The sequence below is a fragment of the Lagenorhynchus albirostris genome, chromosome 2 (assembly GCF_949774975.1).
Source record: "Lagenorhynchus albirostris chromosome 2, mLagAlb1.1, whole genome shotgun sequence".
In the NCBI taxonomy this organism is placed as follows: domain Eukaryota; kingdom Metazoa; phylum Chordata; class Mammalia; order Artiodactyla; family Delphinidae; genus Lagenorhynchus; species Lagenorhynchus albirostris.
Genome location: NC_083096.1, coordinates 69566299 through 69708065, shown reverse-complemented (window position 1 = coordinate 69708065; position 141767 = coordinate 69566299). Strand labels below are relative to the sequence as shown.

Below are 141767 nucleotides of genomic sequence, written 5' to 3'. Positions count from 1 at the left end.
GAAAGGGGAAGAAAGTAGTCATGAGTGGTAAGGGTCTTAAAGCCCAGACTGAAGAGGTTGGTCAGCATACAGATGAGTGGGGGAGGGATAGACTGGGAGTTTGGGATTGACATGTACACACTGCTATAGTTAAAATAGATAACCAACAAGGACCTACTGTATAGCACAGGGAACTCTGTTCAATACTCTGTAATAACCTAAATGGGAAAAGAATTTGAAATAGAACAGATACATGTATATGTATAACTGAATCGCTCTGCTGTACACCTGAAACACAACACCGTTAATCAACAAAACTCCAATATAAAATAAAAATTAAAAAAAATATATATATATATACAGAAGAAATTGGAGCTATCTCTGGTGTCTGGGGAAAAGGTGATTTCAGATGAGATATGACGAATGAGTCAGGGTAGAGAAGTAACTATTTTAAATATAAAATGGAAGTAAACTTTTATTGGAAAATGCCCATTTTCCCATTTTGGGATTGTGAGTCTCCTGCATCAGTCCAGCCTGACCTCCATTCCATTTTGATTTAATCCAGGTATCACAGCTACCAAAATTTCTCAAGTCCCACATGTCCATCAAGTTGGAGACCTGTTAGGCCTTTAACTGGCTACCACGTCTACTAGCTCCAGGCTCTAAGACGGCTACCACAACTTGGGCCAATTCCATGAATAGCACCCAGGTAATAGTGGGGGACAGGCTTGGAATGGGTGTTCCCAGACAGGGGGTCTAGGTGAGAGGTTTCAAATGGAAGCATTAGAGCGCCTTCAGGGAGAGGAGTCTTTTATTGAAGGATGGGGGAAAGCACAGTGTTCCCCTGGCTCAGAAGGGAAGGGAGGGGCCTTGGGTGACACCTTTCATTTTGGGGAAGATTTCTCCTCTTCATAGTATGACAGAGGAAATTCTGAAGGGTGCTCTCATTTCCCGTGACCTTCAGGAGTCTAGGGATTCAGTTCATGAATCTTTTCATGCCTTTCAAGGTACCATGTCCACGGCAAAGTCTCTTTAGTTTCTCCTGCAGGGCCATTCCCAGGCCTGTAGAAAAATCCCTGGGGTTTGGAGAAGAGTCACAGGCACCCCTACTCTGTCATTTCCATCACTGGTCTCTTCAACCCTTTCTCCACCCCTTCACACCAAAACCCCTCTCCTGTAAGAAGCAGATTTCTCTTTGTTCTCCCTCCTCCTCTTCCTCCACTACCCCTACTTTTCCCAGTCCCCAAAACATACCAGGCTCACAACTTGATTCCTTCAATATTTATCGTAGAAAACAAGGACTGGTAGGAAGAGGAGCTCTAGGCCTGGCCAGTGGGTGTTACAGGGGCCAGCTGGGGATGGAAGACAACAGTCTAGGCAACGCACTTGGCAACAGGCGGTGTTTTGAGGTCCAAAATACTGTCCAAGAAGTTAATCAGATCAGTTCCAGCCTTCTTGACGAGGGGCGTCAGCTGCTCCTGTGCCTTCTCAAAGTAGGCCCTGGATATGTGAGGGATTAGAAGTCAGGATGAGGGACTGGTAGGGGCCTTCTTGGTAGTGGGAGGTGAGACCCAAGTCCCCAAACCCTAGTGCCTGGTCTATCCTGGCATGGCAAAGCTTCTAGGGGGAGAGGCAAGCCCTCCGCTGGGCAGAGATAGAGATAGAACAGACCATACAGATAGAAATTCAAAGCCCAGTTCCCGCTACCCCTGTCTGTCCAAGAGGTCCATGGGATCTGTGGGGTGATGAAGGAATTTTCTCTACAATTTAAACCTCATCCTCCCTAACCCCCACCCCTTAGCTCAGTCTTCTGTAGGACCTCCCAGCTTCCCCTCTTTATCTCCATAGCCCCCTGGTCCATGAACCCCCTTTGTTGAGACTTACTTGGCCTGGTTTGGAAGCTCTGAGCCCTTGGCCTTCTCCAGCAGGTCTTTGCCGTAGTCGGTCGCAGTCTGGAAGTACTGATAGAACAGGCTCTGCAGATTCGGCAGCTCTGCCTGTCTCCGAACCAAAGCCCCTGCACACACACACACACATCCTCAGCTGAGTCCCCAACAATGAGTCCCACATCTCTGCCAGTATTCAGCCTCAGCTCTCAGCTCTCTCCCCAAACAGGTATCCAGCTCCAGGTCTTTGGATGCACTTTTCTGGACTTTAGAGAGGGAATGATTTTTCTTTTAAGCTCTCTGGTTGCCAGACCTGGGCCTAGGAGAACAGACAGATGGGCAGCTAGGACCCAAGCACCTTTTCCTCCTTGGGACCCCTCTTCATAACACACCCACCTTCAAGGCTACAGATGGTAAGGAGCAACACAGTCATTGGAAGCAGCTTCATGGTGTTAATGGAAGGGAAATTGGCCTGCGAACAGGTGAGGGCAGGGAAGGTCACTGAAGCGAATGGGCTTCAGCCCCTCCCCAGAGACCCCTACCTACATGTCCACGCCAACCTGGTTCCCTCCCTTTCTACAGTTAAATCTTTGGATGCTGCCCACACCTCTTACTCCCTTACTTTACCTAGTCAGCGTTGCTGTCCTTGCCGTCTGTGCCTGGCCTGGCTAGGGAGGCAGGGGCTCTATATCTGTATGCTTCCCCACCCCCCTGTCAGGTGACAAGTACTTTGGAGGAGTCCAGTGGGGCAGGAGCTATACTGGAGTAAACAAGTTAGAGAAATGGGGGGAGGAGAGGACAGCACGTAGGGGACTCATGGTGACAGGGTAGGAGGCAAGGGGTGCAGGCCTTAATGGATACCAAAGGGGTATACTTTAGGCTTATTCAGGATCCATTCCTTTGGGGCCTGGGCCCAGTAGTCCTTGGATTTGAATGCTCCAGGAAGCAGGATTCCTAGGTTTTTTTTCTCTGGAAAGCTCTGACATATCAAGCCCTCAGCCCCTGGTATCTTTGTCCCATTATGGGGATATTTCATCTCCCAACCCTATCCCCCATCACTGCAACTTGGCAGCGAGGTACCGGGGAACAGAAGAAAGGACATAAAATCAGAGACGGGGTGAGGGGACAGGTTAGGACAGTTTAGGTTAGGGCCAGAGGCCAGGTGTGATTGACTCTGTACCTTTTTGAGTTAATGTGTAATGAATGAGATGGGAGAGAAAACACTGGAGCCGATCCGTGAGCACAGCCCACCCCCAATAAAACAAATTCAGAAAGCGTCTGCTGCCCTCCCCCTGAATTGGAGCGCTCTGGCAGGAAAAGAGGTGAATGAGAGGCTTCTACCAAGGATAAAGGTTGAAGGTCTCTGGGCATTTGATCACCTTACCGGTTCCAGGCAGTGGTCAGCCAATATGAGTCAGCAGGAGCCAAAGCAGCCCTCTGACCAAGGCCCTGACCCTTGTCCCAGCCCTGACTGTGAGGGAAGGCAGAGGTGCATTCCCCAGGCCCAAGGAATTTGGGTGAAACCAGCTAAATAGATATCAGAAGTATCTGTATCTTTCATCCTTTTGCCCTCAAAGTATACGTAGAGCATTCCTGGGAGATGGGAGTGGTGATGTGAGAGCTAGTGGGGAGGCGACCAGAGCCTAAGAAATCTTATTCTATCTTCAACTATTCCCCTGTGGAGCACTTAGTTCTTGAAGGGCACTCCATTGACTTGTCTGTAGCTTTGGAGTGGAGCGCATTGAGGGCAGGAGTCCATATTCCTCGATTTTATTTGCCAACTCTGCCTAAGGAACCAGGGAAGGAAGGATTAACTTCAGGGGTCAATTGTTTCAGGGAATAGTTCTGCTAGAATTAAGGCTGCAGCCCCTGTTCCTCTACCCCAAATTCTCACACCCATTCCCATTCTACCAAGAGGACAAGAGCGCCAACTTTGAGAGGTGCAGACCTCCAGGAGGGAAGTGTAGGTCCATTTGCCTACGGAGAGCTGTACCTGTGCGTCGAACTCATTTGGAGGTGTACTGTGTACTGTTCAGGACTGTGAGGGGGAGTCCCCAGGGCCTGGGAGGGTGGGGGGCGCCTAGGGGTGTTCCGAAGCGGTGTTCGAAAGAAGTTTTCACAGTCGTTCCCTCCGCCACCCTTCACAAAACGCGTCTCCAGGCTATATGGTGGAGGGAACTTCAGTGGCTCAAGCTCCAAGATGCTCCCTCTAGTGTCTTGCACGCTCAAAGGTTTTTCCCGACCTTGGAAAGGCAGGGCGATCTAAGGCCATCTACTTGAGTAAGTCTAAGCAGCTACTAGCAAGTCCCGTCTGTCTCTGCAGTGCCGGGTTGGAGCTCTCACGATGAGAGGTCTGCCACTCCTTTGCGTCCTCCTCTCCCACTGGCCCATGCTCAGCGGCCAGGCAGCCTTTTTTTTTTTTTTTTTTTTAATCGATTGGGCGGAGCCCAATCAAGGGAGGGTTGGGTCTCTGAAACCTTTTTTTTTCGCCCGGTTCCAAGATGGTGTTCATGACTACGCTGGGAATGCAACGTGAAGCCGCAGTTCTGCCATCATTCAAGATGGCTGCCCCCATCAAGATGACCGGGGTGTGCCTGGGGGAAAGGGGCAGCATGATGGTGTGAGACGGTAAGGGTTATTGCTCCATTGCAAGCCTCACCTTGAGGCATAGGAATGAAGAGCAGAAAGGCTAGGAAGCTGGGTGAGGTCTGTGGTGGAGGCTAGGATTAGAGAGTGGGGGAGGGTACAGGGGTGACAGGTGGGGGTGAGGGATTCAAGATGGGATGGGAGTGTGCCTGGGTTCAAGCTCCCCACCGGTGCCCTCTCCCCCCACTTTTCCTGTTCCAGGTCTAGCGTCGGACCATGTGGAAGTTTCTGGGACTGGGGAGCCGGATAATGGGGGGTGGGGCCCGTGCGGGGTAGAGGGAGCAATAGCGTCCTTTCCCAGGCGAACCCCGGCCCCTCCCCTGACCTCTGGACTGAAATGGGGAACACATTGGGCCTGGCACCGATGGGGGCTTTGCCCCGCCGGAGCCCCCGTCGAGAGGAACCTCTCCCCAACCCTGGGAGCTTCGATGAGCTGCACCGGCTATGCAAAGGTGAGAACTTGGCATCTAGGTGTCTCAAGTTGAAGGGGCAGAGAAGGGGAGGGTCTTGAATGGTGGGTGTCCAGTGATGGGAGCAGAAAAGGGGAGATCACAGCTGGGGCGGGCAGCCTCAGGGAGGATCAGGTGCTCAGTGCAGCGGAGCACTTCCTGTTACAGGACTTGAAAGGAGGTCAATTCCTCCAAAGCAGTTTCTATGGGATTGAAAGGGGAGACTACTTCATGGGGTAGGGGTTCCTTGCCTGTGCTTATTCCTTCCCTTCCCCTCCCCTCCACCCACTTCAGATGTATTCCCAGCACAGATGGAGGGAGTGAAGCTCGTTGTCAACAAGGTTCTGAGCAGCCATTTCCAGGTGCTCCCACTTTTCTGGCCCCTCCTTTCAATTCCTCCCTGCCTGTCTCTGGATCCTCTTCTCCTTTCCTTTGTGCTCCAGCCTTAGCCAGGCTATATGGGACAAAAGAGAGAGAATATGGGGGCTCTCTTTACTTCCTTTGCCTGTGGGACTTGTTGCTTTTAATCTGGTGACCCTCTGTATATGTTGTAATGTTTGGGTTTCTTAAAAGACCTGCTGGATGGGGACAAGATGAAGGGTGGGATGGGGGATTGAAATAGAGCAGAGATGCTCTCTCCTCCATCAACCTCTCTTTCCTTAGGTGGCTCACACTGTGCACATGAGTGCTCTGGGCTTGCCGGGCTATCACCTCCATGCGGCCTATGCAGGGGACTGGCAACTTAGCCCAACTGAGGTGAGGGCTCCACACACCTGGGTTATCTCCCTAAAAGCCCAGCTAGGACCCAGGTGTAGAGGAGGAGGAAATGTGTGTGTTATGAGGAAGAATGGGCAGGGCACCTCCTCTGTGTTTCTTGGGAGAGGGTGGGGAAACATTTGTGATGAGCTGGGAGTTTGTCCTTGTGGCTCCACTAGGGGGCGCCGGGTACCGTTAAAGAAATCCTACATTTGGATTAGAGTGAGTGGTGCCACCCAGCTCAGTCTTACTCTGGACACTCTTCAACAGGTGTTCCCCACTGTGGTCGGGGACATGGACAGCAGTGGCAGCCTCAACGCCCAGGTCCTGCTCCTCTTGGCAGAGCGGCTCCGAGCCAAGGCTGTCTTCCAGGTGACCCATGGTTCCTGCCTTCATCTACTGAAGCATTTCCTCTTTCTGCCCCATGAGTGTCCTGCTCTGGGGGCTCAGGGAGAGGAGCAGAGGCAACAGTGATCATAAAGCGGGAGGGAGATTTTACTTCTCCCTCTCCCTACCCAGACGCAGCAGGCCAAGTTCCTGACGTGGCAGTTTGATGGCGAGTATCGGGGAGATGACTACACAGCCACTCTGACCCTAGGAAATCCTGACCTGATTGGGGAATCGGGTGAGGAATTGGTACAGGGTTCTTTTTGTCTTGGCTGCCCACTTGCTAATGCTGGCTATGCCTCTTCATGGTCTGTACAGTTCAGGGATTAGAAAAGAAACTTTCTGGGGCAGGCTGGGGTGGGGGGCTGCTGGGGGTGAGGTAGAGGGCCTGTCTCTGTGAGTGACTCCATGTCTCCCCACCCCACAGTGATCATGGTTGCTCACTTCCTGCAGAGCCTCACTCATCGGCTGGTGTTGGGAGGAGAGCTAGTTTATCACCGGCGGCCAGGCGAAGAGGGGGCCATTTTGACACTGGCTGGGAAGTACTCGGGTATGGGGTGAGGAGGAATAGTGACAGGGAGGGAAATTCTGGACTTGGCTGGGGTCCTGGCCTGTGTTCTATTACAGTAACGCTCCTTTTCACTTGTACTTTGGTTTTTTATTTTTGTGTGTGTGTGTGTGTGTGTGTTTTTGTTGTACTTTGGTTTTGACAGCTGTGCACTGGGTAGCTACCTTGAATGTGGGATCAGGTGGGGCCCATGCAAGTTATTACCACAAGGCGAATGAACAGGTGAGTCTACTGATCCCATCCCCTGCCGCAACGAGTCCCTTCCAACCTCCACAGGCCCTGCTGACCCACTATTCTTCCTACCCTCGCTACATACACGTTTCATGCGCACCTCCATTCTGCTGATCCCCTGTCAGGACTCCTCTAGTCTTCACTGAGACAGATCCCTCTCCCATCCTTGCCCATGGTTCTCAGGTTCAGGTTGGAGTGGAGTTTGAGGCAAATACGAGGCTACAAGACACAACTTTCTCCTTTGGTTACCACCTGACTCTGCCCCAGGCCAACATGGTATTTAGAGGTGAGGGTTATTCAGATGACATTCGGAGGTGCTGAGGGATTGGGGTGGGGGACAGCGGGAGGGAAGCTCCGCCTTCCTCTGCTGGCCCCTTTCTCCGAGCCCTGTTAGATAACCTAGTGTATATTCTCTTCCCCAACAGGCTTGGTGGATAGTAACTGGTGTGTGGGTGCTGTGCTGGAGAAGAAGATGCCCCCGCTGCCCGTCACCCTCGCCCTCGGAGCCTTCCTTAATCACTGGCGCAACAGATTCCACTGTGGTTTCAGCGTCACTGTGGGCTGAGGTTGTCCCAGAGCCAGCCCCCATAACAGCTGGAATCTCTCAGTCAGGTGCCCTGGGGCCAGGAACTAGGCCCCTCTCAAGAGCCCACCTTGCTGGGTGACCTCTAGGTCCCAGGAGCAGAGTGGGGACAATACATGCCCTCCTCAGAACTGGAGCTGCCACAGAGGCAGCTGCTGACGCAGTGGTTTGAGGCTCCCACCTCTGCCATCAGCCCCAGTTTCATCTTCCCATACTCTTATGGCTCTGGACTAAGGGAGAAGAATTAACGCGTCTGTCTGGCTGCATTTTCTCCCCTCACTCCCACCTCCTTCATTTCCTTATGGATTGAAGCTCCTAGCCTCTTCCTCTTCAGAGCAGAAAAATCTGCATGGCATTAGCTCCCATCCTGTTTTCCATCCCAGAGTTTCCCAAGGCTGGGAAAGAAGGGCTGAAGGGCTAAATCTTTGACCCCAGAAAGTGGGGCCCACCTATTCCCAGACGGAGCTTCTTTACCTCTTAGCCCTGAGGCTTCCTCCTTCCCCATCTTCTGTGCTTCCAGAGAACAACTTTGTCCCCATGGCCACCCCTCATTCTCCCCGTTACCGCATGAAGAGGCAGACATTGCTTTGATCTTTCACTGCAACCAGTGGGCTCCCTGTTTACTGGCTCCAGCCTCTGGTCCGAGTGTTTTCCCCTTTCCAGTCCAGCATGTCCAGGTGGTCTGGGGAAGGAGGCGAACTGGGCCTCAGCTGCAGGTCTCCTGGAGCAGTGGCACCATGGTGGACAGTCCCCTGGATGGTCTCGATTTGGTACCAACATGCGTTGTTAATGCTTCGGAGATCAGCCAACCGGCCCAGCAGCTTCGCATATAGAAACCTTTGGGGTCACCAGGGAAGGAGAAGAGAGATAGGCAGCTGAGAGTCTTGTCCTGAGGCCCTGACCCCCTAAACTGCCTCTCTGTGAAGCTAGGTCTGAACATTAGGGAAAATACGCTCTGATGTGACAAATGTATCAGAAGCTCCAAAGGTCCCCAGTGGGGCCTCTATCTGACACCGACTTCTCTCACCATGCCGTTTTTCTTGAACCCAGAGCTCAGAGGGCCGAGTGTGAAGGAAGCCCCAGACTTTGCCAGATATTCAGCTGTGTGGAATCCGAGGATCTGGCCTTCTAGAGCAGGTTCTAGAAGGTGGGTGTGTTCTATGGTATAAAGCAACCCTCTTCTGGCCAAACTGGCAAATTGAGGAATAAGCAAGACAGAAGTGGAGTGCACTTCAGAGCCTGGTTAGATCATGGACTGTTGAACCAGGGGCTGGCATTGGCCATGAAACTGAATGACCATAACTTCAAGGGGAATGGAAAAGGAATTGGACCAATGGAGAAGGAGGGGAAGGGCCAAGGAAAGAGAGTGAACAAGATTCTTGAAAGTCTGTTTTAGTCTGGAGGAGTTGGATTGGTGAGGTGATGGATGTCATCAATCTCAGGAATGCTATTATACCGAGCCTGTGAGCTACTACTTTGCATCTCTCCTGAATAAAAAAATCTGGGAAAAGTGAGATGAAACAGCAGTAGGAGCAATTTGAATGCCGGAACTCTATGAGATGGGAGGGAAGGACTAGACCCCCAGGGGCCCTGGTTTCCCAAAGGAAAGGACAGTAAAAGCACTCATCCTGAGTTCAGTGTCTCCCTAACTCCTTCCCACCCTGGCGCAGCCTCCACGTGTCCAGTCCCACTGTACCGGTCCCGGGGATTTTGCTGCTGGCCTTTGATATAGCTCTGCAGAGTCAGCGCTGTCTCCTCTTGCAACTGATCAGTCCCCTCTCTCTGGGTTATCCCAGGCCGGTCTGTAAGATAGGGAGTGGGGAAGGACAAGGTGGGAGGTTGCGGGTGGCCTGCATGGTGCCCCGGGGAGCCAAGACTGGGATAGACCCATTCCACAGGTTTGAAGACTAAAAGGCCTGGATGGATGGATTCAAGGAGCTGGGAGTTTGGGCAGAGGTGGTGGAACAAAAGCTTCTGGGCTTTGAGGGATGCTTCCCGGGAGAGAAGAGGGCCATGGCAGCCACGAACACATACTCCAGGCTCCTGGAGCTGCAGTTGGTGCAGTGTCCTATGGAAGCCGAAGAGAACTCCAAAAACTTCCTGGAACCCCACGGTGGGTTCCAGGGACACGGGCTTCGTAGTTGTGGCTCTCGGGCTGTAGAGCACAGGCTCAGTAGTTGTGGCGCACGGGCTGAGTTGCTCCGCGGCATGTGGGATCTTCCCAGACCAGGGCTTGAACCCGTGTCCCCTGCATTGGCAGGCGGATTCCTAACCATTGCACCACCAGGCTTAGGAGCCTTCAGGTCACCTCACCACATACCATACCGAAGGGATGCATGTCCTCTACTGTTCTAGCACCATCTCACCATGCACTCCATCTTCTACTGTGTAGCAAAGAAGCCCGCAGAGGAAGTTTTGTGTTTGGAGACACAAAGTGGCATTGAGTGCAATGTGACATTTCTACAGCTGCTTCCTTGAGAAGGGAGATCTGGTCCTCCATGGGCCAGAGCAGGAAACCTGCTCTTTAGACTCTAGCCTGAACTTCAGAGAGGGAAAGGAACTCCCGGTTCTGATTGAGACACTTAAAAGCTGGGAATTCAAGACCTGCTACTTGAAAAGGCTGAGGGATGGGTTAGTTTGGTTAGTGACCTTTTTTGGGGGCGGGGGTGGTGGTGAGGGTGGGATTATAATTTACTGGAGTGTTTTCTTCCTGAAAGGTAAGGGGAGGTCACATACCGAAAGGGGCAGGTCCTTGGTGAGCCTGATGATTTGCTGTACCATGAAAGTGTTGATGTCTGCGAAATGTGTGAGCAGAGGCAGTGCAGGGAACTGGGTGGACAGTGCTGGTGATGGAGGAACAGATGAGCTGGAGGCTGCAGAGGTCAGAGCCTGGGTGAGAGGCCCCGGTCCTAGGGATCTCTTTTAGGCCTCTCCAGCTTTATCTTGGAAGGGTTCCGGGCTAAGGAGTCTGCCTCGGCTGGGGTTCTGGAGAAGTCCTGTCCTCTACTGGTGCGTGGCACACGGCCCCCTCCCTCAGGCCAGCCTCCTTGGGCACTCTTTTGGTCATATTTCAGCTTGAATCCTGGAAATGCTCTCCCTGAACTGAACAAACGGGTCAAACATGGCACCCACGTGGCGAGTTTGGGCCCCCAGCAGTGTCTGGACTAGCTCTTTCTCCTCAGCTGCCTCGATGCTTGCTGTGCCCGCCGCTGGGCCTGTCTTGCTTACCGCAACGCCCGGGCTTCTGCCGATGCGATCATTGTGCCTGGGGAAGGGATGTGACAAAACTATTAGACTAGCAGAGAGCACCTTCCTCTGTCAGCCCCTGGTCTGGGGCCCTCGGACGCTGCGTAATGAAGGACGCGGGGAGGGAGGAGAGTTCTTGAGGCCTCCTTGGGCTTGGCTGAAGTCCCAGGGGCTCCAGGTGGTAGGGGATTCCTGTACACTTTCCCCGACCTGTGAGGCACTGCAGCAGAAAACAATGCACTGTGGGAAGGAAAAAAAGGATGGACAATAAAGTGGGAATAGTATACGGAGATGTTTGACTTCTGGGGGAGCACTGAAGAGGGAGGGATTGTGATACCAAAAACATCACCCTATGTTTGCATAGCTTTATAATTTCAAAGCTTCTGAGGTTAAGTCTCACTGAATGAAACAATCCTGTGGGTGGAGAGGGCAGGTGTTATTATCCATATTTTTCAGAAACTGACATTCCAGTGACAGGTCCAAGGTCACAAAATACTTACGTGATGTAGACTGAATTCAAGATTTTTTGACTTCTACAGTTTCCTTTCCACTGCTCCATATTGAGAAGCAGTGTGACGTCATGGAGAAAGCAAGGGTCTGGTGAATACTGACTCTACAACTTTTCAGCCGAGTGGACTTGGACAAGTTGATTTCTGTTACTTTAAGTTGAATATGAGTTACATTATCTTTTGGGGGCAGAGCCTTATTACCTGGCACAGAGAAAAAAACGTTAAATAATTCAACAATTATCAAGTACCTACTAAGTGACAGGCACTATATTTGAGAGATGGAAGAGTAAAATCAAGCCATATAAATATCTAAGGGAAGAGCATTCCAGGTAGAGGCAATGGCGAGTGCAAGTATAAGTTACAACAGTCTTGAGAAGAGTGTGCTTGGTGTGTTTGAGAATGGCATTGACGTCAGTGTGGCTGGGATGGGTTGAGCAAGGGGAAGAGTCGGAAGTGAAATCTGAGAGGTGGTATGGAGGAGCTGGCCCATGAGATCATGGACCATAAGAGGGAGGAGGAGCCCTTGGAGGTTTTGAGCAGAATAGTGACATTGTCTGACTTGTTTCACAAAGCTTACTCTGCCTGCCCTGTGGAGAATACGCTGTGGGAACAAGGGCAAAGCATAGTCAGTGGAGGAACATAGTGGATTCTCGGGATGGAAAAGGGCCAACTCACTGTCCTTCTTCATGCCAGCATCTAGGCACTTCTGCAACCTGCAGGCTGGGCCTTGTTGACCTTCCAGCTTCCAGCAAAGGGGCACGTGAGACCTGTGCTTTTGCAGACTGTTTGCCTGAGAAGACAGAGACATTGTGAGGGTTGGGGATGGCAGCGAGCAGGTAGGTATGTGAGGGGCTGAAATGAAATGGTCAAAAAGAAACTATGGGGCTTCCCTGGTGGCGCAGTGGTTGAGAGTCCGCCTGCCGATGCAGGGGACACGGGTTCGTGCCCCAGTCCGGGTCGCACTTGCCGCGGAGCGGCTGGGCCCGTGAGCCATGGCCGCTGAGCCTGCGCGTCTGGAGCCTGTGCTCCGCAACGGGAGAGGCCCCAACAGTGAGAGGCCCGCGTACCGCAAAAAAAAAAAAAAAAACTATGGTGAGAATTCCCTGGCAGTCCAGTGGTTATGAAACAGGAGGGAAGGGGCAGGGCACAACCTTTGAAAGAATGACATAGCCCAAGGACATGACATAAACTGATTAGAACCAAATGGGTCCAAGATGGCAGACAAGTCGAGTTCCACTAGACCTTGAGCCTCAGTATACGCTCACTGTAACACATCAGCAAGCTAAATGACACACCCACAGGGCCATGACAGTTACCAGGCCCACCTGGGATCAAAAAGTGGGCGGTGGTCCAATTCCTGGAAATCCCCGCCCCTTCCTGAAATAGCTGGAATACTCCTCCCACTCATTAGCATATGAAAATACCCACCGCTATAAAAACTGACAACCCCAGACCCTGGTGCCTTTTCTCACCTTCTGAGGTGGCCCACACTTTGTGTGGGGAGTGTGTTTCTCTCTAAATAAATCCATTTCTTACCTATCGCTTTGTCTCTCACTGAATTCTTTCTGTGATGAGACATCAAGAACCTGAGCGTCATTAAGTCCTGAAACCAGGTATGTGATCTCAGTTGGAAGACCGTAGGTTTTGGCCGGGTTCGAGTCCTGGCCGAGAGGGTTCAAGTCCCGATCTGGGTCTAGGCTGTGTTCGAGTCCCAATCTGAGGTGCACCGTTTCAGTTAGGACTATGCGCTTTCACCGCCGAGGGCCTGGGGTTCAATCCCTGGTTGGGGAACTAAGATCCCGCAAGGCAAGTGGACAAAAAAAAAAAAAAAATCTGTGGTGACATGGGCTACTCTGAGCTGTGCCCAGAGGTCCCTAGGGGTAGAGAGGATACAACGCATCTCAAGCATTTCCAGGGGGGCACAGAATCAGTCAGGAGAGCCTAGTTGGTGCTGTACTAGTTTGGTGCTTTGCAGGTAGTGAGTACCCTTGACCAAGGGGTTGTGTCCATAGGACAAGCACTCAGCCTTCCCTCTGTTATTTTGCCTCATGTTTATACAAGTGTTGAGGCTGGCAGTTTGCAGCGTGCTAGCCACAGGGTAGTCAGGCTTCAAGATGCAGGAGTGATGTAACTGGACAAGCTTGGGCATGTGCCAGGGCTTAAAGGCTGCCTGGCAGGCAGTTTGGGAGGGCGTTTCTGCTGGGGAGGAGGTTCTCACCTGAAGAAACCCTTGCAGTCCTCAGAAGTCAGGGCCTGGAAGGGATGGCCTGTGGCTCAGTTCCTGCACACGCACAATTCCTCTGCTCATCCTCCTCACGGACCATGGCGTCAGGTGTTGCAGTGGCTGTCACAGGCCCCTGAATGTCAGAGGGGTTATCAGTCGGCTCTGGACCACCCTTGACCTTCTTCCCCTTCTGCAGAGCCTCTTCCCAAACCTGCCCTCGGCCTGACCCCCTGCATTATCTGCACTTAATTGCTTTTAGTCTCTGGACCCCGAAAGTTTTCCTACCTGCTTCTCTTCCCACTCTGACCCTGCTTTCCCCTTGAGCTCAAGAGCTGCTAGTGTTTAGAGTTAGGGATTACGGCCCTCAGTATCTGGAAAACAAGGATAGAAACTGCTCCTTATCAGATTCATGTAGATGTTCCCTATTGCTGAGGAGAGAGGGAGAGAACAAGCTTTTTCACATGACGTATGTCAACAGTAAAAGAATAGGCATGGGCTTCCCTGGTGGCACAGTGGTTGAGAGTCCGCCTGCCGATGCAGGGGACACGGGTTTGTGCCCCGGTCCGGGAAGATTCCACATGCCGTGGAGTGGCTGGGCCCGTGAGCCATGGCCGCTAAGCCTGCGCGTCCGGAGCCTGTGCTCTGCAACAGGAGAGGCCATAACAGCGAGAGGCCCACTTACCGCAAAAAAAACCACAAAAAAACAGAAAAACAGAATAGGCATTACAATTGTACAAAGCTCCCAAAAGGAAAGTTCTTCAAAAGAGACTGGGGGCTAATTAAGGGCTTATGTAAAGAGCTAGAAGAGGTCCCACTTCCCGAGAAGGGAGGGCTGAGAATTAAATCAGAATAGCCTCTAAAACATTAGATATATGGGATTGATCTGGGGCCTCTTGCACCAGAGCTGGCATCATGGGAGTGTGCCCTGTGCAGTCACACAGGCTCTGTGCTCAGAGGAATCTTGGGCTTGGTTTAATGCTCTGATATTGCCACTGTCTTGAAATTCTTTTTTTTTTTAATAAATTTATTTATCTATTTTTGGCTGTGTTGGGTCTTCGTTGCCGTGCACGGGCTTTCTCTAGTCATGGTGCATGGGCTTCTCATTGCGGTGGCTTCTCTTGTTGCGGAGCATGGGCTCTACGCGCGCGGGCTTCAGTAGTTGTGGTACTCGGGCTCAGTAGTTGTGGCACACGGGCTTAGTTTCTCTGCGGCATGTGGGATCTTCCCGGACCAGGGCTCGAACCCGTGTTCCCTGAATTGGCAGGTGGATTCTTAACTACTGTGCCATCAGGGAGGTCCTGTCTTGAAATTCTTAATGATGTTTGAACAAGGAGCTTTGCATTTTCATTTTTCAGTGGGCCCTGCAAATTATGTACCTGGTTTGTATAGAGCCAAGATGAAGGACATCTAATTAATAAGTTTAAGAATCAGAAGTAGGAGCCTTCACTGGGGTTGTCTAGTGCTCAATAGACACTGAAGAATATTTTTGCAAGTGTAAAGAGTGTGCATGTGTCCAGATGGCCAAGAGGCAGTTGAAAATATGCTCAACATTGCTAATTATTAGAGAAATGCAAATCAAAACTGTCATGAGATATCACCTCACACCAGTCAGAATGGCCATCATCAAAAAGTCTACAAACAATAAATGGTGGAGAGGGTGTGGAGAAAAGGGAACCCTACTACACTGTTGGTGGGAATGTAAATTTGTGCAGCCACTATGGAGAACAGTATGGAGGTTCCTTTAAAAAACTAAAACTAGAGCTACGGTATGATCCAGCAATCCAACTCCTGGGCATATATCTGGAGAAAACCATAGTTTGGAATGATACATGCACCCCAATATTTATTGCAGCGCTGTTTACAATAGCCAAGGCATGGAAGCAACCTAAATGTCCATCGACAGACGAATGGATAAAGATGTGGTACATATATACAATGGAATATTACTCAGCCATTAAAAAGAATGAAATAATGCCATTTGCAGCAACACGGATGGACCTGGAGATTATCATACTGAGTGAAGTAAGTCAGACAGAGAAAGACAAATATGATATCGCTTCCATATGGAATCCAAAAAATGATGCAAATGAACTTATTTACAAAACAGAAACAGACTCACAGACAGAAAACAAACTTACGGTTACCAAAGGGGAAAGATGGGAGGGAAGGATAAATTGGGAGTTTGGGATTGACAGGTACACTCTACTATATTTAAAATAAATAACCAACAAGGACCTACTATATAGCACAGGGAACTCTGCTCAGTATTCTGTAATCAGCTAAATGGGAAAAGAATTTGAAAAAGAATTGATATATGTATATGTATAACTGAATCACTTTGCTGTACACCTGAAACCAACACAACATTGTAAATCAACTATAGTCCAACATAAAATAAACATTTTTAAAAATTTAGAAGGTGGGAATTTCTAAAAGAAAAAGTGGGTATGTGTGTATACACATACACATGCACTCTCTCTCCCAACGTTTGTGAACAGAAGAAGTAATTTCAAAAGCTATTTGGATGTTTTGGGGATGGGTAACATGTTGGATACATCTATGTTGGATAAATCCGATCCCACACACACTGGCATAAGGTCCAAATCTCAGTCTTTCACTTTGAAAGGTCTTTCTCACTGTACATCTCCCTGGGTGTTTGCTGTTTCTGCACTAATATAGTCTTCTCCCACTAGAATACACCATTTTTTTCTTTTTTTTTTTTTGGCATATCATCTGCTTCTTCAGTTAAGGGTTAAATTATAATTAATGATGCTCTAACAGTGAGTTAAAAGCCCAAGTGGAGGCTAGAGCCATAAAAATACATTTAGAGAGACAGAGACAGAGAGGAGAGATTGGGTTAAAAAGAGCCTTGTTTAGGTCCCCTTCATCTCAAGTAGGTGTAACATCCAACTATGTATAATTTACTGCATTTGTAGTAAGCTGAGCTCCAGAGAACACAGGTGCTTGCACCTGGTCCTTGGGAGTCGGTGAGCCTATTTATGCATATGCATCTGTTGGTATCTTTGCTTGAGTGAGACTCTGTGAGAATTCACACTAACTCATTCAATCAACAAATACTGACTGAGAACCTACTATGTATTAGACACTAAGGATAAAAAAGGTGAATAAGATGCTTTCCTGCCCTCATGGAGTTTAAAGGTGCTAACGGAGAGACAGACCTTTAAATAGCTATAAAGAAATATAATCAGGAACTGCCCTGGTGGTCCAGGGGTTAAGACTCAGCACTTCCACTGCAGGGGGTGCAGGTTCGATCCCTGGTTGGTGAACTAAGATTCAGCATGCCGGGCGGCACGGCCAAAAAAAAGAAAGAAAAGAAATATAATCCTATCAGTGATGACGCTATGCACAGAGCATTCTGAGACTACAGAAGAGGGGCACCTAATCCTGCTTTGGCAAAGAGGTGTTGAGGAGGAGGCAGGAAAGTCTTCCTGGAGGAGTGACAGCTGAGTTGATTTTTAAAGGATAAGAAGGAGTTAGCCAGATACAAAAAAGTAAATATGGTAGAACCACGAACAGGTCTTTCTTGCTGGAGCATAACATTTCAGGCTGGAGTGGGAAGAGAAAAGTCTAGAGAGATGGGGTATGAGGCTGAGATGTAGGCAGGGCCAGTTCATGGGAGACCTCTTGTGCCAGAGAAAGCAGCTTAAGTCCATCAGGAAGGTTTTAAAGGGTAAGATGGGAAATGACATGGTCATGGACATGGACATGGTCATGGTCATGGCTGTTTGGGAGATAGATTTGAGGGGGCAGGACTGGAGGCAAAGAAACCAGTTAGCTACTCCTGCCATAAAGTAGGTGAGGGATTAAGCCTGATCTAGGATAGTGGTAGGATATAGTGGAGGAGAGGGTTTTGAAAAATACCTGGGAGGTGAAATAATTGGAACTTGGTGAGTACTAGAATGTCTAGGTTGAGAAAGAGGAAGAGGTAAAGATGACTCCAGGTTCCTAGCATGGGTGATTGAGTGGATGGTGGTACCACCAAATGGGAGAGAGACTACAGAAGGAGTATACGGCCCTCCCTACTTGGGCCCCTATCCTTTTCCACAGTTGCAGATTTACTCTAGCAATAAGGTATTAAGTGCCCACTCTGTGGTGAGGCACTATGGAAAGGGATAAAAGAGAGGGTTCCTATTATCAAGGAATTTACTGTCTGATTATGGAGATTGCATAAGTAAATGGAACTCCTAGATCTTACCAGGAAATATATAATCAAACTCTAAATTGTGTGGTAAAGATCATATATCATAGGTATTAATTGCTTCATTAATTTGTTCTTATTATGAGCAGTGTGCTGTGTAAGAATCCTTACCAGTGTTAATCCTGAAACATAAGTAATATCACCACTTTACAGATGAGAAAACTGAGGCCAGAGAGTTGAAGTAACTTGTACAAGGATTACTATACCCAATAGTTTATTGGATGACTTCACCTGGATGTCACACAGGCATCTCAAATTCAGTATGTCTACAGCGAAGCTTTATGATCCCTAAAGCACAAGCAACATAATAAAAAAATAAGTGGTACTGCATCAAACTAAAAAACTTCTGCATAGCAAAAGAAATGATCAACAAAATGAAAAAGCCACTTACAGAATGGGAGAAAATATTTGCAATCCACACATCTGTAAAGGGGTTAATATCCAAAATAAATAAGGAACTCATACAACTCAATAGCAAAAAACCCAAATAATCCAACTTTAAAATGGGCAAAGGACCTGAGTAGACATTTTTCGAAAGGAGATATTCAGATGGCCAACAGGTACATGAAAATGTGCTCAACATCGCTAATATTTATGGAAATGCAAATCAAAACCACAATGAGATATCACCTCACAACTGTTAGAATGACAATCATCAAAAAGACGAGAAATATAAAAATTGTGAGTCACTATGTTGTACATCTGAAACTTATGTAATACTGTTCATCAACTATACCTCAATAAACACACACACGCGCACGCACGCGAAAAAAGAAAAGAAATAACAATTGTTTGTGAGGATGTGAAGAAAAGGGAAACTGTGTGCACTGTTGGTGGGAAAGTAAATTGGTACAGTCACTGTGGAAAAGAGTATGGAAGTTCCTCAAAAAATTAAAAATAGAACGACCATATGATCCAGTAATTCCGCTTCTGGGTACTTATCTGAAGGAAACAAAATCACTGTCCCAAAGGGATATCTGTATCTCCATGGTCTTTGCAGAATTCTTTATAATAGCCAAGACATGGAAACAACCTAAGTGACCATCACTAGATAAATGGATAAAGAAGATGATATATATATAATATCTATTTAATATATGATATATATTTAATTCAGCCATAAAAAAGAAGGAAACACTACCATTTGTGACAACATGAATGGACCTTGAGGGAATTACGCTAAGGGAATAAGAGAAAGACACATACTGTGTGATCTCACTTATATGTGGAATCTAAAAAAAAAAGCCAAACTCGGGGACTTCCCTGGCAGTCCAGTGGTTAAGACTCCGCCCTTCCACTGCAGGGGGCACCGGTTTGAACCCTGGGGGAACTAAGATCCCGCATACCACGCAGGGCGGCCAAGAAAAAAACAAACCCAAACTCATAGAGATAAAGATCAGATTAAATCAGATTGGTGGTTGGCAGAGGTGGGGGGAGAGGTGAAGCTGGTCGAAAGGCACAAACTCCTAGTGATGATGTAAATAAATTCTGAGGTTGTAGTATACAACATGATGACTATAGTTAACAATACTATATTGTATATTTGAAGGTTGCTAAGAGAGCAGATCTTAAAAGTTCTCATTACAGGGAAAAAAATTGTAGCTGTGAGGTGAATCATTTGACAATATATACATATTAAGTCATTATGATGTACACCTTAAACTTACGCAATGTTACATGTCAATCGTACCTCAGTAAAACAAAATGGAAATCATTGTCACCTCCCACAAACTAATTTCTCCTACACAACCTAACTTGGTGACTATCCCAACATGAGGAAGTATTGCGTTGGCCAAAAAGTTCGTTTGGGTTTTCCTGTAAGATGTTATGGAAAAACCCGAATGAACTTTTTGGCCAAGCCAGTAGAAAGAGCATGTGGCTTGGAGTCATTCAGACTTAAGTTCAAATTTTGACTCCGGCTCTTGCTAGCTGAATCACTTTTTTTTTTTTTTTTTTTTTGGTTCCTGTCCTAATTATTTGAAGTCACTGAGACCCAGCTCCATGGGAGTCAGATATCATCAGGCTGGGCCATTCCCAGACTGGGGAAGGGAGGCTGACTTCCTTTTCCTAGCTCAGTACTGAATTAGGGAGAAGTTCAGACTAGAGGAGAGATGCTCTGGCCCAGGGCTGCCCCTTCACCTGGGGCCCAGGGATTGCCCTGAACCTTCTTTTTTTGTTGTTGTTTCCTGACCAGGGATTGAACCTGTGCCCTCGGCAGTGAAAGTGCAGAGACCTAAACGGTGGACTGCCAGGGAATTCCCTGGCCCTGAGCCTTCCTGTTCTTGGAGAAGTCCACCTTGCAGTTCTTTGAGATGGGGCTGTCTTAGGAACACACCTCTCTGACCTTGCTCTTCTTATGTACAGAAATGCTCCCCAGGCTTCATGGTCTCTCCCACTGAGCAGACTGAGACTGGGGGATGTGCTGCAGAGTGCCCCTGGCATTCATGATGAACAGGCTTTCAGGGTTAACTGATGTTCTTACCCTCTTCCAACATACCTGTCCTAGGCCAGGCTCCGAAAAACAACTGTGTTGGTTGTAGCCTGGTAGGTTAAACTCTCTGAACTTTGGTTTTCTTATCTGGAAAAAAGGGTTTAATGACACCCACTAGCTGGGTTTGTTGTGAAGATTAAATAAAGTGATATATGTAAACTTCCTTACACAGTGCTTGGAACATGGAAAGAAGTCAATAAATATTCATTCTCTTACACTCTTCCTTTCCTTCTTTTCCACTGCTGCCCTCTCCCTGATGTCAAGCCAGAAGCCGGGGAGTCACCTAGCCCCTTTTCTCTCCCTCCCTAAAAAAGATCAGATTCCATGCCCTGTCATTCCTGTCTCCTGGCCTCTACATGCCCACTACCTCTTAGCTGAGTTCAGGCCCTCATCATTTTCCACTTATCACTGCAAGTAGTGGAATTAAATTATTCTCCCTAAGACCAGCTTCATCTATTTCCAACCCATCCTCCATGCTGTTGCTATTTCTAAAATGCAAATTTGATCATGTCTCTCCCCTGCTTAAAATTCTTCATTTGCTTCTCATCACCTTTGGGATAAAATCCAATCTCTTTGGCATGCCACACGAAGTGCTTTGTGATCTGGCCCCTATTTATCACTCTGCCTTCATCTATGCCACTTCCCTCCCCTGACCTAACACATCATACTTTGTGCTTAAGCACTCAGAGTTCCCTGAACAAGCTATGCTCACCACCCCTGAACATCTGCCCTTATTATTCAGCCTGATTGGAACTGCCACACACACCCCACTTCCAAACCACCACACATCCCCCCCCCCACCAGGTTCCCTTGATCCTTTTGGCCCTTCGGGCCTGAGTACAGCAGATCGCCTCTGGGAGCCTGTGGGTTAGAGCTACACGTCTGCTCACACATTTGTCACAGCACGTATCACACTGCAGAGCAGCTGTCACTTTCTGACTGTCAATCAACTGTGAGTTGAAGTCAAGAGCTGCATCTTTTATCTTTGGATCCTTAGGGTCTTGAGTACTCCAAGCACAGACAATAAATGTTTACAGAGTGAGTAAATGGGCTGGGATGTGAATTAAGGTCTGATTCGAAACTCATGCTCATTCTATGTGGCATCATGTTATTATTTGAGAATGAATTCATTCATTAAACAAATACTTAATGGGTATCTATTTTTCCAGGCATTTTTCAGTAAGGTACATTCCATGTCATCTGGGTCCATTTCCTGTTTCCCTCTTCGCTGCTGTCTTTCATAGCTGATTATCTTTTGCTGTTCTGAGTTTCTGACAGGACACTCATTGGTCTTTTAGTCTGATTCCTGACTCGTTTCTGACTTCTGAACAATTGCCGCCTGCTGTTCTTACCTGCCATGTTTGCAGTTGACGTGTGGCCAACCTCACTCAGGTGTCCACTGAGCCAAGTTTCCAGTCGGCCTGCTTTATCCTATTCGGCCTCCCAAGTTTTGGCACAAACGCTTCTTTGAATAGGAAGGGTTCAGGCTACCTCCTTTCCTTTGTATCCTGTAATCTGGTTTTGATCTTTAAATTCACCAAAGATCTCCGGTGACCTGTTGAATTCAATGGGTTTTCTCTTATGTTTCTCCCAATCAACCTCCCCACTGCTTTGACTCCCTGACAAGAGTCTACCAATGCAGGGGACGCGGGTTCATGCCCTGGTCCGGGAAGATCCCACATGCAGCGGAGTGGCTGGGCCCGTGAGCCATGGCTGCTGAGCCTGCGCTCCGCAACGGGAGAGGCCACAGCAGTGAGAGGCCCGCGTACCGCAAAAAAAAAAAAAAAAAAAGAAATGTCTTTTCTCCCTATAGCCTCTATGATGTTATGCGTTCCCGATTCTCAACCTGTGCTTCTAGTAGCTCTTTTTTCTTTCTCCTCTATTGGAGTCTCATTTTACCTAAGGCTATTGGTTATGGAAAACTATGGATTTTTCTCTAAGGCTCAATTTCAACCTCCTCACCTTTCTTCTTCTATGTTCTTCCCTAATATAGATAACACAAGGCTGTGTTAAAATGTAAAAATAGCTCACATTTTAGCATCACAGTTTACAGAATGCCTTTACATACCTGATTTCATTTATCCTCATTCTAGTATGTGAACGTCTTCACAAATTAACTCCAGTTCCATGCATGGGATCTTGCTATTCTTAGTAGCTCCTTATGATGCCTGTTCAGATTGTTATTCTCATTCTATTCTTTCTTCTGGACTCTCACTGCACTTGCCCAGACTTCCACCACAGCACCCATAATGATATTGCACCTTCGCGTTCACATGACCATCTCTCCCCTTCTAGACTGTAGGTTCTATGTCATGTGGGTCTTCTTTTCCCAACACCTAGCGTAAGTCCTGGCCATAATGTGTGTTTAATAGCCAGTGAATAACTGAATAACTCCCAATTTTCTGGTCCCGATTCCAAGAGTCACTTCGAATCCTCTCCTAAATCTTGTTATTGATTCCTTATGCCTTAGGTTTCTTGATGTTGTCCCTTTTCTTCTGTTACTGTCACTATAGTCACCCAGACTGTTGCACTTTGTACAATTATGACATCCCCATCTTTTTCTCCCTGCTCTTGGTCTTTCTCTTGTCAAATCAGTCCTATGTTTTCCTTGCAAGTATAATCTAAAAATGCCATTTGTACCAGGGTAAGGTTTAAATTCCTTATTCTGACATTCAAGGCCCTCACACATCTCCTGCCACTTCCCTACCATAAACCTCAGTCTTCTTTCACCATTTCTTTCTTGTTATCACCCAGATGTCAGATCGACACCTTTTCCTCCTTCCCCCCTTCCTTCTAGCATTTGTCTAAATTTTAGCCTTCCTTTATCCAGCCCAAATCCCATTTTCTCCAGGAAGCTTTTGACTCTTTCAGTCCTAGACAATGTCTTTCTTCTTAGACCTATACTATTTACTGTTATACAACTTACTGTTGTAGCATACTTGGGCATTTAATCATCTATGGCAGGGATTGGCAGTTTATGGCCTGTAAGCCAAATCTGGCCTGCTGCCTGTTTTTGCACAGTCTGTGAACTAAGAATGGTTTTTACATTAAAAATGTAAAAGAAGAAAAAGAATATTTCACAGCACATGAAAATTATATGAAATGCACATGTTAGTGTCCACAATAAAGTTTTATTAGAATATAGCCACACCTATTTTGTTTAGATATCGTCTATGACTGCTTTCAAGCCATAATGAGAGGCTCAAGTAGTTTAACTATAGGGCCTACAAAGCCTAAAATATTTACTCTCTGGCTGTTACAGAAAAAGCTTGCTAACCTCTGATCTAGGATCTTGGATTCTCTGTATAATCTTTGCATCACTGTTCAAGAACTTCGGAGAGGTCTGCTTCACTAAAGACAATCATTTCAAGGCTAATTAGCTGTTCCTTAGACAGGTGGGGGAAGCCAGAGGGTAGGCTGCATAGAGTAAGTAGGTGCGAGCCTACTTAGAATTTAGTAACTTAGGCAACCAGATTCCCATTGGAAAGTGAGAGTCAGAAGATCCCAGGTAGATGGGGGAAAAGATGTGATCTTCTTTGCCATCTTCTCTGTTTCCGAAGTGGCAGAGAAAATGTAAACACACAGAGGGTCTAGCTAGAGAAAGGGTATTTGAGGTCTTATCTGAATCTGGTTGTTGAGACGGGATCAGTGGTTGCTGGCTGAGAGAAGCTCAGCTATTAATGACTCAGTTATTACAGGCCATGAAAGAAACTATCAAAAGGGTGTAACGGCTAACGCTGAAAGTGTTTGGCTTTGGCTGACTGAAGCTTTAAGTAGGCTAAAAGGTTTTACAATGCCTAGAAGTATCACAGGCAAGAGCATTTAAAGGATTTCTTTAAAGTAGAAATGGAAGCTAGATATTTAGGAATAGCAGTTGAAGTTATCAGAAAGTTCCTGACTTTTACCTAGGTGTTCTATTTCTTTTCATCTTGCTCTAATCATATTTTTTTCTTAAAACTTATACAACATAGTGATTATTTAGTAAAGTTCCATCTTACTGAAAAATAATCTATATAGATTGGACTGCGGGCTTCATCTTTCACATCTGCTCCCTACATCTGGGCAGAATCCACTTGCTAGTTTTGGTACTCAAACATATACCACCAAATGGGTTCCTACCCGAATTGCAGGAAGAAAAAACCTAGGCTCTAAGAGATAGGACTTGCATATTGAAATCTATTTTAATGGCAACAATAGGTGCAAGGTCATAATGTGTGTGTGTGTGTGTGTGTCTCTCTCTCTCTCTCTCTCTCTCTCTCTCTCTCTCTCTCTCTCTCTCATTTTTTTAATAGCTTCACCACCACAGTGGAGTACAGTGGAGGGCACATTGTCAGACTGAGATTGAATGAGTAAACAGTCGTAAATTAACTTTTGGGGGGAGCTCATTACCTATTCAAGTAGACGCTAGGGGACCATCATTTTGTTGGAGAAGGGTTTTTCGCATTATGTGGGAGGTAGAATTGATGAATCCTAAAATGTCTTTCAACTCCTTAGATCTATGATCTTCCAAATCAAACAGGCACTTCAAAATTCCCCTGTTCTTTGCTACAGAATACCGTCCCCTTGCATCTCTCTGTCTCTCTTTTGCTCTCTCTGTCCCTCTCTGTCTCTATCTCTCCCTCTCCTTCCCTTCCTCCTTTCTGCCCTTCACTTAGTCAGACTGCCATCCTATTACTAAATCTTAATCTGTAACATCTCTTGGCGTTTACCCTTTCATTCAGTTTCCTGCTTCACATGCACCCTCTTGATATCCTTCCAGCTCTTCTTTCTTCACTTTCTCAAACTCACACACTCCTTCCCTGCCTCTCTTTCTCTTTCCTTCGTGTACTACTCCTTCCTCTCCTTCCTCCTTTGCTCCCCCTGCTTCATTTTCCATCTTCTCATCCCCCGACGGTCTCCCCCTCCTTCCCGCTCTCTGTCTTACCCTAGTTTGGAAATGCAGCAGACCTCTGAGCCTGCCACCATTGGATGCCAGGGGCTGTCACTCTGCGGCAGGAAGAGCTCCTATTGGTCGGGCTGGAGGCTGGTAGGGAGCTGACTATAAAAGGTGGGGCCGGGGGAGGCTTGCGGAGCGGCTCTGACAGGACAGGGTCGGAAGGGGACTCCTGGCAGGGAGCTGAGCGCCTGGAGCTGGGGTGCGGGCACTGGAGCAGCGGCTCTCCGCACTAACTCTCCTCGCCTCGTCAGCGGGGCCCCTGCCTCAGAGCCCGGCAACTTGCGGCCGTCGCCCGTGCAGCCTGAGTGCCCCTTGTCTCCCCTGCACGTGTCGCGCCCCGCGCGCCCCGTCTGGCCGTCGCGATGAGCGAGGTGAGAGGTGCTGCCTGGCCCCGCCGCTGCGGACTAGGGCTGCGGCGCGGGGAGGCCGCGGCTCGGGGTCCCAGGGCTGTGAGGGAGGGTGCTGCAGCCCAGAGCCGCTGAGAATCCTCCCGGGACGCCCCCTGCCTCTCTGGGAAAGCTCCCACCTTGGAGTGCTGGGGAGCGATTGGAAGAGGGAGGCTTTAAGTTCCCTGACTGTCGGTGGAGATTTGGGGGGACTGGAATCGATTGTAGAATGGGAGGGCTGAGGTCTCAGGTCGTAAGTTTTATCCTTAGGATACTGCCCTCTGCATAGGTCTTACTGCTCCAAGGTTACTCGGGCTTCCCTTCACTCCCCAGACTTCTGACAAAAACATTAGCTTCTGTCTTCCCTCTCCTAGGGCTGTATTGCTTTTACACTCCTCATGTAGCATTCAACGGAGAACTCCAGCCCTCGCCCCCTGGGGTGGCCACTTCGCCCCTATTAGGAAGGTGGCATCCTACCCTCCACTCATTCAATCAAGAACCAACCGTTGGAGGGACCATTCTGATATTCAGAAGACTTGTAGTGGGGGCCTGTCTGGCTGCTGGGGAGATGTCCCCTTCAAGAGTAGACCTCCTTCTGCAGTGCTTGTTACACCCTGAGTCTCCACAGGGTCCGTGGTCATCCGAACCAGACCCAGTCCATTAACTGTGATTTCCTCTATTCAAAGAACACTGTCCATCCGTGGGGGTCAAAGCAGAGACTGGGAAAGACCTCTTCCATTGTTTGACTGCATTTTTAGGCATCCAGAGACAAGGATCTTCCTTTCTAAGTGAAGTCAGTATGGGCAGTGACATCACAAGCTTGCTCTCTGCACCCCCTTTCCTAGTACCCAGGATCTTGTGTTAAATCCAACATCTCAGCTATATGCCAGATCCCAGCTCTACTGCTTGCTAGCTATGTGGCCTTAGGCAAGTTTACTAAGCCTTTCTCTGCTTCAGTGTTTTATCTGCAAAATGGGGGTAATACTGGTCGTTCTAACGATTAAATGAGATAATATATGCCAAGTACTGAGAACAGTACCTGGCAGAGAGTAGGCACTCATTGTATGTTAGCTATTGTTATTATCTCCATCTCACTTCTAAAATTAAAAAAAAATTATTTTAGAGTATTTCAGAAAACTAGCATGAGAAGTGTCAAGGATACAAGGTTAGTGCAGGGGTAGGACCCTGTAGGTCTCAGTTTAGATCTTCATCTTTAGTAGGAGCTCTGCTGGCTCCTACCAAAAGCTCTCACCCAGGGAGCCAATTAGTGCCAACTACTATGTTTTGGTTGCCATGTCCACTAAGTTTATCCTGGAAAATTCAGCTACTCTGGGGGCTGCAGATGAACTAAAGTGGTTTCCTGTCCCTCAGATAGTTGTGACTGTGACCACAGCAGCCTTTCAGAAAGAAAGAAAAGGAAAAAAAGATTCAATCTTCTTTCCTTTTGCTTCTTTCAGCCCTAATGTGAGAAGAGAGGTTTTCTTTGCCCTCTCCCGTTGCAGAGCACAGGCTCCGGACGTGCAGGCTCAGCAGCCATGGCTCACGGGCCCAGCTGCTCTGCGGCATGTGAGATCTTCCCGGACCGGGGCACAAACCCGTGTCCCCTGCATCGGCAGGTGGACTCTCAACCACTGCGCCACCAGGGAGGCCCTCTTTGCCCTCTTTTCACTGAGGTCTAGAGTTCAACGCCCCCCTAGTGTTTCTAAATCTGAAAGTTGCAATTCAAGCCATCCCCTGGAGGTTTGTGATCTGAAGTCTATGCCAACATGAAGATGTGTGGTTAGCCTGTGCTCTTTAGGGGAAGTGCACAGCCTCTCTGTAGGATACACTACAGGGGCTGGGATCTAGGGTGATATTTGGTAGAGTGACAAAGCTGTCACAAAGCAGTGTCAAGAAAAATAATTTGGTGTTTGAGGGGAAAGTCAAGTCTTGACTTAGCAGCTGTACTTGACTAGCCTCGATCAGGAACTCAGTAGAATGAAGAGAGTGGAATCCTTGGATGGGTAGTAACTGACAGTGTCTGCAGGGCTGCCTGACCTCCCAGGCTGTCAGAGTGAACTGGTCCTAACTAGCAGTTTAGTCGTCGAAGCTGCCTCCTAATACAAAGCTGAGCCTGGCTTCAGGGATGAGTATTTATAAAATCCAGAAGCAGCCACCTGGGCTTACACAGAGATCAGCTGTCCCTGAACCAGATACCCAAAGGGCCTCTGCTTCCCTAGAGGCCAAGACCCAGCCTGTTTTCTTCCTCTTGTAAAAGCTATGAAGAAAAGTGGAAGTGTTGCCCAGAGCTCTGAAGCTCTAGGGAGACTCCAAACTTCTTTCTCTCAGCCCAGCCCCAGGGGTCTCCTCTTTCAGGCTGGAGCCCAGGAAAAGCCCTGTGCACTCTGAATCTTATGTAAGCTTCACCTCCCCCACCTGCTTATTGTCTTGCTTCAGTGAAACTGCATGAAATGAGAGAATTTGGGATCTCTTTAAGAGATTTCCATTTCAAATGAAGAACAAAAATTGGGGAGGGGGTCTCCAGACCTAGAGGAAAAGTGTAGGATCCTGGTGACGCTGCTGGGGAGGGTCTCTGGTTATACTTTCCCTTCCTGGCTCTGCTGTCACTCAGTACTGCAGCAGAGCATTCCCCTGTGAGTGTGTGTGTTCGTGTGCAGAGGAGCTGCAGGGGCTCGTCTCCAGCTTGTCTGCATTCACAGCTGCAGGCAGGACTTGATTGCTGTGAATCACAGTCTATCTCTTATAGTTTAATAACTTTTTGCTAGTTTCGGTGAAGAATGGGGATGGGAGATGCATTCCTATAATCCCTTGTCATATGGTGTAGCTGGCGGCTTAAAGCACACTTGCAAGTTCTTCTGTGATCCTGTTGCCCTTCTCAACTGTAAAAAGCCCAGCTGGAGGAATCCCTTGGTCCAGCCGTCATTCTGCTGAAATGGGGCTTATGTATGACTGGTAACTAGTTCCACGGTGTCTGCCCCATAGTGTCTGTCCTCAAGCTGGCAGGGGATGGAGCAAGGGACAGATCAACTAGAAACCTCACTAGACCCAGTACTCCCTCCTTTATTATTCTGCTTGCTGTCCTCCTAGGTAATAGGAATGGGATATCACACTTTGGGGATCACATTCTCCTTCCTGTGCATATCTGCCTGAATCTACAACCTCCTCCACAATGGAAGTTTGGTCAGGGTGACATCATTCTGTTATGTCTTCTGCGAACCATTTGTTAGGGAACCTGGTAGGGACCTGGAGGAAATCCAAGTTTCTCTCTTTCTCTCTCATTGGTATTTTATTATGATGATGATTATGTGGGACGTATAAAACAGAAGAGCTGGATACTGGAGAGCCTTCCACCTCTAGAAATATCTGTCTTCTGAAGTAAGAGAAACCAGAATTTGGTTCCAGAGCTTGCTCATCCCTTTCTCAGTCACCAATCCAGGTTGTTGGCTTTAGCTGCTTGAGCAGGAGACTGGCTGATAAAAGTGGATGACTTTGTCATCCTGTGACCTGGGAATATAGTCTTCTCCCTCAGCTGCAGCTGTTATCAGTAACACCTTAGAATGTCAAGTCTCTATAGGGACAGGCACCGTAAGTATTGTGGCTGGAGTCCGAAGATGCAAACCTTATGTGTCTTTCATGTCTGTCCATGGAGAATCTTAACTGATGACAGTGATGGAGATAGGGCTGCAAAGACAGCGGAGGAAGTAGGATCAGGTCGATCAAGACAAGTCACTAGCTTGTCTTTTCAAGGTAGTGGTTCTATGAATGCTTCCCCCTGTTTTCTTTCTGTTCTTCTGTAGTTCCAAATTGACTTTCATGAGTCTATGTTATCATGGAAAAAATAAGCTTAGTTTTGCAAAAATCCTTCTATCTAGAAGAAATACAGGTATTTTTTTTTTACCAAAAAAATCTCAAATAATATATCAAAACATTTTAGCGATATAATTTCAGATTTGTCAAGGAACCCTAAAGATCATCTGGTCCAGGGCTTCCCTGGTGGCGCAGTGGTTGAGAGTCCGCCTGCCGATGCAGGGCACACGGGTTCGTGCCCCGGTCTGGGAAGATCCCACATGCCACGGAGCGGCTGGACCTGTGAGCCATGGCTACTGAGCCTGTGCGTCCGGAGCCTGTGCTCCGCAACGGGAGAGGTCACAACAGTGAGAGGCCCGCGTACCGCAAAAAAAAAAAAAAAAAGATCATCTGGTCCAATCTCCTCATTTTACAGATGAGGAAACTGAGGCCCAAACCTTATCTAAGTTTATACAGTATTAGAACCAACACTGGGGCATAGAACTGCTGCCTTCTTATCCCCAAAGAACTTTCCCTAAGACTCTTTTAACATGTGACTCCAGTGATAGAATGGTTTAATTTACATGCAACTTTGAAGGAATATATTACAAATACTTTCTATAGGAGATCTAAGCAGTGTGATTTAATAAATCCTGAGCAAGAGGATAGAGAGAGAGGAGAGACCAACGTAGAATGATATGTACCAACGGGGTAAATTTTGATAGAATACTAGACAGGGTAAGCACTATTCTTCCTTATGCAAGATGCCTAGTCACCTTAAAAGTGAGTGCAATGAATGTGCTGAAGTGGAGTAGGTAAGTTAATAGGAGTGTAGGAAGGCGGAAGTCTGGAGGTTCTCTTTTCATGCATTCTTAGTTTCTGGTGTCCATCACTGATTATCATCACTGTAAAGAAACAAGGACCAGAAGGAGAGGTTTTCTTTCAGAAAAGAAAGGAATGAGCAATTCTCTTAACTCTAAAGTATTTGACTTGGAGGATCCAGTGCAGAAAACAGGTATCTAAGTAAAATTGCGGTACCTGATAATCAAACAGATGCTGAACATTTACTCCTCCTTCATTTGGCCACTTGACTTCCAAAGAGAGTACCAAGGCTTTGGGAGGAGAAATCTAGAAGAGGGAAAGAAGAACACGTTAGGCTGGCAAAGTAAGTGATGAATGCTAAGTGCATGATTTTCTAAATCCGTACTCCAGACCTGCTGCTCAAAGTGACTTGCTCCAGAATTATTTTACCTGCAAGAGTAAGCCAAGTCAGAAGCAGATCCCAAACCACTTTTTCTAAGAAATCTGCACCCCTGCAGGTGCCTGGATCTTATCACGTTCTCCTCCCTGAAGCCTGATTATTGTTTAAGTCCAGGCTGATGCCAGAAGGCGGGCCCACCTAGGTTTCCCAACCCCCCATCCAGGGAAAAGAGGTGCCATTTACCCTTCTGTTGTCCTTGGTGCTGCCTCCCTCCCCCACAAAGCCCTCCAGCTGAGCGTTTGCCTTGTAGGCTGTGGTGGGATTAATACATTTATTCTTGGACAATAACGTCATGGGTGGGATGCACACTGAAGATTCCAGTAATACATGATGCTTTGGCACTACTCTCTCCCCCACCCCCTACCCCCAGTATGGGGTGAAGGCACAGCTCCAAGCTGTGTGCAGAGCACTGCAAATAACTACTCATTAAATTGTGGCAGCCCATGCTGGGGGGAAACGGGCGGGGGCTGTTGACTCACCGCATACCATGAGCTGGCATAGCCAAAGAATTCTGCCTGACTCCAGTGAGGGGTACTGCTATTTCAGGAAACAGGGGTGGGATGGCTGAGCGGGGAAGGACAGACCAGGGGGCTTGGGAGCTCGGACTGCTTAGGTTGTATTCCTGTCTCTAAGGTATTTGGGTTATATTCCATGCATTAGGAAACATTAGGAAAAGAATGTGTGTCTGTAGAACCTGGAGTAAGGATTCCTAGTTCTTTTTCTGTTATTATCTTGAGGGTGACCTTGAGCAAGTCTTTCTGAAGCTGTTTGAGGACTGCAGCTGGTTGCTGCCCTGAAAGAATTGAAACAGTTCCAGCAGTGCTCCAAAAACAGCAGTCCAGGGTCTTTCAGGGGCACCAGGGGATCCCAAAGGCCTCTCTAAGGGTCTTCAGCAGTGAACTTCATTTATCATTGGGGGAGAACATGTCAGCAGGGATAAAAGGGTCCCCGGGGGGCTGAAGCCTCTTTGTCACTACTTGAAAGCAGATGCACTAACTCCTGTCTCCCTTCACTTTCTGCATCTCTAAAGCAAGCAGGGAGCTTACAAGGCCTAGGATTTATTTCAATACTAAGGCAAGAAAGGGGTCTTTGGGGCTCGTATTTAGGATTTTTAGGATTCAGGCCCTTTTTAGATTTCCCTGCCCTGGACTATAGGACAGGATTCTGAGTCCTTGTGCTTATTCATCTGAGCTAAGTGATCCTAACAGTACTATAATGTGTATATGATGTGTTTTCATTTGCCCAGCATCCAAGATATATCATGCAAAAGCAGAGTATATGTGATCCAGATGCAATGAGGTGCTCCTTTGTTCCTGTCTGTTGCTGCTGTTAACAACCTGTGATACCTCTTTAAAGACCCCAGTGGGATGAGGCGTAGGGGGAAATCTGGGTAGTTTACCTTTCCCATGGTTAGTTCTAAATTGCTGCTCGGAACAGAGGGGGTGACACTATCTTGCCTCTTCGCGTGACAATGGTTGCTGTGGCAACACCATTAAAGATGTAAGAGACAAAGAAAGGAAGAAATGCAGCCCAAGAAGGGGGCAGGGCGAGTAGCTCCTAGAGTTATAGGGTACCTATTCCCCAATAGTGACAGCTATAGGGAAAAAGCACCTAAGTCGCTACCACTTTGACTATTTTCAGGTGCTTTGCCAATACTAACAAACTATCCTTCTGATACAAAGGATTGATTGAGGAGATATGGTCTATTTGCTCCTGAGGACTAATCATCTTCTCCCTGTGGTCTACAAAAAAAAAAAAAAAAAAAAATAGGGTATGTTTGTGTCTAAGGGTTCTTTGCAATGAAACATGAACATTAATGGAGGTGCTGTATTGGAGGTCCCCTCTGGTACACCTATGACCTGGGAGTAGCTCCAGGAGGCTCCAGGGCTACAGACATGGGCAGCTGCTATACAGAATACAATTTCTGCCCAAGCCGACTATTGTTGGGCCCTTTACCAAAGGTTTAGAGCTATTGTCAGCACTTTTGGGGACAGACATTGGGAATACAGGGAGATTGTGATTTCCAGGGTTGGTTTAGAATAAAAAGAGAACAGTTATGAAACTCCTTTGGTAGCAGAATAAGCCTCAAGGGCCCTTAGAGCCATCCCAGGTACTCCCTTCCTCCTTCAGTCCCACTTAGTGAAGATATACTCTGTGGCAGCTCTACTTTTTGATTCCGGGTCTTGAGCCAGGCAACACCCCAGTAACTTGTCCTATTCTTATATTCAATCCACAGTTACATTACTTCAAAATAATAACAATTTATTTTGATATATGCTAGGTATTTTGCATACATTTTTTCTAGTTCTTTTCACCTTTTAGGATAGATATGTTTTCTCTTCTGCAGATGAGATGTCTGAGCACAGCAAAGCTAACTGATTTATCCAATGTCACACAGCTAGGAATGGGAGAGCCGGGATAGTCAATGCAGATCCAGGATATGAACTCAGATCTGTCTACCTCTACCTAAGATGACATATTGCTTCCACCAGGAATTTGAGGCTTGAGAAAATTTTAATTCACATAAACAAATATCTACTGAGTACCTACTATGTGCAAGACATAGGTTGCAGTTACTACAAGTGATACACAAATAAATGGACCGTGCTTTCAAGGAGATGGACTCTGGTGGGGTGGTGAAGTTGGGGAAGGGGAGGTAAGACAAATACACAAGAACTATAATACAGGTAACATGAAATACACTCCTAGAGAAGTTCTTCCCCTTCATCCTCAGCTGTATTTCAGGCACATCTACTGAAGTGAGGAAAAGCAATGCCCTGGCTTCACAATCTCTGAGCCAGCTACAGAGTGAGGCCCTCAGCTATCTGAAAGCAAATTAGACTTCAGAAATCGTGGTGAGGTGGCAAATACAGCAGAGTAGGAGCTCCCTTCATTTGTTCAACATATACTGCTAGACCCTGGAGTGAGTAAGATAGACACTGCCCCTGCCCTCATAGCGAGTTCCTCATAGGAACTTGCACAGAAGTGGAGGAGACAGACATTAAATAACTAATTAATAAATTATTATTTAATTACATTATTTATTATTTAATTACATTAGTAACAAGTACTACTAAGGAGAAATACCAGGTGCTGTGAAAACTTATGACTGTCCTAGCCTAGTCTGGGGAGCTAAGAAGGGCTTCCTGGAAGAAGGAACCCTTAAGTAGAGCTCTGAAGGATAAATAGGAATTAACTAGGTAAAAGGGGAGCAGGGGTAAGGGAACCATGTGCCAAGGTCCTGAGGTGAGAAGCAACAGAGATGAGGTTACCGAGGTAATCAGAGGTTGCATAATGTAAGACCTTTTAGACTGTGTTAAAGATTTTCTCCTAAAAAAAAAAGAATTTTCTTCTTTATCCTAAGAGCATCAGTAACCACTTGGGCTATTACCGTGGTCCACATAAGAAACAACTGTGTTAGGATGGTGGAAGTGAATGGATTAAGAGATATTTGGGAGATAAAGTTAATAGGACTTAATATTGAATTGGATATGCAATGTGAAGGAAAGAAAGGTGTCAAGAACAATTTCTAGGTTTGTGGCTTGTACAACTGGATGAAATGGGGAATACCTTGTAGAGGACTAGGTTGGGTAGGTAGGATTATGAATTTAGTTTGAGACACAAAGAGTTTGGAGTTCCCATAGAACATCCAAGTGGAGATGTTTTATTTATTTATTTAAAAAAATTTTTATTTTATTTATTTATTTTTTTGCGGTACGCAGGCCTCTCACTGTCGTGGCTTCTCCCGTTGCGGAGCACAGGCTCCGGACGCGCAGGCTCAGCGGCCATGGCTCATGGGCCCAGCCGCTCCGCGGCATGTGGGATCTTCCCGGACCGGGGCACGAACCCGTGTCCCCTGCATCGGCAGGCGGACTCTCAACCACTGCACCACCAGGGAAGCCCAAGTGGAGATGTTTAACAGCTCAGAGGAGATTTCTGGGATAGAGGTATGCAGTCTGCCCTCTGCATCCACGGGTTCCACCAACAGCGGATTGAATTTCTGAATCTGAGGATGCAGAACCCATGGGTACTGGAGGGCAGACTGTACTGTGCCATTTTATGTAAGGGACTTGAGCATCTGTGGATTTTGGTATCCCTGGGGATCCTAAAACCAATCCTTCTCGGATACCAAGGGAAAGCTGTACATTTGAGCCGTCAATGGCATTCTGTGCGGTTCAATATGGTAGCCACTAACCACATGTAGTTATTTAGCTTATTAGTTATTAATAAATTATTAACTTATTAAATAAATTTATAAATTTTATTCCTCAGTTGCACTAGCCACATTTCAAAATACTCAATAGCCCCATGTGCCTAGGGGATGCCATATATTGGGCAGCACAGATATAAAACATGTCCATCATTGCAAAAAGTTCTTTTGCAGGGGTCTGCAAACTTTTTCTGTAATGGGCCGGGTAGCAAGTATTTTTGGCTTTGTGGGCCCTGTGGCCTCTGCTGCAATTACTCAACTCTGCTACTGTGGTGCAAAAGCAGCCACAGACAATATGCAAACAATGGGCATGGCTATGTTCCAGTAAAATTTAATTTAGGAAAACAGGCCGTAGACCAGATTTGGCAGCGCGCAGTAGATAGCTGACCACTGTTCTATTGGATGGTGCTGTATACATGATAACTGAAGTCATAGGTGCAGATAAGATCATCTAGGAAAAGAGAACAGAAGGGAGCCTAGCCCTAAACCTCGAGAGCCCCCAATACTTAAATGTTGACAGAAGTGTCCAGAAAGATAGGAGAAAAACCAGGAAAAACTGTGATGTCCCAGGAGCCAAGGAAAGAATATGTGTCAAGAAAGGTGAAATGATTAAGAGTATTGAACACTTCAAGAGGTCAAGCCAAGTGGACCTGAAACTTTTGCATTTGATTTCTTATCATAGAGCACATTGGTTTTCTAAAGAGGCATTTCAGTGGAGTAGGAGTAGAAGCTAGGTTGAAGTGGGTGGGAGAGTGTGTGGGAGGTGAGGAAATGGAGACAGTAAGTGTTCTGAGAAGTCCAGCTATGAAAAGAAAAGAGATGTGAGAGACCCTGCCCCCACCCCTTCCCCAGACACCTATCTACTCTACCTTTCTAACTGGTCCTTCTCAGTCTTTGCTAGCTTCTTGACCTCTCTTAACCTTCTTTCCCCTTAAAAAAATAACATTATTTAACAACTTATTATGTTACTTGTATAACTTAATAAGTTAATAAGGTATAACTTACATGCAGTAAAATATACTTTTATCCGGATATAGTTCTGTGAATTCTGACAAACATATACATCATGTAACTGCCACCACAATCAAGATATACAGCAGTTCCATCATCCCCAAATTCCCCCATTTTCCTTTATACTCACCCCTCCCATGACCTCAGCCCTTAGCAGCCACTGATCTGTCTGCTGTACCTATAGTTTTGCCTTTACAAGAAATGTCATATAATTGGAATCATACAGTATACGTGTATCCTTACGGGTCTGGCTTCTTTCACTTAGCATAATGCCTTTGAAGTTCATCCATGTTGTTGTATGTATCAGTAGTTCATTCCTTCTTTAATTGTTGAGTAGTATTACATTTTATGGATGTATTACAATTTGTTTACCCATTCCTCAGTTGAGGGACATTTGGTTGTTTCCAGTTTTTGGTGATTGCAGGTAAAGCCATTATAAACATTCACCTGCAAGTTTACGTGTAGACGTACGTTTTAATTTCACTTGAGTAAATACCTAGGAGTAGGATTGCTGGGTTGTATGAAAAATGTACACTTAAGAAACTTCCACACTAGCTGTTCCATCTTACCTTCCCATCAGCAATGTCTGAGAGCTCCAGATACTCTGTATCTTTGCCAGCACATTGTATAGTCATAAAAAAAAAACCCAACAAAAACACGTGTGTGCATGTATGCGTGCATGCGTGCACACGCACACACACACACACACACACACAACCCCCCCAAAACAACAACAAAACATTCTAATAGCTGTATAATGATATCTAATCGTGGTTTTAATTCAAATTGCCCAAATGACTAATGATATATATTTTTTCATGTGCTTATTTGCCATCCATGTATCTTCTTTGGTGAAGTGTCCAAATATCTTGCTCCTTTTTACAAACTGTATTCATACTATTGAGATTTGAAAGTTCTTTATATATACTGGATACAAGTCCTTTATCAGATTTGTGATTTGCAAATATTTTCTTCCAGTCTGTAGTTTGTCTCTTCATTCTCTTAGGACTGTCTTTCAAAGAGCAGTTTTTAATTTTGATGAAGTCCAATTTATAATTTTTTTCTTTTATGGACTATGCTTTTGGTGTATCTAAGAAATCTTTGCCTACCCCAAGGTTGCAAAGATATTTTTTCCCTGGATTTTCTTCTAGAAGTTTTATAGTTTTAGGTTTTATATCCATTTCAAGTTAATTTCTGTATAGGGTGCAAGACATAGATTGAGGTTTCTTTGCACTTGACTATCCAATTGTTCCAGCATTATTTTGAAAGGACCACCCTAACATTTTATTTATTTATTTATTTTTATAGATCTTTATCGGAGTATAATTGCTTCACAATACTGTGTTAGTTTCTGTTGTACAACAAAGTGAATCAGCCATATGCATACATATATCCCCATATCCCCTCCCTCTTGAGCCTCCCTCCCACCCTCCCTAACCCACCCCTCTAGGTCATCACAAAGCACCGAGCTGATCTCCCTGTGCTATGCTGCTGCCTCCCACTAGCTATCTATTTTTACATTTAGTAGTGTATATACGTCGATGCTACTCTCACTTCGCCCCAGCTTCCCCCTCCGTCTCTCCCCATGTCCTCAAGTCCATTCTCTATGTCTACGTCTTTATTCGTGCCCTGCCACTAGGTTCATCAGTACCTTTTTTTTTTTTTAGATTCCATAATATATGCGTTAACATACAGTATTTGTTTTTGTCTTTCTGACTTACTTCAGTCTGTATGACAGACTCTAGGTCCATCCACCTCACTACAAATAACTCAATTTCATTTCTCTTTATGGCTGAGTAATATTCCATTGTATATATGTGCCACATCTTTATCCATTCATCTGTCAGTGGACATTTAGGTTGCTTCCATGTCCTGGCTATTGTAAATAGTGCTGCAATGAACATTGTGGTACATGTCTCTTTTTGAATTATGGTTTTCTCAGGGTACCTGCACAGTAGTGAGATTGCTGTGTCGTATGGTAGTTCTATTTTAGGTTTTTAAGGAACCTCCATACTGTTCTCCATAGTGATTGTATCAATGTATATTCCCACCAATAGTGCAGGAGGGTCCCCTTTTCACCACACCCTTTCCAGCATTTACTGTTTGTAGATTTTTTGATAATGGCCATTCTGACAGGTGTGATGTGATACCTCATTGTAGTTTTGGTTTCCATTTCTCTAATAATTAGTGAGGTTGAGCATCTTTTCATGTGCCTCTTGGCCATCTGTATGTCTACTTTGGTGAAATGTCTATTTAGGTCTTCCGCCCATTTTTTAATTGGATTGTTTGTTTTTTGATTTTGAGCTCCATGAGCTGTTTGTATATTTTGGAGATTAATCCTTTGTCTGTTGTTTCATTTGCAAATATTTTCTCCCATTCTGAGGGTTGTCTTTTTGTCTTATTTATGGTTTCCTTTGCTGTGCAAAAGATCTTAAGTTTAATTAGATCCCATTTGGTTTTTTCTGTTTTTATTTTCATTACTCTAGGAGGTGGGTCAAAAAAGATCTTGTTGTGATTTACGTCAGAGTGTTCTTCCTATGTTTTCCTCTAAGAGTTTTATAGTGTCTGATCTTACATTTAGGTCTTTAATCCATTTGGAGTTTATTTTTGTGTATGGTGTTAGGGAGTGTTCTAATATTATTTTACATGTAGCTGTCCAGTATTCCCAGCACCACTTATTGAAGAGGCTGTCTTTTCTCCATTGTATGTTCTTGCCTCTTTTGTCATAAATTAGGTGACCATATGCACGTGGGTCTATCTTTGGGCTTTCTATCCTGTACCATTTATCTGTATTTCTGTTTTTGTGCCAGTACCACACTGTCTTGATTACCATAGCTTTGTAGTATAGTTTGAAGTTGTGGAGCCTGATTCCTCCAGCTCCATTTTTCTTTCTCAAGATTGCTTTGACTATTCTGGGTTTTTTGTGTTTTCATACGAATTGTAAAATTTTTTGTTCTAATTCTGTGAAGAATGCCATTGGTAGTTTGATAGGGATTGCATTGAATCTGTAGATTGCTTTGGGTAGTATAGTCATTTTTACAATATTGATTCTTCCAGTCCAAGAACATAGTATATTTCTCCATCTGTTCACCCTAACCTTTTAATATTGGGGTTCCTCAAGGCTTGGTCCTAGACCCGCTTCTTTTCACTCTAGTTGTGGTTGAAGAAGGAATTCAGATTGAGGAAGGCTTTTTCTTGTTTTTTCGGTTTTAAAGAAAGGAAGAGGTTTTATTTATAAGCAAGTCAAGAGAATTGATTGTGAAGATTCCTGAGGAGGAGAAAAGGGGAATGGGATCTAAAGCTCAAATGGAAGGAAAAGACATCATCTGAATGCTGATAAATGCCCTGGAAAGAGGTATGGGGTCAGGAAAGGGAGGATATTGCTGTGTCATATCCCTCTCTGCAGTCTCTCAAAGTTTGAAGACAGAAGACCCCTAAGCCAGCAGACCTCTCCTTTTCCTCTGTCCACACTGGAAGGGAGAGTCCACAACTTTGAACTGCAGAGGAAACAAAAGTATACTCATGGAGAATTGACAGCTACTGCCAAGATGATGGAATGGAACATTGGAGCACATCAGGCCCAGAGGTGAGGAGAAAAGGAATACAGGAATGTAGGCAGGGAAAGAAACTAGGGCCCTCTAGGGAAAGGCAAGAGTTGATGGGCCTCATAGTTGCTAATTACATGTTGAGAAGTAAGAAACATTTAGTCCTGTGTAGGCAGTGAGGCTGAACTGAACCAAGCTTCAACTCACTAGAAACTTGGAATAACAGGCTTAAATGTAAGCAAGAGAGTCATTTGAAATGGAAACCAATAGGATGATCCTGCACATGGAATTCTCAGAATCTGAAAGGCTAGCATCTGGCCCTGGGAGTGAAAAACACACATACAGGCTATGGCTAACCCCCAGGGGTCAGCCCGGTATGTGTCAGGAGGCCCACTGGGCAAACATCAAGATGAAAGCCAGAATCAGCATGGCTTGCTCAACTAGCAGAGCAGGAATCTGAGTCAGTAGGCAAGGTCTGGGATCAGGTTCTCAAATTACAAGTAAGCTTTCCCCCTATTGGGAGGACAGGACCCTCTAGAGTATATATCAAGCAAGTGTTGGGGACTATGGATTGAGAGACTGGTCCTTGAATACAGCTGCCTAACTGTGGGAATGGAAGGAAATCATGATCTCTAGGACTTTCCTCCTTACCTAGGGATTGCTCTGCTGTGTGGGAGCACTTGTCTATTTAAATCAGTTTCACACTGGACATCCTTCTCATGTGGTATGTATGTACCACATGCATACACGTGCTTACGCCTTTGGCTGGAGACGGATACAGCATAGCATAATGTTCAAGAGGGTGGACTCTGGAGTCAGACCACGTTGGTTCAAATCCTGGCTTTGCTACTTCTTAGCTATATCACCTTAGGCAAGTTAATTAACCTCTTCTGGCCCTTAGTTTTCTTATCTGTAAAGTGAGACTAGTAACAATACCTATCTTATAGGGCTGTTGTAAGAATTAAACATGTTAAAGTACTTAGAACAGTGACTGGCACAAAGTAAATATTATATCAATATATATGATTATTAATAAGATGAGGTGGGGTGGCATTCTAAAGTCCTTGATTTCTTCCAGTTCCCCTAGATGGGTCCCATAAGGAAAAGGAAGGATTTGCTAAACCATTTCACTGTTGTTGTTATTTCTGGTCAGAAGAGCTCAGTGTTGAAAGAAGTAGAAGAGCACCTGAGAGTTTCCAGTAATCCATACCTGGCTAGAATGAGAGGCTGAGAGAGAGCGGCTGAGAAACGCTCACCTGTCACAGCTCTTGTGGGTGAGCACTGATCCTCTGGAGTTGTGAGTTTTTGTAAGAGACACTCTTACAGCACATGTGGTTTCTGGTTCATCCAGAGTGGACCTCCGTGCCTCCTTGGTTTACCAGAAATATGGTTAATCTGATGGCTGTCAGATGGATGCACCAGAGGACCTTGATTCATCTAAAATTGCTGAGTTTCTGGAAGATACACAGGAGGCTTGGGGCAGAGACCAGGGGCCAGGAAAGGGCTGAGTATGACGTAGAGGGTGGGAGCTAACAACCTGTGATCTAACTGCCCCCACCTCCCACCTCAGCAAATCACTAACCACTAAATCCAGAAATCCATAGTGTTCAGAGTAGCTATTTGAGAACTGGCTGGAGAGGGTACAGGGAGGAGGAGCAGGTTGAAGCCCCAGCGTATTACTTTTTAGCAGAAGGTGTGAGAGAGATTTCAAGGGGCATTGTGAGTAATAGGGGTTTTCTTCTCCTTTACAGAACCCTTTTCTAGTCTCCGTAGTGACCTCTCATAAAGTTAAGCCAAATGGAGCTGAGAACCCCTGGGTGGCTAGACAGCAGCTGAGCCATGGCTCCATTCCAGGGTCAGTAATCTCAGGAGAGACTCAGGAAGGTGACAGCTGGCAGGGCGGAGGGAAAGGGGTGGCGAGTGTGGTTCAGCCCTGGCAAATATTCCTGCTTCGAGGATTATCAAGGTTAGCTGATATGAGAAGGAAGGCAGAGGAAGGGACAGTTACTCGAGGGGAGATTTTTAGAACTGGGGTCCAGATTTTCCTCCAAAGGGGAGGGATGAAAGAAAAGAATTGGTGGATTAAGGGAACAGGCTTAGAGAGAGAGAGAGGGATAATGGTTAAAGCAAGGATCAGATTCAGGGATTTGCTGGCAATAAAAAAAGGAGGGTTTGAAGTCAGAGATCGTGGGACTATAGAACTTGCCTCTTGACCCGTGACCCTCTTGTCAGGACTATTGACTATTATCCTATTACTAAACACCCCATCTATCTCATGCTTTTGCAGTGTGGACAGACCTCTTGTGATGACAGCGTGCCAGTGTGGAAAGCGTCACCTAGCTAACTACTGGGTCACTACATTGATCATGTGCCAAATATATATATATCGACCACAGGAAGATCATGGGAAAAGAAAGAGTAATGAGTGGCCAGTCTCCCAAGAGTCTCAGGAACAACCCTTCCTCTAATGGAAACTTTTTTTTTTTGGTCATAAGGGAGACTAGCAGGAATTCCATAGGGTTTGGGGAACACCCTTGTGCATGTTCTTTCAGATTTTTAAATAAAAATGTACATATACATACATAAGCAAGCAATATATTTTACAAAAATTGGAACATATCAACTTTTATTTGTAAATTTAATTATTTTTGGCTGCACTGGGTCTTCGTTGCTGCGCATGGGCTTTCTCTAGTTGTGGTGAGTGGGGGCTACTCTTCATTGCGGTGCACAGGCTTCTCATTGCCGTGGTTTCTCTTGTTGTGGAGCACGGGCTCTAAGGTGTGCAGGCTTCAGTAGTTGTGGCTCGCAGACTCTAGAGCATAGGCTGAGTAGTTGTGGCGCACGGGCTTAGTTGCTCCGTGGCATGTGGGATCTTCCTGGACCAGGGATCGAACCCGTGTCCCCTGTATTGGCAGGCGTATTCCCAACCACTGCACCACCAGGGAAGCCCCCAGCGTTTTTTATCTTAATAATTTTTATTTTACTTTAAATTATTATTTTCTTATTTCCCCCTAACTTTCTGTTAGAAAAATTTATCAGAGTTGTTCAATGCACATCCATATCTTTTCCAGCTAGATTCAGTAATTGTGAATATATTAGCATATTTGTGTCAGCATGCAACGGTATTCGATCTTGTGGACATAGCACAGTGGCTAAGAGTGTGGAGTTGGTCTGCCTCGGTCCCAGAGCCAGTTCCACTGTTTTCTAGTAGTGTGGCTTGACCTTGGGCAAGATCTTTTTTTTTTTTTTGCGGTACACGGGCCTCTCACCGCTGTGGCCTCTCCCGTTGCAGAGCACAGGCTCCGGACGCGCAGGCTCAGCGGCCATGGCTCACGGGCCCAGCCGCTCCGCGGCATGTGGGATCTTCCCGGACCGGGGCACGAACCCGTGTCCTCCGCATTGGCAGGCAGACTCTCAACCACTGCGCCACCAGGGAAGCCCTTGGGCAAGATCTTTAACATCTCTAAGCCTGTTTCCTCAACTATAAAATAGGATGACATCTCAGAGATTTCAGAGGATTAAATGGGATACAGTTTGGCACATAATAAATGCTCAGGAAGTATTATTTGGATACTTGTCTTATCTCCTCACTCAGCCTGGAAGATAGGGACAATATCTTGACTGGTTTTACTTTATTTTTTTTTTTAATTTTTGGCTGTGTTGGGTCTTCGTTGTTGCAGGCTGGCTTTCTCTAGTTGCGGCGGGTGGGGGCTACTCTTTGTTGTGGTGCTCGGGCTTCTCACTGCAGTGGCTTCTCTTGTTGCGGAGCATGGGCTCTAGGTGTGCGGGCTTCAGTAGTTGTGGCGCGCGGGCTCAGCGGTTGTGGTGCGCGGGCTTACTTGCCCCATGGCGTGTGGGATCTTAGTTCCCTGACCAGGGATCAAACGGGCATCCCCTGCATTGCAAGCCGGATTGTTAACCACTGGACCACCAGGGAAGTCCCTTACCTGCAGAATTTGACACAATTAATCACTCTTGTCTCCTTGAAATAGTTTCTTCATATGGCTTCTAAAGTACTATAATCTCTTGACTTTTCTCCTGGCTTCTTCTCAACTTCTCTTATAGATTTCTCCGCATTTCTACAACCTCTAATCACCGGAATGCCCCAGGATTTGACCCTTTTCTCCTCTTTATCTGAACTCACTCCCTTGGTGATCTCACCCAGTCTCATGGCTTAAATGCCAACCACATCTTAATAACTGTCTAATTTATATCTCTAGGCAAGAGTCTTCTCTTTAACTCATCTTGAATATCCAATAGCTTATAACAACATCTCCTCCTGGTAGACAGTGGACTTGAGGATGGTGGGGGGCCGGGGGCCAGGGGGTACGGGGTGGGGAGGCTGAGACAAAATGAGAGAGTAACATTGACATATATACACTACCAAATGTAAAATAGCTAGTAGGAAGCAGCTGCATATCACAGGGAGATCAAGTGCTTTGTGACCTCCTAGAGGGGTGGGATAGGGAGGGTGGGCAGGAGGCTCAAGAGGGAGGGGATATGGGGATATATGTATACGTCGAGCTGGTTCACTTTGTTATACAGCAGAAACTAACACAACATTGTAAAGCAATTATACTCCAATAAAGATGTTAAAAAAAAAACAAAAAACAAAACTCCTCCCGGATAATTAGATAGGCAATCTCAAACTTGTCCAAAAACAAGCTTCTGATCCTTTCCCTAATACCTGCTCCTCCTGCTGTCTTCTTCATTTCAGGAATTGGCAATTTCATTTTTTTTTTCATTTCCTCAGTCCCAAAACTTTGGAGCTATCCTTGAGTTGTGTCACTATGCCATTTAACCAATAGTCGTAGCTTGAAAATACAGTTGGCCCTGTGTCTGAGGGTTCTGCATCCGTGGATTCAACGAACCAAAGATTGAAAGTATATAATTTTTTAAATTTCAGACAGTTTCAAAAAGCAAAACTTGAATTTGCTGCAAGCCAGCAACTATTTGCATAGCATTTACATTGTATTGACAACTATTTACATAGCCTTTACATCGTATTAGGCATTATAAGTAATCTAGAGATTTTAAGTATGTGGGAGGATGTGCATAGGTTATAGGCAAATACTTGCCAATATACAAATAAATGCCATTTTATATAAGGTATTTGAGCGTCTGTGGATTTTGGTATCCTCGGGGATCCTGGAACCAATCTCCTGCGGAATCTGAGGGACAATTGTATACCTAGAATCAGATCACTTCTCACCACCTCCACTGACACCTTTTTGATCCAAGCAACCATTATCTCCTGTCTAGTTTTCTGCAATAATCGCCTAACAGATTTTTCAGCTTCCTCCCTAATGCCCCTTATGTGCCAATTGAAGGTCTCTAATGGCTTCTCATCACCCTTACGATAAAAGTCAAGCTCCTTAAAAAGACTCCCAAGGCTTAAAAAGACTCCCAAGGTCCGACGGAGTCTGCCCCAACTCCCAGTTATCTCTGATCTCATCTCCAACTGTCATTCACTCCAGCTACGTTGGACTCATGCTATTGCTCAAACACTCTAGCCACACCTCCACCCCAGGGCCCTTGAGAGCTCTTGCCCACCACCTACAGCCCTTACTCCCTTATCTCCTTCAGCTCTTGGCTCAGATACCACCTTTCAGAGAGGCTTTTCCTGACCACTCTGTATAAAACTGTATTTCTCCATTCCCACCTGGCAGTCACTACCTCCCTTCCCTGTCTTTTCTCTATAGCACTTATCACCACTTAACATAATAATAATTTTTTTATTCATTTGTCTATCTATATCCTAGAATGTAAACTCCACGAGGGCAGGGTTTTTTCTGTTTTGTCCTCTACAATTTCCCTAGCACCAATCAATACTTGTTGAATAAATTTTGATGACTCTTCTCCCTCTCTCTGATCTCAAGACACACTTCTTCAAAAGACTAAGGGATGGACCTGGTAGTAGGAGGGCTTGAAAATGAGGATGGTGAGTCTATGGGGATGGCACCTTAATACTTCTGTGAATATCTAATATTCTGATTTTTCTTTTCCAGCTTAACACCAAAACATCCCCAGCAACCAACCAGGCAGCTGGCCCAGAGGAAAAGGGTGAGTGGGGGTGGACTAAGCCGTTTGCAGGGCAGGTAAATATAGGGACATGAAGACAAGTAGGGCTGTAAGCCTGGACGCTCCTAAAGTCAGATGTAACAGGAATAAGAATGTGATAAGTGAAACAAAGCACTAGGTTAGGACTACTATATCTATAAACTTCCTTCCAGTTTTTCCTAAGAAGTAAACCTACTAGAATTTACGCTTTGATTTTAGAAACTGGCTCTGGAATGCTTGGAAACAGGTACAGTGATAGGAAGAAACTCATCAAATGATCCCAGCCCCTGTCTCAATCAGAACTTTAGGGAAAACAGGGGAAAGTGAGTGTGCTGTGGGACTCTGAACTGTAGGATTTAGGAATAAGTGGTGATAGAAGACATTTGTCATCTTGGTTCAAGAGTTGCAAAGCTTCTGAGTACCTACTATAACTAATTCTCTGCGTAGGTACCCTGACTCAAGCTTCTGGGAGAGTTATCAGGCATTCCGGGTCCTAGCAAAGATTGAGGGACCTCACAGAGTCCAGTAGAAAGTGGACTTTAACCACTGTATTTGGGGCCTGGGAAAGGGTCTGGGGCAATTCAGGTTTACTCATTAATGAACCTCTCAACTATCTGCAGGGAGAGCTGGCAATGCCAAGAAGGCGGAGGAGGAGGAGGAGATTGACATTGATCTGACGGCACCAGAAACAGAGAAGGCTGCCCTCGCTATTCAGGGCAAGTTCCGGCGATTCCAGAAAAAGAAAAAGGATTCCAGTTCCTGAATAACCAGCCTTAACCTTCACCTTGCTCCCTTCCCTCCCCTTCTCCACAGCTCTGACTCCCATGTATCTTTGTCTCCTTGTCCCTCAAGCTTCTCGTTGAGGCAAGTTCAACACTTATACATTATTTTCTCTGGCCTCTCAAGCCATCGCAGCCGCAGAGGCACAAGGAACACAGGGAAGATGAAGAATTCAACAGGCAGCCACTTGCTTAAGGGTGGAACATTTTCTCCTTGGGATACAGCTTCTTGACCAGTACCTGTGCCTGCCCTATGAGGCTGAAGAGCAAGAGGATTTGAGGTTGAGAGAGGGACCCCTGACGATGTGGGAGGGAGGGAAAAGCCTTCAGAGTAGGGTGCCCGAGGGTGGGGCATATGCCCTTTTCCACTGGTTACAACATTCACACTTCAGGTAGCATTTTTTACCTTCACATCCTTCTCATCAGGACCTCAACTTCCCTCCTATGAGCTAAGCCACAGTGGGGACTGGAGCCTCCCTTTCCCCTGGGCAGACCTAAATCAAACTGCTCCCATGTTAGTGCATGCTCAGTAGATTAGTTCCAAGGAAGGCCGACTGGGACTGGTAGAGACAAGGAAAAGTTTCCTTCATCGTCTAGTCTAGAACCGTAAGGGGCAGAAGTGGAAGAGGTTCAAGGGGCCACAGGCAGGGAAATGGGAAGATTTGGGAAGGAAATCGCCAGTTGATTTGGGAAGAAAAGAAAAGTGAAGGAGGAGGAGATCTCTAAGGACACAAGTTACTGCTGGTAAAGGTGTACCATATGAAGGATTCTTGGGGCTTTGTTAACCTGCCTACCTCTAACCCCTCATGCCTAGCCACCCCCAGAGGCCACAAAAACCAAGTGACCCTTGTAGTTCCCACCTGCCCCACGGTGGAGTCAGAGCAGAAGTGGAACAGCCACTCTATGTGATTTTAGCATGTTTAATAATTATGAAAACAATAAACAAAATCCTCAAGTGGGGCCTTTTGACCTCTACTTCTGTTTTTTCTTGGGAGGAATATGAATATAAGCCTGAGCTGGCCTCAGGGAGGGTGGTAGAGCAACTGCGCGGATTACATGATGGCTCAGGAAACTAACACAGACCGAAGCCCTCTCCTACCTTCCTTCCCTGACCTTGTCCTCACCTTGATTCACCACCCACATTGTCTCTACCTGCTGCTATTTCCACCCCCGATGCTCCCCTACAAGGGTGCTCATCTCCTTCCCTTTCCCCTTCCAGCGAGCACACGCTTGGTGGATCTGCCTCTGAAAACAAACCCCATCTTCCCTTCCTCCCTCTCCCCAAATGACCTGTGTTAGCTGTCCCTCCTGCTTTGTCTTCCTCCCACGACCCTCCTCCCCTCCCACTGTTTTATCAAACAGGAGAAGAAGCAGATGATGACTCTGGGTCAATAGAGAGCACCACTGTCACGCTGAAGATTTTAAACCATGAATAAAATGATGGCTTACATTGCTGAGAAATGATTTCTATACATTGAAACCAGAAGCCAAATGCTTGAAGGTCGAACAAGGAACGCTCTCTCTCCCCCATTCTCCTCACTTCTTAGTACTGATTTAAGAATACAGAAGCTGGAACCATGCAGCAGCTCTGAATAGGAAGCAAGGAACTATATCCCTGGAAGCAACCTATATTACAAAGTTCGTCCATGCCTAACAAGCCATGGCTATAGACTATCAGGAGGATTAAACAGTAATTCATGGGAAGGCCCTCTTCTCCTGTTGCCAGAGACGAGAAGGAAATTTTACATTTGAAATCTGTTCTGAGTGCAGTATAGTAATGATGGTGGCTTTTAGTCCTGGACTCAGGGGCAAATAAAAGGATAACCTCATTGCCACACTAGGTGTGTGTCCAGTATGTCCTGGTAGAACAGGAGGATTCCCTGTTCTCTGGTTCCGTGGACACAAGATGGGGATTAACTGTACTGCACCTTGGTCTGCCCCTATTAACACTAAAGTAAAACAGGTACTTCCTATTCCTGGTGATATGAGCTTCTGAGAGTTCGCTGGTGCTAGGGCAATAGTGGCATTCTCTGTCACCAGCCGTCTCCTATAGACTCTGCTGCTTGGAGGATACCTGCTGATTTGTTTTTTGCCACACTGGTCTGGAGCATGATTTTTTTCCCCTTCACTACTACTAGCTCCAGGCTATTATTCTTGTTCTCATGTGTATTTTAAAGAAAGTGCATGGTAGCAAAAACGTAGTCTGTTGCTTTGGGAAAGATAGTTTGAACTGGAAAGAAAGGTTTAGGCATCTTTTGCTGGACCAGTAGTAGTTCTCAGTAAAAGTTCTGAAAGCTGGTTTCTCTCTGCCCAGGCTACTTACTTCTACCACAGGGCACTCAGATTGAGCCTTTCCTCTCTGGCCTATCTGTAACTCCTCCTTGGGGCCCTAGAACTCTGTCTCTCTGCCAGAGACACGATCCTTGAGTACTGATCACTGAGAAATTATTCCCGAGTGCTTTGTTCTGTGGAGCAAAAACCACAGGTCTTTGAGGGATCAGTGAATACTCTCATAATAAGTGGTTTAGCAGAAGACACACGCATTAGAAACAGTCGAGGAAGAAAGCAAATGCAGTTGTCACATCTATATCACTGATAACTCTTTTGGTACTTTTTTCTCTGTGTAGGAGTGGCAGAGCTGGGAGTAGAGTCTCGTCAAAAGTGAAAGAGGTCTGGAGATCTGAGCAGGGGATACTTTGAAATATATTCCCAAAGCCCAAACTTGGAGGTGAAAATCTTGGGAGAAATTCAGGTGGCTCAAAGGACAAGGATCCTGCTTCCCTGGACAACCTACTTTCAGGGACTTGGTGTCATTGCTGGGTAGGGCTCTTGACCTCTCCTTGAACTTGCCCCAATATAGAGCCATCTTTTTCCACTTTGATCTCTTCCATCTTTTACTCTTACACTTAACCCCTGTCCTAATGTCCTTTTTGGGAGCTTCCCTTCCTGTCCACCTCTGCCTCTCTCTGTCTACCCTTGCTGTGTTTCCCTTATTTCTGGAGTTGTTTTCAGTGGGAGTGACTCCTGGCAGCTTCTTTGAGCAGGGGCTGTACTCATCCCTGAGAACAAGTTCTCACTGGAATCACTCTCCAGTGAGCTGCTGTCTTCCAGTTTTAATCCTCTACTGTCTGTGCCTCTGAAAACTGAGGGTTTGTGGGTCCGGTGGTTTGTTAAGACGGACATCACTGGTGCCTACTGTTCTGGTTGTTTGGCTGGTAGCCCTGAGTCCAGATCTGCAAAGGCAGAAACTCACAATCCACGGATGTTCAGGAAGTCAGCCTGTTCCCAAGGCTTCAGCAGAGGCTTCTTCATTCCCTCCCTGACTTCTTCCCTCCTCCAGCCATTGGGTTAGGGTGGCATTGACCACTCTCCCTCCTGCTCTCAGGATTCTAGTCTCCCCTTGGTATAACACTACTGCTACTACTAATAGGCCTTTCTTATTCCCTAATCACCTAGATCTTCAAGAATAAAGCAAGAGGGCCCTATCCCCTAGATCACTTGAGTATTACCTGTACATAATGTTCTGTTGACATAGGTTTCATCATGTTCATCCCCCAAGCTGGGGTAACTCCCTAGCCTTATGCTACCTGCAGCGCATGAATGGTGATGACAATGGTAATATCTAGATTTGTAAAGTACTGTGCGCCAGACCGCGTTCCAAGCTGTTTTACATATGTAAACTCATTTAATTCTTACAACCCTACGACATATTATTTCCTTTTTACATATGAAGAAACTGAGGCACAGAGAGATTAAATAACCTTCCCAAAGCAAGTGAATAGGTGAGTTAGTATCAGAGCTCAGGTAGTCTGCCTCCAGAATCTGTGCTCTTTGTACCACCTTGATAAGGGACTGGATGACTGAAGAGTAGAGAGCTTTGTTGTCGAGGACGTCGTTCAGCCTAGTTTAGAGGGCAGAGAGGGCCAAGCTTCCCTTAGCTGAGCCCAGGCATATCTACTTGGTCCCTCATGGCCCACACAAGTAAGACCTAGACCCTCTGTGGTCCCCCATATTTCTAGGGGACCACCAGCTCTGGCTTTACCTGATTGTACTGCTAGACTCCTCCCAGAATTCTATCAGTGACTTGATCGCATCCATCTGCCTCCCCTGGTGCTCCAAGGAACATGGGGCAGGCCCTCTGGAATTAAAGGTGGTTTGAAGTGAAATGGCTAGAGAAATGGGGCACAGAACTTGGCGGGTAGGGCTGATACGCATGCCCAGAAAAGGAAGCAGGGTCAACAGACTCACATTAGGGTATAACGGTGAAGAGATGCGGGCATCATGAAATGAAACCAAAGTCTTCTCTAACTCCTGGGAGGGCTCCAGGTCTCACTGATTCCCCAAGCCAGTTCTCAACAGGAGGATGTACTGCCCTCTAGGGGATGTTTTGGAAGTCCATGGGGTATTTTTTTGGTTGTCATGATATGTAGGGGGGTGGGGTGGGGATGAGGGAGGTTTTCCTGGTATTGAGCATTCAGGGGTGAAAGATGCTAACCATACTGCAGTGACCAGAATAGTGCTGCACAAAATAAAATTGTCCCACATCCCTCATGTCTTTTAAAAATACCATTGTTCATTAATGTGAAAAACCTGTTACAACCTGAGGGTACCTGGAGCCCAACTTCATTTTACATATGAACACAAAGTACTTTTTGCACCATTTTAAACACTGGATTTTCACAAATGCAACTAACGTGTAGATTGAAGGAACTTATAATGTGTTTTGTTCAGAACTTTATCATGAGTTGCTTACCGTTTCAGAAATCCACGTCATTGATGACAATACTGCTTATGGTATTTGAGTCACTGATACGTATGCCCCTATCAGTTTGCATTTGTTGCTGTTGTATTTACAGTGATTCTACGTGTAGGTTCAAGTCTCTACTATGTTTTATGCTTCCAGTGTAGTTATGCCTGAACATTACATATTAAAATACAGACAATTTTATTATAAATTAATCTTTTATTTCACCTTTATAATATATGGTTAGAGTATTATATTTACTTTTTGAGATTATGTTTATAGTTTATATTACATATGAATATCATTCCTGGATAGTAAAACGGGCACTGTGTCTGAGGGCTTTGGGAACTGTTGCTCTAAGCTTTTGGAAAGCCATGCCCAGCACTAGCCTGAAGATTCAGGAATTCATCTTTCCCCTGCCTCCACCCCTTTTTTCTCTAAAAGAGGCCCCCAAACCTTACTGCCAAGCTGTAAGTCTTTACCATGAGCTGGACACTCAGAGAGGGACCACAGGATAAACAATGGGGACTCAGCTGGAAGCCACACTTAATGCCTAGAAAGAAAAGCCTTTGCAAGACACAAGGGTCATGTCTGTGTTGTGATGATGTCTGAATTGTGACGCAGACAGTAGTAGATGGAGATCTGACCTGTGGGCAAGTTAGGCCCTCCTGCCTGAATGTGTATTGGGGGAGAGGTTCCCCACTTGCTTCAACTGAACAGAGGAAAAAAAGGGAGGAAGAGGATGACTAGGAACTAACGTGGATGGGGCTTCTACTCTATGCCAAGTACTTAGTGACATGGTTTACATATATTCTCAATTTCTTCTTTTAAGTGCACCATAGGATAGATATCAACTTAACAAAACTCAAGCTTCCACAGTCACGTGATTTGTCCCAGGTCACAGAGAGCTTCAACAGGAATTAAAGCAGGACTGGTTTGATCCGTGTTTTAGGTTGCCAAAAACAGGGGTGAGTTCCTTCTTTAGACCATTCCTAATTTTTGGTTCTTCTGGAATAAGCAAAGAGGGACTTCCCTGGTGGCGCAGTGGTTAAGAATCCACCTGCCAGTGCAGGGGACACGGGTTTGAGCCCTGGTCCGGGAAGATCCCACGTGCTGCGGAGCAACTAAGCCCGAGTGCCACAACTACTGAGCCCGCGCGCCTAGAGCCCGTGCTCCCCAACAAGAGAAGCCACCGCAATGAGAAACCCGCGTACCGCAAGGAAGAGTAGCCCCCGCTCGCCGCAACTAGAGAAAGCCTGCGCTCAGCAACGAAGACCCAACGCAGCCATAAATAAATAAATAAAAATTTAAAATGCTTTAAACAAACAAACAAAAAAATCTTCTAGATGACTCCATAGCTGAGTGCCTAATATGTCAACAGCAGAGACCAACACTGAGTCCCTAATATGTACTACTCCCTGGGGGGACCAGCCAGACACTTGATGTCAAGTTAATTACATTGGATTTCTTTCATCATGGAGGGGGCATAGATTTGTCTTCACTGGAATAGACGTTTTGGACATGAATTTGCCTTCTTTGCTCATAATGCTCCTGCCAGCACCAACACTGGGGGAATTCATAGAATGCCTATTCATAGTTATGGCATTCCCCATAGTATTATGTCTAATCAAGGAGCTTATTTCATAGCAAAGGAAGTTTAGTAACGGGCTTGTGCTCATGGAATTAAGTGGTCTTACCATGTACCCCATCATCTGAAAGCAGAAGCTTATTTGAAACGTGGAATGGTTTACTGAAGATTCACAGCAGCAATTGGGAGACAGTACCCTGAAAGAATGAAGTTCTGGCTTACAGGATGCAATATATGCTTTGAATCAGAGACCATTACATGGTGTTTTCTCCTCTATGACCTGAATACAAGGGTTCCAGAGTCAAGGGGTAAAAGTGCGGGTGGCTTTTTCACTATGACACCTAATAACCAACTCACAGAATTTTTGTTTCTCCTGGCAACTTTGAGCTCTACTGGTTTGGAGGACTTAGTCTCCAAAAGGAGAATGCTTCTACCATTAGACACAATGGTTCCATTGAATTAGAAGAGAAGACTGCCACCTGGTCATTTTGGGCTCTATACATCACTGAACCAAGAGGCAAAAAAAAATGATTACTTGGCTGGCTGGTGTGATATATCCTGATGACCTAGGGGAAGCTGGGATGCTGCTACACAATGGGAGCAAGGAGAGCTATTTCTGGAACCCAGGAGATTCTCTGGGGCACCACTTAGTACTTCCTTGCCTAAGAGTAAATGTTAACATAGCAACCAAAAAAAAAAAAAAAAAAAAGACAGGACAGACCTTGAGTCAGAAATGGAAGTTTGGATCACTCTACCAGGTAAAGAACCCTGACTATCTGAAGTTCTGGCTGAAGACATAGGAAATATGGAATGAGTAGTTGAAGCAGTTCATAGATATTAATTATGGCTTCTTGACCAATTACAGAAATGAGGACTGTGGTAACTTGGCATATTTTCTGTTTGCTTGTTTTAGATATGTATTTGTCTAAGTTAACCATTTTATTCATCTCTCCCTTTCTTCCCATTTTTATGTTATTATACTAGTTGTTGGAAGTGAACTTCACAATTTAATCTTTAGGTAACAAAAAATTCAGTGGAACTCTGGGTTTAAGGAGTAGCTAATATAGCCAGGGATGGACATGATGACTGGTGGCCTGTTTGAGGAAATGTGAAAAGCTCTGTGTTGTAGTCTGACTTTACCTCCCTTCTCCAACTTCACTCCCACACATAAATATTTGTCCAATTTCTTAGATGTTTTAAGGCAGAGCAGCAAATTCATGTTAAGGGTGGTTGGGCAGGTAAGGAAATGAGAGTAGTGAGAATTCAGGCCCTATCTAGAGGAAAAAAACTATATTCAGTTCAAGATGATTGTTGCCCTGTGACGCTCAAATGTAGCCTTAATTTAAATAAACAAACACGCTTCGTGTGGGACGAACAAAAGATGTCTTCCTGGTTATTTCAATCTCTACTTTAAAAAAGTCATGCAGAGCTTCCCTGGTGGCGCAGTGGTTGAGAGTCCGCCTGCCGATGCAGGGGACGCGGGTTAGTGCCCCGGTCCGGGAAGGTCCCACATGCCACGGAACGGCTGGGCCCGTGAGCCGTGGCCGCTGAGCCTGCGCGTCCGGAGCCTGTGCTCCGCAACGGGAGAGGCCACAACAGTGAGAGGCCCGCGTACCTCAAAAAAAAAAAAAAAAAAAAAGTCATGCAGTTTTCAAATACGTGGGAGAAAAACCATTAGCGTGTTTCAAGGAAGCCAAGAGATAAAGTGTTATCAGAAAGAGGAAGTGGCCATTAATGTTAAATGCTGCTGAAAGGGTGAGGAGGACTGAAAAATGACCATCGAATCTGGCGAAATGGACATCATTAATGCCCTTGGACAGGAGCAGTTTCAGTAGAGGGATGGGGACAGTGTGTTGAAGGGAGAATGGGAGGTAGGAGATAGTGCCCTAGACTTGTTCAAGAAGTTTTGCTATAGAGGGGAGCAGAGAACTGGGACAGTAGTTGAAGATGCGAATAAGGGAGATATTTAATTGTTATGTGTAGGAAGATATTTCATTTGTGTTGTATTTTTCTCCACAATTACCAAGTGTCTTTTGGTTTCATTTATAATATATTCTGCCATTAAAGAGGTTCAAGATTTTATGTACTTCCTTTAAGATTTCTGGACTTCCTGTCTTGTTTAAAGGCCTTTTCCATTTGAGGATTAAATGAATATGCTTATTTCCTTCAGATACTTGTATTTTATTTCTTAATATTTAGATTTTATTTTTATATATGGCATGAGATAAAGATCTTACCTTGTTTTCTTCTATACATATGTCAATTGCACCAATACCTTTTGTTAAATAATCCATTAATTTACCACTGAACTAGAATGTTATTTTTATAATAAAATATGTTCCCACACTTATTTGCATTTCTGGGCTCCGTATTCTGGTCTACTGATAAAGACTCTTTAGCTTAGATATTCCCAACTTCATTGAGTTGTGACTCAGCTTCCTCTCCCACCCTGAAAAAGCTATATAGAATCTATTAGCTTCTATTTTCCAATTTAAAAAAATGTGGTAAAATACAATTAACATAAAATTTACCTCTCAACCATTTTTAAATGTATAGTTCAGTGGTATTAAGTACATTCATAATGTTTTGCAACATCACCATTATCCATCTCCGTAACTCTTCATCTTGTAAAACTGAGACTCTATCCCAATTAAACAATAACTGCCCATTCTCCCATTTCCCCAGCGGCTGGCAACCACCATTCTACATTCTGTCTCTATGATTGTGACTACTCTAAGTACCTCATATAAGTGGAATCAAAGTATTTGTCTTTTTATGCCTGGCTTATTTCACTTAGCGTAATGTTCTCAGTTCATTCATGTTGTAGCATATGTTACAATTTTCTTTCTTTTTACAGCTGAATAATACACCATTGTATGTATAGATATACCACATTTTCTTATCCAGTCATCAATTGTCCAGGGACCTTTGGGTTGCTTCCACATATCAGCTATTGTGAATAATGCTGCTATGAACATGAGTGTACTAATATATTTTCAAGACCCTGATTTTAATTTTTTTGGGATATATTCCCAGAAATGGAACTGCTGTATCATATGGTAATTTTGTATTTAATTTTTTTGAGGAACCTCCATACTTTCCACAGGGGCTGTACCATTTTACCTTCCCACCAACAGTGCACAAGGGTTCCAACTTCTCCACACCCTTGTCAACACTTTGTTTTGTTTTTGATAGTAGCTATCCTAATGGGTATGATGAGGTGGTATCTCATTGTAGTTTTCATTTGTATTTACCTAATGGAATCTATTAGCTTTTCTATTAACATGAATTTGGGTTAATTTTTCTTTTCAGAGAAGTGGAAGACAGCCCTTGAAATAAATGGAAGCACTCTGGGTTTTGGCAAAGCTGCTATTAAAAATCTTATCTTTAACCTCTTAACAAGGTGAAGAATTGACTTGTGAGAATCTTGGGTTTTTTGCTATCAGTAACCGCCAAGGGAAAAAGATATATATGTTTTTCCATAATTATTTAAGGATTCCAGGATATTAATGGTGTACCATTAGCATACCAACAAACCAGCTAATGAGCTATTAATATTATACCTAAAATGCACCAACAAAACAAAGTTGTGTGTGCATGAGTTTGTAGGGGTGAATGAGATTAGTGCTAGTTTGTAAAGTGTAATCCTTTAGGCAAGATTGAGAAACATCTTTAAAGGACTGATCCTCAATATCTTAGTTGTATATCAATTTATAGTTTACAAAGGTTTCCATACACAGGATGGAATCATGTGATTCTTACAAGAATCCTGGGAATTCAGTAGGGCAGGTATCATTATCTCAGTTGTTTACAAATGCAGAAACAGGCTTACCTAAGCCAAGTGACTAGCCCTGGGTCAGCTTGTGAGTGGCTGGGGTATTTTAAAAATATAGATCTTGGTGAAGAGGGAATCTGTTATAACCCATGTAAACGCAGAGCCTGACACACAGTTTAGCACATAGTACGAACTCTGTGTACTATAGTACAAACTCACTGAATATTTGTTGAATGTATGAATGTGTCTTATGAGCCTATTTCAGAGTTCTTTCCATAATACTATGTAACCCATGCCATGAAATCAAATTCTTAACAACTGAAACCAGTTGGGGAGAAGAAGAGTTGGGGAGGAGAGGGTTTGGGGAAGGTGGGAGGTTGGGGATGGGATAAGGGGCAGGGATTATTCCCAGAAGAATGAGGAAATTGGAGATGGAGGCAACAGCTTCTGGAAATGTCAGTGTTTATTAAACATTTAAGGAGATTTGGGGGTTTGAGAAGAAATATACAGAATGTAGAAAAATCCTAAGAATCCCCTGTGGCTAGGAGTGCAGCCTCTTCCCTTTCCCCCCTGTTTCCCATTTGTTTTTCCTGCTTTTTCTTTGGTTATTTAAAAGCTATTTCTTAAGGCTCATTTGTCCCCTCCTCAGCCCCCTCACCTATGAAGATCCTTTGTCTCTCCCTCTCCTTTCCTGTGATCTTGAGTCCCAGAACAGTGCTCCAAAGTGGTCAGGGGGCACCATTCCTGTAGCTGAGGTTTGAGGATCGGGGGCCCCTCTGCTTGGGCTGGCTCTCCATTAAGGATTTAATGGGGGGTGGGGAATTGCCAAAGCCACATGACGTCATTGGTACTCAGTCATGGGGGGAGGGTAGAGCATGGGCACAGATCAGATAAACAAACAAACAAGAATGGATTAAAAAATAAAAAATAACTAACAACCTAAATAAAACCTGAAGGAGAATCTGATCTGGGTGACCTGGGTGTTAGCTGGGAGGGCAGAGTCTGTAGCTGGGCCACCTGATGGAGGGGAGGGAGGGTCAGAGAGAAGAGGGTCAGAGGGACAGGCTAGGTGGTGCAGGGGATGGGAATATCAGGTGGCCTGGAGTTGAGGCAGGGGGTAGCAAGGTCCCTTTCTTTTCAGCGCCAGAGGAACGGGCACCAAACACACAGTCCCTGGGGCAGGTGAAGTGTAGGATGGAGCCCTGGGCTTCCAGAAAGCCAGGGGGTGAAGGTGGGGGAGAATATGAAGTGCTTGGGGAATGAATTTTGGAATGAAACTTACATCTCAAAGGGAAGTGAGGGCAGGGCAAGGGCTGGGGAGCTAAGGAGGAAAGCACCTAGACGGGGGATAGAGGAGCCTAGGTCCCCCTTTTCTGGCAGGGCCTTGGTGGGGGGAGGGGGGTGATCACTTTTCTGAGTCCAGGCCCATCATGTTCTTGAGGGCGTTCTTGAGGCTGGTTCTGCTGGGGGACTTGACAGCAGGCCGGAGCTCCGAGCTCTGCTCATCCTTTCGTAGCTCCATCTCTATGACCACCATCTGAGAGCCTTTGGTAGCCTCCGCCCCTGACCCCTTACCCCCCGCCCGGCCCGCTAACCGCTATTTCTTATCCTTGCGAGACTCCCCCAACCCTTTAGTCTTCTTCTCACTGGCAGCTTTGGTGCTTCTGCTGTGGTCCAGCATGGCATACAGCACTGGCGTCTGTGGAGAGGAGTGCACGCATCAGTCACTGGTCTGGTGGGGCTTGACTGTTCCCATCCTGCCCCCGACTGCTGCCTGGAGGCACCCCAAGTCCCGCTAACCTGCCGGCCGCGCTTCGACGAGTCCTTCACAGACTTGTGCAATTTCCCCTTCTCCATGGCACTGCAGGGAAAGGGGGTGCTATGGATTTGGCCCTGTTGGAGCCCCTCACGGAGGGGTCAAGGCTTCCTTTTCCCTTTGGCCCTCCCACCCATTGGGTTAGTCTCCGCCCACATGGGGAGTAGTGGGTTGGGGAAGGGGAGTCGGCTCCGCGCCTTACCTGAGTCTCCTCTGCAGGGCCGCCTGCCTGCGTAGCCAGCAGTACCGAATCAGGTAGAAAAGCAGCAGCAGCAATAGAACACCCCCCAAAACACCCCCGATCACGGCTCCCAGCACCACCCCGTACCTAGTAGGCACTAAAAGGGGAAGGAAAAGAAGTGGCGGAATGAGCAGGGACAAGTATCTTTGGTTCCTAGCCCCACACTTATTCCCTGCGGTTTGGGTTGTAAGACGTCCCAACAAAGGCTGTCTTCTGCCCACTCTCCCAGAGCCTGAGGGGCATTAGCCCCGGCATTTTGCCCCTTCCCCCAGCCTCTCAGGGAGGCCCGATCCCCTCTCTGAACTCCCTCCCATACCCACATCCCACCTCCTCTCACACCTTTTTCAAAGACATAGAGCGTGACCTGAGAGGTCTTGCCCACTATGTCTGGTGGGTTTTTGACGTCACAGGTGAAAGTGCCGTTGTCACTATAGTCCAGGTTGTGTATGACAATGGAGCCATCCTTCCAGAGAGGGTCCCCTACCCACTGAATGCGCTCTTTGAAGGTCCCCACCTCATCGATGTAGGGCTGTCCCTTGGCATAGTGGAAGATCTATGAGGAATGAGGGGAAGCATGTATTTCTAGCTTCAGGGTGAGGGATTCTGGGCTGGTGAGGGTAATGCTGGGGAGGGGGTTCAGCCCTAGTCAGTGTGACAAAGATTGCCACTTACTCCCCTTCCTTAGCCCAAGTTCTCTTTTCTGTGGTTCTTTGAAGCACCCTTTCTGTTATGCAAACTCAGGATTCCCCCCAGGCACTCACCGAGATGGCATCACGGCCTCCTTCTGGCTGGTAGCGCCAGGTGAAGGAGATGTCATCTGAGACCCACTCACTGGACCAGAAGGAGCAGTGCAGGGTCACCCGGGAGCCCACAGCACCGTGGACCTCCTTGTCCGTGTAAACCACAATGGCCTGGGCTGGGGAGAGCACTGCAAACATAGAGGGGGAATCAGATGCACATGTGGGCCCAAAAAGGGATATAGAGGGAGTGAGAGCAATAGGAAGTCAAGCCTGAGTCAGAGGCCAAAGCGAAGACTGGGACAGAAATGACGAATTCTGCGGTCCAGGTCTCTCTCGCTTAATTGAATAGATGAGTGGAAATGCTGTGTTGGTTCAAGCTCTTCGGCATGTTCATAGAGGAAATGAAATCAGCAGTACCAGAATTCCCCTGAGGACTTCCAGAAGTTGCATTCTGTCTCCAAGTCTAACTTTCCCTTTGGATCAGTAGCTAATTCTTAAGCTATCCCTTAGATGCAGGCTTTACAATTTTTAAAACTTATTATAAATTATACAGGTAACACATAGTGCATTCTTCTTATAACCATTCAAGCAATAGAGATAAAGAGAGCTAAAGTCTCTCTTGACCAATTCCTTTCCTATAGTCCCCTCCCAGATATTACCAACGTTATCAGTTTAATGTGTAACCATTTTCTATGTGTCAGACTCAACATAAACTCAAGATACACATATACTTATAAGAAATAGTTTCTTTCTGTGGAGCTTTCTTTTCTTTTTTAACATACATTGCATTATAGTCTTTTTTTTTTTTGGCTTAAGAATATATGTATAAAAAGAATACATGTATCTGTTGGGAGTGTTCCACTTTGATGCGTACAGATCAATATTATTTTTAACAGCTACATAGTATTTCACAGTACAACAAACTCAAATGTCTTGCAGAAGAATTGAAGATAACTAGAGAATGTAAGTCTTCTTCCCTGACCCAGCTGTCTTCAGTGCTGAAGCCCTGATTGCCATACAGCTGCTCTTGATTGGGGGGTCACAGAGGGAAGGACCTCATATCCCTCTCAGGGGAAGCTTGATTCAGAGCAGGACCCCCAAGCCCAAAGCTCAGATGACTCTGCATTTGAGCTCCTTGTGGTTCTGCTTTGACCCTCCTCACCCTCCTCTTGGCCCTTTTGGCCCAGTGTCACTCCCAAGACTCACCCACACAAGGCCATTCCAGGGAGATTATGTGTGTGGGCTGGCCCTGGCTGGGGGCAACTGTAGACCCTTTTGTTCTATGGGAGAGGGAGGAAGCAATCAAATAAATAGAGACCCATTGTCTGACTACTGACCAGTGTTGGGGGCTCATGCCTCCCCTCCCCTCACTGCCCCCCGCACCCCTGCCCGTGGTCCATAGTCCCAAGTCTCCCACCTCAGCATGCAATACCAATGACTCACCTCCTGGGACTGAGCCTTCGAGCCTTCTTGGGTATCCCAAATGTAACAAGGAAGGTTATTCATTGGATCTAACTTCTATTCCTCCTGTTCAAATATCAACCACTGCCCTTCAGCTCTGTTCAATGGTGCTATGAGTGGGACAGAACTTTCTCTCCCTCTTATACTCCAAGATCCCCTCTCCCCATTTCCCTCACCACGCCCTTCTCCAACTCCCTATCCTTAACATTTTCTCAGGATACCTCTGAATAGTCCAGGACAGTCCAGAAGAGTCTAGCTGCTAGGTTTAGGACTCAAGGAGCTGACCGCAGAGAATCTCAGACATTCTAACCAGCCCTCCCTCCCCTCCCCTCATTTGCCCTACTTCTCACCCACTGCACTAGGCTTCAGGGCAGTTTGGAGAAGGGAACAATCCATTCAGATAACCCTGCTTTGAACTTCTCTTCCTCACCCAACATCTGCCGTGGGGCAAGGAAGGGGCTGGCTGGTCAACTTATGTGGAAGATAGCTTTAGATGAGACAAGACCCTAGAATCTCACAGAACCTCCCTTCTACTCTGTTCACCCACATAATGGACAACAGATCCACAAAGAGAAACTGAGGTACCAAGAGACAAAGGATTGGAGGAGTTGGGGCCACAAACCTTGGGCTCCTTCCTTAGATCACATTCCCTGACTTCTCTCTTCAGGGAAACTAAGGTTAAGGTACCTTCTGCACGACTAGGGAATGAGTAGGGACCAGAACCCAGATGTCTGAACATGTTCCTTACCAAGCTCTAACACTGCTTCCTACTAGGCCTTCACCACTGCTTTGGGGGCATGTTACTGGTTTCCAACCCGGGTCCGGTCAGGTCCACCTCAGGGAAGCTCTCTACACTCTTTTCCCTTTTCCCCTCACAGAATACCTTTACCTTTACAGCCTCCCTCCAAACTATATATATATTTTTTCTCTGCATAGAATAGCATCTTCCTGCTGTTGCTGCCTCTTTCTTTGATTGCAGTGAGGAGCGCAGCGAAGGCAGGGGGAAGGTTGCTGAGAGACAACCTGAGCCCCGGGGCCCCCAGACTGGGGTGGCTCAACTTACCCAAAGAGGAGAAGAGTAGCGCAGCCAGGATAGGACTGGGGTTGGAAGAGGGAGCCCCAGGAGCCATAGCTGGGGCAGGGCTAGGGCCCGGAGCGTCTGCGGGGTTGGGAGAGTGGGGGACAAGGAACTGAGCGGGGGTTCCTGGAACCCGCTTAAAATCCCCCAGGGTCCCGGTATGAGGGGGCTGTCCTGAGCCAGTAGCCAATTGCAGCCTGGCATGTGCAGTTGAGAGGTGGTGAGGAGGGGGGCAGAGCACAGGGAGCAGAAGGGGCATTGTGTCCTCTGGGTAGAGGGGTGGAGGGGGACACATACCACCCCATACACTGAGGGCTTTGTGTCTGCTGGCCTCCCCCTGCCCCAGGCTGGAATGTCGGGGGGGGGGGTGAGGGAGAGGGACAGAAAAAGGGACACAAACACATTTCTCTGAGGGACAGACGGGTGGAGGAACCTGAATCCTAAGGTTATGAAAAGGGATTCCTCCCTAGCCTCCATGCCTGAGAGTGGCTCCCCTAGGGCTCTAGGAGTTAGAGGTGGGTTTCCCCCAGAGAACTTTCAAAACAGGATATCCCTGTTATCTTCACCACTGTGGGCTACATTACAGGCTTCTTGAGATGACTAAGTCCTTTGGGTGTCTTTTTTTTTTTTTTTTCCTATCTCTCTGCATCTTGGGTGATTCTTTCCAGATAAAAAACTTTTTTTCCGTGGGAAAATACCCGGGGAAGAATCCCTTGATCTTTCCCTTTTTTTCAGGAAGTCCTTCACTGCCTCACGCTGCAGTGTAAGTCTATTTCAGTTAAAAGCAAGGCAACAAAATTATACTGAGTGCCAGCCAGCTACATATATGAGTATGTGAATATGTGGGTATGTGAGTAATAGAAAGAGGAATAAAAATTAAGATCCTCCTTCAAGGAGTTCAAAATTTAGTTTGGGGAGGCAGAGGGGAGAATCAGAGGACAAACCCGTTAACAATGAAATATAATAAACCATGATGCAGCAGACTGATGAACAAAGTGCTGAGAGTATAAGTGAGGGCACATAGAGCTACATTAGGAAAATTAAGTTATGTAACAGAGATTAAACACAAAAATATCAATAACTTTCATTTAATAAATGAAGTTCAGAGGAAGAGGGAGTCATGTCTAGAAGGCAGTATTAGATGTGGACCAACCTTTAAGGATGCATGCCATTTTGAAAAGGAGAAATTGGCAGTGAGGGTATCTAGGCAGATAGAACAACAAAAGCAAAGACAGAGATAAGAAAGCGTGTATGTGTGTGTGTGTGTGTGCGTGTGTGTGTGTGTGTTGGGTAGGTTTGTGAAGTTTTGGGAATATTCAGGGCAGATCTGGTGTCCTCCATTTTTACTCGATTTGGGGGATCTTGAACAGGCATCAGAGGAAAGGAGTCTGTACAGGAAAGTTGAAGCCAGTTTGTGGATGGCCTTAAATGACAGAGCAAAGGGGGTGGATTTAATCTGGTACATCATAAGAATTCTGCTGATGGTTTTGGGATGGTATTTGGGGTTAGGAATGGGAGTGTCTACATGGTCAGAGCTGAGTTTTAAGACAAATACGTTACATGAAACATTGGAAGAACTAAGTGAAAGAGGCATTCATTGTATTTGTTAATGTGAAGCTTCCAAGGGCCAAAGCAAGATCAATGACTGGAAGATCAATCGCAGAAAACTGTATTTTAATGTAACAACTTCCTAATGACTAAATTGTTTACTAAATGAAACTTGTTTTTTGAGGTACCCATTAGCGAATGTGTTAGAACACACTCTTGAAAATCAGCTGTCAGCAGCGCTACAGAGGAGATTCCTACACTGGAGAGAAAATCGGGCTGGAGGGCCTGTAAGGTCCCTTCCAGTCCAGAAGTTTATTAAAGTGCTTTCTTTGCCAGCATTATAGAAATGCAAAATAGTATATTCATTTGATGTAGAAATAAATGAATCTGTGCTATTTAAGTCCTGAAAGGAAAAGTACATAAGCGCTAAATATAAATAAGATCTGAATATTAATGTAACGAATATGTTTTTATTGCTGAACAGGAGTTGCTTTGGCTATCTGCTTCACTTCTCCTCACGCTTCCTCCTCAAAAGAGGCTCGAACTTTTGCGCTTTTCCGTTCCTTTCCACTTGCTTGTTTTCTCCCTTATAAGTGCTCTAGAAGTGATTGCTGTGCTTGGGTTCCTCAAAACTGTTTTTATGTATATAAATCAAAGCAAGTTCTCCCCCACCCGTACCCCAGGTTCTTCTGGCAGTGGGTGTCACCCACATAGCCCTGAAACAAGGAACAAGGGAGCGTTGTCTTTGGTTAGTGGGCATCTAGCTCATGCAGGGGCTCAAGCCCAGGAATTGTGAGACATAAAGCTAATCGAGGTGGTTAGAGGACGCTCCCCATCCTCGGATGGTGCTCTGAGAGGTTCTCTCCCCCACGGATCTCAACTTGTGCACTATCTCTGTACTGGTGAAGACGGTTCACATAAGAATGGGAAGGAGCCCACAGTATCTTTACAAAAAAAATTTTTTTTAATTGAAGTATAGTTGACTTACGAAGTTGTGTTAATTTCTGGTGTACAGCAAAGTGATTCAGTCATATATATATTCTTTTTCATATTCTTTTCCATTATGGTTCATTACAGGATACTGAATATAGTTCCCCGTGCCATACAGTAGGACCTTGTTGGTTACCTATTTTATACATAGTAGTTTGTATCTGCTAATCCCAAACTCCTAATTTATCCCTCCTCCTTTCCCCTTTGGTAACTATGTTTGTTTGTTTTCTATGTCTGTTTCTGTTCTGTAAATAAATTCAGTTGTACCATATTTTAGAGTCCACATATATGTGATATGTTATTTGTCTTTTTCTTTCTGACTTACTTTAGTATGATAATCTTTTGGTTCATCCATGTTGCTGCAAGCCGAAAGTATCTTTTTCCCTGCATGTCTCAGTCACCCTATAATACTTTTTAGTCCCACCTGGGAGGAGGAAGGCGTGAAACTAGACTGAGAAGTCCTCAGTGAAGAATCTGGGCAAGCCCTCTGCTTTGTGGTGCTAAACAAAATGAGTGTTTTTAGAGGTGCTACCTGTGAAGCACCTCTGAAAACAAAAAGGTAAAACGTAGACTGCAGAATTTGAGCCAGCGGCAGTTCTGCGGAAAACTTAACCACTTTTTAGAAGTCAGCTGAGAGAGGAGGGGTCAGAGACTAACTGCGCACAGAAGATACGCGAAGAGTCGGATCTAGGGCTGATCCGGAGAGCCTCCCAATCCTCAGAAAGAGCTGGCTGGTGTCGTCACGTGACAGAAGCCCCGCCCCTCCCCTCGCCCAGAGGTGGTGGGGCCGTCGGCGTCACTTCCGTCCAGGCCGGAACCCAAGATGGCTGCGATCTGTTTGAGGTGACTTTAGTGTGGGGTGGGAGTCGGTGCCGGCGGCTCTCGGGAGAGCTGCACTGGCCCCTCACGTCTTGCTAACAGCTGTTTACCCCGTGCCTCGGCAGGGAAAGGACCTGTGGGTGGAGGCCACGCGCTTTGGAAACCTAGAGACCCTTCTTCCCCTCCCCTAGCGTCTCCTGTGCACCATGTAGGGCTTCGGGGGTCCCTGGCCGATTATCTTTTCCTTACTCCTTGCGGATGGGTCGCGGGGCTCTCGCCGCTTCTGTTTTCCCACTTTTTTTTTTTGCGGTACGCGGGCCTCTCACTGCTGTGGCCTCTCCCGTTGCGGAGCGCAGGCTCAGCGGCCATGGCTCACGGGCCCAGCCGCTCCGCGGCAGGTGGGATCTTCCCGGACCGGGGCCCGAACCTGTGTCCCCTGCATCGGCAGGTGGACTCTCAACCACTGCGCCACCAGGGAAGCCCAGCTTTCCCACTTTTAAAATAGTTTTTCCCCACTTCTAAAATAGTTCTTCCCCAGATTGCTCTTGTGGCTGCAGCGAGAGCCGAGCTCCAAGAAAATAAGTAGGTCTAACTTCTCTTATTTAGGGCTTGGGCCTCGAGGAGAAGGATTTTGGTGTACTTTACCTTTGCGTTTTACTCCTGCAAACACCAGCTGCTGGCAATGAGTGGGCACTGTCCCAGTTCCTAACGGGCCCCTCGTAGAGAGTGCAGGAGGCCTAGACCCCTATCGGGGTGACGATTAGCAATAGCGCCCATAGTGGTTGCTCTGCTGCCTCAGAGCAGCCAGGAACTTCAGTTTGTTTATTTTTTTACTTGGTGGAGTGAGGGGAATAGATGCCCCAGTTTTTCTCTGTAGTGTCAACTCCTTGTCCTGAGAAATACCCTAGACTGTCTTCCATTATGAACTGTACATTGTCGACAAGGCCTCGTTCTCTGCTCAGGGCCTTTCTAGCCATAGCGATTTTTGACGCTGTTGGTACAAATCCCAGCATAGTTTCGTGCCAGCACTATTTTTGGAAACTATTTGTTATGGAAAGTTAGTTTTAATGCAGTTGAGATTTAATTCCTGATTTCCCCAAATGTCTTCTCATTTCTCTTTCCACTTCAATCACCCAGTGTAAAAATAGACGGACTTTATTTAGTTTTTCTCTGTGACAGAATGATTCCTCTTGGAGCTGAGATCAGGAATGGTTTATCTTAATCCTTCGTTTTTCTCCCTGACTCTTATTTACAATTGTGTCTTTTTTTCTAAAGCGTGTCAGGGCTAGTCTTGCTAGATTGCCTTCTTTATTACAAGTAGTTTGACCATAATTGAATGCTTTTGAATTCTTTGATATATCATATTTTAGAAGATGTCACAGGCTTTTTGGTGGAATTAACGTTTAGCTTGTAATGATCATATTGGGTCTAAACAGTTCATTTTAGGAGTTTCATGATTAGCGCTTAGAAACCAAGGATCACTGTACACATTGAGTATGTCCAGTCTGTATCATTTTGAGCTGTGTAGGACTGTCATCACTAGGATTCATTAGTGGTAGTACGAAACTCTTATGGAAAGGGCACCTTAAATTCTAGGAGCTAGTTTCTAGTTCTAGTAATGTCACTAATTCCATTTATTTGGGACAAGTCAAGGTCATTGATTGCATGATTGTGGTTTCTTCACTTGTGAATGAAAATAGTGATAACTTGAACTCACTTAAGAGAAATATTGACTAAACATTTTTAATGCTTGGTTAACTAAAAATTATTAGTTATCACAGTATTGTATGTCATGGCTTTTGAATAGTGCTCTATATTTTGTATAGTCCCTAGAGTTCATGGGCTAGCTAGGGAGGAATAACCAGCTAAGTAGCACAGACTCCACTGGCAGTCAGTCAGAGAATGACTTGCCAAAGCCAAGACTGAGATAGAGAACTAAGCTAAGAACAGCTAGGCTTCTATCTAGTAATGTTCATGCAGTTTAAGCACAAAGCCACCAAGTCATTAACCCTCCGAATGTTGCTCATCATATTAAATGCTACATGTGAAGCACCTCCTAAAAACAAGGTTTAATTTATTTAAAGTCTAAATTCTTAAGACTGCCTTTTAAAATAAGCATACTAATTCACAAATCATTTTTTTGAGCCTCTTCTGTCATATTGTTATAGGTGCTATAGATGCAAAGTATTCCAGTTCTATTCTTGAGGAGCTCAACATTTAGCAAAGGAGATAAATGGATTAATTAATAAGCAACATAATGTTGATTTAGAGATATGAACAAGTGATGTGAGAGCATGACAGGTGCAGCAGGTAGGGCTAAAGGAGTGGTGAAGTTGCCATTTGGGAGTTGTTGGATCTTGAAGGATGAGTTTATCAGGCTGCTAGGGAGGTCCACTCAGAGAATAGCCTGAGCAAAGGCATGTGGTCAGAAGAAACTATGCTCTGTCTGGGGGTAATGTAACATTCAGTGTGGTAGAAGTATAGAGGGCTGAAGGGAGCTTGTGGGAGAATAGCTCTGGAGAATTGGGTGAGGTCATGTTGAGAAGGGCCTTGTTTGACTGCAGTGTGAACCTTATAAGTAGTGGGGAACTGTTGAAGACTTGCAGGCAGATGATTAATGAAGTCAGCTTTATTTTTCAGTAATTTAACGCTGCTAATATTGAATGATAGGGAAGAGATTGGTGCTAGGAGATCAATTCAGGAGCTCCTGTTACAGTCCTAGTGAGAAATGAAGAGAATACAGACTAAAACAATGGACTGAAGTTTTCTAGATAGTATTGGTAAGATTGGGTGATGCCTTGCATATATATGGGGGGATGTAAGAGAAAAGAAATCAAGAATGACTTAACATTGTATCTTTGGAGTTAGTTGGGTGCTCATACAATTAATCAGAAATTCTATAAATAAATGATTGCTCTTCATTGTGTCCTTCAAGGTTATGTAAATACTTTAATGTTCCTGTTACCTCAGACATTTATGAAACTAAATTTTGACATGCCATCAGATCAAGTTTAGAGGGCATACAAGAGAAATTCATTATATTATAGTCACATCTTGTTTTGGACCAAAAGTGGATCTTATTCAATTTGATCACATAGACTTGGCTTTGAATAACTTTTGTTTTTTTCCAAAAGTCAAATCCATTTTCAGCAGATGAATATTTTTACACTGCAGAGTTTTAAAAAGAATGTGATATGAATTCTAAAGACCTTTGGGAGACCAGTGAAATATTACTAAATTACATGTATGGGGTATATTGCAGTTTAGAGAGTGCTTTCCTATACATTTTCTCTTGCAGTCCTCCCAACAACCAATAATGTAGGTATTATCAATCCTATTTTATAAATGAAAAAGCTGAAGCTCAGTGACTCACTAAGTTACACAACTTACGCAGATCTAGACCTCCAGTCTGGCTTTTTTACTTTGTCCAGTGTTCTTGTTACATTACTGTTGTTGTCTCAGTACAGAGAAGAGTTTCAAAAACAATTTAAGCCATGATTACATTTTGGGGGAGACATGTATAATGCATTTAGAAAGGGGCAGGCCCTAACTAGAAATCAGTTCTGGCTTGTTAATTAAAAATAAAACAAAGTACTGTTACTTTCTAGCTATAACATACAAAGCACTCTTCCTGGGTGGAAAAAGAAATCTTTTCAGGTTCCTGGTTTCACATGAAAGGCAAGGATAGATTAGATATCTGCTCTTGTCATATTTCAAATAAGGTTATGCAGTTGTGCAACTAGTTTCTGTTAGGGCCTTGTGGAAAGTTTACATTGGTATTTGTCTGGGAGACAATAGCACTAGACAGAGAGTGCTGTAGATTCCAACCCACATCTGCAAACTCTTGCTGGGTAGCTGAGTGACTGGACGTAGCCTGGTGTGAGGAATGCATGCCCTGCAACTTCAGAGTCACAATTGATTTAAAGAGATTTGTTCCCACTTCTTTCTTTCTGGGAGCCTTGGGTACACAATGTCTGTATTCATCTCTTGCCTCCAAAGCTGGAAAGAGGGAAGAGCTGAAGGAAGTGTTGGTTGGATTATTTTTCCTTCAAATAGTGGGCCCTTCTAGTGTTCTAGTGTAGAGTGTAAGGTTCTTGAAATATTTATGCATCTAATATCAATGGTATGAGGGACATCATGAGCTTTTTTAGAAGATCATTGGATCTTAATGTGATCTTGTATCCCCACAGTGTCTTGCACATAGTGTATATACAATAAACTTTTGTAGAATCTCAATGTATTTGGTCCCAGAGCTTCACTCTGATAACTTTCTCAAATACCTTTGGAAAGATTCGATATAACGTGAGTTAAAGGGGTGTAGTGATCATGTGTTTTTCATAATACCATGTAAATGCTGGATCAGTTAAATTCTCTTTAGATAGAATGCCTGGGTACATTTTAGTCTCAGACTTGAAAAGCAGTTCCGGTATTGATATATACATTTCAAAAATAGCAACTTTTTAGTAGAAAACTTGTGTTACCTTCTTCAAGTACCTTTTCATGTGGGTAGTAAAGAAATCTACATTCTCATATTTTTTGCACTATTATATGACAGCCTTTTTCACTTAAAGTTCATCCAGGTTGTCTGGAACTTGTTGGTAGTTCCTAGAATGACAGCTTAATACTGAGGACCCTGCCTCCTCAAACCCCTTGTTCTTTAAACCTTTTAAATTCATCCATTTGCATCAGGTGTCTGCTTTGGCTAAGTTGTATAGTACTTGGTGTTGCCACTAGCTTATTCTGTACCCACCCCCCTTTTAAAATTTTATTTTATTTTATTTTTTATTTTTGGCCATGCCTCATGGCATGCAGGATCTTAGTTCCCTGACCAGGGATTGAACGCTTGCCCCCTGCAGTGCAAGTGAGGAGTACTAACCACTGGACCGCCAAGGAAGTCCCCCTCTCTTTTCTTTAAACCCCTGTCTTTTAAACATCACCTCGTTTAAGATCTAGCTTGAAAAAATTTGCTTTCTGTATTTCTTTGTTGAACATTACCACCTCTGGTTATTCTTTTACCTTGTATTATTTGTGTTCAGCTAAAACCTTATTTTGCATTTGTGAGTAATATTTGTGATTATTCTCAAGATATTTAAAGTTGCAGCTTTCCAACTAGAAAATATCTCAAAGATCCTGATACTGTTATTGTTTTTATCTTATTCCTAATTTTCCCCTCCACCCAGAGTCTAATACAGTACAAAAATAGAGAAGTTGATATACTGAAGTACATCTCTAAATGTGTACTGACTGTTGGTTCTCTTATCTTTCAGACGTGCTGGCCATCATTGCCTCCGTGCCCACCTTAGTCCTCTGCTCTGTATCAGAAAGTAAGTTTCTAAATATGGAGATTATTATTATTTAACCTTTTTTCCATCAGGGAAAAGCAGTAGGTTGTTGATTGATATTTTGGGGATATGTACGAAAGCAGGTAATTGTAGATGGTTGGCTGAAAATTTAGTGATTGTGGTCCTTATTTTTCTCATCTGGTAGTAGAAGAAGGAAGAATAAGAATATATCTTTGTTTTTTTTCTCAGTTTTCCTCACTTTAAGCTTTTCTGCTATATCTAACTTTATTGATTTGCATTTTGGGCAGCTCCCAGGCCTTAGTCTTTATATCTCTTTCTTTCTGCTATATTCATTTCTAGTCTACTGACTTCAACAATTGTCTCTTTGTGGTTCTTTTTTTTTTTAACGTTTAATTTTAGAAATATTTTGTACTTCCAGGGAGTTCCCTAGTGGTCCAATGGTTAGGATTCAGTGCTTTCACTGCCGCGGCCCGGGCTCAATCCCTGGTCGGGGAACTGAGGTCCCGCAAGCTGTGTGGTACTGCCGGAAAAAAAAAAAAGAGAGATAGTAGAAATATTTTGATAATTTGTACTTTCAGAAAAGTTGGAAGAATAGTACAAGGAGGTTCTGTATACCTTTCACCTACATTCATCAGTTGTTAACATTTTGCTGTGTTAACCTATCACTCTATATATTTTAGGTTGTGCTGTATGAAATTGCCATTTTTGTGGGTCAAAACTGGGCTAGTATTGACAATTTAGTGTGATTCAGCACAATTTAATTATTGTGATTATTTTCTCTGAATTCTTTGAGATTAAGTTGCAGACATCATGACCTTTTACTTCTAAAAACTTCTCCTAAGGGAATTCCCTGGCGATCCAGTGGTTGGGACTCCGAGCTTTTACTGCAGGGGCTACCAGTTCTATTCCTGGTTAGGGAACTAAGATCCTACATGCCGTGTGATGTGGCCAAAAAAAAAACAACTTCTTCTAAGAACAAGAGCATTATGTTATAAAGCACAGTAAAATTATACAAATGCAATTATCAAATTTGGCAAATTTAACATTGATATAATCTTATCTGATATACAGTTGTTTTCCAGATTTTCCGTTTGTCCCAAATAATGTACTTTATAGAAATACAGTCCACCTGTCCCCCATCCAGGATCTAATTAGGCTCACATATTATATTTAGTTGTCATATTTCTGTAGTGTCCTTTAACCTGGAACTATTTCTTAGCCTTCCTGTGTCTTTTATGACATTGACATTTTTGAAGAATACAGGTCAGTTATTTTGTAGAGTGTCTCTTAAGTTAGGTTTGTCTGATTGTTTTCTAATGACTAGATTCAGGTTATCCATTTTTGGCAAGTGTAATACATAAATGATGTTGTATCCTCAGTACATCACATCAGGGGCATATGATGTCATTTGTCCCATTAGTGATTTTAACTTTGATCATTTGAATACAGAAATGTCTGCTAAGTTTTTCCCCAGTATGGAGTTACTGTTTTTAACTTTTGCAATTAATAAGTAATCTATGGGGAAATATTTTCTTGAGGGGGATAGATCATGTTTAATATAGGCACCTAGAAAGTTAAATTGTTGAACATAGCTGTTTAACAATTGGCTTCAGGGACTTCCCTGGCGGTCCAGTGGTTAAGACTCTGCACTTCCACTGCAGGGGGCACAGGTTTGATCCTGATGGGGGAACTAAGATCCCATATGCCCCACAGTGCGGCCAAAAAAAAAAAAAAAACTAAAAAGAAAAAGAATAAAACAGTTGGCTTCAGCTAGCCCAGTGACAAGGAAAACCAAGAAGCTATTCAGAGGTACTGAGCTGAATCCAGTTCTTGATTTTTGAGAACCTAAAAAGGATTCTTGAAGAGCCAGATGAGAGCAGGTGGTAATGTATGAGATATCACTGATGGCCTGGGAAAAGGGTAATCCATTTATGTAAATGGTTTTGAAATATTATATTTGCCCTGCCGCCCAACAAGAAAGAAGTTTAGCCTCCGTTACTGGACCTGTGTGTTGGGGGATTGGAAAGAAGAGTTATCCTCTGATATGACCTCATTGGGTGATTGAGGTTATTAATAACTGAGTCAACCTTGGCAGAAAGATAAGGTGAGTGGACAAACATGTTTTCCTAATACATAGGTTTATCTAGCCAGCTTACCTTTTTATATTTTAACTTTTTGTTATGTGAAAATTTAAACCAAGTTTACTTTTAATCATTTTAAAACCTTTTGGTTTTATTTTAGTGCTGTTCCTTTGGGAACCACAGCCAAAGAAGAGATGGAGAGGTTCTGGAATAAGAACACTGGTTCAAACCGTCCTTTGTCTCCCCATGTCACTATCTACAGGTAAGGGCTCTGGAACCAGGGAATTTAGTAGTAGTGGATAAAAGTTCTGGAGGTTGGCCCATAGCCTCCCTGATTATTTCCCTTAGGCCTTTTTTATAACAGGATGACTAAATTCTCTCTTCTGGCCTTAGAAGGGTAATCTAGCCTGCAAAACTACTATTTGGAAAATTCTGGTAAGTCAAAATGTAATTCCTATTAATTAAAAAAATTTATTTTGAAACAATTTCAAATTTACATAAATGTTGCAGAAGTAGTGCACTGTGTTCCTCTATACCTTTATTCCCAATGTGTTATAACATGTCTGAATGATTTAAGAACAAGTGCAGTGATGATGATACCCCATTATTCCTGTATTAGTTTTCTATTGCTGCTGTCGCAAGTTAACTACAAACTTGGTAGCTTAAAACAGCACATTTATTATCTTACAGTCCTGTAGGTCAAACTCTGGCTCATGTCTTACAGGGCTAAAATTAAGGTGTTAGCAGGGCTGCATTCGTTTCTGGAGACTCTAGGGGAGAATCTGTTTCCTTGCCTTTTCCAGCTTCTGAAGGCTGTTCCAAATTCTTTGGTTTGTGGTCTTCCTCCATCTTCAAAACCAGCAATGGTGGGTCAAGTTCTCCCATCCTGTCACTTTGAACCTGCTTCATTGTCACATTTCTTCTCTAACTGCCTCCTTCTGCCAGACCCTTCCACTTTTAAGGACTTTAAAAGGATTATATTGGGCCCATCCAGCTAATCCAAGATAGTCTCCTTATCTTAAGGTGAGCTTATAGCAACCTTAATTTCACCTGCAACCTTAATTCCCCTTTGCCATTTAAGGTAAATACTCACAGGTTTCAGGGATTAGAATGTGGACATCTTTCTGCCTACCACAATCGCTTAATACTTGAGTGTGTATTTCCTAAATTCAAGGAAACTCTCCATACTACAACCATCACAGTCAAAATTAACATTGATCCAGTGTTACCAACTAATCCTCAGATCCCATTCAGATTTTGCCAGTTGTCCCAGTAATGTCCTTTATAGGTCCAAGAGCCAACTCAGGATCATGTATTACATTTAGTTGTCTCTTTAATCTCCTTCAGTATGGAACAGTTTTTTAGCCTTTCTGTATCTTTTATGATCTTGACATTTTTAGGATGTTTCCCAGTTTGGGGTATATCTGATGTTTTCTTGTGTTTATGCGTTTTTGGCAGGAATACCTCTGAAGTGATGCCATGTTCTTCTTAGTGCATCCTATCAGAGGGTGACAGAGGATGATGATTTATCCCATTGGTGGTGATGTAACTTTTTTTTTAAAGATTTATTTATTATTTATTTATTTAATTTATTTATCTTTGGCTGCATCGGGTTTTAGTTGCATCACGTGGGATCTTCGTTGTGGTGCACGGGCTGCTCTCTAGTTGTGGCGTGCGAGTTTTCTCTTCTCTAGTTGTGGCGCACAGACTCCAGGGTGCGTGGGCTCTGCAGTTGTGATGCATGGCTTCCAAAGCACATGGGCTCTTTAGTTTGTGGCACACAGGCTCTAGTTGAGGCACTCGAGCTCAGTAGTTGTGGTGTGGGGGCTTAGTCGCCCCACAGCATGTGGGATCTTAGTTCTCTGACCAGGGACCGAACCCACGTCCCCTGCATTGTAAGGTGGATTCTTTACCACTTGACCACCAGGGAAGTCCCTGGTTGGTGATGTAACTTTTTATCACTGGTTAAGGTGTGTCTGCTAGGTTTCTCCACTGTAAAGTTAATGAAAAATGATGTTGTATTTATTAATTCTTATTTTGTGGGGAGGTACTGGAGAGTATAATATTCTACTTCTCATCAGAAGTTTATCCATTAGCATCTTTCGATGGTAGTTGCCTGAATCAGTTATTACTGTGATGGTTGGCAAATTGTGATTTTTCTAATTCCATCATACCTTGTTTATTACTATAAGGTAAAGCTTGCTTTCTCTCTCTCTCTCTCTCTCTCTCTCTCTCTCTCTCTCCCCCTTTCTCTCTCTTTCTTTCTTTCTCCAGTATTTCTAACAGGAAAAACTCTTCTCCTCTACTCTTACGACACCAACTAAAGGAAAGACACTAATGTTTCCTCTCTACTCTCGATACTTCTGATACCAAATGTGTACGGGTTTTCCCACATCAACCAATTTTTCAACTCTCCAGCACCAACTGGGTGTCCAACAATTCAGTTATGACACTTACTACTTGGAGTTAGCACAGACCCCCCCAGGTTAGGGGCTCAGTCCCACAAGACTGCCTGCCACTTTGGATGCCAATCGCAAGTCCCAGGTTGTCACCTGTACTTCTGACTAATCAACTATAAATCAAGAGTTTTCATAACACCCTCTGTGGATTCAATAATTTGTTAGAATGGTTCAAAGAACTCAGAAACATTTTCTTAAATTTACTAGCTTATTATAAAGGATATTACAAATGATACAGATGGATAGCCAGGTGCCCTTTTAGTTAGTTCTATGTCTGGAAGGATCCTGAGCACAGGAGCTTCTGTCCCCATGGAGTTGGTGGTGCACTCCCTTCCCGTCATGGATGTATTTACCAGCCTGAAAACTTCCCAAACCCTGTACTTTGGGGATTTTTATGGAGGCTTCAACACGTAGGCATGATCAATTATTAACTTAATCTCTAGCCCTTCCCTTCCCGGAAGGAGGTGGGGGTGGGGCTGAAAGTTCCAAGCTTCTGGTCATGGTTTGGTCTTTCTGGGGACCAACCCCCATCCAGAGTCACCTCATTAGAACAAAGATCGCTCTTACCACCCAGGAAATTCCAAGGGATTTAGGAACTGTGTGTCAGGAACCAGAGTCAAAGACCAAATAAAAAGATACTCCTAGCACCCCTATCACTCAGGAGATTAATAAGGGTTTTAGGAGCACTGTGTCAGAAACTAGGAACAGATATTTTTATATATATATATATATATATATTTATGTATATATGGGCTTCCCTGGTGGTGCCTGCCAATGCAGGGGATACAGGTTCGAGCCCTGGTCCGGCAAGATCCCACGTGCCGCGGAGCAACTAAGCCCATTAACCACGACTACTGAGCCTGCGCTCTAGAGCCCATGAGCCACAGCTACTGAAGCCCACGCTCCTAGAGCCCGTGCTCCGCAACAAGAGAAGCCACCACAATGAGAAGCCCGCGCACCACAATGAAGAGTAGCCCCCACTTGCCGCAACTGGAGAAAGCCCGTGAGCAGCACCGAGGACCCAACAAAACCAAAAATTAATTAATTAATTTAAAAAATATGTATATATATATATTTTTCCTATTATTGCACAATTCCTATTTTGCCCAAAGAGTTACACTGTTACTCTGATTTATTTTGTTGTTCAGATTGTCCCAGCCTTAGCTAGTGGGAGTTCTTTCAAGATGGCTCCTGTGAAATCAAGATCTGGGTGCTAGATGTGCTCATTGCTACCAGGATATCATTGCTTCTAGGCTGTTTCAGTAGATAGATCTATGAGACATATGTATGAATACACACATGTACATGTGTATATGTGAGTATATACATATGCATACGTACATCTATTTCTGTTAATTTGTTGTCTTCAGAAGTAGCATTGATGGCTGTTATGCTGGTGTCTTCCCCAAAAACCCCTATAGATCTGCTCCTTTCTAGCTAACTCAGCAAATCATCTTGAGCTGAGCTACCGTCTTTACTTGCGTTCCTGCCAGGGAGGCTGATCATATTTTAACCACCTCCACAAATACCACAACCCTTCAGATTTTTTCCAAGCCAGATTCCAGAAATAATTCTGATTGAACAGTAGAAATTGGACATTCTACTAAAACAGAAGATTAATAAGTGATCTCAATCCTTGCTACTTTATGGTAAAACTTATTTTTAAGAGCTGAAGGATGTGGGGGAGGATTATAATGATGAAGAACTTCTCAAATTATTTTGAGTCTATATTTAAAGCCCTGGCCTTTTTTCACAGCTCATATAACAAACAGTAATAAGCTGATGAGATGAGACTTAAACTACCTTGTTTGCTCTTTGGTTATGAAACTCTAGACAGGAAACATAGAGCTGTTTCCAAGGTGAAATGTCTGGGAAAGATTTCTGAGATATCTGGAATCATATATTTTCTGTTGCTAACTTTCATAGATTTTTGGAGGTAGCACGGAAGTATATGGTTAAGTTAGCCCTTTCTGAAATACTCTTTTTTAAAAATTTTTTAAAAAATAAATTATTTATTATCTATTTTTGGCTGCGTTGGGGCTTCGTTGCTGCACACAGGCTTTCTCTAGTTGTGGTGAGCAGGGGCTACTCTTCATTGTGGAGCACGGGCTCTAGGCATGCGGGCTTCAGTAGTTGTGGCTCATGGGCTCTAAAGCGCAGGCTCAGTAGTTGTGGCGCACGGGCTTAGTTGCGCTGCAGCATGTGGGATCTTCCGGGACCAGGGCTCGAACCCATGTCCCCTGCATTGGCAGGCGGATTCTTAACCACTGTGCCACCAGGGAAGTCCCTGAAGTACTCTTTATCTCTTAATAAATTAAGTCAGTTTATCAAAGCAAAAGTGTATATAGGGATTACATTATTGGGAAAACAAGTCATTCTAAAGGACGTTAGAAAATAGTTTAAAAACTTAGAGTTAGAAACGTTCTTAAATTTTAATTTATTCTTCAACCTCATTGGTTTTAAGACTGCTACTTGGGGCTTTGGATATTCCATTAAGCTTCTGCGGATAGTCGTGTGGGGCTGGCCAACATGCAGATTGCACTGTAGGCCCTTAGTCCTGGATAACCAAAGCAACGTGACTTTAAGGATTTTGCATTTGAAGAAAGAGTGCTGCTCAAAAAAATAATAATAATAAAAAAATAAAAATAAAAATGTTTAAAAGCCACTGTTGTACCTAATGAGTGAATTTCCTCTGCAGTATTTTCATAAATGGATGTCTACCTATGCTTGCACACCTCCAGAGAAAAGGAACTATCACCCTTTTCCAATTTGGGAATTTATCTTATTATCAGAAAGACCCTCATTTTATTGAACTTACTACAACTTATATCTTCTGTACAGTGGTTCTAGTTCTACCTTGAACCATATAAAATAGATCTAAGTCCATTTTTTTTTTTGACAGGCTTTATTGACGTTGAGTATCTTTTTAATGTGTTTATTGGCCATTTGTATATCTTCTTTGGAGAAATGTATATTCAAGTCCTATGCTCTTTTTTTTTTTTTTTTTTGCGGTACGCAGGCCTCTCACTGCTGTGGCCTCTCCTGCCATGGAGCACAGGCTCCGGACGCGCAGGCCCAGCGGCCATGGCTCAGTGGCCATGGCCCAGCCGCTCCGTGGCACGTGGGATCCTCCCAGACCGGGGCACGAACCCGTATCCCCTGCATCGGCAGGCGGACTCCCAACCACTGCGCCACCAGGGAGGCCCATATGCTCATTTTTTTTTTTTTTTTTTTTTTTTTTTTGCGGTACGCGGGCCTCTCACTGCCGTGGCCTCTCCCGTTGCGGAGCACAGGCTCTGGACTCGCAGGCTCAGCGGCCATGGCTCACGGGCCCAGCCGCTCCGCGGCATGTGGGATCTTCCCAGACCGGGGCACGAACCCGTGTCCCCTGCATCGGCAGGCGGACTCTCAACCACTGCGCCACCAGGGAAGCCCCCATATGCTCATTTTTAAGTTGGGTTGTCTTTTTACTTTTTTTAAATTGTGGTAAAATGTATATAACATAAAATTTGCCAGTTTAGCCATTTTTAAGTGTATAGTTCAGTGGCATTAAGTACATTCACATTGTTGTACAACCATCACCACTGGTCATCTCCAGAATCCTCTCATCTTCCCAAACTGAAACTATACAATAATTACCATTCCCCTCTGCCCCCGGCACCTGGCAGCCACCATTCAAGTTTCTGTCTCTATAAATTTGACTACTCTAGGTACCTCATAAGGTAGAATCATATAATGTTTGTCCTTTTGTATCTGGCTTATTTCATCTGGCATAACGTCTTCAAGGTTCATCCATGTTGAAGAATGTGTCAGAATTTAATTCCTTTTTTTTTTTGTTTTTGTTTTTGTTTTTTTGTTTTTTTGTTTTTTGCAGTACGCGAGCCTCTCACTGTTGTGGCCTCTCCCGTTGCGGAGCGCAGGCTCCGGACGCGCAGGCTCAGTGGCCATGGCTCACGGGCCCAGGCGCTCCGCGGCATGTGGGATCCTCCCGGACCGGGGCACGAACCCGTGTCCCCTGCATCGGCAGGCGGACTCTCAACCACTGCGCCACCAGGGAAGCCCTTAATTCCTTTTTAAAGCTGAATAATATCCCATTTTACATATGTACCACATTTTGCTTATCCATTAATTCGTCCATTGATTTTTGTGTTGTTTCTATCTTTTGGCTCTTATGAATACTGCTATGAACATGGGTGTACGAATATCTCTTTGAATCTCTGATTTCAATTCTTTTGGGTATATCCTCGAAGTGGAATTGCCAGGTCATATGGTAATTCTATATTTAATTTTTTTAATATAAATTTATTTTATTTCTTTATTTTTGGCTGTGTTGGGTCTTCTTTGCTGTGCGCGGGCTTTCTCTAGTTGAGGCGAGCGGGGGCTACTCTTCGTTGCGGTGCATAGCTTCTCATTGTGGTGGCTTCTCTTGTTGCAGAGCATGGGCTCTAGGTGCATGGGCTCAGTAGTTGTGGCTTGTGGGCTTTAGAGCACAGGCTCAGTAGATGTGGCGCGTGGGCTTAGTTGCTCCGCAGCACGTGGGATCTTCCCAGACCAGGGCTCAAACCTGTGTCGCCTGCGTTGGCAGGCAGATTCTTAACCACTGTACCACCAGGGAAGTCCCTATATTTAATTTTTTGAGGAAGCAACGTACTGTTTTCCACAAGGGCTGCACTGTTTACATTTCCACCAGCAGTGCACAAGGGTTCCAGTTTCTCCACATCCTTGCCAACATTTGTGATTTGCTGTTTTTGTTGTTGTTGTTTTAATAGCCATCCTAATGGATGTGAAGAGGTATTTCATTACGGTTTTGATTTGCATTTCTCTAATGATTAGTGATGCTGAGCATCTTTTCATATACTTACTGGCCATTTATATATCTTCTTTGCTTTTTACTTTTTTGGTGGTATTGTTTGCAGCGTGATGTTAGGTCACTTGCTGAAAATCATATATCTTATGTCTCAGCTTTTCCTTGATTAACATTCTACTAACAGTCAAAAAGAAAAAAATTCAACACACTTTAAATCAGTAGATATTTGTTAATTGCTCACAGTGTGCTTGGTACTTTTTTAGGAGTTGGAAATACAAAGATGAATAACATATAATCTGTGTTCAAAAGGATCTCAGTATTTCCTGAAAAAAAATTTTCCAAAGGGAAATCATACTGGCTCCTAGTGATCATCTTTTCTGTAAGTGAATTTAAACAATCTTGATTTTCTGTGCTTGACTCTTATCTAATGTTTGAAAGGAGATAGTGGGGATGATCTGTCTCTGCTCCATGATATCTGAGGCCTCAACTAGAGAACACAAGGCTGGAACTGAAATAATTTGAAGATCCGTTTACTCACATGTTTTGGGTTGATTCTGGCTCTTAGAGGGGACTTCGTTTTTCTCTCTGCATGGGTCTTGTTACATGATCTCTCTGCTGAGGCTATTTTGGGCTTCCGTATTGCATAAGAGAGGGATGGACGAAGGGATGGAGGGATAGAAGGAGGGCAAGTGATTTGGAACTCGTGCAGTGTCAGTTCTGCTGCATTCTATATCTTGAGGCAGTCAGTCATGAAGTCCTGCCCAGAGTCAAGGCGCTAAATATAAATAGTGCCTGATAAGGAGTGACAAGATTCTGGAAGATCATGTGAGACTGGAAATAATATCATGGTTGTTTGGAAAATAAAATCTCCCTTACCTACTCAGTACTAGGCTAACCAGGCTATGGTTTTAACCATTTTTTTTAATTAAAAAAATTTTTTAAAATTAATTAATTTATTTTTGGCTGCATTGGATCTTCATTGTTGCGTGCTGGCTTTCTCTAGTTGCAGCGAGTGGGGGCTACTCTTTGTGGTGCGCAGGCTGCTCATTGTGGTGGCTTCTCTTGTTGCGGAGCACGGGCTCTAGGCGCACGGGCTTCAGTAGTTGTGGCACACGGGCTTAGTTGCTCCACGGCATGTGGGATCTTCCCGGACCAGGGCTCGAACCCGTGTCCCCTGCACTGGCAGGCGGATTCCTAACCACTGCGCCGTCAGGGAAGCCTAACCATTTTTTTTAATTAGGGTAACATTTGACTTTATCACTCCCATTTTCCATTTCAATATGTCTAAAAGATTACTAGAACAGTGCATATATTCCATGTGTTAGCTCTTGGGATTTAATTGATCTTGCCAGGAGCCCTAAGTGCACTTAGAATGCTAAGCAATGTCTTATAATTTCCCGACTTTTTTTTTTTTTCTTTCAAATCAATATTTGTTCTGTCTTTTTGAGTCTGATAATCATTCTCTTTGACAAATAAAATAGTTGAGCAATCTGCTTTGCACTCTGTCATCCATTAACATAAAATTGTCAACCCCAGTTAGGAGGCTGTCTTTCCCTGAATACAATTTTAAAAGCCCCTTGTTGTCCTTGACATCTTTGCAAGCCTCAGCTCATTCTGGGTTTTAGTCTCCTGATTCTTCTAATCAAATTATGCCATTGTTCTCCGCTTGTCCTTTGTTATGAGGCTCTTCTTCTGCCTTTTATATTTATCTTGTTAGTCTGAGTTAATGAGAGTGGTGTCTAGCCAGTTTTTTTGGTTTCTTTAGACATTACTCCTTTCTTACTGTGACCATTTTTAATACATAGAATTTCCTTTTGCGGTCCTTTCAACCTACTTGAGTTGCTTCCCTTTAGAGTATGGAGTACGTGGTCTGATTATGCTCAGCATTCTCTGTCTAAGCTGACTTTCCAGGATGAATGTTAACTTTATCCAAAGATGCCTGTTCTTTCCATTTCACTAACCAGTTCCCTCTTGAGCATGAGCACTAGGTCCAGAATGTAGCAGTGTTGGTTGTCCTTCAATGGAAATGCTTTGGCAGACAGACAAATCAGAACATGATTTATTTATTTATATTAATTAATTTATTTATTTTTGACTGTGTTGGGTCCTCTTTGCTGCACGCGGGCTTTCTGTAGCTGCGGCGAGAGGGGACTACTCTTCGTTGTGGTGCGCAGGCTTCTCATTGTGGTGGCTTCTCTTGTTGTGGAGCACAGGCTTTGGGTGCACAGGTTCAGTAGCTGTGGCTCGCAGGCTCTAGAGCGCAGGCTCAGTAGCTGTGGCCCATGGGCTTAGTTGCTCCGCGGTATGTGGGAATCTTCCTGGACCAGGGATTGAACCCGTGTCCCCTGCATTGCAGGAGGATTCTTAACCACTGCGCCACCAGGGAAGTCCCAGAACATGCTTTAAAAAGTGGTTTGATGACAAAGTATTTTAAAACTACTGTGGATTAAGAACATATACTAAATCCAGCAAAATGGGATTTTAAATTTGGGATAGGTAATTTATTAGGGAATGACTGATATGCTCAATTTGGATATTTTGGGGTATATAATAAGAAAGATCATGGATGACTGTGTTATATGAAACAGCGGATAAATAAAACTCAGGTTTTCTTCTACTTCTGTCTTATGACTGGAGAAATGGAAGGACGCAGGTGGTTGTAATCTAGTGTTTATTTTCTAACTGTATGCAACTTTTATTGATGTTTTTGACCCATGTTCCTTCTTCTTATGAAAGGAGGAGTTTGAGTTTTAATTGATTCCTCCTCTCAGCTCTGTTAGTGATGCAGTCTGGAAAAGGGAGTAATGCATCTCTTTAAATAAATCATTGTTCTTATTTTCAAATTAGAGAGTGGAAACACAGGAATGTGAAAGCTGTTTGTTTTTATTTTGTGATAAATGGTTGCCTATTTCCGAAGTGGTTTATATTCTCTTTGCCAAGACGGACTCTCTACTATGGTGTCATCTATTCCTTTTTTTTTTATTTTGCGGAACGCGGGCCTCTCACTGTTGTGGCCTCTCCTGTTGTGGAGCACAGGCTCTGGACGCGCAGGCTCAGCGGCCATGGCTTACGGGCGCAGCCGCTCCGCGGCATGTGGGATCTTCCCGGACCGGGGCACAAACCTGTGTCCCCTGCATCGGCAGGCGGACTCTCAACCACTGCGCCACCAGGGAAGTCCTATTCCTTCTTTTAAATTGCTTTTGTGTGTTTCTTTTCAGATGGTCTCTTCCCATGGTGATGTCCATTTGCCACCGTGGCACTGGTATTGCCTTGAGTGCAGGTATGTATGTATGTTTTTATGTGCACGTGAACATACAGACACACACACATACTGCTTTGAAAAACTTTGCTGTTTCTTTGGCTCTTGGCAATGCCTCCTCAGAAACTTGATTTAGAGAAAATGATAAGTCATTTAAGCTTATTGTTTGTTCATTTCTTTAACAATTAATTATGAGTTCACACAATGCTTAGGTTCTTTTCTTAGCCAATTTTTTTCTTTTTTTAATTCTTTTTCTTATCTTTTCTTAGCCAATTTTTAAATCATCCCTAGCATGTCCTGATAGTATGTTTATTGTCATTACGGAGAACAGATATAGAAATATAATGGAGATAGATTGGCTGACTGACCAAACACAGTCCAAGATTAACCATCAACCTTATTCTTTCAGAAACTCAGTTTTAGCACCCAGTTTTCATCACCTAGGATTGATCAGGTGCAAAAACATTAACTCATTCTCCAATCTCAAAAATTCTTGGTTACAAATCAGAATGTCTGTTTATTTATTTATATGATATGAAATACAGCTGCAGAATGAGTCATATGCTGGTCTTAGTGCATCCTTTTCAGGTAGTAAGGTTTATTACAGGTAGGATGTACAGATTATAGTCAGGTTTCTGGAGTCTGATGGATCTTTCCACAGTAGGGAGGTACTTTATAAGAGGATCAGCTGTATTTTAAAAGTTTTCTCTGGCTAGCGCTGGAGATGTGGACATATTTTTGTTTTTCATAATATCCTTTGGGGGCCCCTCCTAGGCTTCTGTAGAGTGTGTTTTCACTGAAGTGGTCATCAGCACAACTAGTGGCTCAAATATAGGGATCCTGTATTTAGGGAGCAGCTGCTGAGACATTGGAGAAATTATCCAAAACTAAGTCTCTGCCATTCACAATTAGATTAATTTTGTTGGTAAGCAAGTAAAGATAGGAATTCCTATTTAAGATACGATGTTATCATTCCTATGTTACCATTCCTTAGGTTATTATATAACTTGTAATTATTTGCTTAGTTTTTATAAATCTGTCTCTTTTATTAGGCTGTAAACTCTTCATAGAGTAGGAACTGCATCTATCTTATTTACCTTTCATATCCTCTAGCACTCAGTAGGTGCTTAGTTAATCTTTATTTACTAAATGAGTACAACCATGTAAATCACTTTGCTCATAGTGGTCATTTCAGATATGTTCGTTCCTTCTAACTTCTAATTAATCTCCTGTTATGCATTAGAAATTGGTTAGTGATAATAATAGCCTCTACCCTCAAGGGTGAAAGAGTCTAAGGAGTAAGACAAATAAATATTTATAATGCACTGTGATAACTTTTTAATAGAGATATGAGATCCCAGAGGAGAGGACAACTCTTCAGGAATTGGAGAACTTGAAAGAAGGATGAGTAGGAGAACTCATGAAAAGGAGGTAGAGGAGGACTTTCCAATGGACAGACTACCTTATACAAAGGCACAGGGTTTGGAAAGCATCCAGAGCCCTGGATAATGATAACTAGATCTGCTTGTTTAAGAGTTGTGTTATGGGAGAAGCAGCAAAAGATAAGGCTGGAAAGTGCGCCAGACTGTAAAGGACTTTGACTGCTGTGCTGAGAAGTTGGAACTTGATCCCATTGACCATGGGAAGTCATAAAGGTTCATGTTCTCATTTGTTTGGCCTAGACAAATCCATGATTAGGTATTTATTCAGACTGTCGAGATTTTGTGGCCACTATATAAATTCTGAAAAGCATGTTGAACTAGAAAAGCATGATGACACTAGTTTGACTTTATATAGAATTTATTGAGGAAGACCTTTACAAGCAGTCCTTTAAAAGATGGAGAGAGAAGGCTAGTAACACTCTTTCATTGCTTAGATTCTGTAGGGATTAAAATACTCGTGATTTTTCATAGTGACAGACAGTATAAAAATCTAGGTGAAATTAGGTAAATTGCTTGAGAATGACAGGTACCTGAAGCTGCAATGTGAATGAGCCTGGGAAAGGGTAATCAAGATGCAACATAAAACAATAAAAAGAATGAGATTCAAAAAAGAAAATATGAGTGCCAAACAACAGATATTTTAGAGGAATACAACTATAAATAAATTGTACAATTAACTTGAATGGGTAGAAGAATGGTCCTGAGTGTTTTGGATAGTCTTTAAAAACAGGTTAGATTGGAGAATCAGAACTTCAGTGAAAGGTCACTTGACTGTATAGGCAAACCTACTGCTCAGGCAGTCGTTTCTTTTCTAGAGAAGCCAAAGGACTTATAGATATATAAAGTAACTAATGGAACTCTGAAATGACTTTTTTTCATCTGGACTTTTCATGAGATGGAACTGGCGTTATTGATTCTCCAATGTGATGTGTTATACCCTCGTCATTCCTGACTGAGGCAGTTTAGAGAAAGAGAAAAGAGCATAAACTTTGGAGTTAGATCTGAGTTCAATTCCAGCTCTGTCACTAACTAGCTACTGTATCATCACTTCCTTTTCTGGTTATAATAATACCTAGTTAGGACTGTGAGAATTAAGTATATAAAATTCGAGCTGTAAATCAGGGTTCCCATGACCCCTTCCTCAGGTTTGATAATTTGCTAGAAGAGCTCACCATAACTCAGGAAGACACTTTATTTAGACATACTGTTTTGTTTCTTTTTTTTTTTTTGCCATGTGGCTTGTGGGACCTTAGTTCCGTGACCAGGGATTGAATCTGTGCCCGCTGCATTGGAAGTGTGGAGTCCTAAACACTGGACCGCCAGTGAAGTCCCAAGACATACTGGTTTTTAAAATAAAGCATCAACTTCTTTATTTTATTATTTTTTTTAAACTTGCTTCAGAACCTTTTTTTTTGGCTGCATTGGGTCTTCGTTGCTGCACTCAGGCTTTCTCTAGTTGTGGCGAGCGGGGGCTGATCTTCGTTGCAGTGCACGTGCTTCTCATCGCAGTGGCTTTTCTTGTTGTGGAGCTCAGGCTCTAGGAGCGCAGGCTCAGTAGTTGTGGTGCACGGGCTTAGTTGCTCCGTGGCTTGTGGGATCTTCCTGGACCAGGGCTTGAACCCGTGTCCCCTGCATTGGCAGGGGGATTCTTAACCACTGCGCCACCAGGGAAGTCCTCAACTCCTTTATTTAAAAAACTAAACGGAGCTTCCCTGGTGGCGCAGTGGTTGAGAGTCCGCCTGCCGATGCAGGGGACACGGGTTCGGGCCCCGGTCCGGGAAGATCCCACATGCTGCGGAGCGGCTAGGCCTGTGAGCCATGGCCGCTGAGCCTGCGCGTCTGGAGCCTGTGCTCCGCAACGGGAGAGGCCACAACAGTGAGCGGCCCGCGTACCGCAAAAAAAACCAAACGGAGGAGTTACACAGGGCAAGGTATGGGGGAGCAGAGAGGGGAGTATGTATGGAGCTTCCATGCCCTCTCTGGGCACACCACTCTCCCAGTACATCTTTGTGTTCAGTGACCTGGAAGCTGTCCAAGTCCTGTAGTTTAGGGGGTTTTATGGTGGCTTCATTACCTAGGCAAGGTTGATTAAATCATTGGCCATTGGTGATTAGCTCAATCACCAGCCACTCCCAGGTGTCGTGGGGTTGGGGGAGGGAGGTATGGGACTAAAAGTCCCAATCCTCAAATCATGCCTTGGTCTTTCTGGCATCTTAGACCCCATCTTGAAGCTGTCTAGCCTCCTGCCCCCCCTCCCCCCAGCTACTAATTATCTCATTAGCATACAAAAAACCTTTCCTTTCACTCCAGGGATTACAAGGGTTTTAGGAGCTGTGTGCCAGGAATTGGGGGAAAAAGACCAAATACATATTTCTTATTGTATCACATCTTCAAACAAGGAATATCAGTATCAGTAAGTTAATCAGAAGCGATTTTGGCCAAAGCTTTCCTCTTTACAAATGAAAAGTATATGAGAAGAAATTAAATATGAAATTTCCTAAATCCTCCTCTGATGTCTAGTGTACTGGAAGGCAGGAAATAGCCTCTCCTCCTAGAACCTGAGTGTCTGAGGAGGGACTCCTCTAACAGCCAAACAATTTAAATTATGAAAACAAAGCCACTGAAGCTGTCCCATCTAATCACTAAGAAAAATTAAATGGTGCTTCCACTTGGCTGCCAAGACCAACTTCAGCCTGCTCCTCTGCAGTTAAGTGCTACATACAGAGCTGTGCGGATCGTCAGTAAGTCCTGTTGCCACTTCCAGAAGCCATCATAAGTTCTTTCAGACACTTCTTCCCAGCAAGCCTCTGCAGATGTCACTGCCAAAGAAAATGAAAACATCTAAAAGGGACTTGGTGGACCTGTCCAAATGATGATTAAAACTCAGGTTGGCAGTACCTGATTGTTGTCCTAACTAAAGTGTTGTCAAACTAATCTCATCATATATTCTGCCTGTCTGCTTCCCTGCAGCCTTGTGTGTGGGGGGGCACGAGGCGGGCAGGAGTATTCATGCATTGAGGGAAAACAAAGCATTTTTGAGAAGCATTTTCTCTTCCGGTGACAATCAGTTTTTCCAGGTCATCCCCTCTTGACAATTCAGGGACTAAGACATGGAGTAGGAAGGGCTGAGAATGAGATTTTTTAGCTACAAATGATCAGACATTTTCTGAGAGGTAAAAGATTAAATATTCCAACTATTAATGTAAATAATAATCACTACCAGGCCTGTATTAGGAACTTTATATATATGTATTTAATTTAATTCTCACAGTCCTAACTAGGCATTATTATAAGCAGAGAAGGAAGTGATGATATAGTAGCTAGTTAGTGACAGAACTGAACTCAGATCTGTCTTAACCAAAGTTTGTGCACTTTTCACTCTCTCTACACTGCCTCTGTCTGGAATGACTGGGATTCCTAACATATGACGTATCACATTTGAGAATCAATAATTCATGTCCCATCTCACAGAAAGCCCAAGAGAATAAAACAGTAATTTCAGAGTTCCGTTAATTACTTTATAAATCTGTAAGTCCTTTGGCTTTTCTAGAAACGAAGCTGACTGCCTGAGCACTAGGTTTGCCTGGTCTCTCACTGAAGGTCTGATTCTCTAATCCGACTTGTGTGAATGTCAGTGTGGAACAGGAAATGAGCATGGTAATGTCCAATTTAATTTCTGAGGTTTGAGATGTACAATATCCAACAACATATTAGCAAGTAACTCTGGTTATTTAAGAATAAAAGTTTTTTCTTTCCATTTACAAGGATAATTTTTTTCACGTAGCTACTAAATTGTTAGGACATAAATATTTGAGTTGTTTGAATCTAACTACTTAATAAACAGAACTGTTAGGTTTTTCTTTTGGCTTGGGGGCATCATGAAGAAAATTCCTGAAAACACTGAGGTACCATGGAACTGAGATAGTTTGAGAAGGTTTGGGAGGAAGATATGACCCAAGAGCGTTCAAGGATCTTTGACAGCCTGGGTAGATAGGAAGCTAGACGATCACAGGAGCTCCCCACTATCCTCTGAATTTCAGTGCAAACCTGAAGTTCCGAAACCTCGACAGCCACACATATGCCTCAGATACCAGGCTCAGCTTTGATCTGTGCACCAAGTGTGACAGCAGTCTACTAACTGAGTCCTAGGAATAGCCACTCAGCAACACTAACCTCTAGGAGACCAAACTCTGACGTGGCTGCCTCATCCTAGGGTGTGAACAGCATGTCTTCCTTCAGCCTTTGCTTCTCCTATGAATGCTATAAAATTCTGACGCATCTGAGGTTTCGTCAAAGAGCTGCAAGCCATGGTAGTTATTCTCAGCACCAGCATTCTTCCAGACTGATGGAGAAATGGACGGCACCCAAAAGTTTTTAATTTTGATGAAGTCCAATTTATTATTTTGTTGCTTCTGGTTTGCTGTCATATCTAAGAAACCACTGCTAATCCAAGGTCATAAAGATTTACTCCTGTGTTTTCTTGGTTTTATGGTTTTAGTTCTTACATTTAGGTCTCTGATCCATATTGAGTTAAATTTTTGTATGGTAGAGATGTAAATTTTTTTCTCATTCTTTTCCTTGGACTGAATGTACTGTTCTTATTTTTTCTTACTGAGATGATGATATAGATGTAGCCAGAGGTGCCTTCTAAAATGATGGGTGAAGTTTTTATAGAGAGATGTTGAAAGAAGTAGCAATATGGCAAATTTAAGAGATTAGGGTCAGATTCCAAGTAACGTATCTTCCACTGAGAATGTGAACATTAGTTTAAATCTTCTCCATTTTAAAATGGTTTAGAATTGTGTGAAGTCCTAGGGGCTGTCATAGAACCCAGTTTTATGTGTTACATTGGTTGTAGCTGGTGTGTAGCTGTGACAGGCTTACTTTGTTTCTCCGCAGGGGTCTCTCTTTTTGGCTTGTCAGCCCTCTTGGTCCCTGGGAGCTTTGAGTCTCATTTGGAACTTGTAAAGTCCCTGTATTTGGGGCCAGCGCTGATCCACACAGCCAAATTTGCACTCGTCTTCCCTCTCACGTATCACACCTGGAATGGGATACGACACTTGGTAAGTTAATTGTAGACTTGTACATTTTCTGGGTGAAAGGAATGGAGAGCCTGGAAGGATTTTCTCTTTCCTGGTCTGGGTTTAGTGCTGTTCTTAAAGTTAGTTGTGCTGGACCTTTGTTCAGGGGCCTCTTGGGGAAAGCTAAACTAGATGCCCTGTGCATTGCCAGGTAGCCCAGCTGGTGATGTAGCTGAGACTGGATGTAGGCCTGGCAGATACTTGCAGGGTCTCAGTGAACTCTTTTAGTTTCAAGAGGGATGTTACCAAAAGAGACCCATGAAGCCAGGCCATACATCTGGCATAGAAGGCATATTTATCAGACAAATACTAGTTACTGCTTTCAGTCTAAACTTCCTGTCAACACAGAGTGACAAATTTGGCTGGAGTCAAATATTCTGACGTTTATTATCTTGATGTTGGATTGTGTTAACTGCTTTTGTTTTTTGTTTGTTTTGAACTATTAGAGAGAATGGGGCCAACTTTAACAAGCAACTGGGTGCTAGGATCCCAATATTGAGTTTAGGAATCTTTTGATAGCCTGAAATCTGACCATGTTGCCTCCTACATGACCTTGGGGTCAGTTCAAACTGGTGTCTCCTTCTCTTTATTAAGGAATTAAAGCTTAATCAAACCTGCCCCAGGTCAGAGATGAATCTCTCCTACAGCATCTTAAGATTTATATTTTGTGGTCTCCCTACCCCTAATCTTGCTTCCTTTCCCAGGAAGATAATTACAGCTTTATTCTTTCTGGTTTTCCATAATTTCTCAACCTAAGCCTCTGTCAGTTGGATGCTCTTGCCTTAATTTGACCTTTCATAACTTCCACATCAGAGCCTAGAGATAAGCACTTTCTGAATTGTATTCTGGTCCAATAGACAGTTTAATGGAATCAGGAGAGTGAGAGACTAAATGATCTATTAAATTAAGTGTATCTATCAACTGGTCCCTGGGGCAGTGTTCAGTTTGATTCAAAATGACTTCACTTCCCTCAGGAGGAGGGGATGGAGAGGGACGGCATTTCCATTAATGACTTCTTATTCCACAGAACAAAGCTTTCCAATGGAATCAGCTGATCAGCTTCCTTTGTTGGCATCCTGGCTCAGGCAGGGACTTGCCATATATTTGCTTTTGTCTCAGTATGGGGGGAGGGAAGGGGAAGAGATTTTATAAAATGTCAGAACTAAGTCAAGGCTTTTCTTAATCCCTTAAATCTGCTTTTGTTTGTTCTTTTAGCAAGTCCTGGCTCTGAGTGTGGGACAGGATTTTTATCTGTTCTCTGTGACAGTCCATAGTTCTTGCACTCTCAGCTTGATAATTGCCTTGCCAGAAGATCTAGTGGGGGAGTGGAGGGTGGAATTGATATTAAGAGAGTAGGAAGTGACAAGGTCTCTGGTATGCTAGAGAATATTCCCCCATCACCACCACCCAGTAGGACTCGATTTTTTGGTAAAACACTGTGCCTTTATAAGCAAAACAGCTTTTTGTGGAATCTGTTTGACTCCTAATCTTATCTAGGTAGAAGCTCTTTGGCAGCTGAGGTGGGGCATCTTCTCATCTTGATTATTTTGGGGGCTCTCTAATTTTTCTCTGAAGCAATCCTAATTTATTCAGTTTTACATTCAGGGTATAGGTATATGTGTGTGTTGAGACAGTCATATGTGGAAAGTGTGAAACCTGAAGACTCTACTTTTGCCCTAGGGGATCTTTTAGAGTACAATATGTTAATGTCCCTAGGGCACAAGAGAGTCTAGATCAGTATTTTTTAAATTGTGTTTTTTTGACTCAATGGGTAGAAAATCAATACAGTGGGTTGCTACCAACAAAAAAAAGAAATTTAAATAGAATACAACATATAGAATATAACACACATGGTAATGATAAATATTGCTTATTGTTTCATGAACTTTTATGTATTATATATTTTATACACACACATGCACACACACACTGGATACTAATTAAAAGGTATTTCTTAGTTGGGGGTGTGGTCACAGTCAAAACAAAATTGAGATATAGTGTTGTAGACCCCAAAGAGTATTTTTAAAAATTATTGGTCCTGGACTTCCCTGGTGGCACAGTGGTTAAGAATCCGCCTGCCAATGCAGGAGACACAGGTTCGAACCCTGGTCTGGGAAGATCCCACGTGCCGCAGAGCACCTAAGCCCAAGCGCCACAACTACTGAGCCTGCACTCTAGAGCCCATGAGCTACAACTACTGAGCCCTTGTGCCACAGCTACTGAAGCCTGCGTGCCTAGAGCCCATGCTCCACAACAAGAGAAACCCCCACTTGCTGCAACTAGAGAAAAGCCTGTGCGCAGCAATGAAGACCCAATGCAGCCAAAAATAAATAAATTTATTTAAAAAAAAAAAACTAGTCCTCTGATGGACAAATGTTCCTTCTCAAAGGGGATTCTGTGGTTGGCTATACCTAGGAAATCATGTATATTATATCCCCATTTTGGAGATTAACAGTGTGTATTAATAAATTGTTTGAGAAGTCTTGTAGTTAAACTTTCACCAAATTAATTTGACTACAGAACTTTTTTCCCCCATGTAATGCCTTTTAACATCCTGAGGAACTAGATTTTGGAGAAACACACTTTGGGAAACATTGATCAGTTTTTTTGTCACGAGAGAAAGTTTTTATTCATTCTGGAAGATCTTATGGGCTGAGGATGGATCCCTTTACTATCTTGGGATAAGTAGGTGGTCATTACTGTATTGTGAGTTTTGAGGAAAGTGAAGGTCAGGAATAAGGGGAGAAGAGCTTTTCTCTAGAATCATGCTGAGAGAAATTGCCTGTTCCTAGGTGGAGTTCCTTTCTGAGAAAGGAGCTGTGAGAGTGACCAGGACCCTGATTGCTGAAAAAAAATTTTTTTTTCTTATTTCCACAGATGTGGGACCTAGGAAAAGGCCTGACGATTTCCCAGCTATACCAGTCTGGAGTGATTGTCTTGGTTCTTACCGTGTTGTCCTCTGTAGGGCTGGCAGCCATGTGAAGAGCCGACGTTCCCAGCATCATCTTCCTACCCGTTATTGCATTGACCCATCTTCCTGTTTGTTACTCTTATCTTAAGCCAGGGCAAAGTTATCTTGATTTGTTTAGACCCTTTTGTGCTTGCAGATCCCCTTGGAGCTCAGCAGTAAGAGTACCTTATAGAACTAGAGTAGTGGAAAAGGATCCAGTTTTCCCCTTATTTCTAAAGATGGAATGACTATAAAAACTCCCTTTTCCTGCCCCCAGCTTGCAGCCTACTCTGGGCCTGGGAGCCCTCATTCTCTCTCCATATTAGGCCTTGATTTGTGCTGAGGGTCAGCTTTTGGCTTCTTCCTAAGACAGTGGAAACAATGCCACTCTGTGGCCTCTGCCATGGGGACTGGGAGTGGGGCTTGGGTTGCCACTGCCTGTGGGTTGCTGGCTTAAAGGACAATTCTGTTAATTGGTCAGAGCCCAGGGTCTTTAACACCCACACAGTGTGACTGAAAGAAGAGGGGTGGGGGTGGAGGGGAATTAGCCTGTCCTGGCTAGAGGGAGATGAAGAGAGTAAGTTGGCTCTTGGAGCACATGCTTTGGGGAGAAGAAGATATATAGCTTTTGATGCAAGAGGAAGATCCAGAAAACTATCACTGAACCTATTAAGGATTATTTCTCTTCCTTGCATTTCCAGAAAAACCAAACCTCTTATTGTCATGTTTTCTAATCCAAATTCATGTGACAGCTTTTTCTGAAACAGAATTAAAATTATTATTTTGTCTTTGACTCTCCTTGATATCTTGAGAAACCAAGACAGTGGTGGTTGGGGAGGAGCCAATTTCCTCCCCCTCCCTCTGGTCTCAGGCGATTACATCCCCCAATCTGACCTTTCTCAGGAGGGAAACAGTTTGTCCTACAAGTGACCACTGGAAAAATTTTCAGGGAATCAAATCCAAGTAGCCATGGATCTAACATCTTGCCGAAACCTCAGAGAAGGAAGGAGCAAAAGAGAGGAAGTTGAGCTTTTTGTTTATTACAGGCTCCAAAATCCCACTGAGAACTGATTATTATAAGCCTTAAGGTACAGTTCAGCAAATTATGATCCAGTGGAACAATGGAGGGGACAGCCAAGGGACTATGAATATGAACTAAGTATGTCCATTTGGGGAGAAAGGAGAGTAGAGGTGAGAAAGGAGAGATTGTTGGAAACCTGGCAAACATTTATAGTTTAGTGAGAAAACTTGCTACTTTTTATAATCCATGTAGGCCAGGCTTTTGGGTCCCTAACTGCCTTGACAGGAGTGCTGTTTTGATAGTCTTTGGAAACTCTGGGGTGACAGGTCTATCTTGTCTGTCACTCTGAGTTTTTAGCCAACCAGTTAAAGCTGTGGGTTGGAGAGAAGTAACAGTGGCTGTAATTGGTGTCAGTTAGAGAGGAAGACCTTACTTAGTTGCCTCAACAGTCTTCATCCCAGCTCCCAAGTAGTCTTTAGCTTTAAGTGATGATCACTTCTCCCTTTTTGCTACACTGGCCCTGGGAAGTCTTTGTAGCCTTCCTCCAGCGTATACATATGTCCTCTGTACTTGTCCTTGGAGTTAGGCATACGTGTTCATGAGGGAACAATTGGGCAATGGAACTGGGAAAGGTTTGGCAAGGGCATTAAATTTAACAGCCAGTGCCAGGAAGATGCAGAATGAGGATAATGATAAACAGAAATTGGAGGCTGGGAAATAGATAAGGGACTTTTTTGGTGGCTTCTTATCATTCAGGTGATTGGGGTGAGGGGAGTGGCAGTGTGGTCATCATGTATGTTATTCTGTCCTAAATTTCTACTTGTTGTCTCCCTTTATTTCTCTTCTCTGTCTTCTAATCACTTCTTTATCTTCAGTTTTCAAATTGTATTTGTATTTTTGCTTGAGTTTTGCTTTTATAACTCTTTCTAATTTGTTTTCCCTGTGTGTTCTGTCATCAGATAATGAAGTGTTAGACAAGGATTGTGTCTTCTACTCTGGCTTCCTGTACCTTTTCTTCCCCACCTTCTCCAAATGCACATACACACACTCTACTCTAAATGATTGTACTTCTGACTTTGAAGTTGTAGTTCATGCTCAGGATGAAAAGTGAGCGAGTAGGGGTGACAGACTGGTTATTTGAGGTTTCTTTTGCTGTGATTCAGACCAACTTCCTCCTGGTCATTTCTGGAAATGACTCAATCCTTGTAAAAATGTGTTCTACCCCCAAGCCACTGTCATGTTCTTTTCCCTGCTCTATTTCCTCCAACCCTTCTCCTAGTTATGGGTTAAAAGAGGCAGACATAGCAGGAGGGAAAAATCCAAATCAGTAAAAGAGTCAACAAACAATGTTTATTTTCCAAATTTGCCTTTATTCCCATCCATAATTTCCCTGACTGGGAGGTCTTGCTTACATCACTCAATCTCTAGACAGGTTTTCTCAGTGTGGTCCCTTAGTCCCTTATGGAGTTCCAGGTTTGCATTTCTGGACCTCAGCTAAATTAGGACCTGCACAGTGTTCTAGCATACATGGGCTTCCAGGTGGACTCTTTGGAGAGTTGGGTGGGCTTTGGGGACCTGGAGTGTGACCTTCAGAGGGGTGTGACCTTTGGAGCTGATCTGGGGAATTGAGATTTGATGCTGGGGAGCTTGGGATTATGGTTGCACTTGGTGCTGCTTGCCGTACAGTCTTTGTGATAGACTCCCCAGGTTTCTTCTGACTGTCTGGATCATGGGGCTGTCAGGGGTGGAGTAGAAGAGACAGTTATGTTTCAGGTTAGGCCTAGATCATTCCCAATCCATCTCAGAATTCTAGATCCCTTTCTCCCCATTCCATGAACAAAAGGTCAGGTTTCAAATAAGAAGAGTTAAATTTGATACTGTTAACTTCCCCTTGAGATCAGCTCATGCTGTACTGTGTGGACGGGGTGTGAATGGGAGGGTGTGGATAAGATGCCCTTAGCTTATCCCTTCAGGCCTCAGAGGTTGTTTAAGGACTGGATAGGGTAAGACAGAATTGGTTAGAGGTTCCCCCTGCTGGGATTGTGGTAGTATAACATTAGGCATTTTTGAGGTTGAAAAGAAGTGAAGACAACAGGACTGAGGTTAGATGGGAGGAACAGATACCTTGCCTAAGATTTCAGGATGTAGCCCATTGGAGGCCTTGAGTAAATCAGGATATTTCTGTATCCATTTGGTAAGGGAGGCAGCACCAGCAGCTGTACGGGAGGTCAGGGTCACCCGAGCAGGGGGTATCTTCAGAGGCATTTGCCAGGTGCCCATGAAGGAACCCCAAGGACTTGCCTAAAAGGAAAAATGGGATTCCTCAACAGGGCTTCTCACTCCCAGTAACTGACCTATTGGTGGGCCGTTTGTCTTATTTCCATCCTTTACCTTTGGGAATGCATCGTCATGAAACAAGAATGAAAGCATAATTTCCCCACTCTTCCTTTTCCCCCTCTCTCATTTAGGCTACCCTAATTTTTTCATCCGCTTGTCTCTGCTGGCTTAAATTCCACATCCTTAGGTTAAGTTTGGCAGCGTACCCACTGCATAAATGTTATCACCTGAAGGTGTTCATTTTATACAGATGATTCATCCGCTTAAGGAATTCTGGGTGTTAAACACGACCCTGTTCTGTTGGATAAGCTGGCTGGAAGTTTGGGGGCACTCGTGTTACAATGTGAATTAGATTGCACCTTAATTTTCCAAATAGTAGCTGCAGGAGATTGCAAGTCTCCCTGCCCCCTTATTCCAGTTCTGTGCCTCAGTTCTTTACCTTTCAAGATGAGAATGGAGATGAGTATCTCACCTTGGAACGGGGCACTGAAGGCAACAGATGGCCACGATCATTGGCGATAATCTGAGTGTAGCCTTCATGGGAAGAAATCCTCTGGGGTAGAGGTGGGGACAGAAGTGCTTGTGAACATGGAGTGGAAAAGTGGAAGAAAGTATCTGAAGGGCTTTAATTAAGGATTCAGGGAGAGGAGGATATGGGAATTCCAAGAAGGCTGAAAGAAGTTAGGTACCAGTGAATTACATAGAGTGTGACATAAAGAACCAGAAACTGGCATTGTGGTGTGCTGAATGTGGAATACCTCTTTTGTTGGCTTGGCGAGAGACCAGTTCTGCAGATACTTGGGTGAGAAAGCTTTTTCGTACTGTGGAGAAAAAGATGAGAAGCCCTATGAGACTCAAAGGCTCCAAGCCCAGGAAATGATAGCTAGGCACAGTTCTTCAGATTTGAAGACCAAAAGCGTGAACAACCACGCTAAGTAAGCTTTAACTTGCTTTAGAGAGGATGTGATTTGTTTCATCTGTGTGCTGTCCAACATGGAGCCACTAGCCCCATGTGGCTGTTGAGCATTGGAAATGTGACTAGTCCAAATTGAGGTGCTTTGTAAGTACAGTTGACCCTTGAACAACATGGGTTTGAACTGTGCACGTTAACTTACAATAAATAAATATGTACTTTTCAATAAATATGTATTACAGTACTACATGATCAATAGTTGGTTGAATCTGTGGATGTGGAACCCTGGTTATGGAGGGCCAACTCTAAAGTTATATGTAGATTTTCAACTGTGTGGGAATCTGTACCCTAATCCCTGCCTTGTTCAAGGGTCAACTATATAAAATACAATGGATTTTGAAGACTTAGTACAAAAACGAATGAAACATCTGATTATAACTTAAAATATTGATTAAGTGTTGGAAATAATATTTGGGGCTAAATTATTAAAATTTACTTTATTTCTTTTTAATTTTTTTCACGTAGCTACTAGAAAATTTAAAGTTACATTTGTGACTCACGTTATCTTTTTATTGCAGTGCTGGTCTAGACCAGCGGTCAGCAAACTCTGGCCTGGGCCAAATCCATCCTCCTGTCTGTTTTAGGATGGCCTGAGAAAGCTAAGAATTGTTTTTATAGATGAACATTTGCACTTGATTTGATAAAGGGGAACACTAACTTTGTACCCCAATTAACCGAAATATTTTCTCATCCTATAAGAATTTCATGCTTTTCATTAACATTAGAAAAAATTGCACTCAGTTATTGTATTTTGAATTTTGTCAAAATTTTATGGAAAAGTGTTTTCTCTCATACCTATATAATATCTCTGATTTTGTCACTCGACTCACAAAGCCTAAAATATTTACTCTCTGGCCCTTTTCAGAAAAAGTTTGCTGACCTCTGGGTTAGGGCCTACAGACTTAACCCAGAGATACCTATTTCTTGTCCTTGGGCCCTCCCTCCCCTGAGGAGCTGAGGAGGTAAAAAAATATTGTCTCACCCCACTCTCAGCTATATATTCAGTCATCAGAATCCTATGGGAGGGGTCAGACCAAAGGTGGAATCTGGAAGGCAAAATTTAACGTTAAAGAAATGGAAAAGAGTACTTACTTGGTTGGCGCTGTAGTTAGTGGCCATGATCCTGCCACTTCCTCTGTTTACCTGTGTTGCCTGGCAACTGCAAGAATGCAGACCTTCTCGACTACCTCCCAATTAGCAGGGGCTGCCTTTTCCTTCTTGTTAAGCACTTTCTTGGCTGACACTGCCCTCAATCTTTCCCCTTGAAACTTAGGTTCATTTTCATTTTAGAGATGTGAGGGACAGAGTAAATAAATGTGAGAAAATTGGTTGAATAGTGGCCCAGACTTTTTTCTAGCATAACTTCCCCTGCTTAAGAACTTCCAGGTTGTCTTTGACTGGGGTCTTTAACCACCATAACAAACCATGGAGCCCCAAGAGCTGTGTTCATTGGGCAGTGTGGTGTAATGTATCATAGACTTTAGAGCCAGACACTGGGGTTTGAGTCCTTACTAAACACAGGAACATAGCTGTATGGCATTAAATAACTGATGTCCCTTCACTGAATTTCTGTAGTCATTTGTATTGTGGAAATAATAGAACAACTACAGGGTAAATGAGGTGAGGTGAATAAAGTATCTAGATAATGTCATACCATGGTAGGTACTCAGTACTGCCAAGACCCTGTTTACGGGGTCCACTACTTCATTTTCTCAGAATAACAAAGGAATGATGTTTTTATTTATTTATTTATTTTAAAAATAAATTTATTTATTAATTTTGGCTGCATTGGGTCTTCGTTGCTGTGTGCGGGCTTTCTCTAGTTGCGGCGAGCGGGGGCTACTCTTCGTTGTGGTGTGCGGGCTTCTCACTGTGATGGCTTCTCTTGTTGCAGAGCATGGGCTCTAGGCGTGTGGGATTTAGTAGTTGTGGCTCACGGGCTCTCTTAGAGCACAGGCTCAGTAGTTGTGGCGCACGGGCTTACTTGCTCTGTGGCATGTGGGATCTTCCCAGAACCAGGGCTCGAACCTGTGTCCCCTGCGTTGGCAGGCGGATTCTTAACCACTGCGCCACTAGGGAAATCCAGGAATGATGTTTTTAAAAGCAGCTGATTCAGATTTGTCCCCAGAAAGAAAAACATATCCTTAGTCCTTAAATGACTTATGTCTCTTCCATCACTCTCTAGAATCACAGAGCCTAAAAACAAAGGTGCTTGATGTTGGCTGGGATGAGGTGGAATCAGGAGCTGGTGCCAGGAGATTGAGCAGGGATGATGAAAGAAAGCTGTAGTGTGGAAAACATCAGATTTAGAAAATTAAGTGGTGGTGCTATGACACAAACCTAATATTTGTTGGACTAGGAAACCTCTCTGAGACTAATCTAAAATGGTATTATCAGAACCATCTACTGGGTTGTTAGGGAGAAAGTGGAATTGTGTTTTCTGAATTATAAAGTTTATACATAAGGCATTAAAATGAAAGGAAAAAACTAAGAAATAAGTTGTCCAAAGAAATAGATCATTGAGAACCAGGAGAGCATTTTAATGGATGATTGTCAATCCCTTCTCCCTTCCTTCTTCCAAAGTCCTCATCCCAGCCAACACACCAAGTACAAGAACACTCCTACACTTCTAGAGATGGAGGTAAAAACCAGCTCTTGTTTTACAGACTCTGGCAGTTAACAGATGTGCTTATGTGAGGTCTGGAAAGGGGACTCATGTGCTTAGTCCCTGTGGTTCTCATTAGTCTCTAGAGTGATAACATTTTGGTTCCTAAAGCCACAGTGATATTTAAGCAAGCATCATATCTCTTGGAACTTCTGTCTTTAGCTGGTATGCTTTTCTGATAGAGATGTAATGTTATATGATGGCTTCAATTTTATTTTTTTTAATTAGTTTTTGTTTAATTGAAAAAAGTATACACGGGAAAAAAATTTCACGTTTACGGAAAGGTATTTACTGAAAAGCAAATCTCCATTTGACTTCAACTCCCAGTCTTGCTCCTCAGAGGCAACTACTCTTATTATTTTCTTGTGTCTCCTTCCAGAAATACTCTATACATTCTAAGATTAATGGGAGCAAGCCGTTCACACTGCTTTGTGATTTGCTTTTTTGACTGTCTTGGGGATTTTTTTTTTCATGATAGTATATTATTTCATTTTAGGGTGTACCATCATGTATTTATTTAGTCTCATTTGGATGACCATTGAGGTTATTTCCAGACTTTTGCTGTTACATACATTGCTGCAATGAAAATCTATATCTACATATATATCTTTATGAATATAAAGATATATATAGAGAAATATGTGTATATATCTTTAGGAACATATGTGATTAGTAGGATAAATTTCTAAAAGTGAAGTGTAAAGTCAAAGGGTTTATGAATTTAGAACATTAGTAGACAATGTCAAATTGCCACTCAAAGACATTGTACCAGTTTATACATCTGCCAACGGTGTATGAGAGTGCTTAGTTCTCCACTCCCTTACCAATGTTTTTCCTGTTTTTGTCAATCTAATAATAAAAACTAATGTAGTTACTATATGCCAGGCACAGTCCTAATTGCTTTTTATTATATTTTCTCATTTGATTCTCACAAGAACCCCAGCCTAGGAAACTGGGGCATGCACAGTAAGGAGTAGAACCAGGATTTAATCCCAAGTATTCTGACTCTAGAGTGATCAGTTTTTTTTTTTTTTTTGAGTGATCAGTTTTAACCATTACACTGTATTGCTTCTTAAGCTGTAGGTGAAACATGGTGTATCCTTGTTTTAAACTTTCTTTAATTACAAGGTTTTTTCTTTATGTTTTCTTTCTTTTTTTTCCCCCTGAAAATAGCCTTTCATGTTTTTTGCCATTTGTTATTGAGCTGTTGATCACTTTTATTAATCTATTTGAACTTTATGTATTAAGGAAATCAGCCCTTTTGTCAGTTATGTTGCAAACATTTTCCCCCAGTTTGTCATTTAAATTTATGTAGTCAAACTTATCACCCTTTTTTTCTGTACTTCTGGATCTTATACTTTGAAGGCTTTTTGTAAATTCCAATATTTAAAAAATAATTCACCCCTGGTTTCAGTTTTTATATATAAATTTTTATTCTGTTGGAATTTATTTTGGTGACTAAACTGAAGTCAATCTCCAGATACCTAACTAGTTGTCTTGGCATCATTTATTGAATAAGCCATCTTTTCCCTACTGATTTGAATTGCCACCTTTATTGTATTCCCTAATATATTTGGGTCTGTTTCTGGATCCTCTAACCCATTGTTCTGCAGGGAGAGGTGACCATTTTAGGTTATTTGTGTCTTTAAAATCCATGGTTCAATCCTGGCTGGGTCCTGTGTGAATTCTCCAATTAGAATTTCACAGACACTAGGAAATTGTAATATAAATAGTAACAGGCAATTTCGAGCTTCTAACAAAATTGTATTGAATATTAGCCTTTCTTCAGATTGACTGGTTGACTTTAGGTACAGCTGTTGTTCTTTCATCGAACCAGATTTAACTCTTTCAAAGTTGGAAGGGCTCATAAAGGCCCCACTCAAAAAATATGCCTCACGATATTTTCATCATTTGATTCAGTTCTCTGATGCCTGAAATTAGACCATTAGGAAATCTTTTATTTGGGTTGAGATCATCTGCCATTGGACTACAAGTTTACTTTGTGTCTATAGGAAGTGTATAAACTACCTAATTGAGGGCAACTACCAACCTGAGCACTGGAGTCAGATTGCCTGGATTAAATTCTGGTTCTGCCTAAATGTGTGACCTTGGACAAGTTACTTGGTCTTTCTGGGTCTGAGAACCCTTATGGTGTGAAACGAGGATAATCTGAGTTTTGAGAGTTAAACATATGTAACATGCCTAGTAGGGTACGTGATGCATAGTGAGTGTTCAATAATTTTAGCATTAGTATTAGCTCGAGACTGCCCAGTAAAAAGAAGTACCTATTCAGGTTACCTGAAACAGAAAAGGGGGGAATTTATTATAAAGTTATGGGATATTTATAACAGATTCCAAAAGTAGGAAGTATAGTTTGGGCCTTAAAGGGTACTAGAATCTGGAAGATAGAACATGATCAAGAAGAGGGATTTTTTTTTTCTCCATCTCATTGTTCTCTGCAATGCCTCGTTCTTATTTCTCTGCAAGTCAGCCAGTATGATTGCTTCCTCATTGACAGCCACCATCCTGAGATTACTTGGACTTGTACCTTTCTTGCAACCTAGTAAGAGTCTTACTAATACAATAGGAGGGAATGGGAAGAACAAAAAGAATGCTGGTCAGTTTAAGTGGAAAGAGACCATAGAAGGTAAAGCTTTTGCTTTGAACCAGTGGATCTTCTTTTAAAAAATAGGTAATAACTTTCCCACAATCAGTTATCAGTTTTTTCTGTAGTTTTCCAAGGTTTTGTGCATATTCAAGAATAGATATAATAAATAGAAATATATATTTTATTCATCACCATTACATTTTACACAAATTGTAGCATAACATACTACTTTCATTTTAAGATTAAAAAATATATTTTGAATATCATTAAATATTAGTGCATAAAGAGCTTCCTTGCTTTTTTTATAGCTGCATAGTATACATTAATGATGTATTATAATCAGTTCCCTATTGTTGAACATTTAGTTTGTTTTTAAACTTTTGCTGTCACAGTGCAGCAATGGATAACCTTCTGCATGTGTTGTTTTGCATTGTGTGAGTATATTTGTAAGACAAATTTATAGAAATGAAATTGTGAAGTCAAAGGATATGTGCAGTTTGATAGATACTGCCATATTGCCTTCTAGAGGTTATATCCCCTCCAGCCACGTATCAAGAGTTCTCTGGCAGAACTTGAAGCCTTGATAGATTGATGAGATCTCCAAGTTTGCTTTTATCCCACATCTCTTCCCAGACATTAAAGAGATTCACAGCAACTTCTCCCTCAAAAATCTGCGTTGTTAGGTAAACTACCTCATTTAGTGATTTCTAATTTATAATAGCCAAAAGTTAGCAACCTGAACTTTCAATGTATTTTTCTTCCCATGGCAATTTTTTTTTCTTTTTCACCATGCAGCTTACAGGATCTTAGTTCCCCAACCAGGGAATGAACCCAGGCCCTCGGCAGTGAAAGCGCAGAATCCTAACCCCTTGACCGCCAGAGAATTCCCCCCCATGGCAATTTTAAAACCAAAAAAATCATTAGTAACCTCATTAGTAAAAACTTGAGCATCTCATCTATTACATAGTTTGACCAACAGCTCTCCACGTTTTCTTCCAGATAGTTCCAAAGTACCCTGCATGCTAGTTCACTGGGGCAGGTGGTAGTGGGTCTTGGATTGGAGACCTGGCTTTTGCCTGTTTTCCTGAGTTAACAGGATCTTATCCAACCAAGCTACTGGACCAACTTTGAACTATTTACACCCCCCTGTTTTCTATATTCCTTTATAGGAACTGAAGACAGTTCTGTACACAGTAAGCACTGAAGAAATGGATGGCTGCATATATAGACACTATTTCAAAATTTCTCTATATATTACAAATTTTTTATCCTATTTTCTTTCCTTGGAGGAACCTAAGGCTCCCTCTATTGGAGACTGCTATTATGTCTCCCCTCCCATACCCCATAAAAGAAGAATATTGTTGATAAGAACACTTCCTGAGGAATCTAGAGAACAAGCTGTAGACAACCACAGTGACTGAGGAGACATCAGTATCTCTCACTAGTGGAGAGAATTAAATTTATGTTTACTTGAATAACCAAGAATAAACGATGGTTCTAATGGAAAGAGTGTAGTTATGTGATAGCTATGTGCTTTGACAATATACACAGTGGCCATAAAGTCTGGGAAAAGATACTATTTTGTTCTGTATTGAAATATAATACCAACAAACCATTAATATGTATTCATTTATGTTTCCAGATTTCTTGGCAACCCTGTAAATATAGTACAGATAACAATGAGAGATTAGATATGTGAGGTAGATTAGGTAGTATGTGAGAAGTATCAATAGAATAAGCCCTGATTATCATATACAGATATTAACTAAAAATAAAGGATTTGCCTCAAGTTAGGTGCTAGGGGAAAGCAATGGGGGCTGGTGGGGGGAGTGACTGATTAAGAGATTCCTAGATAGTTTCAGTGTTGCTCTATATTAGGAAAAACTCCAGTCCTCCTGTGTTTCTCCTTTACTCTCACACTACTATCTCATTAACAACACTTCTGACACCAGACAAGGGGTTTTTCCCCACATCAAGTAATTCCATGACACCAGCTGGGTGTTCTATAATTTAGCTCAATTCTAATGCTATCTACCTGGAGATAGGATCAGATCCCACAGGTTAAGGGCTCAGTCCCACAAGACTGCCTGCCCCCCTACCCTTCAGATGCCAATTGCATGTCCAGGTTGTTACTTGTGCTTCTGATCAATCAGCTGTAAGTCAGAGGTTCCCATGACCCCCTCCTTGAGTTTACTTAATTTGCTAGAATGGCTCACAGAACTCAACAAAATACTTGAGGATATCTGTGAGGCTATGATAAAGAATACTGATGAACATACAGATAGAAGAGATGTTTAGGGAAGGTATGTGGGAAGGGGCGTGGAGCTCCCATGTCCTCTCTGGGTCTGCCACTCTCCCTGGACACTCTCCAAACCCTATCTTATTGGGATTTTTCTGGAGGCTTCATCACATAGGCCTGATCAATCGTTAATTCCATTTCTAGCCCCTCTCCCCTCTCCAGAGAATGGGGGATGGAGTTGAAGTCTAAGCTTCTAATCATGACTTGGTCTTTCTGGTGACTAGCTTCCATCCAGGAGCCCACCAATAATCACCTCATTAGAACAAAAGACACACCCACCCCTATTACCCAGGAAATTCCAGGCACTGTGTCAGTAACCAGGGTCAAAGACCAAATGTTAGCACAAAAGATGTTCCTAGTGCTTTTATCACTTAGGTATTTACAAGGGTTTCAGGAGCTCTGTGCCATGAACAAGGGGCAGAGACCAATATATGTATTTTCTGTCATCTCACGTGCTCATATAGACAATAGCAAAAAAGAGACAGAACTTATGTATTGTATAAAAGTATTAGGATAAAGTTAACCATTAGAACAAAAATACAAACTCTTTTAAATACCAGAAGGTATGTTAAAAAAAAAGTTGGGGTGGGGAGAGGAGGAAGCATATGAAATAGATCCCATGGTGAGAGACCTACATATATAAAAAAAATATGTAACTTAAATCAGTAAGGCAGCTGTAAGTCCAGAAATATTGATTGAATCAACAAATATATAAATGGGCTTACCACACCTGTTAAAATGATTTTCACATTGACTACAAAAGCAAATTCCAACACTATGCTGTATAAAAGAAATATATCTAAATTGAAGAGATTCAGGAAGCCTAAAAATAAATGACTAAAAAAGTACCAGAATTATTTTCTTAAATTAAAGCAGGGGTTGCAATTGTAATTATCCAAGAAAGTAGAATTCTGACTAAAATGGTTTAAAAGAGATAAAGAATTTTTTAAATTAATTTATTTATACAGAAAGTTCTTATCAGTTATCCATTTTAAACATCAGTGTATATATGTCAATCCCGATCTCCCAATTCATTCCACCAACCCCTCCCCCTGGCCTCTTGCCCCCTTGGTGTCCATATGTTTGTTCTCTACGTCTGTGTCTCAATTTCTGCCCGGCAAACCCGTTCATCTGTACGATTTTTCTAGGTTGCACATATATGCGTTAATATATGATATTTGTTTTTCTCTTTCTGACTTACTTCACTCTGTATGACAGTCTCTAGATTAATCCACGTCTCTACACATGACCCAATTTTGTTCCTTTTTATGAGTGAGTAGTACTCTGTTGTACCACATCTTCTCTATCCATTCGTCTGTCAATGGGCATTTAGGTTGCTTCCGTGTCCTAGCTTTGTAAATAGTGCTGCAATGAACATTGGGGTGCATGTGTCTTTTTGAATTATGGTTTTCTCTGGGTATATGCCCAGTAGTGGGATTGCTGGATCATATGGTAATTCTATTTTTAGTTTTTTAAGGAACCTCCATACTATTCTCCATAGTGGCTGTATCAATTTACATTCCCACCAACAGTGCAAGAGGGTTCCCTTTTCTCCACACCCTCTCCAGCATTTGTTGTTTATGGATTTTCTGATGAAGCCCATTCTAACCGGTGTGAGGTGATACCTCATTGTAGTTTTGATTTGCATTTCTGTAATAATTAGTGATGTTGAGCAGCTTTTCATGTGCTTCTTGGCCATCTGTATGTCTTCTTTGGAGAAATGTCTATTTAGGTCTTCTGCCCATTTTTTGATTGGGTTGTTTGTTTTTTAATATTGAGCTGCATGAGCTGTTTATATATTTTGGAGATCAATCCTTTGTCCGTTGATTCATTTGCAAATATTTTCTCCCATTCTGAGGGTTGTCTTTGCATCTTGTTTATAGTTTCTTTTGCTGTGCAAAAGCTTTTAAGTTTCATTAGGTCCCACTTGTTTATTTTTATTTTTTCACTTATTTATTTTTGTTTTTACTCTAGGAGGCTGGTCAGAAAAGATCTTGCTGTGATTTATGTCAGAGTGTTCTTCCTATATTTTCCTCCAAGAGTTCTATAGTGTCCAGTCTTACATTTAGGTCTCTAATCCATTTTTTTTTTTTTGCGGTACGCGGGCCTCTCACTGCTGTGGCCTCACCCCCTGCAGAGCACAGGCTCCGGACGCTCAGGCCCAGCAGCCATGGCCCACGGGCCCAGCCACTCCGCGGCATGTGGGATCTTCCCGGGCCGGGGCACGAACCTGTGTCCCCCGCACCGGCAGGCGGACTCCCAACCACTGCGCCACCAGGGAAGCCCTCTAATCCATTTTGAGTTTATTTTTGTGTATGGTGTTAGGGAATGTTCTAATTTCATTCTTTTACATGTAGCTGTCCAGTTTTCCCAGCACCACTTATTGAAGAGATGGTCTTTTCTCCATTGTATATCCTTGCCTCCTTTGTCATAGATTAGTTGACCATAAGTGCGTGGGTTTATCTCTGGGCTTTTTATCCTGTTCCATTGATCTATATTTCTGTTTTTGTGCCAGTACCATATTGTCTTGATTACTGTAGCTTTGTAGTATAGTCTGAAGTCAGGGAGTCTGATTGCTCCAGCTCCATTTATTTTCCCTCAAAACTGCTTTGGCTATTCGGAGTCTTTTGTGTTTCCATACAAATTTTAAGACTTTTTGTTCTAGTTCTGTAAAAAATGCCGTTGGTAATTTGATAGGGATTGCACTGAATCTGTAGATTGCTTTGGGTAGTATAGTCATTTTCACAATATCGATTCTTCCAATCCAAGAACATGGTATATCTCTCCATCTGTTTGTATCATCTTTAATGTCTTTCATCAGTGTCTTACAGTATTCTGCATACAGGTCTTTTGTCTCCCTAGGTAGGTTTATTCCTAGGTATTTTATTCTTTTTGTTGCAGTGGTAAATGGGAGTGTTTCCTTAATTTTTCTTTCAGATTTTTCATCATTAGTGTATAGGAATGCAAGAGATTTCTGTGCATTAATTTTGTATCCTGCAACTTTACCAGATTCACTGATTAGCTCTAGTGGTTTTCTGGTGGCATCTTTAGGATTCTCTATGTATAGTATCATGTCATCTGCAAAGAGTGACAGTTTTACTTCTTCTTTTCCAATTTGTAATCCTTTTATTTCTTTTTCCTCTCTGACTGCCGTGGCTAGGACTTGCAAAACTACGTTGAATAATAGTGGTGAGAGTGGACATCCTTGTCTTGTTCCTGATCTTAGAGGAAATGCTTTCAGTTTTCACCCTTGAGAGTGATGTTTGCTGTGGGTTTGTCATATATGGCCTTTATTATGTTGAGGTAGGTTTCCTCTATGCCCACTTTCTGGAGAGTTTTTATCATAAACACATGTTGAATTTTGTCAAAAGCTTTTTATGCATCTATTGAGATGATCATATGTTTTTTTCCTTCAATTTGTTAATATGGTGTATCACATTGATTGATTTGCATATCTTGAAGAATCCTTGCATCCCTGGGATAAATCCCACTTGATCATGGTGTATGATCCTTTAATATGTTGTTGGATTCTGTTTGCTAGTATTTTGTTGAGGATTTTTGCATCTATGTTCATCAGTGATATGGGTCTGTAATTTTCTTTTTTTGTAGTATCTTTGTCTGGTTTTGGTATCAGGGTGATGGTGGCCTCATACAATGAGTTTGAGAGTGTTCCTTCCTCTGCAATTTTTTGGAAGAGTTTGAGAAGGATGGGTGTTAGCTCTTCTCTAAATGTTTGATAGAATTCACTGTGAATCCATCTGGTCCTGGACTTTTGTTTGTTGGAAGATTTTTAATCACAGTTTCAATTTCATTACTTGTGATTGGTCTGTTCATATTTTCTGTTTCTTCCTGGTTCAGTCTTAGAAGGTTATACCTTTCTAAGAATTTGTCCATTTCTTCCAGGTTGTCCATTTTATTGGCATAGAGTTGCTTGTAGTAGTCTCTTAAGATGCTTTGAATTTCTGCAGTGTCTGTTGTAACTTCTCCTTTTTCATTTCTAATTTTATTGATTTGAGTCCTCTCCCTCTTTTTCTTGATGAGTCTAGCTAATGGTTTATCAATTTTGTTTATTTTCTCAAAGAACCAGCTTTTAGTTTTATTGATCTTTGTTATTGTTTTCTTTGTTTCTATTTCATTTATTTCTGCTCTGACCTTTTTTTTTTTTTAAATTAATTAATTTATTTATTTATGGCTGTGTTAGGTCTTCATTGCTGCAGGCGGGCCCTCTCTAGCTGCGCTGAGCAGGGGCCACTGTTTGTGGTGGTGCACGGGCTTCTCACTGTAGTGGCTCCTCCAACTGCAGAGCATGGGCTCCAGGCTCCCAGACTTCAGCAGTTGTGGCATGCAGGCTCAGTAGTTGTGGACTGCAGGCTCCAGAGTGCAGGCCCAGCAGCCATGGTGCACAGTCCTTGTTGCTCCGCAGCATGTGTGATCCTCCCGGACCAAGGCTCGAACCCACATCCCCTGCACTGGCAGGCGGACTCCCAACCACTGCGCCACCACTGAAGCCCTTTGCTCTGATCCTTATGATTTCTTTCCTTCTGCTAACTTTGGGTTTTGTTTGTTCTTCTTTCTCTAGTCCCTTTAGGTGTAAGGTTAGATTGTTTATTTGAGACTTTTCTTGTTTCTTGAGGTAGGCTTGTATTGCTATAAACTTCCCTCTTGGAACTGCTTTTGCTGCATCCCATAGGTTTTGGATCGTCGTGTTTTCATTGTCATTTGTCTCTAGGTATTTTTTAATTTCCTCTGATTTCTTCAGTGATCTCTTGGTTATTTAGTAACGTATTGTTTAGCCTCCATGTGTTTGTGTTTTTTACAGTCTTTTCCCTGTAATTGATTTCTAATCTTATAGCATTGTGGTGAGAAAAGATGCTTGATATGATTTCAGTTTTCTTAAATTTACTGAGACTTGATTTGTGACCCAAGATATGATCCATCCTGGAGAATGTTCCGTGTGCACTTGAGAAGAAAGTGTAATCTGCTGTTTTTGGATGGAATGTCCTATAAATATCAATTAACTCTATCTGGTCTATTGTGTCATTTAAAGCTTGTGTTTCCTTTATAATTTTCTGTTTGGATGATTTGCCCATTAGTGTAAGTGAGGTGTTAAAGTCTCCCACTATTATTGTGTTATTGTCGATTTCCTCTTTTATAGCTGTTAGCAGTTGCCTTATGTTCTGTGGTGCTCCTATGTTGGGTGCATATATATTTATAATTGTTATATCTTCTTCTTGGATTGATCCCTTGATCATTATGTAGTGTCCTTTCTTGTCTCTTGTAACATTCTTTATTTTAAAGCCTATTTTATCTGCTGTGAGTATTGCTACTCCAGCTTTCTTTTGATTTCCATTTGCATGGAATATCTTTTTCCATCCCCTCACTTTCAGTCTGTGTGTGTCCCTAAGTCTGAAGTGGGTCTCTTGTAGACAGCATATATATGGGTCTTGTTTTTGTATGCATTCAGCGAGCCTGTGTCTTTTGGTTGGAGCATTTAATCCATTCATGTTTAAGGTAATTATCGATATGTATGTTACTATTAACCATTTTCTTAATTGTTATGGGTTTGTTTTTGTAGGTCCTTTTCTTCTCTTGTGTTTCCCACTTAGAAGAGTTCCTTTAGCATTTGTTGTAGAGCTGATTTGGTGGTGCTGAATTCTCTTAGCTTTTGCTTCTCTGTAAAGCTTTTGATTTCTCCATCGAATCTGAATGAGATCCTTGCTGGGCAGAGTAATCTTGGTTGTAGGTTCTTCCCTTTCATCACTTTAAATATATCATGCCACTCCCTTCTGGCTTGTAGAGTTTCTGCTGAGAAATCAGCTGTTAACCTTATGGGAGTTCACTTGTATGTTATTTGTCGTTTTTTCCTCACTGCATTCAATATTTTTTCTTTGTCTTTAATTTTTGCCATTTTGATTACTATGTGTCTCAGCATGTTTCTCCTTTGGTTTAGCCTGTATGGGACTCTCTGTGCTTCCTGGACTTGGGTGGCTATTTCCTTTCTCATGTTAAGGAAGTTTTTGACTATAATCTCTTCAAATATTTTCTCAGGTACTTTTTCTCTCTCTTCTCCTTCTGGGAGCCCATAATGTGAATGTTGTTGTGTTTAATGTTGTCCCAGAGGTCTCTTAGGCTGTCTTCATTTCTTTTCATTCTTTTTTCTTTATTCTGTTCCACAGCAGTGAATTCCACCGTTCTGTCTTCCAGGTCACTTATCCATTCTTCTGCCTCAGTTATTCTGCTATTGATTACTTCTAGTGTATTTTTCATTTCAGTTATTGTATTGTTCATTTTTGTCTGTTTGTTCTTTAATTCTTCTAGGTCTTTGTTAAACATTTCTTGCATCTTCTCTATCTTTGCCTCCATTCTTTTTCCAAGGTCCTGGATCATCCTCACTATCATTATTCTGAATTCTTTTTCTTGAAGGTTGCCTATCTCCACTTCATTTAGTTGTTTTTCTGGGGTTTTATCTTGTTCCTTCATCTGGTACACAGCCCTCTCTGCTTTTTCATCTTGTTTATCTTTCTATGAATGTGGTTTTTGTTCCACAGGCTGCAGGATTCGAGATAAAGAAATTTTTACCACAATTAAAAAAAGAGAAAGAATTACACTTAATATGGGAGAAATAGAAGCACATTAATAATAGGAGACTTTAACAAATCAGATCTAGAGAGATAAAGTGAACAAGAAATTAGTACAGATACAGACAACCTAAACAACATAATAAATAAGATAGATTTAATATATATTAAATTCTGAACCTTGATAATAGAGAATATGGCTTTCCTCCCCGCCAAATGCATAGGATTCACAAATATCACAAAAATGTGGCACATTCACAACTTAGGCCACAGAAAAAATCTCAATAAATTCCAATTTAAATTTCCAAATGGGAAATTTAAAAACTTGCTGTTAACCACTTCTGGGTCAAAGGAGAAATGCAAAACCAATCGAAAATATTAATAATGAAAATAAGAATCTATGGGAAATAGTTAAAACAGCTATCAGAGATTTAATATTAAATGAATAGAAGTTAAAAAGCAAATATAAATGAACATTATGACTCAAAAAACTAGGGAGAAAAAAAAACAAGGCAAACTAACACACCATTGTAAAGCAATTATACTCCAATAAAGATGTAAAAAAAAAAAAAAAAGAGAGACATCAGTCATATCAAACTGAACATGGCCAAAGGAAGGAACTAGAAAATAACAGAGAAATGATTGTATCTTCAGCAAGACAATGACATGGGGAAAAAAAGGAGGACTGTTTTTAATTAAAAGAGATATAAGAACTAACCACAGTATGAATATTGCTGGATCCTGATTCTAATTAAATGTATAAAGACATTTAGAGAAATCTGAATATGGAGTGGCTATTGGATGGTACTGATGGATAATGATGGATGATACAGGTGGATAATGATCTTAGTTTTAGAGATGTACCGTGAAGAGTTTAGGATTGTGATGTCTGAGGTTTGCTTTAAAGTACTTCAGGAAAATTTTTTTAAAAGGATAGATGAAGCAACTGTGGCAATATATTGATAAATATTCAATCTGGACAGGGATATATACAAATTCATTTACACTATTCAACTTTTATGTATGTTTGAAAATTTTCATAATGAAGTGTTTTTTTTAAATAAAAAAAAGGCAAACCAATGTCAGGAAAGGAAAGAAATTAGTAAAAGAAAGGCAGTGTTAATGGGTTTGAAAACTACGACAACAAAAAGTAGAACTTTTAAAACTGGAAATTAAAATTCTCTTTTAAAATAAATAAATCTAAAACTGTTTCTTTGAAAAAATTAAATTGATAACTTCTTAACTAAACTACTCAAAATAAAGGGGGGCGGGGAAGACAGCACAAATAGATAATGTTAGAAAGAAAGAGACACAGAAAAGAAAAATTTTTATCTATTCTATGTAAATATGTTTGAAAATCTACATTAAATATATAATGTTGTATAAAACCCCAATTTAACAGAATTGACCCCTGTGGAGACAGAGTAAAAACATATCATTTAATATAAAAGAATTAGAGAAACTGGTTAGAGTTACCCCACAAAACAAAACAGATCCAGATAGTTTCATAGAATATATTATCAAATTAAAAAAAAAATCCTTAACTTTCTAAGCTATTTTAGAGCATGGCAAAAGAAGGAAAATTCGCAAATTCACTTTATGAAGTGGGTGTAATGTTGATTCCCAAACTTGATTTTTGGAACCATGACAAAGACTAAACAAAAAGCACTCTAGATCAACTTCACTTATTAATATTGATACAAAAATCTTATATAAAATATTAGTAAGCAGAATCCAATAGTATGTTAAGAAAATTGTATCATGACCAAGTGGATAATACTCTATGGATGCAAAGATGGAGAGTCAAAGGAAGTCCATTAATATAGTTTATCATATTAATTGATCCAAGGTAAAAAAAAAAAAATGCTCATCTCCACAGATGCATTGATAAATTTTAATACATAACAACACCACCAAAAAGTAAAAAGACTACTGGGGGAAAAAGTTATACCACAGGCAAAGAGTTAGCATCCTTGATAAAAACAACAGGGACTTCCCTGGTGGTCCAGTAGGTAAGACTCCACGCTCCCAATGCAGGGGGCCCAGGTTCGATCCCTGGTCAGGGAACTAGATCCCACATGCCACAACTAAGAGTCCGCATGCCAGAACTAAGAAGCCCAAACACTGCAACGAAGATCCTGCGTGCCACAACTAAGACCCGGCACAGCCAAAATAAATACATAAATAAATAAATGTTAAAACAAACAACAACAAAACTTCTAAAAATACAGAAGAAAAAGACTAATAACCCTATAGAAAACTGGTTATAATGGGGCACGTCACAGAGAAAGACATACAAATTGCTGTTAACCATATGAAAATTGTTCAGTATTGCTCATAACTTTAGAAATATTGAAATTAAAACTGCATGGAGATACCACATTTTACCCACGAGGCTGCATAAATCTAAAAGTTTGATAACGTACTCTGTTGGTCAGTCTATGAGGAAACAGGCATTCTAATATGTTGAGTATGGAAATGTAAAATGGTACAATCTCCACGATGGAGACTTTGGCAGTATCTAGCTAGCACAGTTATCAATGCCTTTTGATTAAGCAATTCCATTTTTAGAAATCTATCCCAAAGGTACTCTAGCAAAAATATGAAAAGTGTCAACTATTATATGCAGCATTATTTGTAATAACTACAGACTGGAAACAACTCAACTGTCAGTAATATGGTATCTCCACACAGTGGAGTACTACACAGCTGTGAAAAGCAGTGAGGAAGATGCTGCTGTGGAATGATCTCCAGGAAATACTTTAAAGTGAATAAAGCAAGGTGTAGGACATGTGAATAGTGTGCTATTGTTTATATTAAAAAGGAGATATAAATTATATGTGTTTCTAATAGAAAAATGATGGAAAAATAAGTGGATGATTAGTGATTACCTTTAGGTAGAGAGAAATAATGCAGAAAAGATAGGGGTAGAAGATAAACTTCTTTGAATATACCTTGTTTTGCAGAGTTGATTTTAGAACCATGTAAATATAATTATAAAATTATAATATAATTATATTATAATTATAATTATAAATATAATTATAAAATTATAATTATAATATAATTATAAAATTAAGATTAAAAAAAGGTAATTCCTAAAATAAAAAACAAATGAATTCTCATTATTTTCACAACAGTTTTCTTTTTACAGAGATAATTGGCTAAATACAACAGCTATATAAATGAGTTAATACCTAAACAGCTATACTAAACAGCTATATAAATGAGTTAATACCTCTACTACTAAACGTCACAAATTTCATAACCAGTTTTCTTTCTTAAGACTAAGTCTCCCTCTAGTGGAGATTAGTTTTACAACCAGTCCCCTACCCCCTACACTACAAAGGAAGAAATCTTTTGCCCATTGTCTCCTGCCACCAAATCCTTAAATTACATAAGTGTTAGAGTCATGAGGAGGAGGATGTGGTAGAAGATATTGAGCAATGGGATAGCAAAGAGTCAGGGACAGAGTCAAGTTTTAAAAAGAAGTGGGGGGGAGGAGAGACTCTAAGAGCCAAGAAAATTTGGTTGTTCAACCCAGAATGGGGAAGGAACTCCAACTTCCTGTTGTTGGAGGATTGCCACCACCTCTGCGCAGAAAGATTTGATTAATATGTCAGTGTCGCTGTGTACTCAGGGAAATAGCTCCCCCTAAGGCATTGCTTTAGGGAGAAACCTGGGTGAGAAATAGTGGTGAGTAGATGAAGAGTGATGGGAGTCAATTCCAGGCATCTCTCCCATCCCTCAGGACTCTCCCAGAGTCCCACTGACCCTTGAGGTCAGATGCATGAAAGCTTTGCCTCCTTGGAAACTGATCATGGGGAAAGGTACTGGCACGGTCTCTTCAGTTCCTGGTAGGGAGAGGAGAGTCAGAGACTGGCCCACATTAGTGGTTGCATAAGGCTGAGGAGGGACCTGAGGGTGATGGCAACTTGCTACAGGATTTCTTTCAGGGACGAGGAAAATTTTCTAAGGTTGTGGTGAGATTTGCACAACTCTGTGAATATACTAGAAGTCAATGAAGTGTGCCCTTGAAATGAGTGAATTGTATGGTCTATAAATTATATCTCAATAAATCTGTTACCAAATAAATAAATAAGTAAATGTCCCCACCCCCACCAGATCTAACTCCTTAATTCAGTTCTGGGGGCCTGCTCTTCTACATATCTAGCCTAAGAATACTGTCCAGGAAATTACTCATTTGAATGACTATTTCAGCCAATTCCCACACCTTTCTTTGTTCTGCCTTCACTTCCTCCCTTTAAAAGGTGAATTGAAATCCTAGATGGAAAAAATTGTCCTAACTAGGTGTGGTGACACTTCCTGTGGGCAAAATGTAAGAAACATGTTGCTAAAGGCCAAAGTTCTTAATATAACAAGAAGTAATGTGAACGTTATACAATGAAATATTATCAGCCTTAAAAAAGCATGAAATTCTGACATGCTACAACATTTGGATGAACCTTGAAGACATTATGCTAAATGAAATAAGCCTGTTACAAAAAGACAAATACTGAATGATTTATTTATATGAGGTACCTGTACTTAGAGTGATCAAACATCATAGAGGCAGAAAGTAGAATTCTACTGGGGGTGGCAGGGGAGATGGGGAGTTATTGCTTAATAGGTACAGAGTTTCAGTTTTGCAAGATGAAAAAAATTCTGGAAATAGACAAGGGTGTTGGTCATATAACAATATGAATGTACTTAATATGACTGAACTGTACACTTAAAAAGGGTTAAGATGGTAAATTTTATATGTATTTTACCACAGTAAGAAAAAAAAATTTTTTTAAGTGTTGTGTAATGTGAACTTCACTGAAGACTGCCAAGTAATGAAAATAGGTACCGATGAATGATGCTAGGATAAGGTCTCATGTCTCATTTTAACAAGTACCAAGAGGAACACCAGAGCTCTCCAGAGTTATGTGTCCCTCCTTGTTACATACATAAATCACTCAATCATCATTCACACCTCTTCTCTGAGAACATATTGCCTCAGACCACTCCCAAATTTTACCCTCTCCTTCTTTGTTTGTCAGAAATAAGGCACAGAGTCAGTAATTTCCTAAAAAGTCTAGATCAGAGTTTTTATTCTCACAATTATCAAAATTTTTTGAGCAATTAAAGTAAAGCCAAAGTTTTTAAACTTATTTTTGCAATAGCCCCTTGTAAAATGAGAATAATATTAGTACATTTTATATATGAGAAAACTAAAACATAGGAAGGTTAAATAATTTGTCCAAGATGCACAGCCAGTAAGTTGCAGAACCAGTTTTCAAACTCCCAAACTGACCTGTTCCTGAAAGTCCAGACCCTAAAATCTGAAATCTCGAGCCCTCATTTAATCTGATTGGATAAGTGAAACAAAACAAGTTTCTCCTGTGGGAAGTCTCAGATGTTTAACTTCCAAGCGTACATTAAAACTCTTCTATAGTGGAAAGGGGATATAATATACACCATTTCCTCAACTTATTTGACCACTGGACTGATTTTTCATGGAGCATCTCAAGGAATTTTCTTAGCTGAAATTTTGCAAAACTTTACATGTAATACAGAATATTGCTTTTGTCTTTTTCAACTATTTTAAGAGAATATTTGAATTACTTTCTCTCATTTGGAAAAATTTTTAAATTGAGAAACTTAATGATTTGCCTAAGGCCATAACCAGTTAATACTGGAGCTGTAATTAGACCCTAGGTCTTCTGGCCACAATTTCAGGGATTTTTTTTTTTTAATTATAGAAGGAATATATTCACATTGTAGAAAATCAAACAGAGATATGCAAAGACTCCCCCTCCGCCACCCCCCAGCATTCCAACCTCATCTTCCTTGGGGAAAAAACTATTCTAGTTAAAGTAGATTTGGCTGCAAGTGGCAGAAAATTTAAAATAAGTACCTTAAAAATATAGAGAGGTTTATTTTGCTCCCATGAAAATGTCCAGAGGTATGCAGTCCTGGGTTGTTAGAGGAGCTCTGCTGCTTGAGGACCTCAGGGTCTTATATTCCTTCCAGCTCCATCCCAAGGGTGGAACCCTGATTCTCGTAATCCAAGATGGCAGTAGTTCCAAAGGGCACGCAGCAGCTGTCTTTTATTTATTTATTTATTTATTTTGCGGTACGTGGGCCTCTCACTGTTGTGGCCTCTCCCGTTGCTGAGCACAGGCTCCGGACGCGCAGGCTCAGCGGCCATGAGCTCACCCGGACCGGGGCACGAACACGTGTCCCCTGCATCGGCAGGCGGACTCTCAACCACTGCGCCACTAGGGAAGCTCAGCAGCTGTCTTTTAAGGAATGATACTTGAAGCTGTCACACAAAGATATTTCCATTTTCATCTCATTGGCCTGAACTTAGTCCCTGACCATAGCTCGCTGCAAATATAGCAGGCTAGGAAAAATACAGTTTTTATTCTGAGAGGTTATATGCCCAACTAAAAATTACATTACTAGAAGAAGTGGGAGAAATTATGTCAGGGAACTGTTTCTGAAACTAAATAATCGTCAGCACTTGTTATGCATCCTTTCATATTGTTTTCTTGTACTATACACATTACTCTGCAACTGGCCTTTTTCATTTAATGTATCACTGAGGTATCAGAGTCCTCAGCTAAAAGAAATACAAATCAACTCTGGCTAATTCAGTGGAAAAATAACTTATTAAAGGACATTGGGTAGTTCATACGATTTCTAGGGAGATAGAGAATTAGACTTGGATTTTAAGTTATTCCTGTTAGTCCTGATGAATTAGTACCCTGAGCTGCCACTGCCACTGGGCAGGAACACTGCGGCTTGCATATCTGACTTACTCTGCCCTCTGCCCTGGCTCCATGGGCATACGACCTATGCAGTCCCATAGGGCCCTGCACTGAGAAAGGCTGTGACCTGGGTTTGTCTGTTGTTCCTGTCTTGAAATTCTTAATAATTTTTGAACAAGCGGCCCCACATTTTTATTTTGCACTGGCTCCCACAAATCATGTAGCCAGTCCTACATTCTGGACATTGGGTGCTACTATTTGAGTCACTGTGATGACTACCACCTCTAGAAACTGGCTGAAGCTGCCCCTGTTGCCATTCCCCTCACCAGGCTTCATTCACTGCCTTCCCTGCTTTTTCCCCTCACCTGTTTCCAATTCAAGATGTGGGACTGGTGGTCTAATCTGCAGATTTTCTAGCTGCAATGGAGGCTAGAAAAGTGAATAGCTGGCATTTTATGGTGGGAGGAAAGCTGTATCTTACAAGGCAGAGGCAGCGGTGGTTGGGTGGGGATCCCCCAAACATAGGAAGCAGGTTCAGCGGCTCAGTAGTCAAAAGGAATCAATAAAATAGAACCACAAAGTATATATAAATTTATCTCATTTTCTTAAACAGTTGCCTAATATTCCATAGTGGAGACATTTATTCAGTCATTCCCCTGTTAATGGGCATTCAAGATATTTCCACTTTTTGCTACCACAATATTGTAATAAACATCTTTATACATTTGGCCTTCTATACTGATGGTTTTATTTCAGTAGGCTAGATTCTTAAAAGTAGAGTTGCTGGACAAAAGTGAACGTGTATTCTTATTTTTAGTATATACTGCCAGGTTACTTTTTAAAAAACACAGTGATTTATATTCCCACCAGCAAGATACAAAAGTGCTGTTTCCTCCCATCCTTTTAGTCCCTGAATATTATTACTCTTTTTCTTTTTATCAATCTGATGAGTGAAAATGATATATTATTCGTTTAATTTTTGGTTTTTTGACTACCAGCACCTTTTCATATGTTTATTGGCTACACTGAATTTCTTTTTTATGAATTGCCTATTCATATCCTTTACTCACTTTTCTATTAGTTTGTTTCTTTTTCTTATCAATTTGTAGGCACTCTTTGTGTGTGTTAGAGATACACTTTTTCAGTCATATGTGCTGGAATTATTTCTCAGAGCATGTTTCTAGTTTTTTTTTTTTTTTACTTTATTTAGGGTGTCTTTTGTTTTAATTTCCTTTAAAAGATAGTTAAATATGTCTTTTCCTGTATGGCTTCTCCATTTGTTTGGTTATTCTTGCTTAAGAAGTTTTCATTGTACATTTATGTGTTGATTGGTTATAATAAGCACGTATTTCTTTTGTAATAAAAATATTTTTTAAAAAAGGAAAAGAAGTTTAAAACCTTGAAAGAGTAGCCTGAAGACTTTTATTCTTAGGTCCAATTCTATTACCAACTAGATATGGCCTTGGACAAGTCACCAAGTTGCTATTTCATTGTCTTAATTTTACAAATTAAAGGTAATAGCATCTACCCTGCCACTTCACAGGATTGTTGTAAAGATAAATCAGGTTTTTTAAAAGTATAAATATGGGTTATAAAAATATAAGGTATTATTATTATTATATGTTTTCCCTCTTTACTTGAAAGGTAATGTGACGAGTAAAGAGATCACTAGATTAGGATGTTCCATCTTACGCCAATTACTAACCAGTATGCCTTTGCGCAACTTGTTTAGCTTCTATGGGATTCAGTTTCCTCATCCTTAAAATGAAAGTGTTGGTCTCTAAGTTTCTTTCCAGCTTTAAGGATCTAAAGATATTGTAGCAAAATCCCTAACAATAAAATTATGTAATTTTTTGGTATTAAAGGATATTCTTAGTATTAAGTGTTTAAATATGTATCTTGAAGATACATAAATGGAGAATGGATTGGAAGATGACAACTATGGATGCACTGAAACTGATTAGGAGCCTTCTGCAGTTGTTTAGGTGAGGGGTGATGGTAGATTGAACCAGGGTGAGAGCAAAGGAAAATGTAGAACAAGTGAGCTAGCCTTAAAAGTCTCAGGTGATCATTTGGCCCATCTTGGGTGTTTGTTAAGTCACAGCACGCACTCAAATGATGGACAGATGTAGGTCCAAAACCAAAATTAATCTTCCTATTTCCCATTCCGATTCACATTTGTTCTCCAGTTTTACGTCTTAAGACTAAGACTCTTTCTAGTGCAGACCAATATTTTGACATAAGTAGTGGCTCACAGTTTACTCATTACATTCAGATATGCATGGGAAAAAATGTAGCCTATTTTATAATTGATCTAACCTGTTCTTAAGCCTCTATCCTACAGGATGTGGAGAAATGGGGGGAAATGTAACTGCCCAGTTAAAGATCTCTAAGTTTTTTCTTGTTTAAGTTGTGGTGGTGATCGTGTTTCCAAAGATGACAACAATATGTCCCACCCCGTAAGCTGTTTTGAAATGTGACCTGGACAATTACCCTTCAAGAGGTAGAGTCTATTTCCGCTCTCTACGAATCTGGGAACTGCTGATATGTAAGTTCCAGGGTGGAGACTTAACAGATCTGTAGCTTCTGCCTGCCTTGGTTGGGAACATTCCCTCTTGCTAGTCCGTGCCATGTAAGAAGACCAGTTACTTTGTCAGAGATAAAGGCCATGTGGAGAAAGGCCTAAGGCTATCTTGATCATTCTAGTTCCAGCCAAATTCCCATCTGAGCCCCTGCCAACCGACAGAACCATAGAAATAATAAATTGTTATTTTAAGGCACTAAATTTTGAGGCGGTTATACAGAAATAGGTAACAAAACATGGTATTTGGGGGTTAACTCAGTCCCTATAGGAAGATGCTTGGTCTTTCATCATTCCTCTTAATTTTTCAACAGGGTTGCAGCTAGATATTCCATACCACATGCTCTTAAACATGATGCTGACACTTCCACTGAGGAGTCTGTATTCTCTCCTCTTGAATTTGGGTGGGCCTATGACTAAGGTAGAAGTGACGCAGAGCCAAAGGTGACAGCTTCTGCTTGGTCCTCTTGTGATGCCACATCTTGGAGTCCAGCCACCTTGGATCTGAGGAAGCAGAGAGACCTCATGGAGAGTCCACTTGTAGGTGCTGCTGCTGACAGCCTCAGCTGAGATCCCAGCCGACAGCCAGCATAACATCCAGACATTTGAATGAGCAGCTCCAGATGATTCCAGCCCCCAGCCGTCAAGTCACCTCTGCCCTCCAAGTCTTCCCAGCTGAAGTCCCAGAGATTTTAAGCAGAAACAAACTGTCCCCAACATACCCTTTCCAAATTCTTGACTCTGGAGTCGTTTGTTACACAGCAGTAGATAACGAGAACACTCTCTTATTCTCCTCAAGGTGGCATCTAGGTGAAGGTGGACCTACCATGACCTAGAGGTAGCAGAAAAGGGAGGCAACCCTGTGGCTGGCAGCTGGCACCTTACTGCTCTCAGATGTGTTGGGCTGGCCTTGTCCCTGGGTGCCATGTGCTAAGTTGCAGCTATTTCTGTTGGGCCTTTTGCAATCCTGACATTAATTGCTCAAGTCCATTGACCCATCCCATTCATTTGCCTCTAGCTGCAAAGTCTCTGCCCAGTAAGCTGTTTTGTCTCATTCCCAGACTTCTACAAAAGACATTTGTTCTAGTCTAGGTGTCTTCCCTTGGAAGGAGATGGGAGTTAAATCTATTCAGAATATATTCCTCTCTCCTCCACCAGCCACCAGCAACTCCCAGTGTGACTGTATTAGACCAGATGGTGGGTCAAGTTCTCACCTCCTACTCTTAGGGGTTTTTTGTTTGTTTTATTTTGTTTTTTTAATCCATTCCTCAGGAGTGGGAGGCTCAGAGTCCCTTCCAGCACTAGCCCCACTTTCAGGGTTTCATTAGAATATTTGGGAGTGTTCTGCAAGGGGTGTAGGCAGGAGCAGCTGTGTTTAAGGTAGCAAGAAGTACTGCTGGCACCCCAACCTCAGTTTCCTGCAGTTTCCCCACTGCCTCACCTTGTTGTCAGAAACCAGGCAATTCACCTCTTCCATGGTAGGGCTGGGGCTCACATTCTCTTGTTTGACTTGGACCTCACAGCTGCTCCCTCCAAGGACTCCAAGACAAAGTACACTCTTTATAGGCCTGGTCTCAAGTGATGCTCTGATTTAAAAAGGGATTTGTGGACAATCAGTACAAATGACCTGGGTTTGCGTCAAAATCCATCACTAGAATGGGAACTCAGGCATATGTCTTTACAACTTTATTTCCTCATCTGTAACATTTTGATGATTATCTCATAAGATTGTTAAAATGATTGACATTGTAAACTACTGTGATACAAAGTAAATGTAAAACAAATGTTAGTCATTATGATTAGAAAGTGTATATTAGCACGTTAAAAACTCCGAAAGCTATTTAATTAGAGAACTGCTGAACTCTGTTGAACCAGAATTTTCCTGGTTAATAAGTCCACAGGAACACTTTTAAATAGCACACCTATAATTGGGATTAGGTGGAGATGGAGGGGCTGGGGAGAACGGGAACACACCCGGCTGGAACACGCACATGACTATGAAGTGTTCAGATCTATGGGATCGCCACTCTCCTCGGAGCAATGACAAGGCCCGGGCATTTCCAGCTCCTGGGGCCGAAGTGGGGACGCCAACAGGAGGCTGCCTGCGCTGTGCTCCACTTCCCTCCCACCGATGTGTGGCCGGTATCGTGTCACGTTGCTCCCATTGTCGGGAACCGATCAACACTTCCCAGGTTTCCGGTCCTGACTCAGGCCTGACTTGCGGGAAGGCTCCCCGCTGCGGTTGCACTGGGAGGAGCGGGGGCGGGGCCGCCCGCGGGCGTGACGGCGGGCAGGGGGCGGGGACGTCCGAGGGCTGCGGCCAATCGGCCTTCTCAGACTTCCGGGAAACCCTGGCGCGCCTTTTCTCTAGGCCTCGGATTTCCGGCCTTGAAACAGGTTTCTCGGGTTGTACAGTTAAGCCGAAGGTGGCCTTTGTGTAGGATTCGTGACCCGGAGACGGTCTCTCAGGAGCCCGGATTTCAGGTGTGTCTGGGGACCCCTGGGCGTCTCGGTTGACTCGCGCGCTGCCCAGTTGTTGGCCCTCGGAGTCTGCGGAAAACGAGGAAGGAGGGGTTAGGTGCAGCCTGGACGCCCCCAGGAGTAAGAAGGCGAAATCACGCGACGAATTAATTTTTGGAGATATTCGCGTTTTTATTGTTTAGTTAATGTGTCCATATCTTATTTGTTTTTGTAATGAAAACTTATAATCTCGTCTTTGCCTAACTAGATTGCTCTTTTCTCATATTACGTCTTTTTTTTTTTATCATGTTTGAATTCGTCTGCCCACTCCAGAAAAATGTCCACTGACATTTTCACTTAAAGTTAGGTCACATACACTTCTCGTTTCTATTTAGTCCTAATGGTATTTTTTTTCATCTTAAAAACATTTGATAGTTTTTGAATAAGTGATATATAAAAGTAATAAAAATAAATCCACACACTAAGAAAGTTAATACAGAGAACAAACAGGTGGTTGCCAGAGGGGAGGGGTGGGAGAGGAGAGAAATAGGTGAGGGAAGTTAAGTGGTGCAAACTTCCAGTTACAAAGTAAATGAGTTAGGAGTATGAAATATACAGTGTGGGGAATATAGTCAATAATAATGTAATATCTTTGTATGGTGATAGATGGTAATCATTTTGAAATGTATAGAAATATCGAATCACTATGCTGTGCATCAGGAACTAACATAGTTTTGTATAGATCAAATATACCTCAAAAACAAACAAACATACTAATAGAAAAAGAGATCAGATTTATGGTTACCAGAGGCAAGGTCTGGGGAGAAGCAGAATTGGATGAAGGTGGTCACAAGGTACAAACTTCCAGTTATTAGTTAAATAAGTACTAGGGACATAATGTACAATATGATAAATGTAATTAACACTGCTGTATGTTATATGTCAAACTTATTTAAGAGAGTAAATTCTAAGAGTTCTCATCACAAGGGAAAAAATTTTTTTAATGTTATCTTATTTTGTATCTATATGAGGTAATGGATGTTCAGTAAACTAATTACGGTAATCATTTCATGATGTATATAAGTCAAATCATTATGTTGTACACCTTAAACTTACACTGTGCTGTATGTCAATTATATCTCAATAAAACTGGAAGGGGAGAAAAATCATTAAAACAAAAAACAGATGAAGACTGGCTTTGAAAATTCCCTGAGCAGACAAAACCAGTTTAGTCATACAGCAAACCTTAATTTAGCTTATTTTGCAAAGCAAGGGAGACTAATTTGACCTTGGTCACTTCTTGCTCATGCCTCTGGAAGTCATAGGCACAACTTAAACTCTTCGCCAAAATTGATATGAGGTAACCACTAACCAATTCCCTATCACTTAAGAAAATTCTAATATTGTAACCAATCACTGTGAATAATAAGCAGTCACTGCCTCCTGACTAATACAAGCTGCTTTGTAACAATACAGTTGGCCCTTCCTATTCCTGGCTTCCACATTCTTGGGCTCAACCAACCAAGAATCAAAAATATTTGGGAAAAAAATTTCAGAAAGTTCTAAAAAGCAAAACTTGAATTTCTCGCAAGCCAGCAACTATTTACATGGAATTTATATTGTATTTACAGCTATTTACATAGCATTTACATTGTATTAGTTATCATAAGTAATCTAGAGATTAATTAAAGTAAATGGGAGGACCTTAGTAGGTTAGAGGCAAATACACCATTTTATATAAGGGACTTCAGCGTTCAAGGATTTTGGTGTATGAGTAGAGGTCGTGGAACCAATCCCCCACAGATATGGAGGGACGACTCTATACCCCTGAGTTTTCCTCCACGTTTGGAGTGAGTGCGCCTGGTTTGTGAACTTTCTTTTTGTTGTGTGCACAATAAACTTTTACTACTTCAGTGATTCATTGGTTTTACTTCTGCTGTTTCTGAACTTTTGACAAAGTACTGGGTTGGCCAAAAAGTTTTTATTTTCACCAAGAACTTTATTGATCAATGTATACACCATTTTGTTCCACTACCTTCTGCCATTTTTCAGGCAACTTCATAATTCCATCCTCGCCAAATTTTTTATCTTTTTGAGCAAAGAACTGTTCCAAGTGCCTTTTACAGTCTTCCAGGGAATTGAAATTTTTTCTATTAAAAGAATTTTTTTTTAATTTTTGTGGTACGCGGGCCTCTCACTGTTGTGGCCTTTCCCGTTGCGGAGTACAGGCTCCGGACACGCAGGCTCATTGGCCATGGCTCACGGGCCCAGTGGGATCTTCCCAGACTGGGGCACGAACCCGTGTCTCCTGCATCGGCAGGCGGACTCTCAACCACTGCACCACCAGGGAAGCCCTATTAAAAGAATTTTGTAAGGACTGAAATAAATGGACATCCAAAGGTGCAGTGTCTGGTGAATATGGCGCATGAATCAGAACTTCCCAGCCAAGCTGTAACAGTTTTGCCTGGTCCTCAAAGAAACATGTGGTCTTAATTTATGACAAAGGAGGCAAGAACAATGGAGAAAAAACAGCCTCTTTAATAAGTGGTGCTGGGAAAACTGGACAGCTACATGTAAAAGAATGAAATTAGAACACTACCTAACATAAAAATAAACTCCAAATGGATTAAAGACCTAAATGTAAAACCAGACACTCTAAAGCTCTTAGAAGGAAACATAGGAAGAACACTCTATGACATAAATCACAGCAAGATCTTTTTGACCAGCCCCCTAGAGTAGTGAAAATAAAAACAAAAATGGGACCTAATGAAACTTAAAAGCTTTTGCACAGCAAAGGAAACTATAAACAAGACAAGAAGACAACCCTCAGAATGGGAGAAAATATTTGCAAATGAAACAACAGACAAAGGATTAATCTCCAAAATATACAAACAGCTCATTGAGCTCAATATCAAAAAAAAAAGCCCAATTAAAAAATGGATGGAAGACCTAAATAGACATTTCACCAAAGAAGACATACAGATGCCAAGAGGCACATGAAAAGATGCTCAACATCACTAGTTATTAGAGAAATGCAACTCGAAACTCCAATGAGGTATCACCTCACACCAATCAAAATGGCCATTATCAAAAAAATCTAGAAACAATAAATGCTGGAAAGGGTGTGGTAAAAAGGGGACCCTCCTGCACTGTAAATTGATACAACCACTATGGAGAACAGTATGGTGGTTCCTTAAAAAACTAAAAATAGAACTATCATATGACCCAGCAATCCCACTACTGGGCATACACCCTGAGAATACCATAATTCAAAAAGAGTCATGTACCACAATGTTAATTGCAGCTCTATTTACAATAGCCAGGACATGGAAGCAACCTAAATGTCCATCGACAGATGAATGGATAAAGAAGATGTGACACATATATACAATGGAATGTTACTCAGCCATAAAAAGAAACGAAGTTGAGTTATTTGTAGTGAGGTGGATGGACCTAGAGTCTGTCATACAGAGTGAAGTAAGTCAGAAAGAGAAAAACAAATACCGTATGCTAACACATATATATGGAAGGTAAAAAAGAAAAAAAGTGGTACTGATGAACCTAGTGGCAGGGCAGGAATAAAGACGTAGACATAGAGAATGGACTTGAGGACATGGGGGGCGGGGGAGGGGGAAGCTGGGGCGAAGTGAGAGTAGCATCGACGTATATACTAAATATAAAATAGATAGCTAGTGGGAGGCAGCAGCATAGCACAGGGAGATCAGCTCGGTGCTTTGTGATGACCTAGAGAGGTGGGATAGGGAGGGTGGGAGGGAGGCTCAAGAGGGAGGAGATATGTGGATATATGTATGCATATGGCTGATTCACTTTGTTGTACAACAGAAACTAACACAGTATTGTGAAGCAATTATACTCCGATAAAAATTATAAAAAAAAAGAAAAAGAGGGCTTCCCTGGTGGCACAGTGGTTGAGAGTCCGCCTGCCGATACGGGGGACACGAGTTCGTGCTGCGGTCTGGGAAGACCCCACATGCCACGGAACGACTGGGCCCGTGAGCCATGGCCGCGGAGCTTGCGCGTCCGGAGCCTGTGCTCCGCAGCGAGAGAGGCCGCAACAGTGAGAGGCCCGCGTACCGCAAAAAAAAAACCCAACCAAACTTATCATATATTTTATCTTGTTATCATTTGCCTCACCCACTAGAATGTAAACTACATGTGGGCAGGGATTTGGTTCAGTCTTTTTTTGTAGTTAATGAATCCCTGGAGGTTAGAACAGTACCTGGAACTTAGTAGGTACTCTATAAATATTTGTTTAATAAAATGTATGATGGCATTGTTTGTCATATCTTGGTGGGTAACAACCTAGCATCTATAATGGGGGAAAGAAAAGTAAAATGGGTGGGTGCCCACTATGAAATTATTTACAGCAGTCAGAAGCAAAGGAGTAAATGTACACACAGAAACTTGGGTAGAACCCAAAGTCACAATGCTGAGTGAAGAACATACGCAAAATTAGGAAACAATTACACACAAAACAACTACACAGTCTACAAGCATACATACAAATTCAAAATACATATCAAACACATTAGAGAGGGGGTGAAAGTAGGGAATAGGGATAAAAGAAAGTAATAAATTAAGACAAAAATAAATGAAGCAAGAGAAGAGTCTTGCACCCATCCATGTGGATCGAGGGCAATGAATTGAGATTAACACTGTACCTGAGGTCCATCCCCAAATTATTGAATGTTGTGAATACATATTTTAGTTTCATACAAAAATTTTAATAAGAAACTTAAAAATATGTATTTGTATGAGTATCTAGAACAGACTTCAAATACATGTTTATTTTTTTCTGAGAAATATTAAAACAAATGTTAACAGCTGTATTAGGGCATAACTGACATACAGTAAATTGGACATATTGAAAATGTACAGGTTAAGTTTTGGCAGATGTATCACTCTATGAAATCATCCTCACAATGGGGAGCCAACTTGCCCATTAGGCACAGTAGGCATACACCTACAAAAAGATTTCAACTTATTTTAAATCCAAAATGCCTTAATTTTATTAAAAAAGTCATTTAAATTCAAAATAATGAAATTTTACAAATGATTTTATATAATATTAATACCTTCATCTTCATACCAATGCAGCTGTAAAATATATTAATAAATTATATATTTAAGTCATATTATATATAATAGTATATTATATTCTGTTATATATTATATGTTACATATAAATGAACTATATTAATACATATACATTTTAAATTAAAGAAAAGATTTTTAACATTTAAACATTATTTTTTATGAAGAGTCCCAGGAAGGTCAAAGTGTCTAGGGCCAATGAAAGTCATATGCAGCCCTGTCACAATTAAGATAGTGAACATATCCATTGTCCCCCCAATTTTCCCTTTCTAATCCTTATTGCCTGCCATTCTCCTTCCACTTAACCAAGCAATCACTGATCTGCTTTCTGTCATTATAGTTTTCATTTTCTACAATTTTATATAAGGAATCATATAACGCTCTTTTTGACTGGGCTTCTTTCACCTAGCATAATAGTAATTATATATATATATATATATATTTTTTTTTTTTTTTGCTGAGCAGCATTCCATTGTATGGATGTAACCATAATTTATCTTCACCTGTTGGGTGACGTTTGGGTTGTTTCCAGCTTTGGGCTGTTACAAATAAAGCTACTATGAGTATTCGTGTACAAGTCTTTCTATGAGCACACACTTAATTTTCTCTTGGAAGTACCTAGGATTAGAATGGCTGAGTCCATAGTAGTAGTTTAACTTTCAAAGAAACTGTTAAACTGTTTTCCAAAGTGGATGTAACATTTTACATCCCCCCACCCCCCATCAGTGTATGAGTGTTCCAGTTCTTCCACATCCTGGACACCTGGTATGATAGGCATTCTAATACATGTGTATGATATCTCGTGTTTTAATTTTGCATTTCCCTAATGATTAATGATGTAGAACATCTTTAGATATGATTATTTGCTATCCATCTATCTTCCTTGGAGAAGTGTCTATGCAAACTGCCGTGTGTGTGTGTGTGTGTGTGTGTGTGTGTAAATAACTTAATTAAAAGAAAGTATACATTGTTTCCACCTGATTCAGAACCAAGGGCTTAGGGCCTTAGGATTCCCTGTGGGGAAAGACTCAGAGGAGGGAGGGAGAAAGAATCTCCATGACTGGGAACTTAGAACTGAAAGCATGGGGACAGCTTAAATCGAAAAAAGAAATAGGCAGGTTTGTTGGGGGTGGAGAGCAGAGCGACTTGTAATACTGGCTCTGGAACTATGTTCCATTCATTCATCTGGACTGCAGGGTAAAGATACCCGCCCTTCAGCTTAAAGCGAGATAATGCTAGGCACACAGCTGGGTCTTGATAACAGGTTTGCAAATTCTCTGGAGGAGACAGCCCCCTGCAGACCCAGCTGAAGAAGAAGGAGCCTGAGCAGAGTTTGAATAAGGGACCAACCTGAGTTTCAGGGCACCGCCCTGAACCAGAACTTGGTTCTGGGGATCCGGATCGGAGCCGATGACTTCATTCGAGTGACCAAAAGTGCTTTACGTTTCTGGTGTCAGAAAAGATAAGAGAAAAACTGGAGGACCGCCCGGGGGTCAGTGCTCAACCAGCGGAAAAAAAAGAGTACGCGCTTTGTTTCCGCCCGGTTTCGAACCGGGGACCTTTCGCGTGTGAGGCGAACGTGATAACCACTACACTACGGAAACAGCCGATAGCTCCTCCTTCGAAAACTAGTCTTGAAATGTAGCAGCTCGTCACTGTGTCCCCGCCGGTGAGAAAAGCGCTGGGGCGGGTCGATCACAGCCTAGGCTCACCCAGAGGCCTGGAAAGTGGCAGGCAAGGCCCGGAGGCGCGCCCGGTATCATGGTTACAGCACCAGGTGAGCTCGATGGTGCCTCATCAGGAAGCTTCCAGCACAAGTAGAGCTCCAGCCAGTGTCGTTGCTGTTGAAAGCCTGAACCTGTGGGCCAAAGCTCCAGACTTCCTCAAAGGCTCGTCGTGCAGTTTTCCGGATCCTGCAGGTCCCGGAGGAACGCTTGGCGGGGAGCCGGAGCACCCTGGGGTAAGGTCACCCTCTGGCACTTAGTGCGTGTCCCCTGTTCCGAGACTGGAGAAAAATGGTGCGGTAACTACAGGTAGGAAGAGACTTAGGTGACAGACTCGGCCAAGATAAGGAAAACCAGCTCATATGTGAAACAAATATACACCTTAAGTTTGCCCAGTACGTACTTTAGGAAGCAATTGTGATGGAAAAACTGTTTTCTCCTTCCTACGTCTTTCTTCCCTTTACTACTCACACCAGCGCTTCACTTCTGGTCACCAAGTGTGTGGAGGTTTTTGCCCCACACCAAGCAATTCTCTGTCTCTGACATCACCTAGGTGTTCCACAGTTTAACTGAATTCTGACACTATCTACTTGGAGATTAGATTAAAGGCTCAGTCGTACAAAAGTGCCCTCACCCCCTTCATATGCCAGTCTCAAGCCCAAGTTATCACCTGAACTTTTTTTTTTTAATTTTATTTTATTTACAGCAGGTTCTTATTATCTGTTTTATACATATTAGTATATATGTCAGTGCCAATCTCCCAATTCATCACACACACACCGCTCCCCGCTCGGTGTCCATACATTTGTTCTCTACATGTGTCTTTATTTCTGCCTTGCAAACTGGTTCATCTGTACCATATTTCTAGATTCCACACATATGCGTTAATATACGATATTTGTTTTTCTCTTTCTGACTTACTTCACTCTGTATAACAGTCTGTAGGTCCATCCACGTCTCTACAAATGACTCAATTCCATTCCTTTTTATTGCTGAGTAATATTCCATTGTATATATGTACCACATCTTCTTTATCCATTCATCTGTCAATGGGCATTTATGTTGCTTCCATGACCTGGCTATTGTAAATAGTGCTGCAATGAACATTGGGGTGCATGTGTCTTTTTGAATTACGGTTTTTTCTGGGTATATGCCCAGTAGTGGGTTTGCTGGGTCATATGGTAATTCTATTTCTAGTTTTGTAAGGAACCTCCATACTGTTCTCCATAGTGGCTGTATTAATTTACATTCCCACCAACAGTGCAAGAGGGTTCCCTTTTCTCCACACCCTCTCCAGCATTTGTTATTTGTAGATTTTCTAATGATGCCCATTCTAACTGGTGTGAGGTGATACCTCATTGTAACTTGATTTGCATTTCTCTAATAATTGAGCAGCTTTTCATGTGCCTCTTGGCCATCTGTATGTCTTCTTTGGACAAATGTCTATTTAGGTCTTCTGCCCATTTTTTGATTGGGTTGTTTGTTTTTTAATATTGAGCTGCATGAGCTGTTTGTATATTTTGGAGATTTTCTCCCATTCTGAGGGTTGTCTTTTCATCTTGTTTATAGTTTCCTTTGCTGTGCAAAAGCTTTTAAGTTTCATTAGGTCCCACTTGTTTATTTTTATTTTTTCATTTGTTTATTTTTGTTTTTACTCTAGGAGGCTGGTCAAAAAAGATCTTGCTGTGATTTATGTCAAAGAGTGTTCTTCCTATGTTTTCCTCTAAGAGTTTAATAGTGTCCGGTCTTACATTTAGGTCTTTAATCCATTTTGAGTTTATTTTTGTGTATGGTGTTGGGGAATGTTCTAATTTCATTTTTTACATGTAGCTGTCCAGTGTTCCCAGCACCACTTATTGAAGAGACTGTCTTTTCTCAATTGTATATCCTTGCCTCCTTTGTCATAGCGTAGTTGACCATAAGTGTGTGGGTTTACCTCTGGGCTTTCTATCCTGTTCCATTGATCTATATTTCTGTTTTTGTGCCAGTACCATGATGTCTTGATTACTGTAGCTTTGTAGTATAGTCTGAAGTCAGGGAGTCTGATTTCTCCAGCTCCGTTTTTTTTCCCCTCAAGATTGCTTTGGTTATTCGGGGTCTTTTTTGTCTCCGTACAAATTTTAAGACTTTTTGTTCTAGCTCTGTAAAAAATGCCATTGGTAATTTGATAGGGATTGCATTGAATCTGTAGATTGCTTTGGGTAGAATAGTCATTTTCACAATATTGATTCTTCTAATCCAAGAACGTGGTATATCTTTCCATCAGTTTGTGTCATCTTTGATTTCTTTCATTAGTGTCATAGTTTTCTGAGTACAGGTCTTTTACCTCCTTAGGTAGGTTTATTCCTAGGTATTTTATTCTTTTTTTTTTTTTTACAGTGGTGAATGGGATTGTTTCCTTGATTTCTCTTTCTGATCTTTTGTTGTCAGTGTATAGGAATGCAAGAAATTTCTGTGCATTAATTTTGTATCCTGCAACTTTACCAGATTCATTGATTAGCTCTAGTAGTTTTCTGGTGGCATCTTTAGGATTATCTATATATAGTATCATGTCACCTGCAAAGAGTGACAGTTTTACTTCTTCTTTTACAATTTGGATTCCTTTTATTTCTTTTTCTTCTCTGACTGCCGTGGCTAGGACGTCCAAAACTATGTTGAATAATAGTGGTGAGAGTGGACATCCTTGTCTTGTTCCTGATCTTAGAGGAAATGCTTTCAGTTTTCACCCTTGAGAGTGATGTTTGCTGTGGGTTTGTCATATATGGCCTTTATTATGTTGAGGTAGGTTTCCTCTATGCCCACTTTCTGGAGAGTTTTTATCATAAATGGGTATTGAATTTTGTCAAAAGCTTTTTCTGCATGTATTGAGATGATCATATGGTTTTTATTCTTCAGTTTATTAATATGGTGTATCACATTGATTGATTTGCATATCTTGAAGAATCCTTGCATCCCTGGGATAAATCCCACTTGATCATGGTGTATGATCCTTTAATATGTTGTTGGATTCTGTTTGCTAGTATTTTGTTGAGGATTTTTGCATCTATATTCATCAGTGATATTGGTCTGTAATTTTCTTTTTTTGTAGTATCTTTGTCTGGTTTTGGTATCAGGGTGATGGTGGCCTCATAGAATGAGTTTGAGAGTGTTCCTTCCTCTGCAATTTTTTGGAAGAGTTTGAGAGGGATGGGTGTTAGCTCTTCTCTAAATGTTTGATAGAATTCACCTGTGAAGCCATCTGAACCTGCACTTTTGTTTGTTGGAAGATTTTTAATCACAGTTTCAATTTCATTACTTGTGATTGGTCTGTTCATATTTTCTATTTCTTCCTGGTTCAGTCTTGGGAGGTTATACCTTTCTACAAATTTGTCCATTTCTTCTAGGTTGCCCATTTTATTGGCATAGAGCTGCTTGTAGTAGTCTCTTAGGATGCTTTGTATTTCTGCAGTGTCCATTGTAACTTCTCCTTTTTCATTTCTAATTTTATTGATTTGAGTCCTGTCCCTTTTTCCTGATGAGTCTGGCTAAAGGTTTATCAATTTTGTTTATCTTCTCAAAGAACCAGCTTTTAGTGTTATTGATCTTTGCTATTGTTTTCTTTGTTCCTGTTTCATTTATTTCTGCACTGATCTTTATGATTTCTTTCCTTCTACTAATTTTGGTTTTATTTGCTCTTCTTTCTCTAGTTTCTTTAGGTTTAAGGTTAGATTGTTTATTTGAGATGTGTCTTGAGGTAGGCTCATACTGCTATAAACGTCCCTCTTAGAACTGCTTTTGCTGCTTCCCATAGGTTTTGGATCGTCATGTTTTCATTGTCATTTGTCTCTAGGTATTTTTTGATTTCATCTTTGATTTCTTCAATGATCTCTTGGTTAGTTAGTAACATATTCTTTAGCCTCCATGTGTTTGTGTTTTTTACATTTTTTTCCCCTGTAATTTATTTCTAATGTCATGGCATTGAGTCGGAAAAGATGCTTGATATGATTTCAATTTTCTTAAATTTACCAAGGCTTAATCTGTGACCCAAGATTTGATCTATCCAGGAGAGTGTTCCGTGTGCACTTGAGAAGAAAGTGTAATCTGCAGTTTTCAGATGGAATGTCCTATAAATATCAATTAAATCTATCTGGTCTGTTGTGTCATTTAAAGCTTGTGTTTCCTTATTAATTTTCTTTCTGGATGATCTGTCCATTGGTGTAAGTGAGGTGTTAAAGTCTCGCACTATTATTGTGTTACTGTTGATTTCCTCTTTTATAGCTGTTAGCATTTGCCTTATGTATTGAGGTGTTCTTATGTTGGGTGCATATATATTTATAATTGTTATATCTTCTTCTTGGATTGATCCCTTGATCATTATGTAGTGTCCTTCCTTGTCTCTTGTAACATTCTTTATTTTAAAGTCCATTTTATCTGCTATGAGTATTGCTACTCCAGCTTTCTTTTGATTTCCATTTGCATGGAATATCTTTTTCCATCCCCTCACTTTCAGTGTGTATGTGTCCCTAGGTCTGAAGTGGGTTTCTTGTAGACAGCATATATATAGGTCTTGTTTTTGTATACATTCAGTGAGCCTGTGTCTTTTGGCTGGAGCATTTAATCCATTCACATTTAAGGTATTATCAATATGTATGTTCCTATTACCATTTTCTTAATTGTTATGGGTTTGTTTTTGTAGGTCCTTTTCTTCTTTTGTGTTTCCCACTTAGAGAAGTTCCTCTAGCATTTTTTGTAGAGCTGGTTTGGTGGTGCTGAATTCTCTGAGCTTTTGCTTGTTTGTAAAGCTTTTGATTTCTCTATCGACTCGGAATGAGATCCTTGCCGGCTAGAGTAATCTTGGTTGTAGGTTCTTCCCTTTCATCACTTTAAATATATCGTGCCACTCCTTTCTGGCTTGCAGAGTTTCTACTGAGAAATCAGCTGTTAACCTTATGGAAGTTCCCTTGTATGTTATTTGTCGTTTTTTCCTTGTTGCTTTTAATAATTTTTCTTTGTCTTTAATTTTTGTCAACTTGATTACTATGTGTCTCAGCATGTTTCTCCTTGGGTTTATCCTGCCTGGGACTCTCTGCGCTTCCTGGACTTGGGTGGCTATTTCCTTTCCCATGTTAGGGAAGTTTTCAACTATAATCTCTTCAAATATTTTCTCTGGTCCTTTCTCTCTCTCCTCTCCTTCTGGGACCCCTATAATGAGAATGTTGGTGTGTTTAATGTTGTCCCAGAGATCTCTTAGGCTGTCTTCACTTCTTTTCATTCTTTAAATAAATAAATTTATTTATTTATTTATCTACTTTGGTTGCATTGGGTCTTTGTTGCTGCACGTGGGCTTTCTTTAGTTGCGTCGAGCAGAGGGTACTCTTCATTGTGGTTTATGGGCTTCTCACCTCAGTGGCTTCTCTTGTTGTGGAGCACAGGCTCTAGGCACGTGGGCTTCAGTAGTTGTGGCTCGGGGGCTCTAGAACACAGGCCCAGTAGTTGTGGCTCACAGGCTCTAGAGTGCAGGCTCTGTAGTTGTGGCGCATGGGCTTACTTGCTCTGCGGCATGTGGGATCTTCCCTGACCAGGGCTCAAACTCATGTCCCCTGCATTGGCAGGAGAATTCTTAACCACTGTGCCACCAGGGAAGCCCTCATTCTTTCTTCTTTACTCTGTTCCATGGCAGTGAATTCCACCATTCTGTCTTCCAGGTCACTTATCTGTTCTTCTGCCTCAGTTATTCTGCTACTGATTCCTTCTAGTGTATTTTTTATTTAAGTTATTGTATTGTTCATCTGTTTGTTTGTTCTTTAACTCTTCTAGGTGTTTGTTCTTTAATTCTTCTAGGTCTTTGTTAAACATTTCTTGTATCTTCTCGATCTTTGCCTCCTTTCTTTTTCTGAGGTCTTGGATCATCTTCACTGTCATTATTCTGAATTCTTTTTCTGGAAGGTTGCCTATCTCCACTTCATTTAGTTGTTTTTCTGGGGTTTTATCGTTTTCCTTCTTCTGGTACATAGTCCTCTGCCTTTCATTTTGTCTATCTTTCTGTGAATGTGGTTTTTGTTCCACAGGCCACAGGATTGTAGTTCTTCTTGCTTCTGCTGTCTGCCGTCTCTCTCTCTCTCTAAATTATAGTCGATTTACAATATTGTGTTAATTTCAGGTGTACAGCAAAGCTCTTCTACATATGATTCTACATATATATGTATATACCTATATTCTTTTTTTTCTGAGTCTTTTCCATTACAAGATATTGAATATAGTCCTTATGCTATACGGTAAATCCTAGTTGTTTATCTATTTTATATATGGTAGTGTGCATCTGTTAATCCCATACTCCTAATATATCCACCCCCCTTCCCCTTTGGTAACCATAAGTTTGTTTTCAATGTCTGTGAGTTTGTTTCTGTTTTGTAAATAAGTTCATTTGTACTATTTTTAAAATTTCACATATAAGTGATATCATATAATATTTGTCTTTCTCTGACTTACTATGATAATCTCTAGGTCTATCCATGTTGCTGCAAATGGCATTATTTCATTCTGTATGGCTGAGTAATATTGTATGGTACATACATACCACATCTTAAGTCAATCCTCTGTCAAGGGACACTTGGGTTTTTTCCACATCTTGGCTATTGCAAATAGTGCTGCTATGAACATGGAGGTGCATGTATCTTTTTGAATTAGAGCTTTCATCTTTTCCCAGTATGTGCCCAGGAATGAGATTGCTGGATCATATGGTAACTCTATTTTTCATTTTTTAAGGAACCTCCATACTGTTTTCATAGTGGCTGCACCAATTTACATTCCCACCAACAGTGTAGGAGGGTTCCCTTTTCTCCACACCCTCCCCAGCATTTGTTATTTATAGACTTTTTGATGATGGCCATTCTGACCAGTGTGAGGTGATACCTCATTGTAGTTTTGATTTGCATTTCTCTAATAATTAGTGATGATGAGCATCTTTTCATGTACCTATTGGCCATCTGTATGTTTTCTTTGGAAAACTGTCTATTTAGGTCTTCTGCCCATTTTTTTTACTTTTTGTTGTTGCTGTTATTGAGTTGTATGAGTTGTTAGTATATTTTGGAAATTAAGCCCTTGTCGTTCGCATTGTTTGCAAATATTTTCTCCCAGCCCATAGGTTCTTTTCATTTTGTTTATGGTTTCCTTTGCTGTGCAAATGTTTATAAGTTTGATTAGGTCCAGTTTGTTTATTTTTGCATTTATTTCTATTGTTTTGGGATTCTGACCTAAGAAAATATTGCTACGATTTATGTCAGAGAATATTTTGCTATGTTCTTTCTAGGAGTTTTGTGGTGTCATGTCTTCTGACCCACGAGTTATAGATTGGGGGTTCCAATGATCCCCTCATCAGGTTGGATTAATTTGCTAGAGCAGCTCACAGAACTCAGGAAACACTTACTTGCATCAGTTGCGTCAATTTATTAAAGGATATGATAAAGGATACAGATGGACAGCCAGATAAAGAAATACATAGGCAAGGTCTGGGAGGTTCACCTAGTGCAGGAGCTTCTGTCTCTGTAGAGTTGGGGTGCATCAACCTCTCGGTGTGGATATAGTCACCAACCTGGAAGCTCTCCAGACTCCCATGCTTTTGGAATTTTATGGAGGGTTCATCACATAGGCATGATCAATCATTAACTCCATTTCAGTTCTGTTCCCTCTCTGATGGGTGGGGCTGAAAATTCCAAGATTTTAATCATGGCTAGTCTTTCTTGTGACCAGCCCCCATTTAGTAGTCATGCAGGAGCCCACCCAGAATTGCCTCCTTAGAACAAAAGTTTCTCCTACTGCCCTTATCACTTAGGAAATTACAAGGGTTTTAGGAATTCTGTGCCAGGAGTCGGGGCAGAGACCTATATATATATATATATATTTTTTTTTTCTATTTTCTCTTCTCTCACAGCCCACCACTCCTGGTCTCTGGCCACAGACCCCTCCCAGCAAAATGAAACACAAGTTCAAAGGTACTGACACATTACTAGAATCCCCAGCAGTCATTAATAATCATTCCTCTCCATCATCATATTGTAGGAGAATGTCTGCTGGGACAAGCCCACTCAGTTTGCAGGCTTTCATTCCATCTTGTCAAGTTCCAAAAACAGGCGTGGTCTCAGCAAACATGTGGCTTCACCCTTTCAGGCATCTGATATAATTGAGCTGAGGTGATATCATTTCTTGCTCTGAGCCTCTTTCAAGGTGTTAATATAATATTGGATTTTTGCCTCATTACACAATTCATTTACTCATAACTTTACTGTTAGCTACTACTATTCCTCCTTCTCTCCATTTATACCCAAATTCTTTTGCCTTTGGAAGGGATTAGGTTCAGCCACTGTGCTGGTCTATATTGCAGGCAGTAATAATAGTCTAGCATGTGCCTCCCCATCAGTCCACTTCTATTCAGATAAGGTAAGGTTACATAGGTGCAGAGCTAGTGGGCTATCTTAACCACCAGGCAATATAGCTGCATTCACTGTTAGCCCCAATTTTATCATATGGTATGAAGGCACATCCTGCCCCATCAGGCCCTTAGGAATTATGACATAAAGATCAGAAACACAGTTACACTTTTTGCTTAGGAATCATCCCTATTTTCAGCCCTAGTTGTAGCCCTGGTCCTGCGACCACTGCATCAGGTAGGGGGGACAAAAAAGTTGAGATGATGTGGGAAAGAAAGAATACTCCATCCTTCCCCACCCCCATCCCCCAGATCCACCAGTAAAACAGAGAAATCTATCTAGTGGGGACACTCCTTTAGTGCCTCTCATTTTGAGTGTAAGCACACTCTGACTCCCAGTTAGTGTGTCTAATTAACATTGCTTGAAGCCCAGATTTACGTGCCTTCTGTTTTACAATATTAGGTAGGGAAAATGTTTCCCAGTCAGATACAGTGTCCACCCCCATAGTACAATCAGGTAGAAGACACACAACCGCTTCACATAAAACCTGTTCAAACATACCAATTCTCCTACAAACTTTTCCTGCAATTCCATTAACCCCTACACTCCTAACTGTAGCCTCCAGGAGGAGTTCATCAACAGGTTTTGGTCTTACAATACTAGGTAGAGGAAGTGTTCCCCAGCCAGACATAATATCCATTTCCAGGAAACATTCACGTAAAGGAGACACAACTTTACATGAATCTTATTTAAACATTTCCACTTTTATAATCTTATCAGCACTCACGTTTTTATGTTCTCTCAGTCTAACTGTAGACCATATCAGGGTTTCACTAATAGATTTTGGTACCATAGTGTGTGGGGATCCTATATCAAGGGGTCCTGGAAACGTCTCTTTGCCACCCCTTGACCATTTTACCCACTCTTGTACAAAAGGCTTTGGGTCCCCAGTGAAGGGTTGAGCCAAGGGACCCTGGCCCTTTTTGTCAGTTTTTAACTTGATTATTCTGCTTGATCACAGACCCAGGCGATTCTGAGTGGGGTTTCTCATCAAAATCTTTGCCTTCTGGCTTTAATAATTCCTCTAAACTGGGGTAAATGGAGCAGAGTTGTTTGGGGCCTTTTGATGTTGGGGAACCAGCAAGGGGTTCCCTTGATCCACCCAACCTTCTATAGTGCTGCATCAGCACTTCTGTTTCAACACCATCAATGTCTACCATATTCATCCCATTTCTTAATAGCCGTCTAAAGAGTTCCACGCTGTTGGAGAGAGCTGGAGAGTTCTTTGACTCTCCTCACTGTCTTTCTCCATTTTCTTTTTAATTATTTTAATGCCCTTCGTTTCAGTAAGACCCACACAAGGAAGCTGAGACAGCAAATCTGATAAGGCTTCTTGGATTCTTATTGTTTTGTAAGAGTAATGTCACATGGGGTGTCCATGCAACAGGGGCACCCTTAGTTACAGCACTTACCATAACTTGCATAAACAGGCATATTCAGCAGGTGAATATCCCGTAAACATAAAACCAATCGCATATGGCTTACATGCGAAGCATATCAACTGCTTCATCTGGGGTGCTCCATTTGGCATTTATAGGGGGAATTGGGCAGTCTCCCTTCTCAGGACAAACACACTTTACAGTGGCTTTTATCCAGTCCATTAGGCTTGCTGTTCCCTCAGGAATAATCTCCTGTGTGTCTGGCTCATGTAACGCCATCTGTGATTGTTCAGTAGTGAACTGTGGGTCCTGTATCAATGTAAACATGCTCTTCCACTCTGCAGCATTCAAAACCAAAGACACAGCCCCTAAATTAACCCTTCTCACCACCCATTTTAATAAAGCTTCCTCAGGAAGCTGATGATACTGATAAGAGACAGCCCCATTCACACTATACCCTCTGGTTTCAGTAATTTCTTGTTTTGCCCTCCCCCAACATTGACTACCTTCTTGTTAACCAGAGGCTTTGGAGGTACTTTATGTTGTCCTGGCATAATTTTTCCCGTTGTGGGCAGCTTTGAGGTTAGTGGCTGAAGTTCAGACCAACCCAACTCCGAGTTTGGATGAGCAGGAAGTTTTGACCCAGCACTTTCTTTATTTTAGCTTTTACAGATAACAGTGACCAAGGGATTGTATGTTTACTGTGCTGCTTATTATTATGCATTTCCTTGCTTACTCAATGAGTCAGCTCTTCAGGAGTCAGATCATCCCCATCTCTAAATTCCATTGGCAACTTGTACCTTTAGTAAATGATTGAAGTGCGGCTGCAGTTTAATACCATGGGTGACTAGGTAGCCATCCAGGGATCAAAGGTTCCTAAACACCACCCTCTCATCCTTTCTCTTCCCAAACCACATGTTTCCATGAGTCAGGGTGGTTCTAGCAAATCCCACTTCACTGACACCAACTATAATTTGGAAAAACCTGTGCTCCACAACGGGAGAGGCGGCAACAGTGAGAGGCCCACGTACCGCAAAAAAAAAAAAAAAAAAAAAAAGATAAGCCAATTGCTTAAGGTTATAGATAAGAACTTTAAAATAATTATGGTTATTATTTAAAGAAAATAGAGGGAAAGATGAAAAATTAGATGAAAAGATGGAGAATTTCAATAGAGATGTAAGAATCCATACAGAGATGCAAATGGATTTCTAGAACTGAACTCTCTGGATGGCTTTAACATCAAATTGGACACAACACAACAGAAGATGAGATTATTGAACTCAAAGACAGGTCAGTAGAAAATATCCAAACTGAAGCACACACCATGCAAAACATGGGAAAGAAGAGACTATACCAGAAACATTTAATTGGTTCCAGAAGGAGAGAAGAAAGATAATGGACAGAAGTGATATTTGTAGAGATAGAGACTGAGAACTTTCCAAAACTGATGAATGACTCGATCTCCAGATTCAGGGAATTCAGCGAATCCCAAGCAGGACAAATACAAAGAAAACCACATCTTGGTTTTTTCTTTAGTTAAATTACTAAATTTCTAAAAAAATCAAAGTTAAATTACTAAAAATAAAAGTTAAAAATCATAAAAGTAGATAGGGAAAAAAAAGATATTATTTTTAAAAGGATACCATATCAATGATGTCTGATTTTTCCAACAGAAACCGTGGAAGGCATGTAATAGCATGTTTAAAATGCTGAAAAATAGAAGAAACACCTACCATACTAGAATTATATAAACAGTGAAAATATCCTGAATATGAAAGCAAAATAAAGACATTTTCAGACAAACAAAAGCTGAACAATATATTTCCAGCTGACTGAGGGGAGTTTTTCAGGATGAAGGAAAATGTCTCCACATAGAAACATGTATATATAAAAAAAAATGAAGAGCACTGGCAAACTAATGCATGTAAATATGAAATAATATTGCCTGTTTTAAGTAACAATGATAACCATGTTTTATGGGGGTTATAACCTATGAGGAAGTGAAATATATGACAACAATAACAGAAATGGCAGGAAGGTAAATAGAATTGAACTGTTGAAAGGCTCCTGCATTGCTCATGAAGTTGTAAATATACTAATTTAAGTTAGGCTAAGAGAAATCAAGGGTGCCTCTTGTAATCTCTAGGATAACCACTAAAAGAATAATACAAAAAGATATAATTACAAAGTTAATAGAGGAAATAAAGTTGAATAACAAAACATACAATTAACACAAGAGAAGACAGGAGAGAATAATAAGGAAATAAAGAACATATGGAGAAAGCAAAAAGTAAGATAAACTTAACTATATGAGTAATCACGTTAAATGTAAATAGACTATATAGTCCAGTTAGAAAACAAAGATTGTTAGACTGGATAAATAAACAAACCTACAATGCAACTGTGTGCTGTTTACAATACACAAAATACACTTTAAATATTAAAACACAGATTGGTTGAAAGCAAAAGGACAG

At 42.4% G+C, this 141767-nt stretch overlaps 7 protein-coding genes, 1 long non-coding RNA gene and 1 other non-coding gene across 11 annotated transcripts; 4 read left to right on the top strand and 5 right to left on the bottom strand.

Moving 5' to 3' along the window:
* Positions 1 to 1352: 1352 nt before the first annotated feature.
* On the bottom strand, positions 1353 to 2333 carry APOA2 (apolipoprotein A2). The gene is made up of 3 exons (XM_060141852.1): positions 2262 to 2333; positions 1864 to 1996; positions 1353 to 1479 (listed from the first exon to the last, which is right to left on the bottom strand). The coding sequence occupies exons 1-3, from the start codon at positions 2311 to 2313 to the stop codon at positions 1353 to 1355; spliced, it is 312 nt and encodes a 103-aa protein (XP_059997835.1). The 5' UTR covers positions 2314 to 2333.
* A 2034-nt stretch (positions 2334 to 4367) lies between these two features.
* TOMM40L (translocase of outer mitochondrial membrane 40 like) lies at positions 4368 to 9006 on the top strand. Of its 2 annotated transcripts, XM_060134629.1 has the most exons (10): positions 4368 to 4493; positions 4713 to 4963; positions 5255 to 5322; positions 5624 to 5716; positions 5987 to 6088; positions 6236 to 6341; positions 6531 to 6653; positions 6817 to 6893; positions 7086 to 7188; positions 7328 to 9006. In XM_060134629.1, exons 2-10 carry the CDS (start codon positions 4849 to 4851, stop codon positions 7465 to 7467), a joined length of 927 nt encoding a protein of 308 aa, XP_059990612.1. In that variant the 5' UTR covers positions 4368 to 4493; positions 4713 to 4848; the 3' UTR covers positions 7468 to 9006. The 2 variants fall into 2 exon arrangements, with proteins under 2 accessions (XP_059990612.1, XP_059990618.1); XM_060134635.1 differs by lacking the exon at positions 6531 to 6653.
* Positions 8192 to 13564, bottom strand: NR1I3 (nuclear receptor subfamily 1 group I member 3). Its single transcript, XM_060134643.1, is given in 15 exon segments — positions 8192 to 8236; positions 8238 to 8322; positions 9182 to 9302; positions 9482 to 9521; positions 9523 to 9618; positions 9859 to 9943; positions 9945 to 10002; positions 10218 to 10328; positions 10331 to 10359; positions 10583 to 10667; positions 10670 to 10750; positions 11916 to 11966; positions 11969 to 12030; positions 13459 to 13531; positions 13534 to 13564. Coding segments are annotated over 15 exon segments (1053 nt in total).
* On the top strand, positions 10208 to 15847 carry LOC132511471 (uncharacterized). The gene is made up of 3 exons (XR_009537622.1): positions 10208 to 10378; positions 11271 to 12076; positions 15317 to 15847. It is a non-coding gene; the product is annotated as an uncharacterized LOC132511471 (long non-coding RNA).
* A 9410-nt stretch (positions 15848 to 25257) lies between these two features.
* On the top strand, positions 25258 to 47123 carry PCP4L1 (Purkinje cell protein 4 like 1). Of its 2 annotated transcripts, none has more exons than XM_060134619.1 (3): positions 25258 to 25481; positions 45318 to 45372; positions 45990 to 47123. In XM_060134619.1, the coding sequence occupies exons 1-3, from the start codon at positions 25473 to 25475 to the stop codon at positions 46130 to 46132; spliced, it is 207 nt and encodes a 68-aa protein (XP_059990602.1). In that variant the 5' UTR covers positions 25258 to 25472; the 3' UTR covers positions 46133 to 47123. The 2 variants fall into 2 exon arrangements, with proteins under 2 accessions (XP_059990602.1, XP_059990594.1); XM_060134611.1 differs by lacking the exon at positions 25258 to 25481 and adding an exon at positions 39095 to 39350.
* A 9577-nt stretch (positions 47124 to 56700) lies between these two features.
* MPZ (myelin protein zero) lies at positions 56701 to 61995 on the bottom strand. Its single transcript, XM_060134598.1, is given in 7 exon segments — positions 56701 to 57954; positions 58056 to 58116; positions 58274 to 58409; positions 58652 to 58865; positions 59074 to 59240; positions 61577 to 61958; positions 61960 to 61995. Coding segments are annotated over 7 exon segments (1098 nt in total). The 3' UTR covers positions 56701 to 57852.
* A 2883-nt stretch (positions 61996 to 64878) lies between these two features.
* Positions 64879 to 93123, top strand: SDHC (succinate dehydrogenase complex subunit C). Its single transcript, XM_060134606.1, has 6 exons — positions 64879 to 64972; positions 70216 to 70272; positions 72493 to 72594; positions 82817 to 82878; positions 89199 to 89362; positions 92258 to 93123. Exons 1-6 carry the CDS (start codon positions 64953 to 64955, stop codon positions 92360 to 92362), a joined length of 510 nt encoding a protein of 169 aa, XP_059990589.1. The 5' UTR covers positions 64879 to 64952; the 3' UTR covers positions 92363 to 93123.
* Positions 93124 to 94810: 1687 nt separating this feature from the next.
* Positions 94811 to 127574, bottom strand: CFAP126 (cilia and flagella associated protein 126). The gene is made up of 7 exons (XM_060141851.1): positions 127553 to 127574; positions 122511 to 122700; positions 122187 to 122308; positions 96447 to 96514; positions 96161 to 96241; positions 95476 to 95652; positions 94811 to 95086 (listed from the first exon to the last, which is right to left on the bottom strand). Exons 1-7 carry the CDS (start codon positions 127572 to 127574, stop codon positions 94811 to 94813), a joined length of 936 nt encoding a protein of 311 aa, XP_059997834.1.
* Positions 127575 to 129256: 1682 nt separating this feature from the next.
* Positions 129257 to 129329, bottom strand: TRNAV-CAC (transfer RNA valine (anticodon CAC)). Its single transcript has one exon. It is a non-coding gene; the product is annotated as a tRNA-Val (tRNA).
* Between the last annotated feature and the right edge of the window lie 12438 nt (positions 129330 to 141767).

Coding starts and splice junctions, on each gene's coding strand:
- PCP4L1 (XM_060134611.1), top strand. CDS start 39,321: ATGGAACATTGGAGCACATCAGGCCCAGAG. Junction 39,351..45,317: donor GGAGCACATCAGGCCCAGAG/GTGAGGAGAAAA, acceptor TTTCTTTTCCAG/CTTAACACCAAAACATCCCC. Junction 45,373..45,989: donor AGCTGGCCCAGAGGAAAAGG/GTGAGTGGGGGT, acceptor AACTATCTGCAG/GGAGAGCTGGCAATGCCAAG.
- CFAP126 (XM_060141851.1), bottom strand. CDS start 127,574: ATGGGCAAGTTGGCTCCCCATT. Junction 95,653..96,160: donor CTTCAGTGCCCCGTTCCAAG/GTGAGATACTCA, acceptor TTTTCCTTTTAG/GCAAGTCCTTGGGGTTCCTT. Junction 95,087..95,475: donor ATCCTGAAATCTTAGGCAAG/GTATCTGTTCCT, acceptor CACCCCTGACAG/CCCCATGATCCAGACAGTCA.
- APOA2 (XM_060141852.1), bottom strand. CDS start 2,313: ATGAAGCTGCTTCCAATGACTGTGTTGCTCCTTACCATCTGTAGCCTT. Junction 1,997..2,261: donor TACCATCTGTAGCCTTGAAG/GTGGGTGTGTTA, acceptor GTGTGTGTGCAG/GGGCTTTGGTTCGGAGACAG. Junction 1,480..1,863: donor GAGCTTCCAAACCAGGCCAA/GTAAGTCTCAAC, acceptor TCACATATCCAG/GGCCTACTTTGAGAAGGCAC.
- TOMM40L (XM_060134629.1), top strand. CDS start 4,849: ATGGGGAACACATTGGGCCTGGCACCGATGGGGGCTTTGCCCCGCCGG. Junction 4,964..5,254: donor GCTGCACCGGCTATGCAAAG/GTGAGAACTTGG, acceptor CACCCACTTCAG/ATGTATTCCCAGCACAGATG. Junction 6,894..7,085: donor ACCACAAGGCGAATGAACAG/GTGAGTCTACTG, acceptor CATGGTTCTCAG/GTTCAGGTTGGAGTGGAGTT.
- SDHC (XM_060134606.1), top strand. CDS start 64,953: ATGGCTGCGATCTGTTTGAG. Junction 64,973..70,215: donor ATGGCTGCGATCTGTTTGAG/GTGACTTTAGTG, acceptor CTTATCTTTCAG/ACGTGCTGGCCATCATTGCC. Junction 70,273..72,492: donor CCTCTGCTCTGTATCAGAAA/GTAAGTTTCTAA, acceptor GTTTTATTTTAG/TGCTGTTCCTTTGGGAACCA.